Genomic DNA, 144,179 nt, shown 5'->3' with positions numbered 1-144,179 from the left:
GCAGGACAGCTCCTGGGCTGATTAATCAACTGCTAGACAACATCACAGGCAGTCAGGTACTTTCCTTTCTCTCTTTGCCTTTGGCCATCCTCAGTGAGCCAGTTCACTGTCCTCATGGTCACAAGGTGGCTCCATCTACACCCCAATAAGCCCATGAGAGAATGAGGGACCATCTTTCCCTATATCCCTTTTTAGAAGCCAGGAAAGCTTTCACATCTCATTGGCCAGGACAAGGTCACATACCCACCCCTTAACCAATCACTGGCAAAGGAGACAAGGCTCACTGTGATTGGCTTAGACTACTCAGGAGGGAGTTTCTTCCCATACAGAGGAGAGTGGACACTGGAGGCCTTGGATCTTCTCCCACCAGGATGGAGAGGGAGAAGTCTATGGGCTGGGTTTTCACCCACATCTGCCACAGCCTCTTACTGTCCCCTCTGCCTGGGTGCCAGCCTTGATTTCCCTCCTGGTTCTGAGGGGAGGCCATGCTAAGTGTGGGGTACCATTTAGAGCCTCTATATTTGTTTTCCAGGGCCGCTGTAACAAATTACCACAAATCTGGTGGCTTAAAACAACAGAAACTGATTCTCTCATGGTTCAGGAGTCCAGAAGCCTGAAGCCAAGGTGTCTGCCAGGGCCTATTCCCTCTGAAGGCTCTAGGGGGAAGCCTTCCATGCTCTCCTGGCTTCTGGTGGCTCCAGCTGTTCCTTGCCTGTGGCTGCTTCCCTCCTGTCTCTCCACGGCCTCCTCTCCTCCCCACTACTGTTCTCTGTGTGCCTCTTACAAAGATGCTCGTCTGTGTATTTTGGGCCCACCTGGGTCGTCTGGGATGACTTCATCTTGAGACACTTAACTACATCTGCAAAGACCCTTCTTCTCAAATAAGGTCACATTCACATGTCCATGTTCCTGGACACAGACATATCTGTGGGGGCCACTATTCAGGCCACTATAGGCTCACCCCAGCCCAGCCCAACCCCAGCCAGGCTCTTGCACAGGGAGGGCCTGGGGTTATGGACACTCTCCTCCTCGTCTCCAAAAGCCTTGACCTCTCAGCTGCAGTGTCCTCACCTGCCAAACACAGACCTGAATGAGTAACTGAGGCTAAAAGGCCTGGCAAACATCAGGAGATAGAATGTCTTCCTAGTGTTTATTGTCCCTTAGGAGAAAAAGCAGGTGGACATTCCTACCCATTCTCCAGGGAACGAAAGCCTTTTTGGAAACTGAGCTGAGGCAGTGGGGCCTGGTGACACCCCCTGTGAATATCAGAGGACCTTATTCAGCCCCCTGTGCCCGGTCATTCCCTTGAGTCAAAGCAAGAGATCTTTAGAAGGCTCCTCTGATAAGGCTGCACCTGTTCCCAGGGAGGGGCTAACCTGGCCCCAGCCACAGCTTTGGTAAGAGTGACTGCCCCTCAACCCTGCCTAACATCTTACCGTTCCCTAAGGGCCCCCATACATCGGACTCTGGCAACAATCTTCACGGTTCTGGTAAAGTGACTGAAGTATATTCATTCATCCATTCATTCATTCATTCTACAATATATATATATAAACTTTTTTGTCTTTTTGCCTTTTCTAGGGCTGCACCTGTGGCATATGCAGATTCCCAGGCTAGGGGTCTAATTGGAGCTGTAGCTGCTGGCCTACACCAGAGCAACAGCAACGCAGGATCCGAGCTGCATCTGCAACCTACACCACAGCTCACGGCACGCCGAATCCTTAACCCACTGAGCGAGGCCAAGGATCGAACCTGCAACCTCATGGTTCCTAGTCGGATTCGTTAACCACTGAGCCACTATGGGAACTCCTCATTCTACAAATATTGATTGAGCACTATCTTGTCCCTGTCAGGCACTGTTCCAGGCCCTTGGGATTCATCAGTGAACAAGACTACCATCTCTGCCTTCATGGAGCTGACATGTTGCACACAGAAGTTAAATAATTCCTGAGTTTCCATCATGGCTCAGTGGTTAACAACCCCCACTAGTATCCACGAGGACACAGGTTCAATCCCTGGCTTCACTCAGTGGGTTAAGGATCCAGCATTGCTGTGAGCTGTGGTGTAGGTCATAGACACAGCTCAGATCCTGTGTTGCTGTGGCTGTGGTGTAGGCTGGCAGCTGTAGCTCCGATTCGACCCCTAGCCTGGGAACCTCCATAAGCTGCGAGTGGGGCCTTAAATATACAAAAGACCCCCCCAAAAAAAAGTAAAGTAATACCCCTGAGGCCACATGGAGCTAAATGACCAGAGCAGGCCCAGGACTGGGTCCCCAGGACGTTCGCCAGTGGATGGGTGAGTGGTCTACTAGGAAGGCCTCTGGGAGTGACAGGATAAAGGGAGCGATGTTGGGATGCCGTGTAATAAGAAATTTGACTGGCCTTCATCCCCTGGCCCTCGGAGGTAATTTCTAGTCCCTTGCAGTTTCCCCAGGGATAGAGGTGTCTCGGTTATTCACAGTGGGCCTCAGTCCACAACTGCTAGTTAATGAGGTGGTTCACGGAGGGCCTCTCCATCGTTTATGCTCTTGAGATGGCTCAGGGTGGGGGTGCTGGCTGGATCAGAAGGACCAATGCTGTGACTGGAGGGTGGGCTTTGAGTGAGTGATGTCAGCCTCACCTGGGTAGGGTATGTGTGTGTGTGTGTGTGTCTGTGGGTGTGTGCGTGCGTGCACACTGGAGGAGGAGTTCAGTCACGTGGCCAATGATTTGCCCCAACATGCCTATGTAATGAAACCTCCATAAAAACTCTGGACACCAAGCTTGGTGAGCTGCCCTGGTTGGCAACACACTTTGTTACCCTTCCAGGCTGAGGGTAACACATCCCTGAGGATGACAGCAGCTTTGTGTTCGGACCCCTCCCAGACCTCACCCTTTGTGTCTCTCCCTTTGACTGATTGGATTTGTAACATTTTACTATGATACCACTGTAACCATCAAAAAGAAAAATACTGATGAATCCACGTACAAGATACCGAGGGTAATCAGATCCATAGAGACAGAAAGTAGAGAGTGGTGGCCAGGCCTGGGGGAATGGGGAGAGGGTTTCTAATGGGTCCAGAGTTTCAGTTTTGCAACATGAAAAGAGTTCTGGAGATGGGCTGCATAGCAATGTAAATGTGCTTTACTGAACTGTACACTCAAAAATGGTTAAGATCCTCGAGTTGCCATTGCAGTGCGGTGGAAATGAATCCTACCAGAAACCGTGAGGTTGCGGGTTCCATCCCTGGCCTCGCTCAGTGGGTTGAGGATCTGGCGTTGCCATGAGCTGTGGTGTAGGTTGCAGACGTGGCTCAGATCCTGTGTTGCTGTGGATGTGGCTGTGGCTGTGGCTGGCAGCTGTAGCTCCGATAAGACCCCTAGCCTGGGAACCTCCATACGCAGTGAGTGTAGCCTTAAAAAAAAAAAAAAAAAAAAAAAAAAGGGTTAAGATCCTATCTACAAAACAGAAACAGACCATGGACAAGGAGAACAGACTGGAGATTGCCAGGGGGGAGGGGGAGGGAGAGGGATAGCCTGGGAGTACGGGATTAGGAGATGCAAACTATTACATTTAGAGTGGATAAGCAGTGAGGTCCTGCTATATAGCACAGGGAACTATATCCAATCTCCTGGGATAAACCATAATGAAAAGGAATAGAAAAAGAGAATTTATATATGTGCATAACCAGTCACTCTGCTGTGCAACGTAAATTAACATGACATGTAAATCAACTATGCTGTAACAAAATAGAAATGGTTAAGATGGTAAATTTTTCATTTTTTAAAGTTTATTAAAGTATAGTTGATTTACAAAGTTGTGATTATTTCTGCTGGACAACAAAGTGATTCCTTTATACATGTACACACATCCATTTTCTTTCAGATTCTTTTCCCACATAGATTATCACAGAATATTAGGCAGAGTTCTTTGTGCTATACGGCAGGTCCCCGTTTTCCAGTCATTCCGTATACGTCAGTGTGCATATGCCAGTCCTAACTTTTATGGTATGTGTATCTTGTCACAATTTTTTAAAAATTATAATTACACTTTCTGTCATGGCTCAGCAGTTAACGAACCTGACTAGTATCATGAGGTCACAGGTTCAATCCCTGACCTTGCTCAGTGGGTTAAGGATCCGGCATTGCCATGAGCTGTGGTGTAGGTCACAGATGTGGCTCAGATCCCGAATTGCTGTGGCTGTGTTGTAGGCTGGCAGCTATAGCTCCCATTGGACCCCTAGCCTGGGAACCTCTATATGGCACAGGTGCAGCTCCAAAAAGACAAAATAAAATAAAATAAAATTATAATTACAAATATAGTGCTTTCCTGAGTTCTGAGAATCTATCAAATTATGAACCTGAAGGTGGTTGCAGAAACTCCTGAATTTGTAGCCTTCTGGTTGGAGTAAAGGTAGCCCTGGGGACCCTCGAATTTGCAGCTGGTGTCTGGGGTGAGAGCCTTGTCGAAGAATGGCCCTTAACCTGTGAAATGTGGCAGATGAGGCAAGAGAGGCAGAAAGTGGGAGCTGGCTGGTGGATCAAATGGCTTTTGGAGCCTCACCCAGCCCTGAGTTTCTGCGATTCCTCCTTAAAGACCCCCGGCCCCTGGTGCACCTGCCCCCACTGTCTGTTGTAGCCACTCGCCACATGGCTCTCCCTCTGGAGTCCTTTCCAAGGTATATGTGTGCATATGTTCATTCCCCATCAAGACCGTGAGCTCCTCTAGGCAGGCAACAGCACTAGCCCCTAGCAAACATTCTCTTGATTCCTCCAACAAAGGATTTCTTTGTGGGTGAACCAAACAGCCATTCCTTTTCCCAGTTCAAAGCGCTGGCCGCCGGGGGGTGCCTACGTTGGGGGTGGGGCACTCGCTGCTGGGGTTTCATCCTAAGAGTTTGCTTCCTTAAGCTGGTACTGAATGGTCCCCTCCAGTTGCAGAACACAGGAGGGAGAACTGGAGTGATTCAGCTGTAACACACTGCCGCCAATGCACCCCAACCTCACCCCCTACCACCAGTCCCCAGGCCATTGCGAGAGATCAGACCCTCCTTCCTGAGGATGACCTCATCCCCCTGGAGACATGGACTGTTTAATTAGAACACCTTCAGTCGGAAACGCCTGTCCATTTATGGGGAAAACAGACAGAGGCTCTTAAAGGACATGCTATAAGTTTTACAGTTATTGGATTTTCCAACTTGTTTACAAAAGCAATATTGTTAAATGGCCAACGGCCAGGCCCAGTTGTTTTTCCTCCTGTGCCTCCTGACGACAGGAAAGCCATATTATCTCCCCGAGCCAGCTCCCGGGAAGTGTGGGGAACAGCATTCTATTTCGCTATCTGTTTAATTATCCATTCAGCCAGGCTTACACTAAAGCTCTTCCTCGTTTGTTCACAGCCAGATCTGTTCTGGGATGAGGCAGAGAACTCCTTCCCCCTTCCATGCTCCTTACAGCAGCTCCTGCAAGCGGCTTCGCTCAGAGAAAATGCCAAGCCCCCAAGAATCTGCCCTTTTGGAACAGAAAACCCAAAAGGGGACGCAGGTAGTCTGGGTGACCTTGACACTTGCCTTCACATCCCTGTGTCAAGGGCTCCTCCTTGTTCAGAGAAAGATGGCTTTGGAAAAGTGGTTTCCAAACCAGGCTGTTGGACACCAGAAGCCCCTGGGAAGATTTTTAAAATAAAGCTTGCCATGCCATGCCTTGCACTTTTAGATTCTGATTTAGAGGACCTCGGTTCTTTTTTTTTTTTTTTTTTTGGTCTTTTGTCTTTTTAGGGCCGCACCCGCAGCATATGGAGGTTCCCAGGTTAGGGGTCTAATTGGAGCTGCAGCCTCTGCCCAACACCACAGCCACAGCAATGCTGGATCCGAGCTGCATCTGAGACCTACACCACAGCTCACAGCAACGCCAGATCCTTAACCCACTGAGCAAGGCTAGGGATCAAACCCGTAACCTCATGGTTCCTAGTTGGATTCGTTTCCTCTGTGCCATGACAGGAACTCCGGGCCTGGGTTCTTAAATCTGGAACTTTTTTTTTTTTTCGGCCGCCCCAAGGCATGTGGAGTTCCCAAGCCAGGGATCAGGTCTACACTGTGGCAACGCCGGATCCTTATGGATCCTTAACTGCATTCCAGTGCTCCAAAAACACTGCTGATCCCATTGTACCACAGTGGGAAGTCCTTAAATCTGGGTTTTTAAAAGCCCCCCCCCTCCCCCAGGGTGATTCTGATAAAGTAACAACCAGATTTAGAAGCTTCTGGACTGGAAAACATCTGCCGTCCTTTGACCCTGAGGTTCCATGATGTCTTGTCCTGGTGGAGGGGAGGATGGGAGAGGGGGCCTTCGTTCTGGACCAAGTAGCAACTCCACAGCCGCTCAGCTGGCTGTGCTCAAAGAAGCTCACACCTGGTGAAAAGTCAGCTGCAGGAAACACCCAAATGGGCAGGGCTCCAGCATCCTCAAGTAACTATAAATAAACTGGGACGTGCCTATGGGCTGGTGCAAAAGGGTTTTGTGAATGATCTTATCATGGAACACCTGCACCGGCTCAGCAGGTGTCTGAAGGGCCTGGGAAAATGAATCCCTGTTGGGAAATTGACTCTAGATAAAAGCAAACTCCACAGTGGTGGCTGGCTTGGCCTTGGGATGCAAACAGGAGGGTGAGGGGCAGAAAGCCCAAGATGGGAGCCCCTCCCCTATTCCTTCAACCCCACCACTACCACCCACTCCTAGCCATGACATTTGTCCTCAGAGAAGTAGCAGATTCAAACTTCCTCACCCATTCCACACCAGAGCCTCTGGAGTGAGGATAACCAGTTGTACTCAGCCTAAGGCTTACCTGTCTATGGCCCTTCATCTACAACACACTTGCCATCCATCACGTCCCTCTATCCCCACAATACCTCTGTAAGGTATGTAAGCCCAGCTGACAGTCAAGGAGAAAGCAAGTCCAAGACAGGACTGAGCGGCTTGAAAAAGGTCACAGAGCTGCCAAGTGGAGAAGCCAGAATTAGCTCTTGGACCTACATCCAAGCCCAGGGTCCATGGGCCCCCATTAGTACATACACTTCCTTGGCTCTCATCTTTCTCAGAGTGCTACCCTATACACACGACTCTGACTAACTCAGGTCAGTGGGGAAGGTTTTAGATTCTCAGCCAACAACTGAAGAAAGTGAAGATCCAAGAGGTTAAGGGCACCACAGAGCTGTACCCCTTGTAATCCAGGAGCTCTGAGAAGGAGAGCTGCAACGCTGACTATGGGGGCAGGAAGCAGAAAGAATATACGGTTTGGAATGAAACTGGAGCCCTTACAAGCTGAGACCTTGGACAAGGTGCTGACGTTTTGAGTTTTGTCATCTATGTTCAAGGATAATATTTAAAATGTAAAATAACCACTTTAATACAAATGATGAAAATGATGAACAAACATCAAAAAGATTTAACTAACTAATGAGGGGACCAGTAAGGTGGTAAACGCTGATTCAAAGAATTCTTAGACCTTACACACAGAAGGTGATCTGAAATGAATTTATAAACAGTGGCCAAACTGGTCAACATCCTCAGGGCAACAGTCATTTGCATTCCAACAGGCAAAATTTATTTGCATCTCTGGCCAAAAATCATTTGCATTATTATCAGTTTTCTACAACTTCTGGAGCTATAAACTAGCTCAAAGACAATAAAAGGTACAGATCACCCCAGAAAGGAGCACTCTCCAAGACATCAAGCAAGCTGTTTTTGCTCATTTCAAAGACTTTGACATTTTCTCCTAACCCTGTAAAATAGGGTTGATCCAAAGGGCTGTTGGGAGGATGAAGTGAGGCACCATGTTTCCTGGTAACGTAGATACTGAGAGCGCCCCCTTCCCTGCCCACGTCAAGGATCTTCCCTTCCAGGATAGCTTCTTGGTTACCCAAGTCCAGGGGTCTGGTTCTGGCTCTGCCACATCCTCAGGCAAGTCATTTCTCTGCTCCTTCGGCCTCAATTTCCTAGCAGTAAAAATAAGGAGCTGGGCCAGATGACCTCAAAATTATCTTTTGCTCTATAAATCTTGGCTTCACATTGACTGACATAGCACAACTGGGAATATGGATTTTCTGAGACCAATTCACAGTATAGTTGACAAATATGGACTCTGGAGCCACACTGATGGATGTCTGAATCCCAGTTCAGTCCTGCTAGCTGTGTGACCTTGAGTAAGTAGCTTAACATCTCTGAGCCTACACTGCTTCTCTGTCAGATGAGGTTACAATAGAGACTCCAAAGATTCCTCTGAGGAGGAAGGTGGATAATGCTCAGTGTCAGTTTCCATTCTCCACTCCCCTATACCCACTAGGGCCCCATTTCAGGTCACAGGGTCAGGTAGCCCCTGTCTCTGCCCATGGTCACTCAGCTGGTCCATGAACAAACCCTCACGGAACTTGCCTCTGGCATGGGTTGCAAGAGTAGTTAAACTTGACTCTTATACTCAGGCAGTTTCAGTCTTGCCATGGATCCAGGCTGAGGGCATGGCTAAGGACAGGGGAGAGAACTCAGTGGGTCCCAGGAGGCAGAGATCAGTTTGGTGCTAGTGATGCCAGAAAGATGTTACTGGAATCCGGGTTCTTGTTCATGCAGTCAAAGAAAGAACTCCACGAACAGAGAGATCTCAAGCAAGCAGTCTTTATTACGGGAAAGCAAATACCTCCCAGGACAGCAGGAAGGGGGGAGAAGAGCACCCCTCTCTCTATTGTCTTTATAGAGTTTTTACCCTTAAAGATGGGGGGGTACCAACGTGGGGTCCAGAAAGATGTGGATTTCTCCCAATGGCCTTGCCCAGTTACCTAGATCAGTCCTGGTCCAATAGGGGTCTGAGGAGTGGAAATGTCCTGTTAAGTCTCATGGTTTCTTTGCCCTTCTCTTCCTGTAAACTGAGTCATAGTGGATTACGGATTAATGTCCATCTGGGTGTAGGTACAGTTGTTATACTAAACAAGGCCTGTGGGGATGAACAGTCATATCAAAGAATGTATTGAGGCCCATGCTCCTACACTGACTACCTGAGTTAGTATTCTGCCTACCTGAGTTAATATTCTCAAGTGAGGCAGAATACTAACTCAGATAGTCAGTGTAGGAGCATGGGCCTCAAGCCTTCTTTGATATGGCCATTGATTAACATTTGTGGTTTAAGGGCTCCAGAGAGTAATTCCCCACAGGCCTTGTTTTATTATAGGAAGGGGGCCTTCCACACAAGCATTGTTTACCATAGGAAATGTGCCTTCCACCACACGGACCTTAATCTCTAGCCCACTCCTCAACTGATAGAAAAGGAATGAGAGGAATGGTGACTCAGTCTAAGGGAAGAGAAGGACAAAGAAACCATAAAACTTATGGGACATTTCCACCCCTATTGGACAAGGACTCATAGAGGTAACTAGGCAAGGCCAATGGGAGAAAACCGCACCCTTCTGGACCCCACGTTGGTACCCCCCATCTTAAAGGGATAAAAAACCCTATAGGACAATAGAGTGGGGGGATCTTCTCCCCCCTCCCAGCAGCCCTGGGAGCTATTTGCTTTCCTGTAATAAAGACTTTGCTTGCTTGCTGCCTGTGTGTTCACAGAGTTCATTCTTCGACTGTGTGAACAAGAACCCGGATTCTGGTAACATCTTTCTGGCATCACTAGGATGGGCTTCCAGGAGGAGGTGACCTTTGCATGGGCACTGCATGACTCAGAAAGGTGCTTTATGGGCATGGGAGCCACTCAGACAAAGACTTGGAATCTGCAAGGCAAGGCATGTGCTGGGAAACTGCTTATTGTTCAGCTTGGCCAGGGCCCCGTTTGGCAGGAGTATCTGGAGGGGAATCCTGGAGGAAGGGTCTAGAGAGGGAATGTGAGTTTTTGACTGCCAAGGGCTTCGAGTGACAGGCACCCTTCACCCTTCAGATGGTGGGCCACCAGCGGAGGATGCTGTGGGAGTCTTGTCTCCTGGCCAGCAGGGAATAAACAGCACAGGGAGGATGCACCTGCTCCACTTTGTAACCTCCCCAGTGCCTAGCACAGGGAGGGTCACAGAAATGGCCTCCCTAAATAAACATGGATTTCTTGTTTGCCAGAACAACGCTTCTCAAGCTTTATTGTACAATGAGTCCTTGGGGATCTTGTTAGCATGTAGATTCTGATTAAATAGTTCTGGCATTGGGCCTGTGACTCTGCATTTCTAACTAGCTCCTGGGAGATGCCGATGCTACTGGTCCATAGGCCACATTTATGTACTGACAACTGGGTCAAGTGCACCCTCATAGCCTGCAGGTCCCCTCAGGATCATCGAGAGACAAGGCAATCAGGAAGATGGGGTTTCGACTCAGTACCTTACTCTCCTCTTTCCTCCTCGTCTCCAGGCCACAGGTCCCTCACACCAGACTCCCTGGGTCCCAGCTGCTTGAGACACAGACCCTAACGCACTGATCCACCCAATCTGCCCCTTCCAAGCACTGTATATGCTCCAGGTCTTACTTTCCACCACTCTCACCTAACTTATAGGGCTCATTCCCTCTAGGCTACAGCAGGTGAGAAGGGGGACAGCACTTCCGCTAAAGCCTACAGGAAAGTTCATGGAGCAGGTGGCCAGTGAGCTAAGCCTGGAAGGATGCCAGCAAACAGCTGCTAAACCAGCCCAGGGCCAAGATGTTAGTGGCTGACAAGAGCCCACTGCCCAAGGCTCTGAGATCACATTCTTGAATTCCAACTGGGCCTCAAATGAAGGGCGTCCCCCTCAGGGTGAGCATCCCAGAAGGCCTGCGTGCCTCTCACAGGACTCAGTCTGGACAATCCTCCAGGCCCCTCTCCTCAAGTCAGGTGCCCTCTTCTCAGTCCTCAGAGCACCCCACATTCCTCCACCATCACCGCCCCGATGACCTGCCTCGGCTGCTGCACCGTGAACCACATGAGGAGAAGCACCATAAAGACGGCATTTGGGGGGGCGGGGAGGGGTGGACTGGGCGTGTGCACTTAGCAGTTGCAAACTGTTACATGCAGAATGGATCCACAACAAGGCCCTGCTGTAGAGCACACGGAATGGTATTCAGTCTTCTGAGATAAACTATCATGATAAAGAATATAACAGAGAATATGTACGTATAACAAGAATATAAAAGAGAATATGTACGTATAACGGAATGACTTTGCTGGATGGCAGAAATTAACACAACATTGTAAATCAAATATACTTCAATAAACAATATAAGAATGCACTTTGCACTCCCAGTGCCTGCCACGGGGGAGCTGCTTCATAGAGTTTGAGAAATGAAGGAGGAGTCACAGTCAGAGCCCATACCCACGCACAGATCCCAAGGGGGCGGTGCGGCCCCTGGGGACACTGGGCAATGTCTGGAGACATTTTTGCTCATCACCTCTGGGGTGGAGGGGTAGGAAGAGTCTGCTGGCATCTGGAGGCCAGGGATGCTGCTAAATAATCCTCCAGGTGACAGGATGGCCCCCACATAAAGGACCCTCAGCCCCAAATTCAAGAGTGTCAAGGCTGAGAAGACTTGGTGTCAGGGTTCCTAGGCACACAAGGCTCCTGGGGGAGGTTGGGGGGGAGGCAGTGATGGCGTTTACTGGAGAAACTGAAACCGGACAGGGGCGAAGTGACTTTCTCTGGGTCGCACCACAAGTTAGCAACAGCCTGAAAAGAGAAGCCAGTCTTTGAACTCATCGAATAGGGCTCATTCTGTCACCAGAGCCCTCACAGCCTCGTCACCCCTGTTGTCACATCATCTTTGCCCCACCTCCCTGACACAGTTTGGTAAGGACACTTCAGTCACAGGGTCTTGAAAAACACCAAATGGTTCAGGTTTTTGAACACGTCACAGGCATCAGGATTCTCAGCCTTTCTCCCAGGCCTGCGTTTGTGGAAGCATTCCCATCCAAGAATTCACTTCAGAAAAACTGAAATGTTAACAGGTAAGTAAAGGCAAGCCACACTGAGCTAGTAACAAGACACCTTGGGATGTGCATTATGTTGAATTTCCAGATAGTCAGGTTGGGGAATGCAATTCCCTTTGGCCTGTGGATCAACCTCAGGGACTGTCAGAGACTTGGGGGCCACCTTGCTACACATCACAGCTTAAAGGCCTCCCTGAGGCCACTGAGGTCCTGTCTCCAGGTGAGAGCCTGACGCACGGATGGCATAGGGCAGGAGATTGATGACTCCGCTCCTACCGTTCAAGTTGCCTGGCAGGTCTCATCCAGCTCTCTTGGACCCTATCATTTGCACACAGAGCCCCTCAAACAAGCAGTTATATGCACACAGTGAGAGCAATATACTCAACTAAATATCTCCTGTTAGTAATTCATTAATTCCTGTAATCAATTATTTCCTGTGATTCATGCAGACAAGAGAAATCCTCCTATCCTCCCTCCATGGGGAATTTGATTTGAGAATCTATAACAGGAGTTCCTGTTGTGGCGCAGTGAAAGGAATCCAACTAGTATCCATGGGATGCAGGTTGGAGCCCTGGCCTTGCTCAGTGGGCTAAGGATCTGGCATTGCTGTGAGCTATGGTGTAGGTCGCAGACACGGCTCAGATCTGATGTTGCTGTGGCTGTGCTCCATATGCCATCAAAATAAAATAATTAATTAATTTAAAAAGAAGTGAAAGCAGGATTCAAACAGATATCTGTACACCCATGTTCACTGCAGCATTATTCACATCCGCCAAAAGGTCAAAATAACCCAAATATCCATTGATGGATGAATAAAGAAACAAAATGTGTTATATATGTACAATGGAATATTGTTCAGCCTTAAAAAGGAATGAAATTCTGATATATGCTACAACACCAATGAAACCTGAAGAACTAAACGAGATACAACAGACACAAAGGACCAATATTATATAATTCCACTTATATGAGGCACAGAGAATAGTCAAATACATAGAGACAAAAATATATTGTAGGATACTAGGAGCTGGAAGGAGAAGAGAATGGGGGGGGGATGTTTTTTTGTTTGTTTGTTTGTTTTTGCCTTTTCTAGGGCTGTTGCCCCTGGAGGTTCCCAGGCTAGGGGTCAAATTGGAGCTGTAGCCGCTGGCCTACATCACAGCCACAGCAAGCGGGATCCAAGCCGCATCTGCAACTTACGCCACAGCTCACGCGACGCCGGATCCTTAACCCACTGAGCCAGGCCAGGGATCGAACCCGCAACCTCATGGTTCCTAGTCGGATTCGTTAACCACTGAGCCCTGATGGGAACTCCCAAGGGAGTTATTGTTTAATGTGCACAGAACTTTGGTCTGGAAAAAAAAAAAGAGAACTTCAGTCTAGGAAGAATGAACGGAGTTCTGGAGATGTATGGTGGTGATGGGTGCACAACAATGTGACTACATTTATGCCAGTGAACTGTAAACTTTAAAGTGGTTAAAATGATACCTCTTATGTTACGCATATTTTACCACAATTTAACAAACTGAGGAAAAAATAAATAAACCTAAGCTTTGAGTTCCTTGTGGGCAGGGCTCAAGAATTTTTTTACTTCTTTGAGTTCTGCTCAGTGATACCAAAAGGCAAGGGCTGTGTGGAGAGAAGGAGAGGAGGGAAGGAGGGGTATCTCTGGGTCAGTGGCGGGGGCTTAGAGATGGGAGCTCCACCTAGTTCTCTGCCCGCAGAGCATGCATCCCCCACGGGCCCTTCTTCCAGCCTCGCTGGCAGCCCTGGCTCCACCCTCTCCAGGCCTGAGGCAGGCACTGGAGCCACACACCCTCAGCCTCCACGCACCCCACCAGATCTTCCCTGCTCCACTCCTGCGGACCTGGAAGGCCGCATTACTCACCACTCCCGTGTCCCCCTGTGCTCAAATCACACCCAAAAACTTTGTTTCCAGTTGTGTCATACGCTCCCCACCTCCATGTGCCTTTGCAAGGATCATAACTTTTGTCCAGAAAATCCTGCCTTACCTACTACCTGCTAAAGTCCACCTCATCCTTCACATCTCAGTTCACACCCCATCTGCTCTCTGAGGCCTCCCCCAAACTCGTGTGCCCTCTTCTGTGCTCCCACAGCAGCCCTGCTGAGCATCTCAGCACCTAACACTCAGGTCTCTAACTGTCAGCAGGGCATCTGACAAGCAGTCGATGCTGCTTGGACCCATCCCCTTTTTCTTCCTTGCTTGGAGCCCAGCTTTTGCTCAGCGGATCCCTTTCTGCCTAGTCATGGCAGCTACTGCTGCTGCAACCCCAGCCCCAGGTATATGGAGCCTGATTAGTTTAGCCAATCACAGCATCCCATCCCCTTCCCCAGGTGTTGGCTGAGGAGTGGGCATGTGATCCAGTTCTGGCCAATGAAATGCAAGGGGAAATTTGCATATTTCTCCTTGCCTAAAAAAACGTGGGACAGGGACAAAAAGACAGAAGTCCTTTTCTTCCTTGGGGCCTACTCATCAACGTTTGTCAGCTGGAACTGCTGCAGCCAGCCTGTCACCACGAGGAGTGATGTCACCTAAACACTGGAGATGGGAGGGCAAAAAGGCAGGGTCCAGGCAGGAGTCAGGAGCCATACCAGTTATGCTAGGGGGGAATTTATGGTGAATAATTGTCTACTAGGTATAATGTTAACTAGGTAACAGAAAGGGTAAAAAGGGAGGTAGCAAGATACTACTTTTAGGGCTGGGGGAATAAAGGAAAGAGGCTGGAGTCATTAACACTTACTTTGAGGAGTGGTGCATGGAGCAGAAATGGCGACCTCTGGGAAGGGGCTATTGCGTGGCTGGTGCTGGTGTCTCAGCTCAGAGGATGACCCCACTGGGTCTGGGTCCAGGCTCTGAGGAGGGCCCCAACGAGGCTGTATCTGTGAGAGTTGGAAAACCAGAAGATTCCTTCAGTCTTGGTGCTTGGAGGAATGGTCTCTGCCAGGGTGAAGAGGCCTTGCCCAGCAGAGCGATGCTGGCTGGAACCAGAAACCCTTAGGAAGGAAACAGTAAGCCCTTCCTCCAGCCTCGCGGACTCCCTCCAACACCTCCTGTTGACCGACTCTGACAGGGAGCAGCTGACAAAGCAGAAATAGGGCATGTGGTGTTGCAGGCCCCAAGTCACAAAGTGGAGCAGAGGCGGTTGGGTTAGAAGCTTAAGAAGTGAGAGTTGAAGCGCGCCTGAATCCTGGAAGCCAGTGCTAAGACACTGACATAAAAAAAACCAGGGAGCTGCCCTACCTCAGATTTCCTGACACGAGACAAAAAAAGATCCCATGCATAAGCTGCTCCTGGTCCCATGAGCCAGCATCTGTACAGCCCTGTCCCAGTCAGCTGTTTGACCACAGGGCCTAGTGCGGGGTTGAGCCATCTGGAAACATTACTGAAATTGAACTGAAGTCCCCCTGCAGCCAGTGGTGCGGAAGGGCCAGGACTTCAACTCAGACTCCTAGGTTGAATCTTTGCTCTCAGGATGCCATTTCATGGCAGTTTTCACCTCTGCCCGCCTCCCAATTCCTCATCTACACAATGAGGGCATTAGGAGCAGGTGTCTCATTGGAGCCTGGTGCAGCCTAAGCCAGAGCGTCTGTGTGGGTTCTGGTACCTGACCCCTCCCAGTCAGCCCTCTGCTGGCTACTGTTATGGGTCGTCAGCTCACATGTTGCTATTTTGACGAATGGGTTTTGAATTGGAATCTGGTTCCATCTGGTGCCTCACAGGTGCCCAGGCTCCGTGTCTTACCTCCCTGGGCTCTGGTCACTGGCTCAATAACCTGCCTAGTACCTGCCCCCCAGGCTCCAGGCCTCCTCCCTGTATCTCTAAGACTGCTCATCTTGCCACCATCTTGTTGCCACATGTGCTGCACCAGCTGCAGATACCACATCTGCTGTCAGCCTGGACTTCCTTTCCTTGCAGCTGCGTCTGGTCCTGCTCTGCATTCTGCTCCCCTTCCAGCAGCTTGTCCTCACCCTGTCCCCAGACCATCCGTGACCTCTGTGAGATGCGGCAGGGAGTGCTCACTGCCATGGAGTCGCTCTTCAGCAGTGTATTGGTTCCTAAGGCTGTGTCACAAATAAGCACAAACCTGGTGCCTTAAAACAACAGAGCCATTCTCTCACAGTTCTGGAGGCCGGAGGTCTCATATACCCAAGGTGTCAGCAGGGCCACGCTCCCCCAGATGGCTCCAGGGGAGATCCTCCTCATCTGTCCCAGCTCTGGTGGCCAGTCATTCCTGGGCTTGGGTGACATCACTCTAGCCTCTACCTGTCTTCTCCTGGCCTTCTCCGTGTCTCTGTCTTTGTTCTGTCTCTCACTGGATTTGGGGCCAACCTCAATCTCAATCCTCACCTTGATTACAATTCTACAAAGACCTTATTTCCAAACAGGTCACATGCTGAGGTCCCAGGTGGATATGAATTTGGAGAGGATGCTATTCAACCTACTATAGGGGGCAAGATCCAGATCCAGAGAGGAAAGCTGAAGCTGCCTTGCCGAGACATAAGGCCTCTTTCTGGAGCCAACCGGTATGTGGAAGGCAACCCCAAGCTTTCGGCCCCTGTAACCACCCAGGCCCTGGCAGTCAGTGATCACTGCTAGACCCTCTCAGGAGGTTACATGAGGCCATCCTTGCATCTCACCTACAGGTTGTTGGTAAGGTCTGTCAGCACACACTGAAAATAAAGCCTTTTCCATTCTGGGGTCTGGTGGTAGAGCAAAGGGAAAGAGGAAAAGAACTAAACGAATAAAGGCAAAAATCTTCATCATCCACAAAACAATACGCAAAAGCCAGGGCATTCCTCCGGACCATCGATAAATAATCCAGACCACAAAAAATAACACATTAGACAGCTTGTGTAATGGTAGCATGTGAAAGACTATGGAACTTTCTAAAATTAATTTTCTTCATTTTGGTTTATTAAAATTGCACTCATCTATCTCCCCTGTTAAATATTTTATTTTTTCATATTAATGGCTGCAATTTCAGCTTGTGCCTGTTTCTGTCATTAACACTGTACAAACTTAATATCATTAGTAGTTTTTCCCTTAATTATGTGACTAGAGAAGAAAAACATCAAAGTTTCCGTGAAATTGGAATAGTATATCTAAATTGCCTCATGTTTATTTTAACATTAACAGTAAATGAAGCTAATGGGCTTTTATATTATTAAAAGCACTCATTTGTGTCCTGCCTGTTCTAATATATAACAAAGCTTTAAAAGATGTTAAATAATTAGTTATTTAATAGGGATGGGTGGAATAGATCAAGCAAGGAAAAGTTGAGGGTAACCAATGCACACAGTTGAGGGGTCTGTCCCTCATAGGCCTTCCAGATGGGATTCCCTCTCCGCGGGTTCCCTGCCCCGCTGCTAATGTGTGAGAGCTCTAATTTATAACTACCCTGGAGAGTTGAAGCCACGAAATCTATTGCCGCAGCCTCGCGGAGGACACATGTGGGGGGGAGGGGGGCAATAATGTGTGCAATTACTTCTGGGCAACTTCCATTCATAATTCAATACCTGCAAAGGCCCATGTGAGGCTGAGGCTCCGGAGGTCCCTCTACAGGAGGCAGCCAGGCAGCCACCGCTGCTGGCCTGCCTCCTCCCTTGCAGCCTCCTCACTGCCTCCTGGTACGGGGTCTTCTCGGCTGTTGATGGAGGGAGGTGTTGCTCTGTGTCAGGAGCCCGCTGAAACCTCGGGCAGGATTCTGGCTAGTGGGTCTAAAAGAGGTGCCAAGCTGTTTTCACTCTCTTGCTGAAAAACCTGCAAGAACCCCCTGTGACCTGTTCAGCCAAGGCCAAGCTCCTTGTTTGGCACGTGAAGCCCTCTCTGACCCTAGCCCTATACTATCCTCTGTTTCCAACATCCCTACTCTGTTCCATCCAGCTGCTTTCCCCACTGGGCCCAGAACATGCCAAGCTGGTCCATCTCCTCATCTTTGCTCACATTGTTACCCTTACCTTCTTCTATCCAAATGCGAGTCATTGTATGAATGACTGGTCCTCTCCTGAACCCCTAGAGCAGAGGTTCTTAAACCTGACCATGCATCAGAATTACAGAGGGGGACCTGTTACAACCCAGATCTCCGGGCCCCCACCCCTACAATGTTTCATTCCATAGGTATGGGTGGAGTGTGAGAGTTTGCATTTCTAACAAGTTTCCAGGTGATGCTGATGCTGCTGCTGTGGCGACCACACTTTGAAAACTACTAGAGCACATACAGTCACTCCAGACCATCAGGCTCTGTGCTTGTACTGGCTTAAAATGTTCTCTGATACTATCATGTGGCCCAAGACTTGCCGCCTCAAATACATAGCAGGTTCTTTGAAGGCAGGGTCTCTGGGCTACTTCTCTATACCCCTCGAAACATCCCTAGCTCCACAATGGGCATGGTTTGAGCCAATGACTCCCAGTGAACTAGTTGCCTTAAGTTCAGTCAATCCTTAGAAATCTCTATTTTATAGGTGAGGAAGCTGAGGCTTAGAGAGATGAAGTCAGTCACTGAAAGTCACAAAGCTATTAAGTGATAGATAAGATTTGATCCCAGGCTCATTTCCAGAGCCCTGGCCAGTGTTGCTCAGACAAGTGATTTCAGACATGAGGACTTGGAAGAACAAGGCACCTGGGTTAGACGGAAACTGGTTGCTTTTGTCACTGCTGTGCTGAGTCTGGACTTCCAACAGAGTTATATCTAGTAAGGGGGGGAAGTTGAGATGCTGTCCCCTCTGTGGATTTAGTGATCCCTTAGTCTAGGGCAGAATGCACATGGTAAATAAGCTACTACTCTTCTGTTCTCCTCCAGTCAATAGGTGCCTTTTGTCACCCTGAAGTTGGTGCAGTCTCAGTCCTTCCCAGGGCTCCAACTGATTGACATTTCCTTTCTTTCGTTTTTTTTTTTTTGTTGTTGTTGTTGTTGTTTTTGTTTTTGTTTTTTAGGGCTGCATCCATGGCATATGGAAGTTCCCAGGCTAGGAGTCAAATGGGGGCTACAGCTGCTGGCCTACACCACAGTCACACCAGATCCGAGACATGTCTGTGACCTACACCACAGCTCATGACAATGCCGGATCCTTAACCCCCTGAGTGAGGCCAGGGATCGAACACACATTCTCATGGACACTAGTCAGATTCGTTTCTGCTGCACCACAACGGGAACCCCCAACTGCCTGTCATTTCTATGAAATGAAATATATTGGCCATTCACAATATAGTCCAATTTCTTTACCATGCTCGTGAGAAAACTGAGGCCCAGAGAGGAAATGCAAGTTGGCTACACAGAAAATTCATGATGTGTATTAGTTATCTCTTGCTGTGTAGCAAATTCTCCCCAAACTCCAACAGCTTAAAACAACAGACATTTGTTAACTCACAGTATCTGGGTGACATGAATTTGGGAATAGCTTATAGCTGGTTGGTTCTGGCTCAGGGTATCCTGTGTAGTCGCAGTCAGGATGCTGGCAGCAGGTGAAGTCACCTAAGTCTTGACTGGAGTTGGAAGCTCACTCACACAGCTGTTGGCTGAAGGCCTAAGCTCCTCATCCCATGAACCTCTCCATAGGCTGACTGAGTGTCCTCATGACCCAACTTCCCCCAGAGCAAGAGATCTGAGAGAAAACAGTGAGGAATTTATAGGGCCTTTTACGGTCTCTGAGGTCACACATCATCACTTCCATTTTATTCTGTTTGTAAGACACAAGTCACTGAGTCCAGTGGGAGGGGAGAAGAATCTGGTTTCATCTCTTAAAGAGTGGAGTATCAGAGAATTCATAGATAGCACATGATGGAACAGGGTCTAGAACTCAGAGGGCCCAATTCTTTTTTCAATGTTGAATTACATTTCCATTGTGAAATAAATCATGCAAACATACATTACATATATATAATACAGTGAAGCATAATTATAAAATGAACACCTAATAAATCACCACCCAGATTACTAGACCTAAAAGTTAGCACTCCTCAATGCCTCTGGGCCCCTTTTTGATTATAACTGTTCCCCCTGCCCCCCCAAATATAACTACTATGCTGACTTCTATGCTTTTTATTTTATTTTTGCTTTTTAGGGTTGCACCTGAAGCATATGGAAGTTCCCAGGCTAGGGGCTGAATTGGAGCTGCAGCTGCCAGCCTACATCACAGCCACAGCAATGCCAGATCAATAACCCACTGAGAGAGGCCAGGGATCAAACCCAAGTGAGGATGCTAGTCGGGTCTGCTACTGCTGAGCCATGACGGGAATGCCTATGGTTTTTATTTTCTTGCCTTTATCACTTTACTACTCATTGTGAGCCATTAAATAATATAGTTTCTCCTGGTTTTTTTTTTTTTTAACTTCATGGAAATGGAATTACACTGTAGCAATTATTTGATGTTTTGCTTCTTGCACTCATTACATGTCTGAGTTTCATCAATGCTTTTGCATGTAGCTGTATTTTGCTCACTTTTTTTTTTTTTTTTTTTTTGGTCTTTTTGCCATTTCTTGGGCTGCTCCCACGGCATATGGAGGTTCCCAGGCTAGGGGTCCAATCGGAGCTGTAGCCACCGGCCTACGCCAGAGCCACAGCAACTCGGGATCCGAACCACGTCTGCAACCTGCACCACAGCTCACGGCAACGCCGGATCATTAACCCACTGAGCAAGGCCAGGGATCGAACCCGCAACCTCATGGTTCCTAGTCGGATTCATTAACCACTGCGCCACGACGGGAACTCCTCTTCACTTTTTTAAAATTATACAAAAGCCCTCTTTATCTTCAATAATTCTTTTTGCCTTAAAGACTATACTGTTTGATACAATATAGACCTACTAGCTTTAAGTATTTGCATGGTGCAATTTTTTTTAATCCATTTGGATGTATCCTTACATTCAAGATGTTTTTCTAGTATTCTTAAATGTAGTCTGATGATCTTCAGTTTTTTAACCAGAACATTTATTCCACCTACATTTAATGTAATTCCTGATATGTTTGGATCTATTTCTGCTCCATTATTTTGGGCTGTCCACTCCACTTTTTCTGTATTTCTTTTACTCTTATCTTTTTTGGATTAATGGAATATTTTTGATCATTCAGACTTGCTCCTTTAGTTAGTCTGAAAGGTACATTCTGTTTCTATCCTTTTTTTAAGTAGTAACCTAGAAATGAAGACAACATGTATTCAAAATTTACCAATAGCTACCACTAATCCTTACCTTCACCCTCCTCCTGGACTATAGGGGTCTTACAACACTTTAAATCGGAGTTCCTGTTGTGGCTTAGCAGAAACAAATCCAACTAGGAAGCATAAGATTGTGGGTTCAATCCCTGGCCTCGCTCAGTGGGTTAAGGATCTGGTGTTGCCATGAGCTGTGATGTAGATAGCCGACGTGGCTCAGATCTGGCGTGGCTGTGGTGTAGGCTGGCAGCTACAGCTCTGATTCAACCCCTAGCCTGGGAACTTCCATATGCCATGGCCCAAAATGCAAAAAAAAAAAAAAAGAAAGAAAGAAAACACTTTAAATCCATTTCACCCCTGAGTTATGTGTTTTTATATTCTATATTCTAAACCCATATAACACTACTTTATAGGTTAAAGTAGCTGATATTCATTTAGTTTTATTTAGTTACCAGTTTCTGTGTTCTTCATTTGTTTATATAGTTCAGTCCCTCCTTCTGGGATCAATTTCTTTCTCCCCTCAGTACAATCTTTGATCTTACCTTTAGTGAGACACTGCTAACAGCAAGATTTTTTCTTCTTCTTTTACCTGAAAAGCCCTAAGGTTACTTTATTCTTGAAAGCCATTTTCACTGACAACAGAATTCTAGGCCAGCAGTTATTCTTTAAAGAACATATGCTAAACTATTCTGTTTTCTCTGGCTCCCACCGCTGCTGTTGAGAGTCAGCTCCTAATCTAGATACATTTATGGAATAGATTGTAACCTGTTTTTTCCCTTCTCTGGAAGCTTTAGAAATATTGTCTTTGGTGTTTTCCAGTTTAACTCTGATGAATCTTCATGGGAATTTCACTTATTTGACTTTCATGGGATTCATTAAGCTTCTAAAACTATGGATCTATACCTTTCTTCGTATCTGAAAATGCTTAGCCATTATTTCCTGAATTACTGTCTGTGCCCCATTCTCTCAGTCTTCTCCAAATGGAACTCTAATCTCATGCGTATTAGCTCTTTTCCATTTTATCTCCCCTATCTCTCAACTCCTCTTTCCTATTCCCCATCTCCTTTTCTCTCCTTGCTGCATTTACCTAGTTCACTGATTCTCTCTTCAGCTATGTCTACTCTGCTATTATACACATCTATTGAGTGTTTACTTCAATTAATTATGTTTTTTATTTCTAAAGATAATTCCTTCTTTTTAAAATCTAACTTTCTCTTTTTATTGATTGATTGATTGATTGATTGTCTTTTTAGGGCTGCACCCACAGCATGTGGAGGTTTCCAGGCTAGGGGTTCAATTGGAGCTGTAGCTGTCAGCCTTTGCCACAGCAACATGGGGTCCAAGCCATGTCTGCGACCTACACCACAGCTCACGGCAATGCTGGATCCTTAACCCACTGAGTGAGGCCAGGGGTTGAATCAGCATCCTCGTGGATACCAGTTAGATTTGCCTCTGCTGAGTCACGATGGGAACTCCTCTCTTTCTCTTTTTAAACATTTTTATGTTCCCTGCAGATATTATCATCTTTTCTTTTTACAGTAAGCATCATTGTTTTATATTTTGTATCTGACAATGCCAATATCTGAAATCATGTAGATGTGTTTCTGCTGTTTCTTCAGGTTCTCATTTCTGGAGCCTTGCTTCCTCGTGTACTTGGCTATTTTTTTGTCTAAGTTGCACATTTTCCTTGGAAAATTATTTTTGGTAATTTTTGAGGTTCGAGATAAAAATATTCTGTGTTTACTTCTGTTAGGTTCCATAAAGGCATTAGTAGTCCAAGACACTTTGAATTAAGTTCATGGCTATGGTTATTCTTAATCAATCAGGTGATGTAGACTTAGGTTGCAATTACACTTTTCAGAAATGGCTCTTTCTCCTGCTGTCCTGCTCAGAATCAAGGCAACTTTTCTTACAGTCCCTGGGTGTGCAAGGGATGAGACAGTCTGTCTTCCTTCCAGTTCATGCTTACCCTGAGTAATGGGCCCATGTTCTCAAGGAGAATGGCCATGATTCTCCTAATCTCTTGCTATTTTGCCAAGGTCTTTGGAAGCTTTCAAGCAGGTGAATGACACAATCACGTGTCACTCCATGAAAAATGGCTGTGTCTGCTGTGTGAAGAAAGGTTGGAGAGAGTCAGAACAGCTTTGGCTGGAGCAGGCAGGAGGCTTTTCTGGTGGTCAAAGTGAAATATAATGGCAGCTTGGACAAGGGTCCAGCAGAGAGAAAGAAGTAAAAAACCGACAAACCCCAGGAGGCACCATCAACCAGCATCATACTTTTGGCATGGTTGCTTCAGATTCACGGACTTGATAGTGTGAAAATTCTAGGGCTTAAGAGGTACAGCTCTTCTTAAGGTTCAGTTGACATCAATGGAAACTTGATTCCAATGAACCAGTCCTGTAACCACATTGAGAAGTGTGGCCTGGGGAGAAATGATCTTGAGACTACCTGGATGAGGGATTCAAAGCTCCTTCCTTAAATGGCCATGCCAGATCGACAACCACAAAGACAGTGAGGTGCCCAGGCATCCAACCATCCCCAAGTATGGACAGGGCCCTTCTACATCATGAGACCCCTGCATCCGCTCATCTTGGTTCCTGGTGTAAACGGCCAACCCCAAGTGAAGCAGATTACAAAAAGGGAGCAAGAGGAGGGCAAATAAAGAATCAAGTTGGATAATAAAGTAGGAGAAAAGAATCATAAAAGGCCAAAAATAAGAATGAGACTAAGGCAATAAAAGTTTAGAAAACAAAAATTAAAAGGAATTCAAGGAGGAGGTCCCATCATGGCTCAGTGGTTAACAAATTCAACTAGGAACCATGAGGTTGCGGGTTCGATCCCTGGCCTTGCTCAATTGGTTAGGGATTTGGCATTGCCACGAGCTGTGGTGTAGGTTGCAGACGTGGCTCAGATCTCGCATTGCTGTGGCTGTGGTGTAGGCCGGTGGATACAGCTTCAATTGGACCCATAGCTTTGGAACCTCCACATGCCTCGGGTACAGACCTAGAAAAAGATAAAAAGACAAAAAAAAAAAAAAAAAAAAAAAGGAATTCAAGGAGTTTCTGTTGTGGCTCAGTGGAAATGAATCTGACTAGCATCCATTAGGATGCAGGTTCTATCCCTGGCCTCGTGCAGTGGAAGGATCCAAGTTGCCATGAGCTGTGGTATAGGTTGCAGATGCAGCTTGGATCTGGCGTTGCTGTTGCTCTGGCGTAGCCCAGCGACTACAGCTCTGATTCTACCCTTAGCCTGGGGACTTCCATATGCCATGGGTGTGGCCATAAAAAGACCAAAAAAAAAAAAAGGAAATGAAGAGCTGAAAACAGTGAATTTATGAATAATAAAGTCAATTGCATTTTTTTCTTTTTCTTTTTTTCTTTTTTTTTTTAATGGCCACACCTGCAACATATGGAAGTTCCCAGGCTAGGGGTTGAATTGGAACTGCAGCTGCCGACCTAAGCCACAGCCACAGCAACACAAGATCTGAGCCACATCTGTGACCCATGCTACAGCCCATGGCAATGACAGATCCTTAACCCACTACATGAGGCCAGGGATTGAACCCATATCCTCACAGCCACTTTGTTGGGTTCTTAATTCAGTGAGCCACAATCCCTTAGACTGGATTTTAAAAAATAATATATTAGAACCTGAGATACGAAAAAACTAAAAGTGTATAAGTGAGAGGGATTCACTTGGAACCACTGAAAGAATGGCTCCAATTCAAAAAGTAGAAGTGATAATAAATCAATTCTTTAAAGTGCAAAAAAATGGGAGGATTGATCACAGGAACCAAAATAGGAATGTGGGATAAGAAAAAAGAAATCTCCCACTAATGTCAGGCCTAGGAGTTCCTGGGGACAGTGAACGCACCTGGCCAAGAAGACTCGCTCTTCCCCTTCAGGACCTCCCGGTGCAGCAAGCAGAGGGGCACAGGGGTGCTGTGAGCTGGGGAGGTCGAGGGACTGGGCTCCAGCTGGGTCTGACTGCACCCCTGCGGGGCCTGAGTTACCCTTTCTGGACCAGCCCCCCGGTCCCCTCAAGTTTCTATTCTATAAGGAAAATAGAGCCAACTTGACACACACAAGGTCCCTTCTGCTCTGCTGCCTGGGCCTGGGCTGGGTGCCAGCAGCAAACAGGAGCCAGGGAGCTTGCTTTTCTGGCTTCTTTGGGGAAGCACTGAATCTGGAGGCTGGAGACCTGGGTTTGAGTCTCTAAGTATCCAGAACACAGCAGAGGAGTCCCCATCATGGCACAGAGGAAATGAATCCGACTAAGAACCATGAGGTTGTGGGTTTGATCCCTGGCCTTGCTCAATGGGTTAAGGATCCGGCATTGACATGAGCTGTAGTGTAGGTTGCAGATGCAGCTCAGGTCCAGCGTTGCTGTGGCTGTGGTGTAGGCCGGTGGCTACAGCTCTGATTCGACCCCTAGCCCGGGAACCTCCATATGCTGCAGGTGTGGCCCTAAAAAAAAAAAATTACAGAACACAGCAGAAAGCAGAGAATGAGAGCTGTCCAGTGGGAGGGCAGTGGAGTGGAGGGGGCAGGGTGCTGCCACCTCCCAAGTCCCCAGCCACGAATAACTGCCCCACACAGGTCGCCAAACCTGTGAGGAAACCCAGCTACGTGCTGCAGCCACAAGAGCAGTGTCCCAGACAGGGCCTCTTCAGCTTTTCACTGTCTGTCTGTCTCCCTGGACACTCAGTTCCTTGAAGGTGGGTGCTTGCCTGTGCAGGCTTTATCTCAGCACAAACCCTGCTGAGACCCTGCTCAGTGCCTGTGCGACAGATGAAGACAACAAAAGCCAGAGTTCTACCTCTTGTCGGTGTTCAGCAGGTGCCATCACTACATCCACATGGGTCTCCCACCAGACCTAGACAATGCATATATCTTTCGAATTCCACAGCTCACCTTCAATCCTCAGTGGGTGACATTGGGCTAACCAGGTCTTCTAGGTTTTCAGGGCAAACATCTGGCTGAGGCTGCTGCTGCCTCCTGGGAACTGTCCTCCCAGTAAGTGATGGGGACACTTCGGCCTCCATCCTATAAGGATGTAGACCTGATCCCACAGCCCCACAGGCTCCTGGAGACGAATCCAGTTCTTCACTCTTCCATGACCCTTGTGCCTCCTGAGTGGCCACACCTTGCTCTTTGCACTCATGAAGCCCACTCCTTCTGGGCCCCCAGTGGTGGGCTCTGGGGTCTCCCTGTAGTAGCCCCCGAAGAGGGCCATCCCTTCCTCTCTCCCTCCAAGTATTTCTAGTCCTCTCAGCTACAACCTTTGACCTGCAAGGCCAAGCCAGTTCTGCTTTGGGGAGACACAAGAGAGCCCTCCTAAGGAGGGAGGCTGAGCATCAAAGAGAAGCTGAAGAAAACTCCGGAACAGAGCCTGGAGGGCCCTGGAGGGCAAGTACCAGAAATGGTATATCCATCGGTTCAACAGTTCCTGGAGGCTGCTCGGTGCCAGGGGCTGGGTGGATGCTGGGAAGGGAACCGGGCAGACGTAGTTCCTCCTTCAATGAGGCATGTAGTGTAGAGGTGGGGCCAGGGGACAGCCCGTGACCTGCTGAACCATTAATCACAATCACTGCATGGCCAGGGCTGGGGCCAAATCACTCCTTCCTGAACCTCAGTTTCTCATCTGTAAAATGGGCACACTACCACCACCTCCTGGGGTAGGTGGGGCTGTCGAATGTCACATCACATAGAAGGTCTCTCACACAGTGATGGGTATGAGAGGCATCTTCCACACTGAGGGCTGCGTTGTAAGAATGCTGTTAAAAAATGTAGTGGGTCACGAGCAAGTTTTTCTTTTAGAAAGGAAATAAAATAAAAACATTATATGCAGCCTCTGAATTAAGAGTATTATTCTGTGAAACTACTACTTTAGTTGTAAGTGTGTGTGCATACTGGGTCAGGTGGAAAAATGATTTTTTTTTTTCCAAAGAAGGCTGAAGGCCCCTGACCTAGTGGGTCAGAACAGGGCTTTGGGGTCACCCAATTCCACCACTTATGAAACCTCGTGACACGGATGCTGTTGTGAAGACTAGTGAGATAGCGCATATGAACAAGTTGCTCAGAACAGCGCCCACAACATCACAGGGCCTCCAAGCGTTAGCCCCTCTTCTTCATGGTCGCACTGTTTAGATTATATGGCAAGACCTCAAGTAAGGGCTAGTTGTCGCTGGTTTGAAACATGATAAAGAAAAAGGAAGCTACTGTTATTGTCACTGTTTTTTTCTTTATCAATAACTAATATTTTTAGGCATTTGTGTTCCAGCTACTGACCTCATCTAGCCCTCACTGCAGCTCTGTGAGGTGAACTCTACCATTAGACCCATTTTACAGCTGAGGAAACTGAGGCAATGAGAGGTTGAGGCGTATAGAGTGAGTCTCCAGGTAGACTGACCAGACTACCGCACCTGCCTCCGCACCAGCAGCACTGTCTGTCCTGATGTGGGGTCTCCTCTGGCCCCAAGGCCCCCAGTGGTTCCAGTTTTGGGGCTCCTGGGCCAGCCCTAGCTGCCCTGTCTGCAGGTGCCTGGCCTGACCGCTCCACTCAGGCTTCCTCAACACTCATCCTTCCTCTTGCTACCACACTCCAGCTGTTTCTTATTTGAGATCCTGCTCCTCAGGGCTCCCATAGGCTACCTTCAGGACTGGCAGCACCCAGCAGCTGGTCACAGGTGAGCAGGGAAGGGGCGGGAGCTGGTCTTCAAGGCTGGAGCCAGGCCTGGGGGCAGGGACACTACCTGCTGTGGCTCCAGCCCCGAGTGACCAGGAGGACTGGACTCAGCTTCTGCCAAGATCTGAGAAAGCACCTGAAAAGGGAGTCCTGTGCCCTGGCACCCCAGCTCAGGAGATGAGCCCTCAGCCGGAAGTGCAGAGCCTGCGCAGAGCCCCGGGGACAGCCCAAGGTGCCACCGTCGCTGAGGCAGGCAGCACAGGCTGGGTCCCCGCGTGGTGTCAGCTGCCGGCTCTTACCACATCGATCATCCAGTCCTTAAGACATATTAAAATGGATTTAAAAAGACATTTTGCATTTTCTCTCCTTAACACCCACATTACTGCCACACATCGGCTTTTGTTTTAATTAAAATTGGTTTTGAAATCCTCCATGAAACTTCAGTGGGATTGTTAAAGGCAGCAATTTCCTTATCGGCAGCGCGTCCCCACAACATACTGTAATAGTTATTTTGCAACAAAGCACAAGTCTTATTAATTTAGCTCAATCAAATCAGCACCACGTTAATTTATGGGGCTGTAAAAATCTGGCAGTGCTGCTCTAGATCAAGGAACTTAGGGCAGGCAACACACCAAGTGGGATGTTTATTTTGTACAATGGTCCCTAACTGCATTTCTGTGATTTAAAAGCTTTCCGAGGCGTGCGATGATAATATTACATGCATATAGAATTGTGTGTTTGCTATGCCTCATTACTCCCCACAGAGACCCAAAATCATTTGGTATTCAACTCCTACCTAAAATATTTCCTTTTACATACAAATATTTTTTCTGCTTTAAATGGCTTCTCTATGTTAAATTTTTTTTTCCCCAGGGCTGTGAAACAAGATCGTTTCCTACGTAGGATTCTATTTTGGTCCAGTAGTGATCTTTCCTGGTGGTTACTAAGTGGTAGCTGATTTCTCCTCTTTTCCCTCTGGCCAATCCCTCCAAATTCAAAGCAGGTGAAGGTCTCCCTGGGACTGACTTTGCATTTCCTGGCCCCGCCCCATAGCCACCCCAATTCCAGATTCCTGCTTCCTGGTTTGCTTTTACTAATGTCTACTTCCGTGACTAGGAATGCTTCTCTCTTGTTCACATCTTAATAACAATGATTCAAAGTAATAATTATAATGATTTTCCAGGAGGTGCAGCATAGGTAGCAGCCAATGGACTATGTGAAAGAATTGCAGCAGTTGTGGGGTGGAAATGGGGAGATGGAGGCTCAGAGAGAGCAAGTGACTTGCCTGAGGTCCCACAGCAAGATTGGAAGAGCCCTGGACTCTGGGACTCAACCCAGATGCTCTGAACTCCAGTTTTCCCATTAGTAGAATAAAGACCATCGAATTGGAGGGAGGTCACTCCCGTGAAGGGCTTGGCACAGGGCCTGGCACAGAGTGGGTCCTCAGAAATGTCAGATATGGATACAATGGCATTGCCTTTTCTCTGCCAAGGCAGACCCTGTCTTTTGAGCGCCCGGCTCTGAACCGCTGAGGGCAACAGACATCTTTCACGCTTATGCCTGCAGAGCTTCTCCGGTGCACAGTGCTCCCATCTGCTCCAGGAGGGTACACGCCTGCTCTGCAGATACAGGCCAGGCACTGAAACACAATGTGAATATTAACTGATGGCCGAAAGACAATCTATCAAAAGACTGCCAAAAGGCAGGCGTGAAACCCCACTTAATAGAGGCGAAAACTGAGACTGGCAGAGACCCTGAATGACTGCCCTCAGATCAGACATCCAATGGCCAAGGAGAGATTCTAATCCAGGGCTGCAGACTCCAAGGTCAGTGTCCTTCGGAGCACACTGGCTGCCCCGGGCTCAGTGATCAGTGCATAGGAGCCCAGGGGAGATGAAGGCTGAGGCTTGGGCAGGAAGCATATTTCCCATTGGTGGAATAAGCAGCTGCTGCTGCAACAGCATTTGGGAGGCCCCAGACGGCACCCCTGGCTTCCCTTGTGACTGTGGCCAAGTCTGAGAAAGAAGTGTGCTCTGGGTTAAGTCTGGCTGTTTCCCCACATACGTATTTACTTAATTATACAACTCACACTGTCCGCCGACGTTCCCTCTCTGCCCCATTAGTGCGAATGAGTTTCTGGTTAGTCTGGACAGCAGGAGAGCTCCCAGTGCCTGGCAGGGGCCTTGGTGTTGGGGGCGGAGATCCTGACGTGTGACTCCCAGATGACATCGTATCTTTAGCAACAGCGACATGGAACACATTCCAGAGACAGACCACAACGTTGTTGGATAAAGCGCTGGCTTGAAATTCACCTCTCCTGGTAGAACCCAAACCAACATTGTCAAAAAAGCATTATCACCTCATTATGAGAGGCCAGGCATGCTCAATGACCTGCCCACTGCCAAGGGCTTCCAGAGTCACCTGGAGATGGAGCCGTGCCAAGTACCAACCCACATAAGCAACTGAGGCCAAGAGAGCTGTCCCTATGGACCTGGGCAAGCAAGGTCCCACATTCTAGGAGTGGGGAGAGGCAGAGGTGAAGCTACAGGAGAGCGGAAGACAGGGCAGGGGGTTCCATGGCAGACGCCTGTGCTGCTGTGTGTGGCCCCAAGTCCTCCAGAGAGGAATGGAGCCAGGAAAGTCATAGCCGAGGCGGTCCGTTCTCGGTAAATCTAAACCCTTTGGTGAAGTTCCAGAAAAAAGACCATTAACGTGGGAAGGCAAGAAAGTTCTCTTGTGGCTCAGAAGGCTAAAGATCTGGTGTGGCTGCAGCTAAGGCGCAGGTCACCACTGCGGCATGGGTTTGATCCCCGGGCCCGGGAACTTCCACATAACACAAACTTTTTTTTTTTTTTGGTCTTTTGTCCCTTTAGGGCCGCAGCCACGGCCTATGGAGGTTCCCAGGCTAGGGGTCCAATCGGAGTTGTTGCCACCAGCCTACACCACAGCTCACGGCAACGCTCATCTTTAACCCACTGAGCGAGGTCGGGATCAAACCCGCAACCTCGTGGTTCCTAATCGGATGTTTCCGCTCCGTCAGGACAGGAACTCCAAAAAAAAAAAAAAAAATGGGAAGACAAGATGTGAGGTGAGAGAGACTTCTGGATGAAGCTCAGAGGAGGCTTCTTGACGTCAAGACTGAAAACCTCACTGTGGCCTTTACTCAATAAGTACTTTGGAAAATCTGCTGTGTGCCTGGCACTGGGTGGGCTCCGGAAAGAAGAGGGAGCAGAAGTGTTCTCTGGGCAAGCCCCGTCCTCCCAGGGCAGCCACTGGCCACGAGTCTGCAGGCTCCAGGCCCACCCTTGGTCCTGCTGAGAGAATTTGTCCCCATTTTCTGCCACATCTGGTTTCTCTGAGTCTGCTGGCTTTGGGGCTGGGCCCTGGAGGAAATGGAAATGTTCTCAAAAGAGGCTGCTCTCTGGACATCCCCACTCTGCTTCTGCAAACAAATGCTAAACCTGTGCAGGGCCGGGTCCTGTCCTTGAACCAGCCTGGGGGTCATTAGTTTCCTAAGAAAGGAGGCAGAAACTTGGTGGCTTTCAAAATGGCTTCTCTGAGAAGGGGCCACAGGGTGCCTTTGCATGAATCCCAAGAAGGCGCCTCCCTGGGGCAGACACAGCCACACAGGACCTCAGTCTGACACATGGATCATAGGACAGACTTCAGCTGTCCCAGCCCCCTGGGCTGGGTACAGTTGTGCAGTGAACAACCTGAGCAACTGTAGCTGATGGCTTTGCCCTAGACCCCAACTGCATGGCCAAATCCCCAGACCTTTACAGTCATTATTGGTGAGAAGATCCAGGCCATAGGCTTCCACTAGACATGTGGATCACCCCAGATTTAAGTCAAAATGCCCCCCCCAAAAGAGGAAGGACGCTGTGCTCTAACCCGACCCCCACACAACCAACTTGCTCCAAAACTCAGCATCACTACACGACCCCTTCCGTCATCCCTTCATCCCTCTCATGGAGGGACAGAAGGACACAGCCAGGAGGAGGCGAAAGACACCTGAGGCCCCTTTTCGCAGTCAGGGCCAAGCCTTTGCCTCTTCTTGCCACTCTTTAAGAAGCTTTCTAAAGAAGAGGAACCTCCCGCGGTAGCAGATGGCGGATAAGTAGGAATGGTAAATAGTTTTAATTACTGCATAATGTAAGTGAGACAATAAAGGGGAGACAGTGGAAGCAAGCTGCTGCCGCCGAGGCCCTGAAACTGTTGTGGGGCCCAATTTGTCTGGCATGTGCTGTTCTCAGTCTTGGGAGGGCTTTAAAGAGAACGCCGAAAATATTAATTGCCCGCCTCACTGGCCCATCCATCTTCACAACCGAGTAACACGCTTTTTTAATTTCAGGGGAATCGTTTTCAAATGGGAATCATGCAAATGAGTATTTTAGCTATTCATTTGTTTTACTGCGAGCGCTTTGTGAGCAAATGGCCTACAGCTTGCAATGAATTAAAAGACATGGGCACTGGAGACCGATTTTTAATACAAAGTCTTGACTCGGAGACGACCCCGACCAGCAGCACAGAAAATGTTGGCATAGCAACTTTGGGCATTTTCATGCAAATTGGCTTCTATATAGATGATACGAATGCAATGTTTTCCTTCAACTAATCATCATAAAATTAGTTTCACTATATTTAAATGCCTCCACTTAATGCATTATATCCATATGCATGAAATTGCCTCCGCTAATGCAGTACATAAAATGCCAAAGATACAATGAATAGCCAAATTGCAAGCAGTTATGTTATCTCCCATAAAAACGACTCCCCTCCTCCCTTCTCTTTTTGTGAGTGTGGGTCTTATTGAATGTGTGGGCGCCAAAGGCATCTATCACAAATTGCTATTAATGCACGCGTGCGCGTTCGTGCCCGCGCACGCACACACACCCCCCCCCAAAGTCCTCTTCAGTTAAGTAACGTTAAGGTTGTAACACAATCTAACAAAAGCCAGACAAAGTTGGGGCTGGATGGGTGATGCTCACCTAGGCCGGCCAACCTCCCCTCACACAGACCAGGTAGCCAGAGACAACTGCAGAGCCAAAAGCACTTGCTTTATCTTGGAATTAGCTCCAACAGGGTGGGGGGTACACCTCCCCAGCCCAAGTATGTATGGGATTGGGAGAAGAGGGATGTGTCTGAGCTAATCTGGAGAAGACTGGCTGGACCAAAAATTCAACTGGAAATAGTCAGAGGGAGAGCCACTGTTGGTGAGAACAGCCCCCAAGACTGGCTGGCCCTGGTAGGCTGGAGAGATGAAAACTCTGCAGGAACATGATCCAAGTCAATCATTGAGAGGAGACTAGCAAGGAAGTAAGAAACATCCATGGACCCCCTAAGTTGAGAGTGCTGGGCTTAGCACTCGAAACCTGCCATGTCGTGTCACCTTTATGACAACAGTGACGTCAGCGTGATCATCATTGGCCTTAAATACCACGAAACGAGTCTCCATGAAGTTGAGGAACACGTCTGAGGTCATATGACCATCAAGCACGAAAGGAAGGATTCAAACCCAGGTCTCTCTGATTCCAAAGCTGCACTTTCCTCTGTGCCAGGCTTCCCCCTGCAGGTGGCACTGAGTAATGGCAGGAATGGGCTCTTACTAATCTTTGCTCCCAGAGGAGCTGTCCTCACCAGCGAGGGAGGCCTGTGAGGGTAGAAGGGGATATTAGTTGTCTGATACCAATACTGAGGCTTGGAGTTTCTGTCGTGGCAAAGTTGTTAACAGATCTGACTGGCATTCATGAAGACACAGGCTCCATCTCTGGCCTCGCTCAGTGGGTTAAGGATCTGGCATTGCCATGAGCTATGGCATAGGTCTCAGACACAGCTTTGATCCTGCATTGCCGTGGCTGTGGCATAGGCTGGCGGCTACAGCTCTGATTTGACCCCTAGCCTGGGACCCTCCATATGCCATGGGTGTAGCCCTAAAAAACAAAAACAAAAACAAAAACACTGAGGCTTGATTCTCCTCCTATATCTGATAAGCCCTAAGTCTGGATCCCAAATTCCCTGGGGTCAGGAGCATTAGGCTTCACGTAGACGGAGAACCTCACTCTTCAACTCACTATGTGGGTCCCTATCCCTTCCGATCGGTCAAGGAAGATGGAGTTCTTCTCCACTCCAGCCTTAGTGGATTTGAAATCTGGCTTAAACATATGGCTACTAGTCATGTCCAGGCTGGGGGTTACGGGGGAGAAGAGCGAAGGATTTGGAAAAACACAGGCCCTTCATTCCCACCTGGAGATGGAGTTCCTCCTCAGGAATTCTCCAATTCTCATTCCTTGGGGGGCTTGGTGTTCAGCTTAAGTAGGGGTGTCATTTCCTCACAAAAATGCATGAGGTCGTGGGGGAAACAGTATGGTGGTTCCTCAAAAAATTATAAATAGAATGACCACATAATCCAGCAATTTCACTTCTGGGTTTAACCTACAAGAACTGAAAGCAGGGGCTCCAAGAGATATTTGCACACTCACATTCATAGATAGCACTGTTATTTCCAATAGCTAAATGAAAGAAACAACCCAAGGGCCCATCAAGGGAAGAATGGAGAAACAAAAGGTAGTGTATATAAGTATACAATGGAATCTTAGCCTTAAAAAGGGAGGAAAACTTGACACAACTTAGAACATAAATGAACCTTGGAGATATTTTGCTAAATAAGTCAGTCACAAAAAAACCCCAAACAGTGTATGATTCCACTTATTCAAGGTACCTAGCATAGTCAAAATCACAGAGACAGAAAGGAGAAGGGGGTTTTCCAGGGGCTGGGAGGAGGGAGGAACAGGGAGTTAGTATTTAATAGTTACTGAGCTTCCGTTTGGGAAGTTGAGTAGAGCTCTGAAGATGGATGGTGGTGATGGTTGCACAACAGTGTGAATGCACTTGAAATTACTGGGCTGTGCACTTCAAATGGTTAAGGTAGTAAATTGTATGTGTATTTCATCACAATTAAAAATTTGAAAAAAAAAAAAAAAAGAATGCATGATGTAGGAAGATATCTCCCCCGAGATCCCAAGCATGTCACAGAACTCCGGGGCTAAAACTCTCTGGGTGTCTTGAGGAAGAGGTGAGAACAGCTCCTCCTGGCTGCTCAGGACTGCTCACCTCTTGTGAAGCACTTCGTGTTCCATACAGGCTTGCTCAATTAAATTAAGTCGCTTTAAGTGGTAAAGTGAGGGAGACTCTTCAGAGTGACAAGATTAGCTGGGGTCTAAGGCATTGATCAGGAATTCCTCCAATCTCATTAAGCCAATCCATTTTCCTTTCCTTCTAAATTTCTCCCTCTTGTCCTCGATCTTGCCCAGACAACCCCCTCCATTCATCACCCCCCCACACACAAATACTCCTATTACATGTCTTTCCATTGGTCTTTTTTTGTTTCCCCTCCACAAGTGGTTCTTCTCACCACCTGGAACTGTTTATGGCTACTGTGGCTTTAAAAACACTAAAGCAGGTTGGTGAGCTCTCTGGCAAATGGAATGTTTAATCCTATGCCTTGTTATCCTTATCAATGCTGATCGTTAACATTGGTCCTGTGATTCCAATAGCAGCCACCAGGTGACATGTTTTGGAAATGCCAACCTCTTTATCAACTATGGCAAATAACCGCCTCTGGTGGCCGCAGTGAGATTTGCAGGTAAGATGCCTAGGCAATTAACCAGGACTTGACGGAGTACATCTGTGTTTCAAAGCCAGCTCCGAAAACAAAACAAACACAATAAAATCCAGCTCTTTTCAGTGATGGCAGGGAGAATTGCTCCTGAAGATGCCCCACAGTTCTGGCTGCAATCATGTCCCCTCTGGTACCCTGAGCTCCCAGAAGAACCAGTGCTGCACTCTGTCTTCTTGTGTATAACTTGCCTTTGGTGCAGGGCTGCATGCTTCAGTCCCAGCAATCCTGGGTAGGCTAGATCCCGAGATGAGATCAAACGTTCCAGCTCATTCTGTCGCTTCTATCTCTTTCAGATTCGTTTTTTAAATTGTGCTCTTGTGGAAAACCTCTTGTGGTTTTGTTCTGGGCACATTCTCCCTGATGTAGCTTCCTTTGCTACATTCTTCCAAGTCCGTACTTCCTGATGCTGCCCGTGGGGAAAGCTGATTCTCCTGCTACAGTGGAATCATGTCATCCTTTGTCTGCAAAGTCATTCCCTCCCTTTGCAGAACTTCCTTTGGCAACCGATAGTATTCCCCTAGTTTACAAACAGTTAGAAAAAAGGAATTGGTGACCATCAGGAATTGGTGGGGAGGGAGGGTGGAGATTCACTAGGAAAAGCCATGCCAAGCTCACCTGACTTCCCTTCTAATGGGATGCCTTACACATGATGCATTTTTATTTCTGCAAAACATTTTGAAAGTATTTCTTGTTGGCCTCTGAACAAAATGGAGGTGGGGCAAGCAGCTGGTTAATCAACCCCACACAAAGAATTTGGAGCAACTGACTGGAAGGCAGTCTCTGGTGAAATGTTATAGGGCCCATCCTCATCTCTGTGCTATTCTGCACTTTACTGTTTTGAAGGAAGACTCTTGAAAGCAGACTTTCCACATTTCCAGGCATTGCAAAAGCACTTGAGTGACAAAAACGTAGACTGGAAAAACATTTACTAGGCTATGAAAAATAGGCTGAATGCATAAAGGTGAAAATTAACAGACAAAAATGTACAGTTTTCCATTTAAGTTCAAATAGGCAATTGGCTAAGCACAGGAAATACTCGGTTTGACAGCGGGTTCTTGCTGAAATTCTCCATGGTTCTAATAACCCATAAACTGATTCCTTACTAGAGATGGTGTATAGCAGCTGAAAGAACGAGTGCCAGCTTAGGTGGTATTAGTGCAAGTGTGGTAAAGATGCTGGTGGTGCTGGACCCTCCGAGGACTCAGGGATGAGTGGCTGAGGTGGTCAGGATGCTGCAGTCATTTGATATGAGTTACCTTCTGGCTTAAGCTGGAGAAGGAAACAGGGATAGAGTTAGTCCCTGGTGGACCATTCGGAGAAGGACCACATCATTTTACATCCCAAATATCTACCACTGCCTCCTTCAAAGGGTCACTGTGAGGATTTTTTTTTTTTCCTGCTTTTTTGGGCCGCACCCAAGGCATATGGAAGTTCCCAGGCTAGGGGTCAAATTGGAGCTACAGCTGCTTGCCCACACCACAGCCACAGCCACTCGGGATCTGAGCTGCATCTGCGACCACACCACAGCTCACAGCAATGCCAGATCCTTAGCCCACTGAGCTAGGCCAGGGATCGAACCTGCAACTTCCTGGTTCCTGGTTGGATTCCTTTCCGCTGCGCCACAACAGGAACTCCGGGATTTTTTTTTTTTTTTTTTTAGGCACATAATAAAGGCTCCCCCAAAACTGTGCAGAATGGATGAATTTCCTTTGAATACCTCTCACCTCTCAGGCACCCACTGATTTCCACTGATAAATAACCCTCTGCCCATAAATTCTGTTCTTTCTTCACGGGCAGAGGAGCCTTCCCTCCCCCATAAAGACACATCCCTGACCACACCCAGCCATGATTTCTCTTGCCTTTTCTGGTTCCCCAACTCACTGTCTGTGCCACACCCTGTCCCCTGACTCCCCTGGGAAGCTGGGGACATCTGCAAGGACAGCCATCTGGGTCTGCCCTCGCCACCTCCCAGATGGACACCCTGGTGCTGTGAGCTGGACCGGGGAGGGTAGAGTCAGGAACAGGAGCCTAACTGGGCACTCGGCAGATCAGGACTCTAGAGAAGGGGCAACACCAGCCCCCTCTCCAGGCCTCATGGAAGGTTCTCTGGACTGTCCCTTGTGCGTGGCGATTCTCTGTAATGCAGTCCAGCTCCATGGTGCTCTCAGTAACTATAGGTGAAGATGGGTCCTTGGCAGAAGGACCTCTGCAGGCAGTATTTTTACCTTCCAAGGAAGACTCAGGCCCTTGGAGACAATGATGCACTGCCTTCTTGCATCGTATTTGTCCAAGTATTTCCTTAACTAATGACGAGATGCAGTTCTTTAAACTCCTTCACGATACACTGATGACCCATGTCAGAAGGACATCTTCTGAGGCTCCTTGAATCTCCTGTTGGTTTTCTCAGGAGGAGAAGTGCCCTGCCTGGGAGTCTCTAAGCCCTGGGCACCTTGGGAAGCTCCATTCCCTCTCTGGGCTTCATTTTCTCCACCCACAAAATGAAAAGGATTCCATGGAGAAGCTCTGAGGTCCCATTAGCAAGAATGTCAAAATTCTTTGTCAGTGTGGCCATAGCCTTAGTCCGGGAGGCAGAGAAACCAAAACAGGATCTGGGGTTAGTAAACAAAGCTTATTAAATGGAACCCTCAAACAATTATTCTTGCAATCTCAATCAAGAGACCCAAATAATCTGGCTTCTCAATTTGCTCTGGCAATTTCCTTGAATTCCTGCTGTTGATTAGTTCGGGTAGCCAGTTAATGGGGTCTGGCACACCCAACCCATTCATTTTGTTCTCGTCGAGGCAGGCTCCATCTTGGAAATCAGGACCAGGAGGTAATGGCTTTTGATGCATCGTCCACAGGAGAGCCAGGAGTTCCCACACAATGTCCTCACTGTCTGGGATCCCACAAGGACAATGACATTGAGGATGAGGATGAAGGAGGATGGAGAAGCGGGTGCCTGGCCATCATTGTGCCAGGGTACGATGGATGTCCTGTGAGATGGGGGTGGCAGCTGCAAGCTGGTTGGGACCTGGGGTGTCCAGGGGTGTCATGGCAGAACAGCAGAGGGGTCGATAATGGGAATTCACATTGGGTTCTGAGAGGCTGAGCCAGAGAGGAAGCAGAAATCCTAACTCAGGGGCCAAGTTATCACAGAGAGCTGGCAGATGTCCGAGGCAAAGGCTCAGGGCTCAACTGGCTCAGAGGAGGTCCATTCATTCAGCAATAATGATTGAGGACCTATTACATGCCGACCACTGTTCTAGGCCCTGAGGATACAGCCATGCATGACACAAGGCAGAGGAGCCTGGAACTAATTCCAGTGGAGGAGGCGAGAAACAAATAATGATACAGAATAATGTCAGCTAGTGACTGATAAGGGTCCCCAAAAAATAGCGCAGGGCAAAGGAATGGAAAGTGACGGGAGCTGCTATGTTAGATACAGTGCTCAGCGAAGGCCCCTCCGAGGATGCTGACAGGGAGCAAGGACCTAAACGAAGCAGGGAGCGAGTCATATGAATACCAAATGAATTTCACCAAAAGCTGCTCTTGTCACCGTGGGTGATGGAATGGCTAGGACTGCATTCAAGCTGTGAGCATCAGAAAATTCAGCTAATCGTGGCTTGAGCAGAGAACATTAACTCAACTCACTGAAAAAGGGATGCAGTAGGCAGCCCAGGAACGGAGGCCTAAGGGGGCCTGGGGACCCAGACTCCTCGTCTCTTCCTGCTCTGCCACCTTTATTTAGCATGTGGCTCTTGTCCTTCAAGATCCTGGGGCAGCTGCTCATCTCCAGACATAGAGGGTCAGTTCGAGATGTGAAGGGGGAAGGGGAATAAGCAAAAAAGGCCAAGGGGACATCCGCTGGGTCTGTGCCCATTAGCCCGGCCCAGACGTCTGTGTCTTAATGGCCAGAACTGGGTCACATGGCCACCTGGCTTTCACCCCACATCTTAAAGGCTCTTCTCCTCTGATGAATAGAAAGGCCCTGCAGGGAACCAGAAACTGAAGCCCCAGCTCTGCCACAAAGCTGTTGGGTAGCCTCTTCAGGTCTTGCTGGAGTGATCATGGGGCGGTTCCTTGCTTTAATGGTCTAGGGTTCCAAGGGCCACCCATCTCAGCCACCTGTAAAGTCTGCCACTTAGAGGCCCTAAGAACCCAGCCAGGTTCCAGAAGGGCACGCAGAATGGTCACTTTATCGAATAAGACACACAAACTCTGAGGGACAACTCAGCTGGCAGGGCTGGAACTAGGTAAGGAGACTGAGGCCCTCGACTCTGGGAACACACTTTAAGGAGGCATCAAAACCCACAGTCATCAAGAGACATATTTTAATGCAGTATTTCAAGAAATCAAAAATCAATGCCAGAAAGTTCATAATGAACAAAATAGCAAACTTTTAAATAAAGACAAGATCAGTAGGATTGATTTTCCCCTTGGCTCCAGACATGGCTCAGTAGGCCATGATATTGATACAAACCCCATCTTTATTTAAATTTTGTAATTTTGGGTATCATCAATTTTTTGCATTCACTTTGATTTTTTCAAATATAGTGCATTAAAGTATTACCTCACTGCTGAGTATTTTGGCACCCACTTAAATCTTGCACCCAAAACAAATGTCTCACCTGCCCTCCCCTGGTCCCAGGACTGCTCCTGGAAGGCTTTAAGAGGCCTTGCTGGACAGCGGCCAACCTGCCCACCCAGATGTTTAGCGCGTCTGGGGACTTCAGGGTCACACAGTGCACAAGTGTAATTTTTAGCCTTTTGCCAGGAGGTGTTTGGATTAAAAGCCCTGGTATTTCTTTAATAAGAAAAACCGGCTGCAGCCATTAAAAATTTACTCCAAATTAGTAGCTCCTCTCTGAGGTGCTGTATTTATTTAATCATAGCAAATTTGGGCCAAATCCTCTCCTGGGGCTTTTCGCACCTGCCGCCATACCCCTAAGGAGTGTGTCACTAGGACCATACTATTTGCACAAAATCCCTCTGCCTTTGGCTCCCCCTGGCCCGCTGGCTCACAGGGAGATAAAACACCTTAGCCTCATTACTCAGATGGCTAATTGCAAACTGATTTAATTAAAGTATACCGATATTTCCCCAAGTTAGTTACATTTCATATCACTCCATTAGGAGTAATTGGCTGGAATGAGGAGCTGCAGAGACAGAGCCTGGCCAGGTGGGTGGGGAGCCCAGAGCCGCCTCAGTTGGTAGGGTTCTTGCTGCCTGACTCTCAGGGCTGTATATGGGCCATTCTTAACAGCAGAGGGTCACCATGAAAGCCACCTTGACTCAGTGGCCTACTGAGGATGCCCCTGGGTCATTTTAATGACGCACTCAACTGCTCACAGCTGGGGTTGGAAACCCCAACACTTTCAAGCCCTGGGACCTGAAGCAGTCACCTCACATAGCTGAGCCTCAGTTTCTTCCTCTGTAAAATGGGAATAACAGTAATGCCCAACTCAAATGATTGGTAGCAGATTGAAGGGAACAAGCCTGGAAAGCCTTCAGCATGGTACCTGACACACTGTTAGTGCTTGATAAAGAGTAATAACATTATTTGTGAACAGGTGCAACTGCAGAGTGAAGCAGTAGAGACTATGAAAGAAGCATCTGTCTCAGAGTTACAAACTTTGGGGTCTGGTCTCAGGCATGTCCCTAACTTTCCATGCAATCATGGGTAACTTCCTTCCTTCCCTGGGCCTTAGTTTACTTAGATGGCAAATTAGGAGGAGGAGGCAGAGACTGAGGTTTACCCACCCTAGATCCATCTTCCCCTTCTTCCTTGCTTGCTCAGCTCTGACTGGGGCAGCAATGCACTACATCCACTTTTCCCAGCCTCCCTTATAACTAGGGCTGGCCCAATGGGCAATTCCGATCAGTGAGATGAAAGCCAAAGTTGTTCTCTTCTTGGGTGGAGTTTCCAGAAGTCTCCTTTAAAAGGGAGCTGACTCAGCGGGCAGGCACCCCTTCTACCCTTCTCCTTCCTTCTTTCTCCTGCCTAAAATGTGAGCCTGATGGTTGGCGCTCCAGCAACCATCTTGAAACCATGAGGAGACCTTAGGGGGTAGAAGCCACTTGGCTGAGCAGAAAGATGACAGAAGATGCTCATGGTGGAGTTGTTGCCCCAGCCCTGACCACCCCAAATTTCACAGCATATGAGAAACAAATAAGCCTTATTTCTTGTTTCATTTTTGTTTTTGTTAAGCCTTAGCTCTGAGGGGTCTTGGTTACTTGCTGCCAAATGCTATTCCTTACTGATGCAGAGTTTCCTTCTCTATCAGAGTATTACAAACTTGATCTCTGAGCAGGTCAGAACTACAGAGCCCCAATCCTCAAATTTCTAGCCTGTAAGTCTCAAAACCTGGGAAATAACAAGTAGCCCCTTTTTACAGAGACAGCAGGCTCTGGTCTACATGCTTAAGTCCTGTACAGCCAGTCCCTTTAGTGATTGCCTATGGCAGGAGGAGGCTGACTAAGGAGAAGGTTTATTTATGACAGTGCTGGCGTAGTGGAAAATTTGAGGATTTGCTGCTGAAAGAGCTGGTCTGTCCCTTACTGACTATTTGACTCTATAGACTGAATGTTTGTGTCTTCCTAAAATTCACATGTTGAGGAGTTCCCGTCGTGGTGCAGCAGAAACAAATCCGACTAGGAACCATGAGGTTGCAGGTTCGATCCCTGGCCTTGCTCAGTGGGTTAAGGATCCGGCGTTGCTGTGAGCTGTGGTGTAGGTCAGAGGCGAGGTTCGGATCTGACATTGCTGTGGCTGTGGCATAGGCCGGCAGCAACAGCTCTGATTAGACCCCTAGCCTGGAAACCTCCATATGCCGCAAGTGCAGCCCTAAAAAGGACAAAAAAGCCCCCCCCCCCAAAAAAAAAATTCACATGTTGAAACTTAATCTCCAATGATTTGGCATCAGGAGGTGGGGCTTTTGGCAGGGGCGGGGGGGGCAGGGGGATTAGGTCATGAGGGCAGAGCTCTCATAAGTGGGATACTAATGAGGAAAGAGGCCCCAGGGAGCTCCCTGGCCCCTTCCAGTATGTAAGCTTACAGTGAAAAGACCGCCTCTCACTAGATGCCTAACCTCTCAGTGCCTTGATCTTTGACTTTGCAGCCTCCAGAACTGTGAGGAACGAATTTCTGTCGTTTATAAGCCACACAGTCTATGGCACTCTGTTACGGCGGTCCAAAGGGGAAATACAGTGACCTTCGGAAAGTCTCTTAAGTCTCTCTGGACCTTGGTTTTCTCATCTGTAAAGTGACCATCAAAATAACAACAACAATAATAACAATGTATCCATTCTGGAGGGGATGGGGTGAGAGAAAGGGATGGACGTGTAAAGCCCGGCGAGCTGAAAGGTGCGGCACACTTACTACAAGTTGTTCTTATTGCCAGAGACCATTTACTGAGCCAGTCTGCACATCTTTCCTGAGCTCCTTCTCTGAGTCCAGTCCCTGCAGGTACGGTGAGGGGACTATCAAAAAAGGACAAGCCAGTGTCCTCCATCTTGAGGAAATGGAGACTCAGAGAGTATAAGTCACCTGCCTGGGGCCACACAGCTAAAGGATGGAGGTGCTGGGATTCGAGTTCAGCTGTCTGAGTCCAAAGACTGCCATGGCCTCACCACACAGAGGTCGAGAATTGTGGCCAAATCCTGCCACCACCTGATTGTATAAAGTCCTTTTGGACCTCAGACACACTTGTTCGTGTACCCCCGTCTGTGGCTGCTTCTGCATTACAGGGGCAGAGCTGGGTCGTGGCAACAGAGGTTGTATGGCTTCAGATATTTACTATCTGGCCCTTTCCAGAGAAAGTCTTCTGAACCCTGATCTGTGGTGTCCTGCCTCTTTGCCCATCATCCAGCCATCACTGAACAACTCTTGCATGCCTGTCCCTGCTGGGGGCTGGTAATCCAGATTAGTTGTGGCCCTGGCTGCTTCCCAAGACTACCAGTGAGGCTGGCCCCATTTCAAAGATGAGGAGACTGAGGTCTAGAACCACTGAGCTGCCCCAGACCCCTGAGAGACGTGTGGCTAAAATGGACCAAATTCCAGCCCATCACCTGACTCTATCCCACCCCCCAACGTGGGAACTCCGAAGGCTCCGTGGGAAGGACCCACATGCCTGCATCAGGACCCAACAGGGGGAAAGGGACGGAGGGCGTGGAGGGAACCCGTCTCGCCCTCCGTCTCTTTCAATCCCCTCCATCAATTCCAGAGTGTTGGAAAGCCAGGGTAGGTGTCAGTGGTTCATTTGGGAAAGAAAATAATGATACTAATGACCCCTAATTCATGACAGTTACTAAGGGCTACTGTGTGCTAAGCACATTAGTCCTTTCGTCTTTTCATCTCACAGTGACACTGACAGGTGGGTGTTGTAATTCCCCTGCCCCATTTTCTAGCTGAGGACTTGGAGAACAGAGGGATCAAATGACACATCTGAGGTCACAGAGGTCAGAGAACTAGGAAGAGGTGGAGCCAAAATTAGATCCCATTTCTGGCTGCTTCTGATGCCCAAACAGGACACCTCTGCCATCTTTATGTTCAAGGGTCAGGGTTAGGGGGACAGGGAGAATGGCTTTGCTCACTCGGAAAATTCACACGGGGGAGAAGTTTGTTCCTGGGTCTCTCGTCATGCTGTTTCTGGGCTTTGCTCCTCAAGCTTTTGAGCTCTGCCGCCTCCCTCAGTCTCTCTTGGGTCACTTCTGCATCCTGGGGTGGCGAAGAGCAAGAACAAGGCTCCCTCCAGGAGTATGCGCTCTCTCAAGGGGATTCAACTACAAAGGGGGGTTGTTTTAAGGATGGGATTTCAGAGACGGGATTAAGATGGTGGAGAAGGGCTTGGGCTCACCTTCTCTCATAAAAGCAACGAAATTACAGCCAACTGCTGAACACCTTCAACAAAACAGACTGCAAACTATCAAAAAAGATGTCCTGGAGTTCCCGTCATGGCGCAGTGGTTAACGAATCCAACTAGGAACCATGAGGTTGTGGGTTCGATCCCTGGCCTTGCTCAGTGGGTTAAGGATCTGGCGTTGTCATAAGCTGCAGTGTAGGTCGCAGATGCGGCTCAGATCCTGCGTTGCTGTGGCTGTGGTGTAGGCCAGCAGCTACAGCTCCAATTAGATTCCTAGCCTGGGAACCTCCATGTGCCACAGGTGCGGCCCTAAAAAAGACAAAAAGACAAAAAAAAAAAAAAAGATATCCTACTCTAGAAGACTAAGAGGAGGCCACATCAAGATGGTAGGTGGGGCAATTATGTGATATAAGCAACCCCATACCCGCCGGGGTGCAGCCCACAGACTGGAAAGTAACTATATGGCAGAGGCTCACCCACGGGAGTGAGAGTTCTGAGCCCCACATCAGGTTCGCACGCCTCGGGCTCTGGCATTGGGAGGAGGAGCCCCCAGAGTAGTTGGCATTGAGGACCAGTGGGGCTTTTGTGCAGGATCTCCACGGAACTGGGGGAAACAGGGACTCCACTCTTGAAAGGTGCACACAGGCTTTCAAGTGCACTGGGTCCCAGGGCAAAGCAGAGACTCCACAGGAATCTGGGTCAGGCCTGCTTGCGGTTCTTGGAGGAGTTCTTGGGAAAACAGGGGGTGACTGTGGCTCGTTGTGGGGGAAGGACACTGGAGGCAAAGGTCTAGGGAATAATCAGCGTGAACGCCTCTGGCGGTGACCATTTTTGGAAGGATGGGATTTCAGGCCGCTGCTGGCCAGGCACAGGGGGCAAAGCTTTCCAGCGTCCCTGAAGCAACATCCTAGAGGACACAGCTTCTGCGCCTTCTTACAAGGCAGGCCTCGGGCTTAAAGCCATAGGATGGCAGCCTTGGTGTTGGGAGCCAGGCTCCTAGGTTCTCTCTGCTTCCCAGACCTTCCACCTCTCTAAACCTCAGATTCCTCTTCTAAAACAAGAGGATGGTAGGTTAGTGAGCGTTTGCATCCCAGGCTGTGCTGTCTACAAGCCACCTGGGCGGGTGGGGAGAGCCGGGTTTCAAAGCTGCTACAGGTGAAAGTGTTAGGAGAGGAGGACTCCAGGTGGTAACTTGGCCTCTCAGGTCCCATCATCCCACACCTCGTCCTTGTAATCCTCGCCCAAACATCCTCCCTTCCGGCCCTCAGTCAGCACCCCTGGGCTACCCTTCTCACTCCTGCATCAAGACACAGAGGCGGTCCAGGAGAATCCCAGGGAAAATGGCTCGCAGTCCTGGTCCTCTGCCTTTCTCTCCCTCCTCCAGCAACAGAAGTCACCTCCACTCAACAAGCAGGCTCAGCGCGGGCCCTCTGCACCACAGGCAGAGGGCCTTCTGCTCCCACAGCCACCATCCCCGGAGTAGCACATGGTCCACCACCCAAGCCCCCAGAGCCCTTCCCAGGCCCTCTGCCTCCAACCACCTCGCTGGTGGGTTTACTTAAGGCTGAATTCTCTCTCTGGAAGTTCATTAATTTTTTTGTGGGTGCCAAAATGCGGATCATTTGTGCTTATCCTCAACTAAATAAGTCAGGTCATAAGAGGTAATGCCATGGGTAGTGGAATGTAAACAAACACATTCTACCTCAATAAACATGCTAATTTCCAGCTATAATATTCACAAGTAAAAGATCCATCACGCCGACCCTATTTGGCAAAGGCAGCGGGCCTCATCCGTCAACGAGGGAGGCCCCCGCCAGTTCTCTGCGGGAGGGAAATAGTACAACTTAACTTGCTTGATGACGCCCTCGGGGGGAAACATGAGCCTCATAAATGAGTCTGGAAATGTGATAAAAGGATAATCTTGCATAAATGAGCCTATATCATCATTACCTGCACCGACCAAGGCCAGGCGCAGCCTTTGAGTGATGGAGTCACATTTCATATAAATTAAGGCCAGGGAATCTGTGCACCGGGCCAGCGGGAGCTCCTTGTCCTTGCCATGTCTCACTGGCCACCCTCGCCCAAGGCTGCCACCCAGAGGCGGGTGGGGCCCATCGGAGGCCTCAGCCCTGGCTGGGGCTGGAGGTGTTGGCGCGGGGAAGGGCAAGGACAGCCCAGGTCCCACCTGAACACGAGGGCACCCTTGGCAAATGCTGCCATCAGAGGGAGTCTTGCCCTTTTCCCCACCTCACAGGAAAATTAGGGAAGCGGTGAGCGTATTTACTCCACACAATTTGGTGGCCAGCTGGTCAAGGCCAAGGCACTGAGATGGGTACTTGGAAAATCAAAAGAAGATGCAGCCATTGCTTTTAAGAATTTACGGTGGGCTTCGGGAAGCAGAGCAAGTCCTCACCACCTGCTTGGTCTGTATCAAGTGTGGCGGGAATGCAGAGGGTGGAAAGGCTCGGGCATCCTGGATGTGGGGAGAAGTTCAGGTCCACTGGTGCATAAAGGACAGCGGGGCACTTGCGAGGTGAGTGGTGACCAGGACCCGCCCTCTCCTGGCTGCCCCTCTGAGGCCCCTCCCCATCCCCAAGGCTCTCCCAGGGCAGGTGTGACCTCTGTCCTTGCCCGGGAGTCATTTTAGCAAAAGATAAAGATGGAGGAAAAGTGCACAGAACGTGCACAGCCTCCTGGAAATGATTTGGCAGGGATTTCGATACTCCTTCCTGATCCTTCCCTCCTTCCCCTGCCCAGGGGCACGTGGTGGGGCGCCCTGCCCAGCCCCCACTGCTCAGAGCATTGGCAGCTACAGCTGGAAGCCACCCTCTTCCACAGAGGACTGCCTTTGGCCAAGGAGGAGCCACCCCACCTGGGAGGTCACATGACCCCCGCCTGCCTCTCTGACATCAGACTAAGTGACTTGGGGGTACAGAGGCTGGAGCCCTTGACTGAGGGGGTTGGCGTCATGCTCCAGATCTCCCCATGGACCAGGCTGAGGCCAGACTCCAGCCGCACCCACATCCTTGCTGCCCCAACCTGCTTCCCTCACTCCCTTCTCCCAGGAACACACCCCCCTCAATAAGTTGTGTGCATCCAAGTCTCTCAGGCTCTGCTTTTAGGGAGCCCCACCTAGGCACCCCACTTTTCCTTTCAGTACCCAGCTCTTATGTCCCAGATGTCTCAAGGGCAAACTTGGTAACAGTCTGTCACAATGCAGAGTGCAGGGGACTTTGTAGTTAGGCCTAAAGTGCTGGGGGCTCCAAGAGGGCGCAGCTACATATGCCCCCGAGGGGTGCAGGAGGGCATCTCAGAGAAGGGACGCCCACCTTCTCTAGGCTGAGCCTGCATTCTCCAGGTGGGTGAAGTGGAAAGGCAGAGAGAACAGCACATCCTTGAATTCTCAAAGCACTTTCATGTATCATCACATCACAGAAACTAGCACGGGGGTGTCAAGCGGAAAGGGCTTGCTTTAGAAGCCTCCAGAACCACCACCAGGGGCGAGGGGTGGCCAGGCCCTCCTCCTGCAGTAATTTGTGTTGTAGCAACGAACGACTATGGCAAAGGAGTGAGCAAAGTCATTGTGACTATTTCTCCTGGGGACAACATTTTACCCACCTGCCATTTTCCCTGTGGTGCCCGCTCCCTCACTAGACCAGAAAATCCTTTACAACAGGCACTGGGGCCTGGGCATCAGGGGTGTCACCACGAAACCTAGCTCTGCTCTTTGCACAGAACTGATGCTCTGGAAATACTTGCTCCATGGCTTTGAACTGGTGCCTTGAGAGGAAATGGGGCTTGAAAAGGGCAGAGAGTTTGGGTATATCAAGACCTGCATTCATTCATTCACCAAACAACTTTGTGATGAGATAGTAAAATCAGTGACCAAGAAATAAAAAAAAGGGAAAGCCTTTCCTCTCTGTGTGCCCCTACTGTGTGCAGGAATTGTACCAGGTGCTTTCCTATGCTGCCACTTAAACCTGATGATAACCTGGAGGTGGGTATTACTATTGCCATCTTAGGGGTGATGAAACCCAGTGGGGGCAGATGTGTAATTAGCATGTAGGTCCAGAGTCTGTGGTCTTTCCATCCTCTCTCCCTTCCTTCATCCCCATGGGAGGATATTTTAAAATCAAAATTGCAGAGGCCTGGAATGGGTTACACAGATCTCTCTGGAGGCAAAAGACCTGGAAATCCTCTGGGGATTCCTTCCAGCAGAGAATCCTTTGATTCAGGCTGCCTGGGCCTGAGGAGCCCCGATGGGCGGGAGATCCCCTCTTAGGCCAAGGCCAGCTCTCCTGGGACCCATCCAAAACCAGGTCTCTAAAAGAGAGAGCGTCCTGCTTCCAGAGACTGTGTGATTCAGAACCTACTTTAAGGTTCATGTTCTGAAGGGGGAAAAAAGGTATAAAGGCTGTTGAAAAACTGAGCTGACAAGCTCCTGGGAAACCTGAGCCACAGCAGAGTCTTAGTCAAAAGCGCTGGCTGAGAAATCGCCGGGCCCTGCCAAGCCCAGTGGATGGAAGCCTGCGCATTCCCAGGCTGCGTGTTTCGAATACTTTCCATGGTTTCGCCAGTGGAGGGCCAGGAGAGAAGGATCTGTCATTACCAACTTGGGTCTGCAAAACAGCTTGGCTGGCAGGGAGCTGAGGAATCGCAGGAGGCGGGAAACCTGACTCAGAGCTTTGGGGACTCAGGAATGTGCAGGGGGCGGTGGGCGGGGGGGGACACCGACCTCTCACACCCGTGGGGAGGGATGGGGGAGGGGATAGGCATGATCCTTTGACTCATGATGCGCTCTGGCTCAGTAACCACCAAGACCACCCCTTCCCTCTGGGGTGACAGGTTGTGCAATTTCCTGAAGGTTCTTCAGTGGTCCAAACTGCTGTTGAGCACCTACTAGGTACCACGCATCATGCTGAAAATCAGATACAACAACCTTAGAGTGTCAGCATGATGGCATCACATGTCTATTTTTCAAACAAGGTAACTGAGCGCCGTAAGGACATAGGAATTGCCACCATGCCACACAAATGGCCCAAACATCATTCTTTGTGTTATTAAGAGCCTACCACATGCAAAGATGGGGGTGCAAAGACGAAGATAAGGCCTTTTTCAAAGAATAGCTCAAAAGAGTCAGAGATTTGAACCAACTCGTGTTTTTCTTTCTTTTTTTTTTTTCCGTGCTGCACCAGCAGCATATCAGAGTTCCCAGGCTAGGGGTCAAGTCAAGCTCCAGCTACCAGCCTACACCACAGCCACAGTAACACCAGATCTGAGCCACATCTATGACCTACACCACAGCTCTTGGCAATGCTGGATCTTTAACACACTGAGAGGGCCTGGGATTGAACCTGCATCCTCATGGATTCTAGTCGGGTTCATTACAGCAGAGCCACAATGGGAACTCCAACTGATGTTATTCAGGAGATCTTTGTATCTGCTACCAAAGTTGTCTTATTAGGGAGTTCCCATCATGGCGCAGCGGAAACAAATCCAACTAGGAACCATGAGATTGAAGGTTTGATCCCTGGCCTCTCTCAGTGGGTTAAGGATCCGGCGTTGCCATCAGCTGTGGTGTAGGTCTTTGACATAGTTTGGATCCCGAATTGCTGTGACTATGGTGTAGGCCAGCAGCCGCAGCTCCAATTTGACCCCTAGCCTGGGAACCTCCATATACCTCAGGTGCAGCCCTAAAAAGCAAAAACAAAAACAAAAACGAAGTTGTCTTATTACACAACATGACGGAGGAGGGCAAGGTTGACTGAGAGACCTGACAACAAGGAGGTGGGGGACAGGAGGGGAGTGACGTGGTGGCAGAAAGAGCGCTGGGTGATGAGTCCCGATCCAGTCTGTTGCTAACTCACAGTGGGACCCAGGGAAAGTCACTTCAGTCCCTTTGGGTCTTGGTTTCTGAAGAATATACTATCAGTGCCTAGTCAACCTCCTTTTGGAAGCACCATTTGCTACACCCATTGCCAGGCCCATGGCTTTTCCCTGCAGCCTCTGTCACTCTCTGCCTAAAGGCCTTCCGGCTGCAGGAGGATGCTGTGCCTAGGGGTGGGGCGGGCAAGAAATGCCAGGAGTTCAGGCTCCTAGGAGCAGCCCTCGACAAAAGACAGGAGCTGGGATGACTTCCTGCCACTTGAAACAAGACAAACAGCGTGTTTACGCAGCTTCCCAGAGCTCCAGGGCTCGGAGCCCCAGACTTCACTCTGTTCATCAAGCATCTTGTGTCCTCTCCTCTCACATCCCCACTGGGGCTTCCTGAGATCACCTCCCAAATAAACCACCTGCACTCAAACCCTGCTTCAGGGTCCACTTCTTGGGGAAACTGAATTACTTTCCTTGTCTGTAAAGGAGGAATCCAGGCTAGAAGGGGCTTCAGCCATCATCTGCAACAACCCCACTGCTGTATAGAAGGGGCGACCTGGGCTCCAAAGGAGGAGCTGCTGCCTCACCAGCTATAACGTTCCTCCACCTCGTTGTCCCCATGTCCAAGGAAAGCAGCCACTGAGCCTCACTGGCCCTGCCTCCAGCTAGAGTAAGGCCTTGGAGGCCAGGGGACCGGACAGCATAGGGGTCGGGCTCTGTCCAATGTGGGGGTATCACTAGGCCATGAATCCCCTGTTAGCCCCTACCCACAGCCTAAGTGGCCCTTCAGGGGTAGCCTGAGGATGGGGCCCTGTGGAAGAAACTACAGAGGAAAGAGAAGAACAGCAGGCCTGAGAGTCTCGGCCCCTTCACTCACTCCTTGACTTGATGGCCGCCCACCTCTGCAGGCCCCACTCCTCCACTTTGCATTTTTTTTTTTCCATTGTATGGCCACACCCACAGCATATGGAAGTTCCCAGGCCAGGGGTCAAATCGGTGTTGCAGCTGCAGCCTATACCACAGCCATGGCAACACAGGATCCAAGCCACATCTTCTACCTACAACTTCGATCTACATCATAGCTCACGGCAATGCCAGATCCTTAACCCACTGAGTGAGGCCAGCGATCGAACCTGTATCTTCATGGATACTAGCTGGGTTCATCACCACTGAGCCATGACAGGAAATCTGCTCACTTTGCATCCTATGCTTAGGCAAAGCTACACGAATGCCCTTTCTCGCCTTGAGCCCTCACATATGTCACTTCCTCTAGCTAGAAAGCGCCTCCCTCCCGCTCCCCTGGGCCAACTCCCTCCACCTTCAAAATAGCTCAGGCTTCTCCATCATCAGGAGAAGGCTTCCCTCATCAGGAGTCACCCACTGCTGGCCCCGCATGGGGTCTGGAACACCCCCCAACACCACACCCAGCCTGTCTTCTCCAGGGAACCACTATGATGAGTCTGGGCCATGTCTACCCAGAAGCCCTCCGAGGGCCAGACTCGGGCTCATGCTCCTTTTTATCCTCAGATGCTGGCTCTTTCAGCTCTAGAAAAACATCTGCCAAGTGAAGAAGTGTAGGAAGATCATACAAAACTTGTGGGCACCCCGGAATCATTGCCCTTTCTCTGTTGTCTCTTTTCTCTTGGTTGGTCTTAGATACAATGGAGACAACCAGAAGCTCTTACAGAGCAGTAAGGAGGCGGCTGGCAGAGCAGGGGAACAGCAGGCCAGCCAGGCTTGGTGGGAGAAGGAAGCAGAGGCTGGACAGGCAGTGGGTTCTATACTTACCCTACAGGGAGCCTGATGGGGAGACCAAGGCCAGGGATCTGGGACCCCAGACCAGCGTCTCGGAGGGCCAATTCTGCCACACTGCTGGCCTCCACGGGTCTCCATGCATGTCAGAGATGTGCAAGGAAGTGGCCCTGTGACAGGTCCCTCCCTGGGACGATTTCCTAAAAGTGCAATGATTTTTAAAAGCTTTTCTAGCTCTGGAATCCAAACAAAATCCCACCTAGATGTCCAACATGGAAATAACTGCCCTGGTCAAAGTGGGAGATATGCAGGGTGGAGTTGCCAGTCCTTTCACCAACCCCTTATCCTGGGGGGAAACCACTCAGAGATTGCCCTGGGATCCCATAGAGCTGTTTAGAAACCGTTTTCCAAGTGGCAAGAGCTGGACTGTGTCTGAGGACCCAGGTTCCTCTGCTACTTCAAGCTGTGTGACCTCCACCAAGCCACCCACTCTACCTCTCTGGGCATGGATTTCCACATCCCCACAATGGAGAAGATAACGTGTGCCTCACAGGGTGACTAAGAGGCTCCACAGGGTGATAACCAGGGAAGCTTTGCCTCTTACTGTGGGCACAAACACAATGTGTTATCAGGAGGCCCAGAAGGGCATGAGAAATTTTGCGTCATCTTCAAAGAGGAAGTCTTGCAGGCCCTAGGCCCTGGGCTGCAGAACAGACACATGGCTATGAGACTCGTGGTTGCCTTTCTTCCTGGAATTTCAGGCCCCAAGTGCTCTTGACACGCCCCTTGGCCCCAGACCTCATTACCCAGCCAGCTGGGGCCCTGGCACAGTCCTTGTTTCGCTTCCTTGGGTGTGGGGGTGGGACACATGAGCACAGAAAATTCCTCCCCTCACTACTCCACCAGCCAAACCCCAGCAAACCTCGTCCCCGCTCGGGACCGGGACCCCTGAAGGGAAATGGAGGCAGAGTATTCTGGCTCCAGGAATCAGCTAATGGAACCTTGTTAATTACTATGTAAATGACTTTAATAGCCTGGATCCCCTTCAGACAATTGTTTAGGGGCTTACCGCCCTAGACTGGGAAGATGGGGTCTCCGGTGAGGGGAACAAACAGCCTCTCCTTGGCCCAAGACCCCCATGTACAATTTCCCACAGGGCAGGAACAGATGCACAGATGGGCAACTGGAGGAAAAGATGAATTCAAATCTGCCCCTGCTCCATGGGATACTGAGTGTGACACTGAGATTCAGGAATCGAGATAACCTTGAAGGTCAGAACTGAAAAGGACCTCGGATGATCTCTAATATATCCTTACCCCTTTGCTGCATCCAGGAGAAACAGAAGCCCAGAACAGGAAAGTGACTTGTCCAAAGTCACACAGCAAGGTGACTGGACAGGCAGAGGTTAGAACACCAATCTCCCATCTCCAGCTCAGGGGCTCTCAAACTGGCACTGTGGGGTGGGTTTGACCTGGGTGTCCTCCTTTCAAACAACATATGCTGAGACTTCCCCAGTCTGCTGAGAAAAAAAAAAAAAGTCCATTTAAAGAGAAGCATTTTTTTGATTTTAAGTTCAACATATACTGTTTTTTTAAAGCAGTCAAAAAAACAATAGTGCGGGCTTGGGGCAGGGTCTTGGTTTGTCTGGCACTGACAGACATGATATATACTTTATTTTCTTCCATAAATGTGCTTTTGTATTACAGAATTAAGTATGTCAAAATGTCACAGTGTTCTATAATGGACACCATGAACACTCTTTTTTTTTTTTTTTTGCTTTTTAGTGCCTCACCCGAGGCATATGGACATTCCCAGGCTAGGGGTCAAATCGGAGCTACAGCTGCCAGCCTGTGCCACAGCCACAGCAACGCCAGATCAAAGCTGTGTCTGTGACCTACACCACAGCTCACAGCAACATCGGATACTTAACCCACTGAGCGAGGCCAGAGATTGAACCCGCATCCTCATGGATACTAGTCAGGTTCTTAACCTGGTGAGTCACAATGGGAACTCCATGCACGTGATTTTAACAATCCTCTGTCCTGAAAGAAATCCTCAGTCCTGGAACACTTATTTTTATCTCGATTTTCCAGTGGTGGGAAGGGAGAGAGATATACTAACAGACTTGCTTCAGGGCTACTGACTGATCTATGCTCTTTCTACCACACCACTTCCTATAAATATGTGTCAACTAAGAGTAAGTTCTATAGGAGAGCAGAGCTGGGAAGGGCGGTGGGAAAGAGTGAGGACAGTGACACTATAGGCTGCTGCCAGGATGCCAAGCTCATCATGGGTTAGGCGTGTGAGTATCTAGCAGGCTTCCAGACATCTCTCCGGGCTGCTCAGGGCACTAGCTCTTCTCTGCAGCACAGGCTGGACTTCAGACAGCAGGTCATGAAACCAAGCAGGACCCTGTGTCCTTTCTATGTCCTTCATTTCTTGCTTTTAGGGAATAAGCTTCAGGAAGGTTCCAAAGGGCAAGTTCACACATTTGCTAATCAGTAAAGGGAGGGGATGCAAAGCCAAAGAGGAGCAGTCAAAAAAACAATAGTGCAGCCCTGGGGCAGGGTCCTGGGCCCTTGAGGCATATAGAAAACAGTACCTTGGAGTTCCCATTGTGGCTCAGTGGAAGCGAACCCCACTAGCAACCATGAGGTTGCGGGTTCGATCCCTGGCCTCGCTCAATGGGTTAAGGATCCAGTGTTGCCATGAGCTGTGGTGTAGGTCGCAGATGTGGCTCGGATCCCGAGTTGCTGTGGCTGTGGTGTAGGCCAGCAGCAACAGCTCTGATTAGACCCCTAGCCTGGGAACCTCCATATGCTGTGAGCGCGGCCCTAGAAAAGACAAAAAAAGAAAAAAAAAAAAAAAGAAAGAAAACAGTATCTTTTAGTTCTTCTGCAGAACTAAATCTCCCAACAAACGGAAGACGTTAATGAAGCATTCTTTATCCCAGATAGACCACCAGACCCCGAAACACCCGCTTTGAAAACAATGCAAGTTTGCTTCCACCCCATTCTTATCTGCGGCCCTGTTTTTCACTCCCAAAACTAAAACCACCTCCCAGTTTCTCCTAAGGAGGGCACAGTCCTCGAGGCAGTAATCTGCTGTGATCCTCCTTCGTCTGGCAAAGCAATAAAGCTTTTTCTTCTCCTCCACTCAAAACTCTGTCTCCATATTTTTATTCCGTACCAGTGAGCAGAGGCTGAGTTCCAGCAATAGTCATTTGGCAAAAGGAGGACTGGGCTGGAGTGGTTTTACTATAACTTTTTTTTTTTTTTTTTGGCTTTTTGCCTTTTCTAGAGAGCCGTACCCACGCGACATATGGAGGTTCCCAGGCTAGGGGTCTAATCAGAGCTGTAGTCACTAGCCTCTACCACAGCCACAGCTACACAGGATCCGAGCCGCATCTGCAACCTACACCATAGCTCATGGCAATGCCGGATCCTTAACACACTGAGCGAGGCCAGGGATCAAATCTGCAACCTCATGGTTCCTAGTCGGATTCGTTAACCACTCAGCCACAAGTTTTACCATAACTTTGAAACCAAGTTCCCCTACTGTGTTTACAATCGATCTTTCTACCCCAACCTTTATTCCCTTTCTTATCCTGCCCTGTTCCCCCTCATGATTGAGGAGAAGCAAAAAAAGGGGGGGACTTAACCCAAGCAGGACCCTGCAGAGCCCTCCCAGGTTCAAAAGCCCTTCTGTGTCCCCCATTTCTGGTTTGTAGAAAAAGGCTTTAGTCTCTGACACCTTCCCTGAGTTTCAAAGAGCAGGTAATAATTAGGACAATAAGAGACAGGCCTCCTTGCTCCTCTTGAAGGGACAAAGGTAACAATCTGACGCACCTGTGAGTTGTTCTACAGAAACTAAGCCCCCACCTGGTGGAGGATGGTGACAACCCCAGACCGGCTGGAACCAGAAGGTTGCAATTCTCGAGACATCACCTGCCACCTCACCACCAACCCATCAGAAGACAGGCCACGAGCTGATCCCACATCCTCTAGCCCTTTCCCCTCACAGTCTTTATTTTTATTTTCATTGTTTTTAGGGCTACACCTGCAGCATATGGAGGTTCTCAGGTTAGGGGTCAAAGTGGAGCTATAGCTGCCGGCCTACACCACAGCCATAGCAACTCGAGATCCGAGCCATGTCTGCAACCATACCGCAGCCCATGGCAACACCAGATCCTTAACCCCACTGAACGAGGCCAGGAATCAAACTCGCATCCTCACAGATACTAGATGGGTTTTTAATTCAAAAAGCCACAACGGGAACTCCCTTTTTGTTTTAAACAAATATTTTTTAAATGAAGGCCAGGGACAGACTTGGGGTGTGTCACTGGGTATACGCAATAGGCCATCAAACCCCTCCTGCGCCCTCTGTGCTGTTCTTGCACCCCCAGTGCAATGCATCTGACCACAGAGGCCCTTAGTGCCCAGAAAGGCTCCCCCAGTGCCTCCCTCGGGGCCTGCAATCCCAGCTCCGTCCTCGGCTCTGCATGGGCTGCCTGCTCCCTCTGCCAGCGCCCTCCCCTGCCCCACTTGGGAAGCCTCCCATTGCCTCCAGAACCAGGTCTCCTTGTCCTGTCCTCATTGCCTCAGACAAGGACGCAGGAGCCTCCTCCTCCTCCCCTTTCTGCACAGCCTCAGACAGCTGCTTCAGCACCACCTCAGCCTGGGATTCTAGGTTCCGAAGACTTCCAGGAATCCACTGGACAAAAAGGTAAGGCTGTCTAAACATTGGCCTCTGCCCCTGGGAATGGGGGAATAATTGTGTTTTGACCATAACCGCAGGCGGGGATGGCATGGGGCTGGTGAAGCAGCAGGGACTGTGAACATTCATGATCCGCATAAAGACACAGATATGGATGTTCTGTGTAAACCGCACCGTGCTCTCTATCGGGTGTCTGATGAGCTGTGTCCCCTGCAATGGCTGTCATCTCCTCCCTTCCTCACCTCAGAGATCATTTCTGTGGAGAAGTCCCTTTCCTCCCACCCAAGCGTGGATCTGTGTCCCTCCCCCATCTCAGCACTTCCTGGAGGGCTGTCCTGGCCTGATGCCCTCCTGTCCCTGCATTGGGCTGGGTTCTGGGAGGAAAGGAGGCACATCTCATTCACCTGGCACTGGCCTGGTTTTGGCTGCATGAAACAGAATCTATAACTTAATCAGAAAGAGAGAGTTTGCTGGAAGGCCATAATGTGGTTTAGGAGGGGCCCAAGGAGATGCAGCTGGCCTTTGGAAGGGCTGAAAGGAGAAGCGGGTCCCCCTCCAGTCTCCCACTGCACCTCTCAGGCCTGCCTCTTGCTCCCCTCTCTGCAGGCTTTTATGACAGGAAGTTTGTGCTCAGCCTCTAACATGATACACCATTTCCAAAGTAAGAAACCAACAATCCACTGTGCACAGTATAAAAGAAAGGGGTCAAAAGCTGCTTAGATAATCGTAAGGGCCTCCTCTTGAGCCCTTCCCCATGCAGAGGTTATAAAAGGGTGGGAGTCAGAGATTAAAGAGTCCAAGAAGGAGGATATCAATGGCGCTGGTCTATATGATGTATGCCTTCGCCATCAGGAACAAGGAATGATTAACAGCTACTGCCAATGACTCAGCCCCCACGCTTAAGCAGAGTTCATGAGTGATCTCATTTGCCTCCTGCAACAGACATCTGAGAGAGGTTCTACTACTATCCCCATTTCGCAGGTGAGAAAACTAATGCTTGGGAATGTTAAGAACTCCCTAGTAACTTGGAGAGCTGACTTCAAAGCTATGGTATGATTTTTCTTTTGTCTTTTTTTGGCTGCCCTGCTGGCACATAAGAGTTCCCAGATCAAGGATCAGCAATGCTGAATCCTTAACCCAGTGGGCCAGGCCAGGGATAGAACCTGAAACCTCATGGATAATAGCCTTCATTGCCACTGAGCCACAACGGTATGTAGGTTCCCAGGCTAGGGGTGTAATCCTAGCTCCAGCTGCTGGCCTACACCAGAGCCACAGCAACATCAGATCCAAGCCACATCTTCGACCTACACCACAGCTCACAGCAATGATGGATCCTGAGCCCACTGAGCGAGGCCAGGGATCAAACCCACAACCCCATGGTTTCTAGTGGGATTTGTTTCTGCTGTGCCACGATGGAAACTCCAGTGACCGTTTTCCTAATGAAAAATTCAGCGAACAGGAATGACTGTCAAACACTGGGGAAGACTGCACGCTGGGAAACTTTGGTAGAGGAAGCCTCAGGGAGAAGGGCAGCACCCACAGCGCTCAATATTCCTGCCCTTGTCAGGGGGTTGGGGGGGGGGTAGCGGGGGCGGACTACAGCCACTGCCCAAGGAGAAACGTGCCAGGCTTCAAAAGACCCAGACCTCAGAAGCGCTTCTCTCTGCCTTTCCCACCCACCAGGCAGACTCCTCCCAGCCTTGTTTACAGCCCCCTCCTCTATACTATCGCCAGAGCTGCCTTCTGAACACTCGCTCCATCCTAATTACAGGCCTGCTCCACAAACATCCATAGCTTCCTACCACCCTAAAGATAAAATCCACCTGTGCCCAGCTTCCCTCCATCACCTGGCCTCAACCAGCCTTTCCAGAAAACTCCTCCAGGCAGGTGCCAGAGCTGGCACCAGGTTGAGGGGAGAGATGCCCAGAATTTAAGGAGGCCCTCACTCTCGGGTCCAGCTCACTCCACTACCCCTGGGTAGCTTCCGCCACCCTGGCACAGGCTCAAGCTGCTCAGGCTGAACTAACGGTGCTGCAGAAAATTCAAGTCAGGTTCAACAAAGGCTTAGAGTGCAGCTCGGTACTGGGCTAGCCCGAACACCCCATCACTCGGCCTCAGAGCACCTCGTTTTGAGAGCAGGTAGCGCCCCGCCTTGAGTCTGACGCGCTAAAACCACAGAAGCAGCAAGCAGCAAAGCAAAGCAACAGCTGTAAGATTCTCTGGGTTGAGGACACATCATGGGGAAGCTACTGAAGAGCTCTGTTACCTTGTCAATACTTGCGATAATCCAGGGTCGTTGGTGCTGCCCTCCGTCCTCACTGATCCAGGATTTGCCAATGCGCCTGCTCAATAAAATGTATTTTAACTCCCAATCAGCGTTCACCGTGCTTTCCCAGTCGCTAATGGACTTGTGCAGAGTGGCCCCACGTGCAAGTTCCTAGCTCACGTCCCGCATGGCGGCGCTCCGCCTTCCTCTCAGCTCGCACAGTTAGCAAGCGTCCTTTCTGCGGTCCATTTAGTGCTGGGCTTTTTACAAGTTTGTGCTTTTTGTTAGTGACTTCACTATTTTAAATGGCCCAGAGGACAGAGCTGAAGTGCTTTCTAGTGTTCCTAACTGTAAGAGGGCCGTGTTGTCCCACACAGAGAAAACAGGTGTGTTAGAACAGGTACATTCATTTTGAATCAGCAATGCATATTAAATAAGGGATCTGAACAGAAATACACTAAAACAAGGTTAGGTACTGATCAGTTGAAAAAAAAAAATGTGACCAGGGGCTCATGGAAATCTAATCCTAAAATCCTGTATTCTCCCTAGAAATAATGGCTCGGTATTTGCTAATTTAGTGTTCCATCTACTTTACAGAACATGACTACCACGAGTAACAAGAATCAGCTGTTTTCCTTTGCTGGTGAAGAAACTATGGCTCAGAGAGATTAAGTCACCCACCTGGGCTTGCACAGCTAGTGAGCTGCAGGTCGTTCCAAGAGGAGTCAGAAACTAGTCCTCTGCTCTTTCATGAGGTGGAGGTAAATATTGGTGGCCAGGGACATAAGTGAGGGAGGCCGATGCCGACTTGGCAATAAATGTCATTATCGTCAGTTGTTTTTATCTTTCAATCCTTATGATTGTGTCCAAGTGAAAGACTGGGCTTGGTGTCTGTCAATCCTTAACAGCTTTCAAATCTTCCTGCTAATCGCCCTTTTTTATTTTATTATTTATTTATTTGTCTTTTGTGTTTTTACGGCCACACCCATGGCATATGGAGGTTCCCAGACTAGGGGTCGAATCGGAGATATAGCTGCTGACCTACACCACAGCCTCAGCAATGCAGGAACCGAGCCACATCTGTGACCTACACCACAGCTCATGGAGATGCCGGATTGCCGACCCACTGAGCGAGGCCAGGGTTCGAACCCACATCTTCATGGATACTAGTCGGATTCATTTCCACTGCACTACAACGGGAACTCCCTGGTTTGTAACTTTCAACAAAGTGAAGTAAAGGAGTTCCTGTCATGGCTCAGTGGAAGCAAATCTGACTAGGATCCATGAGGATGCAGATTCAATCCCTGGCCTTGCTCAGTGGGTTAAGGATCCTGTGTTGCTGTGGCGTAGGCCAGCAGCTATGGCTCTGATTTGACCCCTACCCTGGGAACCCCCATATACGGGGGATGCAGCCCTGAAAAGACAAAAAAAAAAAAAAAAAAAAGGCAAAGACAAAAAAAGCACAAATGCTCCTATGAAAACTTCACAATGAGGGCTCTGTCAGAGGGACACAGGAATCAACCAAAACACTGGCCAGAGCTGGAATAACTTAAGCAACCAAATAAATAAAGTATTGGATTATAACTCAAAGTATAAAACATATATCCATGAGTCCACAGTGCTATAAATTAATAACTGAATAAGTAAATAAATGAGGGAGACACAACAAATCTCTGGTGCAAAAGAATTCCAAATAGTTTCTATAGATACTCCCCCCTCAAGGAAGAACATAAGCTCCCAGACCTTAAGTGTGGGCCATGAATAGTGACATTCTTCCAAAGAGTGCAGGATGGGAAGGGGAGAAAAGAGGAACTTTAGAGGGGAGACACCTGACAGACACTACATCAGGCCAAGGCCAACATCAACAGTGGGAAGTTATATTGCTAGTAAGTACCTTTAATCCAGCAGTTGTCACTGCTGGGGCTTGGGTCATGCTGTGGCTTGAGTTTGATCCCTGGCCCCAGAACTTTTGTATGTTGCAGGTGCAGCCAAAAAAATTTTTTAAATAAAAATGAAAAGCAAGGATTGTATGCACCTTTAATCTGGTGTGACAAAAACGGCACTTTACCTCTATGATCTTCTCTGAACTCATAACACGGGACTGATCCTGAAAAAAGCAACAAGATCCAGTAGAGAAGTATGCCGGACCTGTACTCTGCAAAACTGTCAAAGTCATCAAAAACAAGAAAAGTGTGAGAAATTCTTACAGCCAGGAAGAGTCTAAGGAAATAGGACAGCTAAACCTAGTATGCTATTCTGATTGGGATGCTGGAATGAAAAAAAGACAGTAAGTAAAAACTAAGGAAACCTGTGTAAAGTACAGGTTTTAGCTAATAAGAACGGATCAATATTGATTGATTAATTATAGCAAATGCAGCATACTGATAAGGGAAGCTGGGTATGGAGCATATGGAATCTCTCTCTTTATTTTCTGTAAATAAAAAGCTATTCTAAAATCAAAAGTTGGTGTTCCCGTTGTAGCTCAGTGGTAACAAACTCAGCTAGTATCCATGAGGATGCGGGTTTGATCCCTAGCCTCACTCAGTAGGTTAAAGATCTGGCTTTGCTAGGAGCTGTGGTATAGGTCTCAGACATCACTCGGATCCCTCATTGCTGTGGCTGTGGCATGGCCTGCGGCTGTAGCACAAACTTGACCCGTAGTCTGGGAACTTCCACGTGCCGCAGGTGTGGCCCTAAAAAGACAAAAAAAAAAAAAAATCGAAAGTTTATTTTTAAAATCATGTATTAAATTGTTAGTTAATATGTACATTACAATTTTTTTAACTTTTAAAATTTATTACCTGAGCATTAAAAGTATTGTAAAAAGAATATTTTGAGTTTTATTGAAGTATTGTTAATTTACAAGATTGTAATAATTTCTGCTGTACAACAAAGTGACCCAGTCATACACATATATATCCATTCTCTCTCAGATTCTTTTCCCACATAGATTATCACAGAATATTAGGCAGAGTTCTCTGTGCTATACAGCAGGTCCCTGTTGGCCAGTTATTCCATATACCTCAGTGTGCATATGCAAAAAGAATTTTGGTATACATTCATGTACTTTAATCAATTGCCTAGCAATATCTGTCACTGGCATTTTTCTAAAGAATGGGTATTTTTAAGAACTATGGACTCTTTCTTTTCCCCTCAAAGAATTGCATGTAATCATCTTCAAAGTTACATTTTATGATAAATAAAATGGCAATTGTTGATACCCTGCATGAACTCTTCTCTATAGATGACAATATTCTTAGTAAGAATATTTTAGGGAGTTTCCTTTATGGGTCAGCTGTTAGCGAACCCAACTAGGATCCATGAGGATTCGGGTTCGATCTCTGGCCTAGCTCAGTGAGTTAAGGATTCCGTGTTGCCGTGAGCTGTGCTGTAGGTCTCAGACGTGGCTTGGATCCTGCCTTGCTGTGGCTCTGATTTGACCCCTAGCCTGGGAACCTCCATGTGCTTTGGGTACAGCCCTAAAAAGCGAAAAAAAAAAAGATAGGATTTCTGTCAAAATATTTTTGCCACAAGTCAAGGCATTCTAAAGGAAAATTAGAACATCTCTAAGTTAAATTTTGGCCACCATTTGTGTTCTCACTACTTGTTTAGCAACACCCTTACTTTGAAGGATAAATGAAAATGTTTTCTAGTGTGAAATAACTGAGATTTGCTGAAAGCTTTGTATATAGTACCTTGAAGTTGAAAAAAGTTAATTTATTTTGGAACACCGTTGAATACTCTGATTAAAGGTTTTCAATTGCTTTCAAACAAAATTTAGAGGATTCATTTACAAAATGTTCAATGCTATTGTAAACACTTAAAATGATTTACAAAGTAATTCGTTAAAGGCTCACACACTTAAAAAATGTGACTGATGACAGAGAGCAACAAGCGAAAACATACTGCTGTGCAGTGCTGTGCCAAGTCATGCTGGAGCCTGAGGCAGAAAGAAAATTGGTAATACTGATCCTGTCTTTACTCAAAATGTTGTTGTTATTTGGTGTATCATGGTTTTTGTATTAATTTTGATTTTTAAAATACATATAGTATTAGAATACTATTTGTCTTTTTTTTTTTTTTTTTTTGGTTTTTAGGGTCACAGCCACAGCATATGGAGGTTCCCAGGCTGGGGTCCAATCGGAGCTGCAGCTGCCAGCCTACACCACAGCCACAGCAGTGCCAGATCCAAGCCTTGCCTGTGACCTACATCACAGCTCATGGCAATGCCAGATCCTTAACCCGCTGAGTGAGGCCAGGGATTGAATCTGCAACCTCATGGTTACTAGTTGAATTCATTTCCACTGAGCCACAACAGAACTCCCATTTGTCTTTGATTATTGAGGATTTTTGCTGCCCCTTAAATTTTACACATGAGCCAGTGCCTTATTTCCCTCTACCTAGTCTTAACCCTGCTGCCACATTGAAATATGCCTTATATTAAATTAAACATCTTTGCAACAAAAATATTGTAGTGTAATTACTCTTTATGTATGTGTGGGTGTACATACAAATAACTACAGTTTTTGTTTCAATTGCTATACCATCACAGCTTGTTTTATCCCAATTTTCAATTATATTTGCACCACACCAATTCCAAGTTCATTTCTGCTCCATGAATTTCCTAATTGGATATGAATATTGTTTTTACTATGCTGCTGTGTTCTACTAAAATTTATATTCGTACTTGCAAGCACAAAGAACGCTATCTTCAATGCTGAACTTTTTAAATGAATTTGCAAGAATATTTACAACAATGTCAGCTGTTCCACCTGCCCCAGAATGAACTCCCAAAAGACTGACTTTGATTCCTTTATTGAAATCAACTGAACTTTTTCTTTCGTTTTCAGTGGCACCCACAGCATATGGAAGTTCCCAGGCCAGGGATGAAATCAAAGCCAGAACTGCGATGTTCACCACAGCTGCTAGGCTGTGGGATTAGACTGGATCTTCCTCAGAGACAAGCCAGAGCATTAACCCATTATGCCACAGTGGAAACTCCCAAAATCAACTGAATTTCTATAGGAAGCACCTGATGGCCTTGAGTTAAAACTACTGAGGCCTGGTAAGATTGCTTGCAAGCAGCAGAAGCGCTCCGGCTCAGATGGGGAGAGTTGGTGGTAGGGGTGACCCACCAGGAGTTAGGAGGGAAGCTCATGGAGATCTGAGCTGGGGCCCCAAGGGCCAGGCTGAGAGGCCATGAGGAATTCAGAAGACCAGGACTTCAGTGGCAGAAGATTACCCCAGTGTCTATTTCCTTTTGTTCTGTTTCTACCTGCAAGTTCTTTCCGTATAATCAGATTAACTTCCCAATCCAGGCAATCTAAATGGCTAGATAATATACACATATTATATATATGTATTTGGCTGTGCCAGCAGCATGCGAACATTCCAGGGCCAGGGATGCAACCTGTGCCACAGCAGTCACCCAGGCCACTTCAGTAACAATGTTGAGGCCTTAATCCACTAAACCACCAGGGAACACCTGGCTAGATAATTTTTTTTTAGTAAGGGCATGGGTGGCCTGCTCATAAGTTAGGTGCCAGGCTTTCCTCCTATCAGCTGAGACCAAGAGGCAAAAGGTGGCACAGGGTCACTTGGAACAGAACGAGGCCACCTGGAACACATGGGCCCTAGGAGGGGCTGTGGCTGTGGTCTCAGTAAGCACTGACTAGTGGCCCCAGCCAAGTCAGCACATACTACTGCCAGGCCTCAGTGACTCCTCCAGGCAGCTCTTCTCTTTCCTGATTGCCCATCTGACATTGATGCCCTCAGCTATGTTACTGGAAGCTGCTCTCCATGTCCACTCAGCCAGACATCTTAGATGGGAAAAAACGTACTCCATAGTGATCACCCTTATCTACTCTGAAACGGACATAGTCCCACAATTATCCAGAGAAAGCCACCAGCCTCTGCCCGTGTGGTCTTGGAACCTGCTCAGGACCATAATGGAAAATTTATGAAGCCCCTGCAAAGCCTTTTCTTTGCACCTTCTTATGTGCCCATGTGACACAAGGAATGAGATGTGGTGACAGATTGTCATGTGAGACTTCCAGGAAAGCCCCTTAAAGAGGGGCAGTCTCGGCCATCATGTACACTTTCCCCTCTTCAAAATTGTGGGTGCTCAGCCAACTGAGACCACGAGTGACAGGAGGAGTCCCCGGAGCATTTGGCATTGAGGACCAGCAGGGCTCATGTGCAGGAGCTCCACAGGACTGGGGGAAACAGAGATTCCACTCTTGAAGGGTACACACAGCTTTTCATGTGCACTGGCTTCCACATGAAAGCAGACTCCATAAGAATCTGGGTCATGGAGTTCCCATTGTGGCTCAGTGGTAACAAACCTGACTAGTATCCATGAGGACATGAGTTCGATCCCTGGCCCCACTCAGTGGATTAAGGATCTGGCTTTGCAGTGAGCTGCAGTGTAGGTCACAGATACAGTTCAGATCTGGTGTTGCTGGGGCTATAGTCTGGCAGCTGTAGCTCTGATTCAACTCTAAGCCCAGGAACTTCCATGTGCCACAGATGCATCCCTAAAAAGGCAAAAAAAAAAAAAAATCTGGATCTAGACCTACCTACGGGTCTTGGAGGATCTCATGGAGAAACAAAGGGCAGCTGTGGCTCACTATGGGGGAAAGACATTGGAGGCAGAGGTCCCAGGAATAATCACAGGTGTGAACTTCCCTGGAGATGGCCATGTGGGAAAAATCTGGCCCCACCCATCAGGGCTGAGAAGTCCCAAGCCAAACAACAAACAGGTGGGAACACAGCCCCACCTATCAGCAAAAAGGCTGCCTAAAGTCCTGCTAGGCACACAGCTGCCTCTAATCATACCCAGCGATGAAGTCCCACCCACCAGAAGGACAAGAATCAGCTCCACCTACCAGTGGGCAGGCACCAGCCCCTCCCCATCAGGAAGGCTGAAACTAGCCTGTGTACCAACTTTACCCATAAGGGGGCAGACACCAGAAACGAGAGGCTAAAACCACATAGCCTGCAAAAGGAGATGACACAAAAATCTATATAAAATGAAAAGGCAGAGAACTATGACCCAGATAAAGGAATAAGAAAAAAAAAAAACATAGAAAAACACTAAGTGAACTGGAGATTGGCAACCACCATGAAAAAGACTTTAGAATAATGATAGTAAAGATGATCTAAGATCTTGGGGAAAAAAAAACTAGAGGCAAAGGTTGATAAAATACAAAAAACAATGAGCAAAGAAATAGAAGATTTAAAGGTTAAACAAACAGAGATGCAAAACACAATAACTGAAATTAAAAATTCACTAGAAAGAACCCGCAGCAGAATATAGGAAGCAGAAGAATGAAAAGCTAGGTGAAAGATGGACTGTTAGAAATCACTGACAAAGGAGTTCCCGTCGTGGCGCAGTGGTTAACGAATCCGACTAGGAACCATGAGGTTGCGGGTTCGATCCCTGCCCTTGCTCAGTGGGTTAACGATCCGGCGTTGCCGTGAGCTGTGGTGTAGGTTGCAGACGTGGCTCGGATCCCATGTTGCTGTGGCTCTGGCGTAGGCTGGCAGCTACAGCTCCGATTAGACCCCTAGCCTGGGAAACTCCATATGCCGTGCGAGCGGCCCAAGAAACGGCAAAGAGACCAAAAAAAAAAAAAAAAAAAAAAAAAAGAAATCACTGACATGGAACAGAATAAAGAAAAAAGAATGAAAAGAAATGAAGACAGTCTAAGAGAACTCTGGGACAACTTTAAATGCACTAACATCCATATTATAGGAGTGCCAGAGAAGAAAAGAGAGAAAAGGCTGAAGAAAATTTTCGAAGCAATAACAGCTGAAAATTTCCCTAACATATGAAAGTAATCACTCACTCAAATCCAGGAAGCTCCATGAATATCATATAAAATGAACCCAAGGAGTAATACCTGGAGACACATATTAATCAAACTGACCAGAACTAAAGACAAAGAGAAAATACGGAAAGCAGCTAGGGAAAATCAACATATACAAGGGAGGAGTTCCCATCGTGGTGCACTGGATAATGAATCCAACTAGGAACCATGAGGCTGTGGGTTCGGTCCCTGCCCTTGCTCAGTGGGTTAAGGATCTGGCATTGCCGTGAGCTGTGGTGTAGGTCGCAGATGCGATTCAGATCCCGAGTTGCTGTGGCTCTGGCATAGGCCGGCGGCTACAGCTCCAATTCGATCCCAGCCTGGGAACCTCCATATGCCTCAGGAGTGGCCCTAGAAAAGGCAAAAAGACAAAAAAAAAAAAAAAAAGTATACACACACACACACACACACACACACACACACACACAAAGGAACCCCGATAAGATTATCGGCTGATTTTTCAGCAGAAACACTGCAGGCCAGAAGGGAGTGGTTTGATATATCTAAAATGATGAAAGGAAAAAAACAAAGTCCAACTAAGAATATTCTACCCAGAAAGGCTACCATTCAGATTTGAAGGAAAAATCAAAAGCTTTACAGACAAGCAAAAGCTAAAAGAATTCAGCACCGCTAAACCAGCTTTACCTCAAATACTAAAGGAACTTCTCTAGGTGGAAAAGAAAAGGCCACAACTAGAAACAGAAAAATTGATACTGAGAAGGCTCACCAGTAAAGGCAAACATATAGTAAAAGTAGGAAATCATCCACACACAAATATGCTACCAAAACCAGAAATCCTGAGAAGAGAAGGGTACGATTGCAAGATACTAGAGGTGCATTTGCAATTAAGAGCCCAGAAACTTAAAAAACAAATCCAAAACAATCAAGAAAATGGCAATAAGATCATACACAAGAATAATTACTTTAAATGTAAAAGGACTAAATGCTCCAACCAAAAGATAGACAGACTGAATGAATGCAAAAACAAGATATATATATATATATATAGATCTTCAAGAGACCCATTTCAGTTCTAGGGACACATACAAACTGAAAGCTGGGGAGTTCCCATTGTGGCTCAGTGGAAATGAATCCAACTAGAAACCATGAAGGTGCATGTTCAATCCCAGGCCTTGCTCAGTGGGTTAAGGATCTGGTGTTGCTGTGAGTTGTGGTGTAGGTCGAAAACACAGCTCAGATCTGATGTGGCTGTGGCCGTGGCTATGGCCAGCAGCTGTAGCTCCAGTTTTATCTCTAGCCTGGGAATCTCTATATGCCTCAGGTGTGGTCCTAAAAAAAAAAAGGAAAAAGGAAAAAAAAAGAAAACTGAAAGTGAGAGGATGGAAGAAGATATTCCATGCAAATGGAAATCAAAAGATAGCTGGAGTAGCAATACTCATATCAGACAAAAGACATTAAAATCAAGAATGTTACAAGAGACAAAGAAGGACATTACATAATCATCAAAGGATCAATCCAAGAAGATATAACAATTGTAAATATATATGCGCCCAACATAAGAGCACCTCAGTATATAAGACAGCTGCTAAAAGGCTTAAAAGGAGAAATCAATAATAACACAATAATAGTGGGGGACTTTAAAACCCCACTTACAGCAATGGACAGATCATCCAGACAGAAAATCAACAAGGAAACACAGGCCTTAATGAAGCATTAGGCCAGATGGACTTAATAGATATTTAAGCAGATATCTTAAAAGCAGCAGAATACATATTACTCTCAAGTGCACACAGAATATTCTATAGTATTGATCACATTTTGGGCCACAAATCAAGCCTTGATAAATTTAGAAAATTGAAATCATTCTGCTGTATAGCACTGGAAACTATATCTATTCACTTATGATGGAGCATATAATGTGAGAAAAAGAATGTATACATGTATTATAACTGGGTCACCTTGCTGTACAGTAGAAAATTGACAGAACACTGTAAACCAGCTATAATGGAAAAAATAAAAATCATTATAAAAAAATTTGAAATCATATGGAGCATCTTTTCTGAACACAATGCTTAAGACTATAAATCAACAAGAAAAAAACTGCAAAAAATACAAACAGATGGAGACTAAACATGTTACCAAACAATCAATGGATCACTGAAGGAATCAAAAATGAAATTAAAAAAAAAACCTAGAAGCAAGGAGTTTCTGTCATGGCTCAGCAGAAACCAGTGCTCAGTGGAAACAAATCTGACTAGTATCCATGAGTATGAGGGTTCGAACCCTGGCCTCACTTAATGGGTTGGGGATCCGGCATTGCTGGGAGTTGTGGTGTAAGTCGCAGATGTGGCTGGGATCCCACATTGCTGTGGCTGTGGTGTAGGCCAGCAGTGGCAGCTCTGATTCGATCTCTAGCCTGGGAACTTCCATATGCCCCAGGTGCAGCCCTAAAAAGCAAAACAAACAAACAAACAAAAACCTAGAAGCAAAAGACAACAAAGATACAACAATCCAAAATTTATAGGATGCAGCAAAAGCAGTTCTAAGAGGGAAGTTATAGCAATATACCTCAGGAAATAAGAAAAATCTCAAATAAACAACCTAACTTTTACTAAAGCAACAAGAGAGAGAAGAATAAACAAAACCCCAAGTTAGCAGAAGGAAAGAACTCATAAAGATCAGAGCAGAAATAAATGAAATAGAAGCAAAGAAAACAATAGAAAAGATCAATTAAACTAAAGGCTGGTCTCTTTGAAAAGATCAACAAAACTGATAAACCCTTAGCCAGACTCATCAAGAAAAAAGAGAGAGAACTCAAATCAATAAAATTAGAAATGAAAAAGGAGAAGTTACTACTCAATACTGTGTAATAACATATGTGGGAATAGATTCTGAAAATGAATGGATATATGTATAACTAATTCGCTCTGCTGTATACCTAAAACTAATACAACATTGTAAGTCAACTATACTCCAATAATTTTTTAATAGTTTTTGTTTTTTTTGGTTTTTTTTTTTTTTTTTTTCTTTTTTAGGGCCACACTGGTGGCATATGGAGGTTCCCAGGCTAGGAGTTGAATCGGTACTGCTGTTGGCCTACACCACAACCACAGCAACACAGGATCCAAACCGCATCTGTGAGCTACACCACAGCCCACGGCAACGCCAGATCCTTAACCCACTGAGCGAGGCCTGGGATCAAACCTCATGGCTCCTAGTTGGATTCGTTTCCGCTGTGCCACAACAGAGACTCCCAATAAATTCTTTTAATGACAGTGATTGTCACATTGCAAAGTCCTACCTCAGTAAACACACTCAGTCTTCTCAAAGTCTGCTCAAAGATGTTCAAAGAACCACAGCATCGACATTAACCCAGAATGTGTTAAAAATGCAAATTGGGACCCAGGACAGACCACAAAATCAGAAACTCTGGGCATGGAGCCAGAGTTCTGTGTTATAAGAAGGCCTCCAGATGATTGTGATGCGTACCAAGGCTTGAGAGGAACTATCTCAAAGCAGAGGCTTCTCAAACTTGAGTGCATCTTGGAAGTCCCTGGAAAGTCGATCAGAAGCACCGATTCAAGAATAGGAGAGAAGAAGGGTGTTCTTAAGAGAAAAAAATCATATTAGAGAGAAAGCCAGGCATAAATGAAATGGTAGTCAGATCTTATAGCATGAAAAAAATTTTATTAGAGTCAGTGACCCAGACTTAAAGCATTCTAACCAAGGATGAAGAGCAAGATCTTGGGCTTGAACTATAATCACGACCAGAGGTGAGGACCATGTTTCAAAGTACTGAGAAACGCTGTGTTAAACCAACCCTTGCAGACCAGCACACAGATTGCTGCTGTATCATGTGACTGAGAAGAAGGGAGGAGACTGGGAGAATCTGCCATAGTTTGCTTATCTGGAAAGTGGAGTCCTGGATGGGAACTTCCTTGTAGGACACTATGAGCACTGCACAGTTTCTTGCAAGGGAAGTACTTGTAACGTTGTCCGCAATGCTGGAAGGGTTTTCATCACTGATGATAATCCATGTTTTGATTCTCAACAAATGCTTTTCCCATCCATTTCTTTCCTTGGGGCACAAGGTGTGCTCGAAAAAAAAAAAAAATCATACCAATGGCTTTTAATGGAAAGGGTTTTGAAGACACTTCTCACAGAAAATACCATCTGGCCCAAAAGTCCAGGCACAAGTTCTCACTGAGCAAGCATTTAAAACGAGAGGAGATCCTGAGCGGAGACCTTCAGCAGAAGCAGACTGCGTGGAGAAACCTCCTTCCGGTTTTCTGCTCTGCTGCCAGGAGCCACTCAGTCAGACTACCCACCACGTGGTCCACCTACTGAGGCATTGGCAGAGCTCACAGATAATCAAAGCTCCAAGGGAGATGGCCTCCAGTGTGTCCTCTGCGTCCAAGTTAATCACATGCAAAGGCTGGAAGGTCTCCTGTTTTCTACAGTACAGATCTTTCAATACCCTGTTACAGACTTTCTCTGCACAGGTAAAGATGACACTGAAGGGACACCTGCAGTCCTGAAGTCTTTCTGGGCATGGCTTGATTCTCTTATTTCTTTCCAGGATGTTTAAGATGCCATTGCTACTGTAGCGTTCTCAGTCTTTTTGGAGAGGGTGCCTGCGCATCTCTCATATGGGGTGGAGAAATTGTAGAACGCAGGATGGTTGGGCATGGGCCCTGGGAGCTTCACAAGGGATCTTCCTCTGAAAGACTTGACATGGAAGCCTTCCTGGCTGAGGATGCTCCTGGGTCTCCATGCTCCTGTTCATATTATTCATACAGACCACAGCCAATATGAGCAGTTTAGAGGGCTTGATGGCAGCCACATGGGACTCCAGGCACATGAGTGGGTGGCAGTGGCTGAGGGCTCTCTAAAGCCAGGAAGCTGACTGTCGGGGTCTAGCACTTCCAATTAGCATGGGCCAAAGAACAGAGACTGCCTTTACATGGAGTCACCTCCCCAGGGTAGGTGGAGAACTTGTGATTGATTGATTGATTGATTGATTGACTCTTGGTTGACTGGGTTTTGATAATGGGTTCTGACCAGGGAACCCAATGCAGTCATTAGAAAATCCACTCATTAAATCACCCCAACCTCTGCTTCTCCATAACAGTGGGGCAAGGCCCTAGGTGTGTTTTGAAATCCAGTTAGCCCTGTGAGTTCAACTGTGTTTGGTGCTGCTATTGATATGAACACCTAGACTATTGTGGGCTTGTCATTGGCCTCTCCTGAGGGGCATGTGGAAATGTGTTTTGCATTTCCAAGCTTAACACTTAATTCAATGATAAATAAAAACCTTTTTAAAAGTGTATGATAGTTTTAAATTTTACTTTTTTTTTTTTCTTTTTCAGGGACTCTATAAATGTTGGATCTTCTTTGCCTGCATCCTCTAGTCTTTGGTTTTACTCTTACCTTTTAAAGTCTCTTTCTTTTATTTCATCTTGGTACTCTTAGCTGTTTTCATTCCTCTCTTACTGTTATTCCTCGGGCATCTTATATTTTTTTTCTTCATTTCTGAGGTAATTTTGTCCTTTTCTGCTAACTCTTTCCTGAATTTGGGAAACTCTCATTTTGCATTTTTTTGTTGTTTTGGTTGTCTATTTTTCTCCTGAGCTTTCAAATCTTCCTATCTGCAAATGCTTGTTTAAGGACATTTAATTCAAGATAGGGCATTCTGGGAGTTCCTGTCATGCCTCAGTGGTTAACAAATCCAACTAGGAACCATGAGGACATGGGTTTGATCCCTGGCCTTGCTCAGTGGGTTGAGGATCCAGCATTGCCATGAGCTGTGGTGTAGGTCGCAGACACAGCTCGGATCCCGAGTTGCTGTGGCTCTGGCATAGGCTGGCGGCTACAGCTCCGATTAGACCCCTAGCCTGGGAACCTCCACATGCTGCAGCTGCAGCCCTAGAAAAGGCAAAAAGACAAAAAAAAAAAATGGGGTGTTCTGCAATAATTTTGCTCTGCTTTGTCATTGGTTTTGGAGAAAGAATTTTATCAGCTGAAATATTTTCATTCTTATTTTCTGTGTTATGGTATGTTGCCTGCCATTTTCTGTTTAGATTTAACATCTTATATTTTTCTAGACCAGCAATTAGAGGTAATTCTGTGTAGACAAGGGTAAAGGATTTAAGAGGCTAAGTTTCTTAGTTCAAGAGTGTCCTCTTCTATTGATATAGTGAAGTGCTTTTCTTTTTTAATTTTAATAGCATATTTTGTTGAACTAAATAACCAAAATATTGGGGGTTTTTCTTAAGTGGTTTTAAAAGAAAGTTTCTTTGGTCTCTATAGGACCCATAATTTCTGTTGTGATCTGTGCACACAGGTCAGAAAAAGAATTTTCCAGTATAGCAAAGTGACGAAAAAGAAAAGTTTATTGAGATAAGCAACGTTGCCAGCACAGTGGGACGACTTTCTGATGATCAGGGAGAGCTGACCCCAAGTGCTCTGTTAAATGCTTGTAAAAATGGCCACATCTGTTTTTATAGCCCAGGGAATGAGGAGAGGTCTGGTGATACACCTGTGGATTGGCTGGCGAAAGAGAGGTCTTATGATACAATTGCTGGTTGGTTGGGGGCATATATGGCCACCGTAGGGGCAAAGTGAGGAATGGGGCACAGACCTTTCCTAGTAGGGGTAGATAGGAGTAGGGCAGGTTGCTCAAGGTGGGGAGAGAGGGTATTACAATGAGATGGGTGGGGAGATGATAAGGGTCTGGTAATTCTTGGCCAAAGGCTTTGAGTTTTAGCTCCTTGAAGAGGCCTTGAAATCCAACAATTTGTTTTCCTTCACCATCCCTCATCCAAGAGATTCCTCTCCCTTGGAATCATAGCTCCTTCCCATAAAAATGGTTCCTCATAGGATGCCACCTTTGGTCCCACATTCTTGAGGCCCTTTCTTCAATTCCCTAATAGAAAGTGCTCTGATCCATCAATAGTTTCTCACTCAGAGTGAGACTCTCACATTCCAGAAGTGGTTTTCTCTAAAGCTTCACCATCAGACTACACAGCAATCTCTTCTCCTTGTAGTCTCTGCCCTAAGCAAAGGCCCTGGAACTGGCTCTTTTGGTTTCAAATGTTAATTTTCCTACTCACATGTACATATACTCTTATTTCCCTATTTTCACATATACTGAGGTTTATTATGCTGTAAAATTATTTAGTTTGTTCTTCTTGTGGATCTATATGTTCTTTGGAGGCTATATTGAGATATTTGGGTTTTGTGGTTGCCATTATCCTCCAGGAACCTAAAACAAAGTTTGTCACTTTCATTGGTAATTAAAACAAACAACTACTTTTGGCTTCATTGGTCCTCTTTATTGGATTATTTTCCATTTCATTAATCTTCACTTTGATCTTTCCTTCTTTCTATTTCCTTTCTGTCTATTCTGCTACTTTTTTTCTAACTTTTAAAATAGTGTTTAGGAGTTCCCTCCATGGCACAGCAGAAACGAACCTGACTAGGAACCATGAGGTTGTGGGTTCGATTCCTGGCCTTGCTCAGTGGGTTAAGGATCTGGAGTTGCCATGAGCTGTGGTGTATGTCACAGACCTGGCATGGATCTGGCATTGCTGCAGCTGTGGTGTAGGCCAGCAGCTGTAGCTCCAAGTTGACCCCTAGCCTGGGAACCTCTATATGCCACGAGTGTGGCCCTAAAAAGCAAAAAAAATAAAATAAAATTTTTTTAAAATAAAATAATGTTCAGCTTTTCCTCTCTTCTAATACAAGCACTTAAGGCTACAAATTTCCCTATAACTTTAGTTGTATCTCACACATTTTGATGTGTGGTATTTTCATTAACCTACAGTTCTCAGTATTTTCTAATTTCTTTTTTTTTTTCTTTTTGTCTTTTCTAGGGCCGCACCTGTGGCATACGGAGATTCTCAGGCTAGGGGTCCAATCAGAGCTGTAGCCACTGGCCTACGCCACAGCCACATCAATGCAGGATCTGAGCCGCATCTGCGACCTACACCACAGCTCACTGAGTGAGGCCCTTAACCCACTGAGTGAGGCCAGGGATTGAACCCACAACCTCATGGTTCCCATTCAGATTCATTAACCACTGAGCCATGACAGAAACGCCAGTATTTTCTAATTTCTATTATTTTTTTATTGATCCATGAGTTGTTTATAAGTAAACTTATCAATTTCCAAATGTTTAAAGCTTTTTGTTATTGATTTCTAATTTAATTACATTATGCTCAGAAAATGTTCTCTGTATAATACAAATTATTCGAAATGTGTTCAGACTTGATTTATGTCCTTAATGTAGTCAATTTTAGTTTTACATTGAGTCTTAAATTTGCATAATTGAATCCTCCAACTTTATTCTTTTTCAAAATTGTTTTGGTTAGGTTAGTACTATATAAATATTAAAATCAGCTTGTATCTATCTACAAAAAAACCTCTGCCAATATTTCTATTGGAATTGTATTAAGTTTATTGATTTACTTGGGCATAAGTGATATCTTAACTATACTGAGTTTTCCAGTCCAGGAACACAGTACGTCTCTCTGTTTATTCAGGTCTTCTTTGGTTTCTTTCATCATGGTTTTATAGTTTTTAGAACAGATCCTGCAAATATTTTGTAAGATTTATATTTATTTAATTTTTCAGTGTTATTGAAAATATTATTTTTAAACTTCAGCTTCCAGGAGTTCCCGTCATGGCGCAGTGGTTAACGACTACGACTAGGAACCACGAGGTTGTGGGTTTGGTCCCTGCCCTTGCTCAGTGGGTTAATGATCCGGCATTGCCATGAGCTGTGGTGTAGGTTGCAGATGCAGCTCGGGTCCCGTGTTGCTGTGGCTCCTGCGTAGGCTGGTGGCTACAGCTCCGATTCGACCCCTAGCCTGGGAACCTCCATATGCCGCGGGAGAGGCCCTAGAAATGGCAAAAAGACAAAAAACAAAAACAAAAACTTCAGCTTCCAATTATTCATCACTAGATTGTAGAAATATGATTGATTTTTTTGTGCTGATTGATCTTTTGTGTGCTGACCCTACAGCATTGCTAAACTCTCTTCTAAGCTCTAGATTTCTTTTCTTTTCTTTCATTTTTTTTTTTTTTTTTTTTTGTAGATTCCTTGGGATTGTCTACATAGAATCATGGCATTTGCAGACATGAGACGTTTCAGTTCTTCCTTTCCAACCTGTTTTCCTTCTGTTTCTGTCTTGCCTTAATGTACTAACCAGGACTTCCAGGACAAAGTTGAAAGGGAATGAAAAATCCTTGTCTTGTTCCTGATCTTAGTGGGTAAGCATTCACTCTTGACCACTGGGTATGATAGAGGGTTTTTGTACATGACATTTATCAGTCTAAGGAAGTCCCCTGTTCTGTTTATGAGAGTTCTTGTGGATATTATGAAAGTGTTTTATGGACGTCCATAAAAGGATATTGAACTTAGTTAAATGCTTTTTCTGCATTGACTGATATGCTCATGTGGTTTTTCATCTTTGGTCTGTTAATACAGTGGATTAAATAAATGTTCTGCTGGAGATAATGTGCTTTGTTCTCCAACCATTTTTGATTTTCTTTCTTTGTCTTTAAGGTTTTATTATCATGTATCTGGGAGGGGTTTTCTTTGAGTTTATCCTGTTTGAGATTTGCTGAGTTTCTTGAACCTATAAATTTTTGGGAAGTTTTCAACCATTATTTTTCAATTATTACTTCCAGAACTGCACCCTTGCTCCGCTCCTTATAGGATTCCTTATGAATGTTTGACGTTTTGGTATTGTTCCACAGGTCCCCAAGACCCTGTTCAATTTTTTCAATTTTTTTCTCTCCATTGTTCAAATTAGACAATTTCTTTTGATATAACTTCAAGAGTACTGACACTTCTGTCATTTCTTTTTCTTTCTTTCTTTCTTTTTTTTTTTTCTTTGTAGGGCCACATTTGCGGCATACAGAAGTTCCCAGACTAGGGGTCAAATTTGAGCTGGTAGTTGCTGGCCTTTGCCACAGCCACAGCAATGCCAGATCTGAGCCTAATCTGTGACCTACACCATGGCTCACAGCAACACTGGATCCTTAACCCACTGAGCAAGGCCAGGAACCAAAACCTCATCCTCATGGATTCTAATTGGGTTTGTTACTGCTGAGCCACAACGGAAACTCCTCTTCTATCATTTCTAATCTGCTATTGAGCCCCTTTAAAATTTTTGGTCATTGAATTTTTTTTTTTTTTTTTTTTTTTTGTCTTTTTGTTGTTGTTGCTATTTCTTGGGCCGCTCCCGCGGCATATGGAGGTTCCCAGGCTAGGGGTTGAATCGGAGCTGTAGCCACCGGCCTACGCCAGAGCCACAGCAACGCGGGATCCGAGCCGCGTCTGCAACCTACACCACAGCTCACAGCAACGCCAGATCATCAACCCACTGAGCAAGGGCAGGGACCGAACCCGCAACCTCATGGTTCCTAGTCGGATTCGTTAACCACTGCGCCACGACGGGAACTCCATGGTCATTGAATTTTTTAATCCTACAATTTCCACTTGGCTCTTCTTTACATCTTCTATTTCTTTTCCTTCTTTTTCTTTATTCTTTTATTTATTTTTTTTCTTTCTATTTTTTTTTTGGGGGGGGGCTACATCCATAGTATGCCATGCCACAGCTGCAACCAGAGCCACAGCAGTGATGACACCAGATCCTTAACCTGGTGAGCCACCAGGGAATTCCATATCTTCATATCTTCTATTTCTTTTTTCTTTTCCTTTTTATGGCTGCATCTGCAGCATTTGGAAGTTCCTGGGATAGGAGTTGAATCAAAGCTGCAACTGATGCCTACACCACAGCCTTGGCAACAATGGATCCAAGTGACTTCTACAAACTTACACTGCAGATTTCAGCAATGCTGGATCCTTAACCCACTGAGCAAGGGCAGGGATCAAACCCACATTCTCACAGAGACTACGTCAGGTCCTTAATCTGCTGAGCTACAATGGGATCTTCCATATCCTTTATTTCTTTGTTAAAACTTTTCATTCATCCTTACTTCTTACAGTAGATGCTTTGAGGTCTTTGTCTGATAATTTTAGCATTTGTGTTTTCTCATCATTGATATCAAGTGATTGTCTTTTTACTGAGAGTTGAAATTTTCTAGTTCTTTATACCTCAGGTCATTTTAGATTGTATCCTGGACATTTTGTATATCAAGTTATGTGACTCTGGGTTTTGTTTACTAAGGAGAATGTTTACACACACACACACACACATACACACACACAGACACGCACACACATGCACACACGCGCGTGCGCACACACACAGACAATTGACTTAGGCTAGGTTCAGGCCATACATTTCAACACACTTTCTGCAGGCTCTGGTTCTAAAGTTTTCAAAGCCTTCTGCAGTGCTGTTCAAATGTGTCCTACATATGCACTGTCAGTGGCCAGTCTGGGACCTGGGCAGCAGCAGCCTGCCCTACAGTTCAGTTCTCAGAACCTTTCATATTCTATTTAGGATCAGATCCATGATCCACAATTTGAAGGTGACCCCAGAAATTCATACACAAAGTTATGGGATCACCCTCTCGTGCTGTCTCATCTCCACAATAACCCCAATACTTTCTAGATCCCTGGAGCCTCCCTTCCCAATCCCCCACCCAGAAACCTGGGACTTCACTATCTCAGATCTCCTATGCAATTCTTTTGACTGCATCTGTGTCTGAGGCTAAGCAGTGGGAGGATAAGAGGGGAGGCAGGGAAGGAGCAAAAAGAATTTGCCCAAGCTCTTGCATTCAAAGATCTTCTGGTAGAAAGAAGGTTTCCTTTCCCTTGGAATTTTAGGTGCCCACTTGGCTGATGCTGTCATCACCATTGCCAGTATCTGAGGGCTAGGATGGGAGATCTTGGAAAAAAAGAAAAAATAAACAGGAAAACTCTTGCTCTCATTCTTAGTAGGATCCCTTTTCTTATTCTTTAGACCAGGAAGAGAGCTCTATCTTGAAGCTCTTTCTGCCTGGACCTGGTATACCCTCCCAGGTTTTAGGCTGCCTTTGAGTCCAAGCAAGGCAATATGGGGGGGGGGGGGGACTGAAATACTCACCCCAATTCACTTGTACTTCAAATTCTTGTTTCCGTCTGCAATCTACTAGATACTATTTACTTTTCAAGTCCTCATATTGCTGGTCCATACATTGTATCAAGGGTTTGTAACTGCATTCAGGAGGAGACTGAGTATATATACTCTACCTAGAGTATGCTTACTCCATCTTTCCCAGAACCAACCCTTCATCCATTCGGCTTTAATTTCAATTATACTTACCATTTCCAGAGATTCTGTTCGATTCTTTTTCAAATTCATCTGATCAATTTTGACACTCTAATTCTTCTGTCATACATTCAATTACCTCCTTAGTTTCTTTAAGCAAACTACACATAATTATTTCATATTTTATAACAGATAATTCCAATATCTCCAGTTGCTGTTGGTCTGATTCAGCAATGTTGTTTCTGCTGACTCTCATTTCATGTAGTTTCTGCTTAATTATTATTATTTTTTTTAGTATGACCTCCTGTTCCTTGGAAGTTTATCTGTGAAAGTCTTTGAAACCTAGAGTTAAAGTGTGTTTCTCCAGGGAGCATATGCGATTGCTTCATCAGGCATCTGGGGAACACTTTTGACTGCATTTTTAGTTAGTTTTTCTGGAGGCGGGGGGAGCTGAGGGAGCAATATAGGCAGTGTGATTCTGGCACCACACTCACTTGCAACTGAGCTTGTCCTGGAGTCTCAGGAAGACCCTTTTTATCTCTGCTCCAACCCCAGTGATGATAGAGGCAGACAAATCTCTGTAGACACTTTTCCTCCCTAGTTTACTAGCCCTTTGGGGTCCTAGCTTTATGCAGGATCCCCATTTCTAAGCTTTATTGGACCCCAAGAATTATCTTCTGTTCCATGAAGTCTGTTGAAGCCAGAATTTGGTTGACCAGAGATAGGTAGATACCCTTTGGGTAAATGCTGGCCCCAGAATGCATTTACCTCTGTGGACTCAAGATTTCTTGATGCTTCTGAACCCTGACATTTCCCTTATTTTTTGTCAGCTAAGCTATGTTTTTAAAAAATATTTTAGGAATCAACTATGGCACAATGGAATTGGCAGCATGTCTGCAGCATCAGGACACAGGTTTGATCCCTGGCCAGATACAGTGGAGTGGAGGATCTGGTGTTGCCGCAGCTGTGGTGAAGGTCAGTCACAACTAGGACTCGGGTCTGATTCCTGGCTTGGGAATTCCACATGCCACGGGGTGGCCAAAAAAGAAAAAATATACATATTTTTTAATTTATCCAGCACTTTAGGCGTTCTGTCCCAGGAGATTTTTCTCTACATATCTACTGGAAATAACATCTTTGAATTCTAACAGGGATTTCATCCAGATCACAGTTACTGTGTTAGCTAATGAACTGAGGTTTTTTACCCACCTAATTTCATATTTAGTACTGATCATAGTTTTCTCCCTCTTTCTCTGTTGCCTTTTCTCACTTGGTCAAGTTACTCTTCATTCCTTAATTTTTCAAATCCCATCACTGCCACCATCACAACTTGCTCGTTAGACACTACACTCTGCTTTTCAATTTTGCTGCTGGTTTTGTCTGTCCTATCCTTTTAGAGGATCTTTCGAACACTTTTATTCTCTATTCCCCAAAACTTTCTTTCCTCTCCATGGATTTGCTGATAATTTAGACCAGTGATGCCCAAAAGAATTTTCTGCAATAACGGGAATGTTCCATACCCAACATCCAACACAGTTGCCACAACCCAGGTGTGGCTGCTAAATATGTGAAAAGTGGCTAGTGCAACTGAAGAACTAAATATTCAATTTTACTTAATTCTAATTAATTTAAATATGAAGAGCCACCTGTGACTAGTGGCAGCCCCACTGGACACTACAGACTTTGATTACTTCATTTCTGATTCTTACTAAGTTTCTCCTTATAGCATGGCTTTCTTTGTTTCAAGAATACCTACTTTAGGAGTTCCTGTTATGGCTCAGTGGGTTAAGAACCCAACATAGTGGATGCTGGTTTGATCCCTGGCCTCCTCAGAGGGTTAAGGATCTGGCATTGCTGCAAGCTGAAGCATAGGTCTCAGATGTGACTTGGATCTCATGCTGCTGTGGCTGTGGTATAGGCCAGCAGCTGCAGCTCTGATGTGACCCCTACCCAGGAACTTCCATATGCTGCAGGTGCAGCCCTAAAAAGAAAAAGAGAAAAAAAGAATACCTCCTTTTAAAATGACAAATTATTAGTTGCATCATTATTCATTTCAATTTAACTATGTGTAGCCATTCCTTTCATTTATTTGCTGTACACTTTTTCTTCCCATATCTTGGAATCTCTCTTCTAACCCATATTCATTTGGTTTGAGTATTTTGTTCAGTCTTCAGTGCCCCAAAAATGCCCGACAAAATTAATGGTATCTTGATTGGGAAAAACACTTGGCTCACAAATCTTTTCCCTAAGAGTTTGTGGAAGTTTTGTCCAGTGTTATAGACATAAAGATTAACACTAGTTTGATTATCTTTGAGAGCCACCTTTTCTCATCTGTATGAACCCTTTATCCTTGGGTAGCGTGTATAAATTTCAGGCTACAAATCTAGGTACATGAGAAATAGAACTTTCCTTATCTATTTGAACTGTATTTCTATTTTGAGCCCTTCTTTCACTTGCATGGAGGACACTTCATCTTAGTCAAGGCACCATCTCATTTCTTGGGTTGGATGGTGATTATGAGGTGCTGAGGCAGGGCAGAGGGAACACAGGGAGATCCAGTTCTTGGGCATCTGCCCTGCTGTCCTTCCCCAAGATGTCTGGACATCAGACATTGGTACCCACTGACCATGCACAGCCTTCCTCTGGGCTCCCCCTCAGCCTCTCCAGGTCCTCCTGACCTCTATGCCTTGTCTGGGCCACACTCTTGGGCACATCAGACACACGCTGCTGAGTTCACAACTCTCTGGGCTGTGGGAAACCCTCTTGGGCACAGAGAAGACTTCTGCTGCTCCTGGGAGCTCTGTGAGGCCACATCAGGCCCATCTGCCCGGGTGTGCTCACAGGATGACTTTTGCTTCTACTCTAGTACCTGTCATGGCACAGGAGGTCCAGGCTCCTCCCACCTCCTTGGCTGCCCCAGGGGCCCTTGCCATGCTTAGATCCCCAGACCTAACTGGGAGATACATCCTGTTCTCTCACTTCCCATGTGCATCTCCTCCCTCCTCAGCTCATGGATCGGACCCTTCATCTAACCCTTTATTTAGCTTGGGGGGCCACACGGAGTGAGTAGCAAAGACTGGATTGAAATCCAGATGTCCAGACATCCAAGACAGGCTCTTCTCAAGCCTGCAGTGAGCATTCACAAAGAAGGACACACCCTGCCTTGCAGAAATGCCTGGGAACCCCTCAGGGCCAGGACCTACCTGTTAGGCAGGAAGTACTCCATAAAGGCTTAGTGGATGAGGCTGAGGCCACTCTTCTTGAATGGCTGAGTCCCCCTGCAGGTCAGACATTGATCACTGCTTGACTCATTAGCCAGGGAGCTATGAGGGCTGGGGCTGGGGAAGAAGAGAGGATAAGAGATGAGTGAGTGTACCTCCAGCTGGTGCAAAGCACATTATCTTTTGAGAAACAAAAGAGAGATTCATCTTCACTCCCATTTTATAAATGGGCAAAGTGAGGCTTCAAGAAATTGAGTAACTTGCCCAAGGTCACACAGCAAGTAACTGGAGAAGCTGGATTCAAATCAGCTTAAATACTGAGATCCAAAGCTCCATACCACACAGCCTCTTCCCCACCAGCTCAGTGTGATGATACCTACTTGGCAGATGCGGGAACTGAGAACAGAGGAGAGAAGGAATTTGCTCAGGTTAGTAGAAGAGCCAAATCCAAACGCAAGAGGAGAGCCTGGGTTGCTTAACCTCAGCGGTCTCTGCCTAGCAGAGGCTTCCAGGCTAATGGGAAGACAGATCCTGATGTTCCTGCCTGGGGTGGCAACCATCAGGTAGACATAGTGCCTGTCCCCGCCAGCAGAGGTCAGCCGTTCAGGGTAGGCAAGAGGAGGGCAGGCCGGCCCCCAATTGTGGGGGCAGTGCACACCGCCGCAACATTGAGATAAACAAACATCCAGCTCCCAGCCTCATGGAGTGACCGTGTGCGTCACGCTGAGAGGACCCATTCAGCAAGACAATGCCACGAACACCTTGCACTCCCTCACCTCCCTTGCCAGTGCCCTTGCCTCACGAGGAGCACCTGCACTTCAGAGCGCAGGCTCCAAGGAGCGGCTGCACGGGCGGTGAGGCTCCACCCCCTGGTCATAGCTGATTGGATCAGAGCGGGACACCTGACTCAGGCTGGGCCAATCAGCTTCTCTCTTGGGTTTCCCGGAACCCCAAATCCCTTTCGCTCCATCTGTGGGCACTTGTGGCAAACCCTCCAGGCCAGGCTGGTTACAAAAGGACCCGCAAGGCCAGAGTGGTGGCCATGAGAAGACCTCTCTCCACCTGGGGGAACAAAACTGCCCAATGGTTCCAGCAGCTGCACTCTGTGCCTTCAGGACCATTTTACATGTGGGAAAACTGAGGCCAGGGAAGAGGATGATGTAGTCAAGGAGAGGTGGGCCATCTCCATAGTTAGACATGAGCAGATGGCTCTTAAACTTCGGTATGAAAGTCAATAGAATGAAGACTGAGGCCATTCACACCAGCAACACTCCCGAAAGGATTTTCCCACCATCACTCATGATGCCTGCCTCACTGCAAGTCGTGTCCCTGCTGAAGCCGTGCTTCCCACACGCCTACCACTGAACATGGCAGGAATACAAAGGAGACCCATTCCTGGGAGAGGCAGAACCCCTCCTCTCATAGGCACCTTGGCTCGAAGACTACCCATGGGCCTTGCCGAACTTTCTTAGAACTGCTCTACAGTCAACAACGCTTCCATTCAGCCTGCCAGCCTCCCTAACCCCCTATCCTTCACAGGGGTCAGATCTGGTCATGGTCAGATGCCCTCCCAGCCTCCCCTGGCTCCCTCTCCTCTTCTCCCCCCTCACAGATATGTCTCCTAATAAACCTCTTTGCACATGTCATCCTGTCTTGGAATCTGCTCTTCAGAAAATTTGGATTAATCCCAGGTCCTTACCCAGCCCTGGCCATGGGACCACCCTGTGGCTTCTCAAGTTATGCAACATTCATGGGCCACTCACCATGAGGACAGTGGGTCAGCAGGTGCCATTCCTCACCATGCCCAGGACCCTAAAATCCAGACTCAGGGAATTCACCCCTCCTGGACCCAGGCTCCACCACCCAACCCTTCAGCCCCTGGAGCTGTGCCCTCTTGGCCAATCCCAGTTCTGGGGCTCTTCCCACCCACAGAGGTGAACATGTCAGCTGGAGGCAGATTAGAAGATCACCAGAAAGGGATACATCCATTATGTCTTTGTTTTATTATCCAGGGATTTATCAAGCACCTACTATGCGTAAAAAATAGTGACAGCAGAGTATTCCAGGATGTGCACAGGATTTGGAGATGTTTGGAAAGCAGAGACTGAGTATGAGCACTCACACTCAGAGCTGTGTGACCTTGAGCAAGTGACTTAGCCTCTCTGGTTCTCCGTTTCCTCATTACAAAAGGGTTGTATGAGACTCTAATGTTAGAGAGTACAACAAACTGATGATAGCAGACTTCTACAAATAACCAGGAGTATTATTGCCAAGGCTACAGTTATGATGTCTGTCCTTGAAGGAAAGAGCTGGGCAGTGACCTGGATCTGACCCTTCATTCCGGGCGCCCAGAAACCAGCAGCTGGAGCCTGTGTGCTGGGCAGACATTTGTCTTCTGACGGGCAGAGTCCAGTAGGAGTCTGGTCCAAGGCTCATGTCTTTTTCCTCTACCACCAGACATCCTCCCATGAGAGCAGCCCCTTCTGGCTAAAGCCAAGGGCTCAGAGGAGGTGGAGGAGAGGATAGGAGTGAGGGCTCTGCAGAGGGCAACCTGGGTATCAATGGGGAGGGCTCAGGGTTTGGAAGGACTCAGATATAGAGCAGACATGGAGTCAGTCCTCAAGGAAGGGCTACTGAACTGAACAGCTTCAACCCGAGTTCCCTGGTAAACCCTAATTCACTATAGACCAGGAGACAGATGCCGTTACTGGGAAGTTCAGAGAAGGGAGGGCTCAGACCCAAGTGGAAAAATCCACGAGGTCTTCCCAGAGGAGTCTGCATTTAGCCAAGTCTTGAAAGATGCTGTGGGAACTAAAGGAGAGGATAGGACACTCTAGGAAAAAGAACAGAATGAACAGAGACTAGGAGATAGGAATGGATCTGGTAGTTTTCTGAAGTGGGACAGGGAAGAAGGACAAGAGTGAAAAGTGGGGCCAAAGGGGCCACTGGTAACAAGCAGGGATGAAACTTCTAAAGGATCCTAAATGCCCTGGCTAGGAGTTTTATATTTACCCTGTTCAGCAGAGGGACAGCAAGGATGAGATTTTGAGCAAGGGAGTAGTGTTCTCAATGTGTATTAATGAGACGAGTGGCCCAGGGAATTTTACAAACTTGGGTGTCCCTGGCAGTCCCCAGAAAGGTTTTGCCAGCTTTTGCCCCACCTCTCTGCTTTCATCAGAGTTAGGAAAGCTCTAAATTCTATGCATCATGAGCTTGTTGCACATCCCTTGTGTACCATTTCAATATACAAGCAAGTGAGCGTGCGTGCGTGCACACACACACACACACAGTTAAAGGCACTCAAATCCCTTCCTAGAGCGTGCAGCTTGCCAGGCCCATTCCTGGGTTGCATGGCCAATGTTGGCCACCAGAGGGCGGCTCCAGCATCCCAGCAAAGGGAAAGCCTAGACTGGGTTTAATAATCCACCCCAGGCAGAAGGGAAGGTAGAAACCAACAAGTCCACCAGGCTCCTTTTACATGTGGGGAAAGCGAAGCTCAGAAAGCAGGGTGATGTGATCAAGAGGAAGGAGGAGGGAGTAGAGGGTAGCCACTTCAACAGCTGGACTTGAGCAGAGAGCTCAAATATCAATTTGAAAGTCAATAGGATTAAGACTGAGAAAGACTGTACCCCCTGGGCCAGCACACACAGCAATCACACCACGGCTACTCCAGAAAGGAATAAAATAGGGAGAAGAATTGCCGCCAAACCAAGCACATCAGAACTCCCATGCTCTTTCAAGCTTCTTAGCCTTTACCAATGCTGTTCCCCTTCGTGGATTACCTCCCCGCCAGGTTTCCAGGGGCAAATGCCTGCTGTCCGAACTTCCAGCCAAGGAGTGTCCCTAGCAAGCCTTGCTCACACTCTATCACCAGGGTGCTTAGTTTGGGGGTAGGCATGGAGCACCCCCTCAGACATTCCCAAGAGCAGAGAGGTTCATTACAGTGTTAGTTGCAAAAGAATAAAATTAGACTTTACGTGTCCACCATTAGGAAATAATAGTAATAATAATAATGGTAATGTCTAACACGCCCTGGGTGCTTACCATGAATATAATCACAATTTAGTGTCACAAGAAACTTACAAGGAAGTACCTAGTATCTCCATTTTACAAATGAGGAAACTGAGGCACAGAGAGGTTAAGTAGTGGGACATGATACATTCATTTCATGGCATTTTATACAATCATTTAAAATCAGAATGATGTGCTGAAGGTTAATGCCACAAGGAAATACACTGTTAAGGGGTGTTGTGTGTATATGTATATGTAAATATAAAATATGTAAAAACATAATATGTAAAATACACAAATAGAATATGTAAAAATAAAAAATGTAAAAAGAAGAAAAATTTGGGAGTTCCCGTCATGGTTCAGTGGAAACAAACCCAACTAGTATCCATGAGGATGCAGGCTTGATCCCTGGCCTCGCTCAGTGGGTTTGTTATGGCAGCTGCCCAGCAGCCCCATGGCCACAATGTACCAGGTCTAGCAACAGCCCTGTGGCTGTAGTGTATCAGCTCTTTTACCAGGTGAGAAACCAAGCGAGCACTCGGAGAGTTGGAGACCTCAGGTTTATTATACCGGCAGGCTCAGGGAGATCACTCTCCGGAGTCTGAGCCCCAAAGAAAGGTTTCACAAGGCTTTTATGGGCTAGCTCCTCCGGGTCCATGCTTGGTGGATGGGAGTGAGGTCAGGCAAGGTCGTAGAAGCAGAAGCAAGTTTACAGAAGCAGATGCATCGGGGAGGGGTGGTTAGGGGCAGTTGGCTGGACTTTGCTTAGTCATCATGGCTGGGGTCTCTCCTTTCTATCTTTTCATCTTTTTATTGGGACATTTTCTCCTACAGGTTAAGGACCTGGCATTGCCACGTAGGTAATAGACCTGCTGCGGATCCAGTGTTGCTGTGGCTGTGGTGTAGACCAGTGGTTGTGGTGTAGGCCGGTGGCTGCAACTGTGATTCAGCCCCTGGCCTGGGAACTTCCATGTGCCATGGGTGCCCCTGAGAGTAGGAACTCTGACCTGAGTTAGTTCTGAAGAGAATTCGTGGGATTAAGAAACTTTGACCCTGAAGGTGCTTTTCCAAGCTCCCTTCTGACTTGACTTCCTGGGCTGAGAGGCTGCTTCATCCTCACAAGAGTGGTTCATTCATTCAGTGACTTGCTCTTTCTTCATTCCCTCACTTGCCAGGGGCCGGGCATGTTGAGCAGATAGAGATTCAGTTCCATTTCTGCCACCCACAGCCCTCCCCCCTCCCCAGCACAGAGGGGACCTGAGCAGGGCAGGACTCAGAAGGGTGGTCACTGGGAGGCAGGAGAGGAGTCAGGGGGCAGAAAGGACAGCACAGGGAGGGGTTGGGGCAGGGACTGTCCAGGATCAGTCCAAGGTTCTAGCTGGGGCATCACATGGGGGTGGAGCCCCTCAGGGCCACCCCTGCATCCCCACCATCCAGTGGCATGAGATTGGGAATAAATGATAAATGAACGAATAGGACAAATGACCAAGTAGGGAAAATACCTGAACCTTTATCATAGACAAGGGGTTAATGTCTCTAATTTATAAAGAGCTTCTAGAAGTAGAGAAAGGAAAAACCAACAACCTCCTAGAAAAAATGGGCTAAAAATATTACCAGACGATTCACAGAAAAAGAAATGCAAATGGCCCTTAGCCATTTGAAAAGATGATCAACCTGGAACAAATAAAAGAAATGCAAATTGAAACTACTCCAAGGCACCGTTTCCCACCTATCAGATTGGCAAAAATCCACAAGTTTGGCAAACTCCAGGGTTCTGCTGGGGAGGCTGGGGGGAAACGAGCCCGTGCAGCTGATGGGAATGCAAAATGGGGCGACCCCTTCGCAGAGGAATTAGGCCAAAGCAGGCAAAACCGCCGGTGTGCTCAAGCTATGACTCGGGAACCCCACTGCTGGAATCTCCTCCAGCAGGTACACCCAAAGATGGGCGCACGCGAGGCTTTTTAACCGCGACTCTACAGTCACAGCAAAGGATTGGAAACGAGGGAAATGTTCACCAGCCGGGGAACGTGATTATCAGCACAGAGGAGGACTCTTGGGAAAGACTAGGGAAGATCTCAACAGATCCCTGTGGGCGAGATCGAAGGACAAGACGAACCGTAAATGAGACAACGTGGAGGAAAGGGTGGCAGTCACATCTAATAGGCAGGTATGCAAACATACGTGTATTTATCTATGGATATACACACACACACGTATTTATATATGTTATATATACATACAAACCAATGTAAGGGGCACATATATACATATATAAATCAATGTAGGGAACACATATATGCGTGTTTAAATATATATATCAAAGTAAGGATAAAGCATAAATTTTTGTGGAGTGAACGAATAAATATATGAAATTTATCAATAAAGAAAGCTGAAATATAAAATAAGGCAAATAATGTGGCCTATATATTTAATATTATTGCTAATTTCAAAACAAGAAATTACTGTCTTTAAACTGTTTTAGTTGGTGTCTAGGGGGTTTAGGAGAAGTTATGAACAAAAATTCATATTATTTAACGTACATGTTATAATTTCTTTTTTTTTTTTTCTTATTGTCTTTTTGGGGCCGCACTGGCGGCACATGGAAGTTACCAGGCTAGGAGTCGAATTGGAGCTGCAGCCACCAGCCTACGCCACAGCCACGGCAACACTGGATCCTTAAGCCTCTGAGCAAGGCCAGGGATTGAACCTGCGTCCTCATGGGTATTAGCCAGATTTGTTTCCGCTAAGCCACAGTGGGAACGCCTCATGTTATAATTTCTATATGCCTCCAAAGTCAAGACAGGCTTCTTGGTTTAGCACCTATTTAGATATTCACAAGGCAGAAATTGATGAATATTTTCAAAATGAATAAAAATGTATAGCCACACTTATCCCTTGTTTCAAAATTAATATAAAATAAGACTTTTTATTGTAGGTCTAATGTGCTCCTCCAACAAACATACAGCAAAGCATAGTTTTTAAAAATTAGGAGTTCCCGTCGTGGCGCAGTGGTTAACGAATCCAACTAGGAACCATGAGGTTGCGGGTTCGGTCCCTGCCCTTGCTCAGTGGGTTAAGGGTCCGGCGTTGCCATGAGCTGTGGTGTAGGTCGCAGACGTGGCTCGGATCCCTCGTTGCTGTGGGTCTGGTGTAGGCCGGTGGCTACAGCTCCAATTCAACCCCTAGCCTGGGAACCTCCATATGCCGCGGAAGCGGCCCAAGAAATAGCAAAAAGACAAAAAAAATAAATAAATAAAAAAAAAATAAAAATAAAAATAAAAAATAAAAAATATTAAAAAAAAAAAAATTAATGGTTATGGGAGGGCTTGGAAGAGGCAGGCACAGATTAAAGTTAGACCTTTCTAAATATAATTTATTTTGTATGATTGACTTTGGAACCATAAATAAAATTTAAAATTTTTAAATAAATTCATAAAAACTGAAAGCAAAATAAAGCAAATAAGCCTATGTATCAAGTTAGTGACGTAATGATACAGAGAAGAACTATTCCAAATGACTTCTGGGAGTTCCTGTCGTGGCCCAGTGGAAAGGAATCTGACTAGTATCCATGAGGATGCAGGTCTAATCCCTGGCCTCCCTCAGTGGGTTAAGGATCCGGCGTTGCCAAGAGCTGTGTTGTAGGTCGCAGAGGCAGTTTGGATCCCGCGATGCTGTGGCTCTGGTGTAGGCCGGCAGCTGCAGCCCGATTCAATCCCTAGACTGGGAACCTCTGCATGCCTCAGATGTGGCCAAAAAAAGGAAAAGGAAAAAAAAAAGCCAAATGACTTTTAAGCACAGTAACTTGAAGACACGTGAGCCAATCAAAACGTGCTATCCTCGTTTGCATCCTGATTTCAACAACCAAACTGTAAAACAGCAATTATGACATTCCTGAGACAATCAGGAAAGTGTGAGCCCTGACTAGATATTTGATGATTATAAATTGTTGTAATCGTATACATCTTAGGTGTAAAATGGGTATTGTGGAATCCTTACCTTTTAGAGATAATATTGAATATTTAGGAATCAGATGATATGACATCTGGGATTTGCTTCAAAAATAATTTGGTCCTTGTGGGGGTCGGGTGATGAAACAAGATCTAAGGTTGATGAGGAGGGAGATGCTAAAGCCTGCTGATGAGTATATAGAGGTTCATTAAAGCACTGTGCTATTTTTGGAGATGCTAGACATTTTCATAATACAACAATTTTAAAAATAGCCCAAACTTGGCACCAAGTAAGGACGTGGAACTGAAGCATATACATCACTGGTAGTAAAGCAGAATGGTGCAGCCACCTTGGAACGGAGTCTGGCACTTCCTCATAAGACACTTAACATACGACCCAGCAATCCCACTCCTGGATATTTATCTAGAGAAATGAACCCTTAACATTTGCCCAAAAAGGGTTGCTTCCAGCTAGGAATAGGATTCTCCGGATGTTTGTCAAGATACTCAGGTTAGAGTCTAGACTTTAAAAGGTTATTATGACTTAGAAAATAGTACAGCTAGTGGTGTGGATTGCAGATGCGGCTCAGATCTGGTGTTGCTGAGGCTGTGGCAGAGGCCAGCAGCTGTAGCTCCAATTCGATCCCTACGTTGGGAACCTCCATATGCCTTGGGTGCGGCCCTACAAAGCAAAAAAAAAAAAAGAAAAGGAAAGAAAATAGTACAGCCAACTACTCTGAGTAACAGTTTGGCAGATTCCCATAAAGTTAAACATATGCTTAGATATGACTTAGCAATCCGCCTTCTAGGTATCTACCCCAGAAAAATGAAAATTCACGTTTGCACAAAAACCTACACATGAATGTTTACAGTGGTATTACTAATCATTGCCAAACACCGGGAACAACCCACAAGTTCATCAGCTGGTGAATAAATACATTGTGTCTCTCTGTACAATGGAAATACAACTCACTCAGCAACTTAAAAAAAAAAAAAAAAAAAAAAAAAAGGAACCAATTAGGAATCCATAGAATAACACAAAGGACCCTTGACAGCATTTATGTTGAATAAAATAAAAGAAGCCAGATTCAAACAGTTACCTGTTGTAGGATTGCTTTTACATGGCATTCTGGGAAAGGTAAGGCTATGGAGACAGTAAAGGATCAGAGGTTGTCAGGCACTAGGAGAGGGAGGAGGTGTTGATTACAAAGGAGCAGGAAGGAAATACTGACAGAAATATTCAAAATCTTAATTATGCTGGTGTTTACCACTAAACATTTGTCAAACCTCACACTCCAAAAAGGGGTGAATTTGGGAGTTCCCGTCGTGGCGCAACAGTTAACGAACCCGACACGTATTCATGAGGACACGGGTTCGATCCCTGGCCTTGCTCAGCGGATTAAGGATCTGCCGTTGCCGTGAGCTGTGGTGTAGGCCAGCAGGTGCAGCTCCAATTTTACCCCTAGCCTGGGAACCTCCATGTGCCACGGGTGTGGTCCCAAAAAGACCAAAAAAAGGGGGGGGGGTGAATCTACAGTATGTAAATTACACCTCAATAAACTCTCCCCCAAACAAACAGAAACCTGGCCCTTGGCAGATGATCAATTAAATGTTGAAGGAAGAGAACCAAGCAAGAGGAGAAGGTGAGAGGGTGGCAATGCTCCTGCTTGAGATGGAGGTTGGGAGGGGAGACGTGGGCGCCCAGAGTGGGGGTGACCAGGGGCAGCAGGACATTCAGGCTGGAGTCCCAGGGCCCACGGGGCCTTTAACATTAGCTGGCCTTTTTCCTCCTCCCCTCTCCTGCCCCTGCCCCTCCCCCTCGGTAAATGCCCCATCCCCCACTTCCACCCACATGTGCTCACTCTGGAAGGGTTCAGTCTCACTGTGGCCCAAGTTCATGTTCCTCTGGCTTCTGAGACCCGCCTGTGTGTGCAGAGAGAGCCTGAGGCTGGCCGCCCACCAGCTCTTTCCTGCCCTTCCCAGGTCCTGCCTGGGCCTCAGGACACACAGGCTCCCACCCTGCTGCTTCGGGCAGGGAAAGCCACCCCTGTGGGCAGAGTCCAGAGTCACCTCTCCCCCTCACTGCCGGAATCATTGCTCTGTGGCCTCAACCCAATGTGTGGGGACCCTGGGGGAGACTCCGTCCTTTCCCTGGAAGACCATTAGTCTAATCAGATCTTGATACCAGAAAGATGATACCGGAATCCGGGTTCTTGTTCACGGGGTTGAAGAATGAACTCCGCGGACACACAGGCAGCAAGCAAGCAAGCAAAGTTTTAATTAAAGAAAAGGAGATGGCTCCCAGGGTTACTGGGAGGGGGGAGAAGAGTCCCCCTTTCTCTATTGTCCTATAGGGGGTTTTAATTCCTTAAAGTTGGGGGGGGGTACCAAGGTGGAGTCCAGAGAGATGCGGTCTTCTCCCATTAGCCTTATTCAGTTACCCATATCAGTCTTTGTCCAATAGGGTCCTAGGGGTGGAAATGTCTAAAAGTGTCATAGTTTCTTTGTCCTTTTCATCCGGTAAACGGAGTCACAGGGGATCAGGGATTAATGTCCATCTGGGTGTAGGTACACTCCCTATAGTAAACACGGCCGGTGGGGATGTTACTCCCTGGAGCCCTTACGCCACGCATGTTCATCAATGGCCATATCAAAGAGGGCATCGAGGCCCATGCTCCTACACTGACTACCTGAGTTAATATTCTGCCTCAATCTCACCCCAAAGAGTTCTCTAGTGAGTCTAGGTGGAAACCCAGACTCACTTTGGTGGTTCTCAAGCTTGACAGCCTCCCCAGGGTGTGGAGCCCAGGCAACATCCTAGTTTCTCGCAGGCAGAGTTACAGAGGCAAACATGTTTTAACTACTGCTGAATATGGGCAGCAAGGAGGGACAAGGTGAGTCCAAACTTGTGAAGCAAAGCCCCAGATGCAGTAACCCGTGGGAGGTAGCGACTTAAAAGGAGAAGGAAAACTTGCCAGAAAAAGACTTTCTAAATGACCCAGCGGGGTGAGTCCATGTCATTGAAAGGCTGTAGGGGGCGCTGGATGCACATAAGCATCTGTGGGCAGCTCAGAGGAGCTATTCCAGTCTTGGGGAGGTTTCAGGATGTTTCAAAATCCAGTCTCCCCTGAGGCATGTGTGGCACTTCACCTATAAAAGCCAGTCATGGTAACTGCCTCCCACAATTATTAGAAAGATCAAGGGTGATTACGTAGGCGAAACTAAGAAGAGTTATTTGGGAAAAAAGGGTGCCTGGAGCCAGGACAACCAGATGGCAAGGGGTCATTAGACACATTACTGTCCTGAACCAGCCCTTGCCATGCAGGGGAAGGAGCATCTGGGGTCAGAGAACTGTGGTCTCAATCCTGTCTCTATCACTGTGGGGCTGTGTGACTTTAGGCGGACCACTGCTCCTCTCTGGGCATCAGTTTCCACATCTGTAAAATGGGCATAACACCTTCCTCAGTTGCTGTGAGAATTCAATGAGAAACGTGTTGGTGCATCCATGCTCCTGGAGTCCACCCGCGGGAGGGCTCAGTGAATGAAAATGAACGGAATAGGAAGGTGTATCAGCCTCCCAGTGTCAGCGTGAGGAGGCTGGGAGGAGCACCAGGCTTGGAGGTTCTGAGGTGACAGAGTGGCTGGAATCTGAACTTCACTGGTGGAACTGGGCCTTCTGAGGAGGACCCTGCCCAGGGTGGGGCCTCAAAAACCATGGGAGCACCTGTGCCCCTGTGCTGAGTATTTGGCCTTGGATCCACATCCTGGTCATGCTGCCTACAGATTAGGGGATACTAGTCAAGTGTCTTTACTTTTCTGTACCTCAGTCATCTCTTCTGTAAAGTGGGGCCATTATGCCTGCATCACAGGGTGCAATGTGCGTGGCTGGGTCCAAAGTTAGCATGTTCCCAGCAGCCTCTCTCCAAGTCCAGCTTTGCCCTCAACTCCTCCATCCCAGGGACTATAGGGGAGCAGATGTGAAAGGCCAAAGAGAAAATAGAGGCCCTGCCTGACCAGGCCCAGAGAGGGGAAGGAGCCCATGCAAAGTCTCCCAGGAAATTAGAGATAGAGCCAGGCTGCTTCCTGGAGGGGGTGGCCTTCTGAAGGCTAAGAGCTTCCCTGAACTTATTAGGGTTGTGATGTCTGAATCCATGTCCCAGGCCCTCACTCTGTGACTTCCCAGGGCTTCCCTCACATTCACCAGGGAACCTGCATTTCCTGAGCACGGGGAGTGAGTATCTGTGTGGGCCTAGGGAACCTCAGCTGCAGACACTGTACAGTCCTGTTATCAAGAGACCAGAAAGAGAGGAGTTCCCATTGTGGCTCAGTGGGTAATGAACCTGACTAGCATCCACAAGGACACAAGTTCGATCCCTGGCCTTGCTCAGCGGGTTGGGGATCCGGCGTTGCCGTGAGCTGTGGTGTAGGTCACAGACGTGGCTCGGATCCAGCATTGCTGTGATGGTGGCGTAAGCCAGCAGCTACACCTCCAATTAGACTCCTAGGCTGGAAACCTCCATATGCCACAGGATCAGCCCTAGAAAACAAATTTAAAAAAAGAGAGAGAGAGAAAGAGAGAGACCAGAAAGAGCGACTTTGGGCAGGAGCTTCCAGTGGGGAGTCCACACCTATGTCCCAAGACCAAGTTCTGAGGAGCATCACGCTAGGAGTGCCTGCAGACAGGAGGGTGGAGACAGGAGACCTGAGGAGGAAAACACTAGAAAGCTGTAGGAGAGGTGGTCCTAAGACCTGGGAACTAACTGCCCAGCCATGGATTTCACAAGGTCAGGGGCCTCCTCTCTCTCAACAGCTGCTTAAACTCTGGAGGCAAATTCCTAGTGGCTTCTGCTTCAAAATACATCCAGGCCTTACCATTCAGTGATACATACTGACACATTTATGATTGAAATAATATGATATCTGGGATGTGTTTCAAAATAATCCAGTTGTCAAGAAGGGGGACAGGTTTCCACTACGGAAACAGAATTGGCTGTGAGCTGAAGGTTAAAATGGGTGATGGGGACATAGGAGTTCTTTGTATTATTCTTGCTACTGCTGTGCATGTTTGGCATGTTCCCTAACAAAAAGTTCCTACGGCCAGAATCAGCCATTTCTCTCCAGCGCCAAGCTCACTGCCCTGGCCCTCTGGCCTGGACGGCCCCTGCAGTCACCTCACAGGTCTGCCTACCCTGGCAGGCCCCTCCAGTCTATTCTCAACACCACCACCAGAGGGAGCCAGTTACAACTTGAGTCCCCTACTCAAACCCTCCCGTGGCCCCATTTCATTCAGAGATCCTCAGCCTTCAAGAGAGCACTCCATCTTGCCCCTGTCACCTCTTAGGCTCCTCTCCAGCCACACTGGCTTCTCTTCAGCCTCCCAGAGTCTCCTCCATGACCCCTTAGGGCGTTATGTGCCGAGGGGGATTTGTGGGAAGGTCTGATCTTCATTCACCCATGACACAGACATTACAATATTGCATTGGGACACAAATACACTTAAAAAAAAAAAAAGTGTAGTTGTTTATCTGAATTTCACATCCAACTGGGCATCCTGTATTATATCAAGCCACCCTATCCATAACAAACTATAAACCAGTCCTACCAAAAGAACCATGCTGTCACTTTAATGTCCCCAATGCTCAGCATGCAAAGGTGCCTCCTCCTAGCAAGACCTATGCAAAAAAAGCACCCTCTAGGCTGATATAGCTCCCTGCCCCGTTGCAAGGATTTCCAGTCCACTTGCTTCAGTGTCGAGGTTCTTTTGCAGAGCACAACCTGCCCAACTCTTCATAGCAGCCCTGCAGGAGGCCAGAGAAGCAGGTGCTTCCAGAATGGGAGAGGTTGAACCTGCCTTCCCAGCTCTTTCTCTCCCCAATAGTGGGTAGGGACTGAGAGGGAGTGGCAATGCCAGGGCCTAGACTGGTAGCCCCCTCTGAGCGCTTTTGGATTCGAGCCCATCTAGGGTGAGTCTGAACTCTGTGGTGGTGGGTAGAGGGGCCCCATGCCAGACACCACCAGCTGCCCCCGTGGCTGGAAGGTGCCCACTTGAACCATTCCAAGTAAACATTTGACCAGCTCGGCCCTGGCCATCATTCCACGCCAACACTTGGCCCTTGTTCCTGGACAGGCCCTTCTGTGTCCCGTTCTTTGTGGCTGACATTTCAGCCGGGCTCTTCAGGGGCCGGGGTGACCCGATGCCCCATTCCCATTCTGCAGACAGGCTCCAGGGAGGTGGTCCCTGCGGCAGCGGGCACTTGGCGGGGGAGTCCCAGCAGACGGGCCGTCGCCAGGCCGGGCCAGCCACCCCCCTGAACACCCCACGTGGGCCTCGGGGCTGCAAAGCCCACAGTCTAACAGTGGAGCCATGGGGCTGCCAGCTGACTCGGCTGCTTTGTTCCAGGCCTGGAGTGGTCTGAGGGTGGCTGAGGACTGTGGCTCCTTCTTTGCTGAGAAGCCACAGATAACGCCGGCGACAGGGCCTGATAAAGCGTCTGTCAGAGGCTCCCTCCCAGACAGGCCTTGCTGTTCCCGCCGGCCCCAAGGGCCCCTGCAGCCCAAGCCTGTCTCCAGAGGTCAGCCCCTCCCTGGGGTCTCAGCTCTTCTCTTCCAGAAGCTGAAGAACAGGCTGGTGGACCCCTCCCCACCCATATCTCCAGTCTGGCTCTCAGAAGTTCCTGAGGCCTCTGGGCCCAGGAGCAGAATAAACTAATCTTCTGATTTACTCCTATGAAGAAAATGTCAAGGCACACGCCTCTCTTGGTGGAATTCCAGACTGTGGCTTCTGGGGAGCTAGGGGGAAGGGAATCACGGGCCTGGAATGTCTTTCTAGAAGCCCTCAAATGATATTCTATGTCGCCTCTTTCATGTCACAAGAGCCCCCTCTATGCCAGGCTCTGGTGTGGATTCGGGGGCACAGGAACAAGTAAGATGTCATCCACGACCAGGGGAACTCCCAGGAAGAGGGCGCTGGAAGACCTAGCCTCCCACACCCCGCTCCCGACCTGACCCAGGCCTGCACCCCAGGCCTCCAGAGGGCTCTGGCCTGGAGTAGGAGGTGTGTGAGGGGACCTAGACAGCCTCGGGTGTCGTGGGATGAGACTCAGCGCAAAAGGGCTGGAGAGTGGAGACCAAAGAGTCCTGGAGCTGATGGAGGAGGCACAGCCTTCCCTCCCTTCCCACTTCTCCAGCCAGGAGTCAGAAGACACCTTTACAGCCCAGAAAACAGGCATTTCTGAAGTCAGCCCTCAGTGTCCTGAGCATGGCGCACGTGAGCAGAGGGTGGCTGCGGGCACAACCAGAGAAGATGCCCTCCGCAAGGCAGCGGCACTGATCCCCGAGATTGCCTGGGGACACTGGGCTTCCAGTTTAATTGCAGACAGAGTGTGGGATCCACGGTTGGGGCTGCCTGCTTCGTGCTGACCAACCTAACTAAGGCCCTCAAGCCTCACATGGTGGACGACGGGAGCTGGAGACCTTGTGCCTGAAGCGAGTCCCAGCTCTGTGGCTCTGTGACCCAGGCAGGCCTCTGGCCCTCACTGGGGGTTAGGCTAGAGGCCTCTTGCCAGGGAGAGAAGCTCCAGGGGAGAGGCCCTGTCTAAGGGCCAGTGTGTCCAGAGGGAGAAGGCCTGGGCTGCCTCTCCTCCCGCAAGGGAAGGACCGTCTCTCCAGAGCCACTTGGAGTGCTGTGGAGGGTGGGAACCCAGGTTGCCTGCATCTGGGAATCCAGGCGCTGCCTTTCCAGATGCAGGGACCCCTGACCCCCACCCCACACAGCTTCCCAGGGGGCCTCTGGCTCATAAAGGAAGGACCTGAGTTTCAGGGTATCTTTCAGGAGAGGCCTCCTGCTCTCCCCCACCTAGAGCAGCTCCCTCTGAAACCTCTGCAACCACACCCACACACCAGAACAAACCCTTCCTTCCCCGCTGTAGTATCTACATCCCTGCCAGAGCAGTTCTGCCTCACGCATTTATTTATTCTTCCCTCAAACACCTACTGTTACATGTATGTGCCAGGCAGCAGGGCCCTGTGGGGAACAGACGGTCACAGCTCCTGCCCTGGAGGCGCTTACAGGCCTGTAAGGCAGGACAGACTGCTGAAGACAGAAGTACAGGTGAGTGATGATGGGGGCCCTGAAGAAAGAGCAGAGGCTGTGGGAGAGGATGGGGAGGAGGACATAAGGGCAGGTTGTGGGGCGGGGGGGGCCCTTCTGATGAGGTGACATTGAAACTGACACCTGGAGGCAGTGAGAAGGGAGGTTCCTGCCCTGGTCCTGGCCTGGGTGACATTGACCTCTGGAATCTCCCTCCGGCTGCCCCCACCTCACACCTAACGAGGTGCCAGCGGAGTCAAAGGAAATTCACACAGGTTGAAAACAGGGCCAGTCTGTGACATTTCTGCCAGAAGCGAGGCATGGAGGGGGACCAGTGGGATTGAATTGTGACCCCAAGACAGGAAGGGCTGAGGAGCTGGCACTCACCCTCTACAATACCTGGCAGAGAAGTCCCCGCCCCCCATGCCAAGTACTCCCCCAATAATACAAGATGCACTCTCTCTGCAGAGCGGGAGGAACACCCCCCACCCCAGCCTTTGCTCAGGAGGGACCCTGCACCCCTGGGCAGGAGAGAAAAGCCTGGCTGGCAGCCCGAGCCTTCAGTCTCTCGCTCCTCACTCTGCCTGTGGCCTTGCCTAGCTCTGCGGCAGACATCCTGTGTGGCCTTGGGGATGTTACTCCCCTTTCTGGGCTTGGGACAGCAACTTTGGGACAGGGTGGAAGAGTGGAAGTGGTACAGTGGTCCCCAGCCAGTTGATCCTGGGGGCACTTTGGACATGGGCCAGTGAGAGGTGGGGTGGGGCCCTGCCACTCCATTGCTGGGTGAACCTGGGATCCTCAAAGCGCCCTCTGGGGCATCTTGCCCATCCGCAACTAGAGGGGCTGCTCTCACTGCCAGGAAAGCTGAGAGCTCCCCACTCCAGGGTCTCCACTGCACACCAGCTTTTGGAACCTGAACGCCAGCAAGTTACCACATTTAATGATAAAGACTATAATCTCATCACAAATCAAAGCACCAGGAAAAAAAAAAAAAAAAAGGACTCGGTCCCCTTCCATCCCTCAATTCCAACAGCACAGCATTATCTGATCCTAGCTAATGCTGGGTCCATGACAGGACCAGGGTGCTGGAAGGTACTCCTTGTCCCTCAGAGTGGCACATGGAAGCAGGGAATGTCCCCAGGTGCCAATTTTGAGACAGGATCAATGACATTCTCCACCTCACTTGCTCTTCACCAGCTCTCCAGGTAATGCATTTTTTCCTCTTACCTTTTTTTTATTTTTATTTTTTGGCTGCGCCTGCGGCACATGGAAGTTCCCAGGCCAGGGATCGAATCCAAGCCACAGATACAACTTACACCCCACAGCTGCTGCTTACATCACAGCTGTGGCAGTGCTGGATCCTTAACCCACTGCACCACAGTGGCAATTCCTCTTTTTACCATGTTTATTGAAATATACATAGCATGATGCACATGAATCTCAAATCGTGCATGAAGCTCAAGTTCAATGAACTCTGACATGGATATAAAGCTGTGTGACAACAGATCAGGACAAAAGAACAGTTCCAACATGCCAGAGGATGCCATCGAGCCCCCTCCCAGTCAGCACCACCCAGAGATAACCACTATCTGAGCTTTTCTTGATCTTGAACTTTTTTTGTTTTGTTTGTTTTTTAGGGCCGCACCTGAGGCATATGGAGGTTCCCAGCCTAGGGGTCGAATCGGACCTGTAGCCGCCAGCCTACACCACAGCCACAGCAAGGCGAGATCCTAGCCGCGTCTGCGAACTAGACCACAACTCATGGCAACACCGGATTCTTAACCCACTGGGTGAGGCCAGGGATCGAACCTGCAACCTCATTGTTCCCAGTCGGATTCATCTCCACTGTGCCACAATGGGAACTCCGTAACTTCTTATGAATGGAATAAAATGTAGCTATTCTTCGCACCTGGCTTCTTTCACTCACCAAGCCAGTTCCATTCACGCTGTTGCATTGATCTATCAGCAGTTTCTTTGTTTACGTTGTTGTGTATTATCCCACTGCATGGCAATACCATACCCCATTTAGCCATTATTCTGCTGATGAACATGAGTTGATTCCATTTGGGGCTATGCTGACCAACCCCCAGGACCATCATGCCCATGCTTTTTGGACATGCACTGTCATCTCCCTCGGTTAGGTACCTAGGAGTGCACCCACTAGGTCACAGGGTGGGTGGTTGCTTAGCTTTCATAGCTATTTAGGCAGTAGGTATGTTTAGCCCCACTTTACAGACATAAAGGCCAAGGTTCACAGAGTTTAAATCACTCACCAAGCTCACACAATTACTAAGTCATGGCATCTAGAGATTTCTGACTCCAATCCTTTTAAATCTGGCTCTTTAGAACAGGTGAAGGGGGTACAAGGATGGAGAGAGCCACAAGAGAGAGGAAGCATTGGGGTCTCAGCCTGCTCTGTGATCAGCTCCTGGGATGTCCAGGTCACCTTGGGAGGCCACAGTTCCACTGCCAGGCAGACATGGAATAAGTACGGCAGCTCAGAGCCGCAAAGAACACGAACAGTGGGGCCCCTCCACTCTCCTAATTCCCTCCCTCTCCCTCCTGAAAATGCCAGCCAGGTTCCTGCCCCAAACGCCCATGTGCTGCCCGCCCCCCCACCCCACCCGTTGTGACCTCTGCTTCATTTCTCAATTGAAAAAAACACCCCCACCATGCCCTGTCTCATCACCTTTTACCTTCATCTGACCTAATAATGTGTGCTTGTTTATCGCCTGTCCCCTACCCTAGAATGTGACCTCCAGAGGACCAGGCCTCACAATCTTGTTTGCTCCACCTTCAACATGTGGAGCAGTGCCTGGCGCCTGAGAGTCCCTACAGAAACATTTGTTGAATGAGTGAATGGATGAATGAATGGGTGGATGGATGAATGAAAAGCAACCCCTTGGAGCAGCTGGTGGCGACTCTCAAGCCAGAAGCTTTTGGTGCCAGACCTGGTTGCTATGCTGAAGATCTGAGATAAAGCTCCTGCAGGCCAGGGCACTGGTCTAGAGCCACTGGGTGGGACGAGGTGGTACCCAGCCTGACTGTGGTGACCTCCAGGCATTGTGGCAACTCAGCCATCACAGCTGGCTCTCAGTGGAGCCAGATGGACGAGGGCACCAATGTGCACCTGGGTACCTCCTGGGCTTGCCCTTCAGGATAGGGCGAATTTAGGATTCCTGGGTAAGAAGAGGGAGCCAATGGCCACGGCTTTCCCCAAATGACCTCTCCCTTAGGGGGTCTTAGATCATCTTCTTGTTTAGATGGGCCTGGAATTCCAACCATGGCTCAACTGTAACGAACCCTACTAGGATCCATGAGGATGTGGGTTCGATTCCTGGCCTCGCTCAGTGGGTTAAGGATCCAGCCTTGCCATGAGCTGTGGTGTAGTTTGCAGACACAGCTTGGATCCCAAGTTGTCGTGGCTGTGGTATAGGCCAGCAGCTGTAGTTCCGATTCAACCCCCAGCCTGGAAACTTCCATATTGTGCAGGTATAGCCCTAAAAAGAAAAAAAAAAAAAAAAGAAGATGGGTCTGGGAATAATTTGAGGAACAGGAAGGTGCCCCTCACCCTCCACACATGCCTGGAATACATTCTTCATTCCTCATTGCCATTTGCTGGCTTGGGAAGGCTTTGCTGCTTTACCTTACAACCCTGGGCCTCAGTTTCTTCCTCCTGTAAAATGGGTAGAATCTGGCCATGAAGTACAGTGAAGATATAACTCTAGATGAAAGGTCTGCAGGCCCAAATTCTCATACCCCAGGACTATTGCATGTTTTCTGGGAACATCCTGCCCTCTCTCGGCTTCCAGTTCCCATGTGTCAAATGAGGGAGTGTGGCAAAACTATCTCCAAAGACTGAAATCCTCCCTCAGGTAGGACTAACTCCTGTTCTTTCTCAAGGAAGGACAAATTCATGCAGGGATACAGGGAGAGGGAGCCAAGGGAAGAGGGTAATGACATTCAATGTAAACTTTGCCAGTGTCATAGTTTTACTCTGACCTGGGTTTACTGGAGGTTTTCCTCTCTGAACCCCACTGAATGGCTGGCGGGGCCTTAGATAGTCTGGCCAGGTAGGTGGGGGAATTGTGTCCTACTGCTTCTCTTGCTGTAAACAGGGCTCTGAGGCCCCGAGGTGACCAACATCAGACCACAGCTAGGAACTGTCTTGGAGAGTTTGCCCAAGCTGCTCATAATTCTACCACATGTCTGCCCATCACCATCAAGACTGGGAAAAAAATTAGCCCCCCCCCCCGCCTTTTTGCCTTTTTTCTCTTTAGGGCCACACCTGCAGCATATGGAAGTGCCCAGGCTAGGGATCAAATCAGAGATGTAGCTGCTGGCCTACACCATAGCCACAGCAATGCCAGAAATTTAACCCCACCGAGCCAGGGCAGGGATCAAACCTGTGTCCTCATGGATACTAGTCAGATTCGCTTCCCCTGAGCAACAACGGGAACTCCAAAGTTAGCCCACTTTTTACTCCAAATCAGAGAGAGACCCAATTTTCAGATGAAGAAAACTGAGGTCTTCCTAAGAACCCCACAGACTATTCGCTGGAGCACATATATACCCCCCCAAGTCTGGGCTTGCCACATGTCAGTTTTACCTCACTGACATCTCACGCCAGCCTGTAAGGAACACGCCCTTATTCTCTCCATTTGACAGATGGAAGAACTACCACTCAGAGAGGTTAGGTGACTTGTGTAAGGTCACACAGCTAATGAGTAGCAGAGCCAGGATTTACAACCAGGTCTGACTCAGATCGGCCCTTCAGGCTTCTTTCCTATGGACTAAGGGAATAAAGGGAGTGGTTTTGCACTTTGGGAGCCCAGGAACCTAAAAGACGAATTCGGCCAGCAAGGGATTGGGAGGAAGGGAGGGCCAGGGCCTTTGCACCCGCTGTTTGCTTTACCAAAAAGCCTTCCCCAAGATAACTGCCTTGCTCACTCCCACACTTCACTCAGAACTCAGCTCAAAGGGCACTTGACCATGAAGACCTTCCTTCTTAAGACCACTGAGTCTAATAAATAGAACAACCCCTCCCACTCTCCTCAGCCCATTTTAATTAACACCTCTCACCACCTGAGCCACTATAATATCTGATGAGAATAGTCATTTATGGTTTGCTGGTTGGTTGTCTCCTCTGAGAATGTAAGATTTTTATCTGTCTTATTCCTCACTATAACCCCAAATCCTAACAGAGCACCTGGCACATAGTAGGTATTCTATTCGTTGTAGGAAGGCATGACAGACTGAGTACCTCTTCCCTTAATAAATACAAGAAAATGGAGCATCTGCTAGGTACAGAGGAGAGGGTGGGCCGACGCTCATCTCATTCATCCTTAACTGTTAACCCATTTTATGGACGCGGGGACTGAGGCTCCCTTCTCCAGCATTAAGGGCCCACCTGGGCAGACAGCGCGTGGCAGATGAAGCAGTCCATCAGGCTGGGGATGTGCGACCCCCACGGGTCTGGCTCCTAGCCCAGGGCTCCTTGCAAGAGTGGAGGCAGGGCCCAGAAAGGGGAAGGGGTACTGCAGACCCCCACCCCCCACCAGTGCTCGCAATGTGCTGTGGACTGTGCGGCCGCAGGGCCCTGGCCTCGCGCCGGGGCCGCACCCTGGGCAGAGCCGCCCGAATTCTTCCCCGCCCGCCCCCGCGCCGGCGCCTCCTGCGGCCCCTGCCGCCCAAGCCGGCCCCCGCGAGCCCCCAGCTCCTTCCCCTTCCCCAGCTCGGCCAGGCGGTGGGTGGCGAGGACAGGCCAACCCCGGCGCAAGCGCTGGTGCCCCGCGGGCTCCCCCGGCCCTCCCGCCCCGGGCCCCCAGACTCGGGGCGCCCGCAGGCCCCGCGGGTCAGCGGGAACCGGCAATTTCCCGGCCGCCCGCCCCGCCGCCCGCTCTGTACTTAGGCTGATGACGGGTTCCCGCGGCCCTGGTGGCGGGGCGGGCGGCGGATTCAGGGCGGGCGAAGCCGGCCCAGCCGGTCCCGTGCTCCGCTCTCAGGCGGCCGCCGGGCCTGTGTCATCCACCAGGAATTTCTGTTTTCCCCTCTGCGGGGCTGGAAGAAAAAACAATAATTAGGTCACTGGGCAGGCGGCAGAGAGGGTGTGGGACAGGCCAGTGGCGCCCTGTTGGGCAGGGAAAGGGTCTGGGAGGACGGCGGGAAGGAGAGGCCCCCGCAGTGCTCCCTGCCCCCTTCCTGCCCTCCCCAGAATGCTGGCTGATGGAGCCAAAGGCCTGTCTGACTAATGCCACTGTCCCCTCACGGGCCCATTCATTCCAAGAGCATCAGTTGGGCACCCTTTTGTGGGCCAAATTCTGTGCTAGGCGCTGGGGACAGAGCATTGAACTTGAAGGAGAAGGAAGGATTTGATTGAAAAGACCCACAAGCAGCCTTGCAAAAATATAGTCATTCCTCCCCTGTGGGGGTTGGAGGGACTGGTTCCAAGACCCCCGCTGATATGGAAATCCAGGGGTGCTCAAGTCCCTTATATCAAATGAGGTAGTAGTTACATATAGCATACACACATCCTCCATATACTTTAAATTATCTTTAGATTCCTTATAATACCTAATACAATGCCATGTAAATGCTATGTAAATAGTTGTAAATACAATGTAAATGCCATGTAAATAGTTGCCAGCCAGCAGCAAATTCAAGTTTTGCTTTTTAGAACTTTACGGATTTTTTTTCCCAACTATTTTCCATCCTAGGTCGGTTGAATTGCAGATCCAGATGCCATGGGGAGGGGGAGGGCTGATTGAATAGTGGGATGACCACTGCATAGAACTGAGGAGTTTCGGGGAGCTGTGTCTGCCTAGACAAAGGGGGTGGTCTTTAGTCCTTAGGAAAGGCTCCTCTGAGGAAGTGCCACCTGCACAGAGGCCTGAAAGAGGACCTAGGATTGGCCAGCCAAGTGGAGACGAGGCAGGAAGAGGGGGTGGGGAGGGATGGAAGGAAGAGCATGTGGAGAAACTTGGAGCTAAGAGGTAATGCATGATTCAAGGACTGAAAGCACACTAGAGAAGTATCAGTAAACTTTTTTTTTTTTTTGGTCCCACCCACGGCATGTGGAAATCCTGGGACAGGGATGGAACCCACGTCAGCCACCCGAGCTGCTGCAGTGACAACACTGGATCCTTAACCAGCTCTGCCACAAGGGAACTCCTCGATGAACTTTGAATTCTGAATGTGATACTGATAAAAGACACATCGTTTTGGTCCCATGAGGCCCCTGAACACAAACCAGCTACTTTATCTGGTGCTCAACTGAAGATACAGCCACTTGTTTCTACACTGGAGGACAACTGTTTTGGATTTAACTCACTGAGGGGTACTAGGTCTTGATACTGTACCTGTGGGCAGTTTCAAAGGCTATTTGGACTTAGCACATTTCTCACCTTTTACTCTGACCTTAGGCCAAGTCCCCTAAGAAAGACTAGATGCCAGAGCAACTCTATTGGGCTGTATAGATGAGAGTATGAGCCATAAGACTAGGGAGGCAGTCAGGATTAGAGCATAAAGGGTCTTAGGGTCCATGGTAGGGAGGTTAAGTGTTATCTTAAGGTAATTCTTGGAGCAAGGGTTTCAAGCAGGGTGGGAGGGAAAAGGATCATATTTCTGAAAACTTACAGCGGATAATATCTACCATTTATTTTGCTCCTGTTATCTGGACAGAGCTAAGTGTTTTACACATATCATCTCACTAAGCTTGATGAGAGTCTTAGGAGAATGTTTTTTAAGCCCCATTTTATAGAAGAGGTCAGGGCGGTCATGTGCCTCAGGTCACCTACTACTAAGGGGCAGAAACAGAACTAAAATGTGCTAAACTCTAGAGTTCCCTTTGTGGCTCGGCAGTTAATGAACCTGACTAGGATCCATAAGGATGCGGGTTCAATCCGTGGCCCCATTCAGTGGGTTAAGGATCTGGCGTTGCCGTGAGCTGTGGTGTAGGTTGCAGATGCGGCTCGGATCCCGCCTTGCTGTGGCTGTGGTGGAGGCCGGTGGCTGTAGCTCTGATTTGACTCTCAGCCTGGGAACTTCCATATGCCACAGGTGTGGCCCTAAAAAAAAAAAAAAAAAAGGGCAAAAAATAATAATAAAATAAAATATGCTAGGCCCTATTCCCCATAAGCTGTCCAGGCACCCAGCTCCCTTCTCCCTATTGCTCTGCTATCTTGATATGTCCAGGTTGGTTCCCCTCCATATTCACATTTAGGGTAGAAGGAAGGAGGAGGAGGGAGGATGTCCTTTCCCCTAGGGAACATCACTGCTGCATCCCCATCTATATCTGTATAGATACACAGATGTGCAGCTGCATCTGTATTCACATCTAAAATCACATATAATCTATATCAATAGCTCCACCAGTTACCTGGTATCCAAAGCATCAGTTTTAAAGATAGACCCTTCAACTTTCCAACGAGGGACGGGAAAAATGGCTCCCACAAAGAAGGGTGGCAAGAAGAAGAAGGGCCAGTCCACCATCAATGAGGTGGTGACCAGGGAGTACACGATCAACACTGACACGCGCATCCACGGCGTGGGTTTTAAGAAGCGTGCCCCTTGGGCACTCAAAGAAATCCGGAAATTTGCCATAAAGGAGATGGGGACTCCGATGTGTGCATCGACATCAGGCTCAACAAAGCCATCTGGGCCAAAAGAATAAGGAATGTCCCATACCGGGTCCGTGTGCGGTTATCCAGAAAATGTAATGAAGATGAAGACTCGCCAAACAAGCTCGATACATTGGTCACCTATGTACCTGTCGCCACTTTCAAGAATCTACAGACAGTTAACGTGGATGAGAACTAACTGCTGACTGTCAAATAAAAGTTGGTTATAGAGGCAAAAATAGATAAATAAACAAAAATAAAGACAGACGCCGCAGTGCCAACAAAATAAAATCCAGTGATGGATAAAGCCAGGCCCTAGTGGCAAAGCCTGGAAACAGGAAATACTACAGCAGAGTTACTTCACCTCCTATTGACATCCTACTGGTCATTTCCTTAAGAGAAATATTCCTGCATATAATACTTGATTCACCTGAACAAAATAAAATACTTTTGTTACGGCTTTTGATTAAAAAGAAATCAAATGTTTTTCAAAAAGACTACCTTATAAAAATGTGGAATGTCATGTGTATCTGTGGGTTTTATGGGTCAGCAAATAGTTGCAAAGATGAACAAGACAGGGCACTGCCCTCTGTGGTTCTCTCAACCACACCCCACTTCCTCAGAGGAGACTGGTCAAATTGCCCTTGGTCTGTGCTTTGGGGGCCCATTGGGAGAGTGATTCGGGAGACAGAGAGTCTAGAGCAGTGGCTCACAGTATGGTGCCTCCACTAGCCAGATCAGCACCACCTGGAACTCATCTGAAATGCAAGTTCTCAGGCCCTGCCCAGGCCTACAGAGTCAGAAACCTTGGGGGTGGGGTCCAGCTCTCTGTGTTTTCATAAGCCCTCGAGATGATTCTGGTGTAAACTGAAGTTTGAGAACCACTGGTCTAGGGCCCTGCACACTGGCCTGAGAGATTAAAGACCTCGGTTCTAGTCCTGATTCTGGCAGTCCCAGGCTCTGTGACCTTGGGCAAGTCAGTTTCTGAGGGTCAGGAATCTGGGCAGAGCCTAGCTGGCCCTCTGCCTCCTGGTCTCACGCAGGCTGCAGTCAAGCTGTCAGCCAGGCCTGCAGTCATCTGAGCTCAAGTGGTGATGGCTCTGCGTCCAAGCTCACTCACGTGACTGTTGGCAGGATCTGGGGTCTCGTGGGTTGCTGGACTGCAGACCTCTGTTCCTTGCTGGCCTCACTGGTCCCACTGGCTGTTGGCTGGAGCCCCGTTGCATGAGCCTCTCTGTTGGGCAGCTCACAACATGGCAGCTGGCTTCACTCAAAGAGAGCAAAAGCATGCCCCAGATGAAAGGCGTGGTCTTTTTGTAACCTAATATCAGAAGTGACATTCCATCCTTTTGCAGTATTCCGTCTGTCAGAAGTGGTCCCTGGGTCTAGCCCACACTGAAGGAGACGGGACTACACAAGGCCTTGATGCCAGGAGGCAGGGGTCATCCTTGAATCCCCACCTCACCTGCAAGCGCTTGTTCCAAGTGAACCCTAAGATGGAGGGAACTCCAAATGGAGGAGCTCCTGGGAGAGGCCAGAAAAATGTGCCTTTGGGGGCGGGGGGGTCCCAAGACAGGGTCCCCAGTGTCTGCCTACCCTGATTTTTATCTTCACTGCAGGCCTGTCTGATGGTGGGGGGTATTTGCAGCCAGCAGGAGCTGCATTCCAGGGCTGGGTACTTAACATTCCAGAGGAGCTCTCAGCTAATTATTGCCTTGCCCATCCCAGGCCTGGACCACCCAGCTCCCCTGAGCTCCCATGGCTTGGCCAGAGGACTCTGGTGGCTTTGTTCTTGGGTCATATTAAGAGGCCCAGAGATGGGCCAGACTTAACTGGGGTCACACAGCCATGAATCGGTAAGAACAGCGGGGCTGGAGCCCCAGGCCCTTTTACCCACCGTTTGCAGGTCAGGGGCACATGCAGCAGGAGTCTTGCAGCTGAGCCTCCTGGGGGTGAGGTGGACTAAAGCAGACCTCAGACAAATGACTGCTCTGCACCGCCATTTCCCCACCTGTGAAGATGTGAATTTCCGGAGTTCCCGTCGTGGCGCAGTGGTTAACGAATCCGACTAGGAACCATGAGGTTGCGGGTTCGATCCCTGCCCTTGCTCAGTGGGTTAAAGATCCGGCGTTGCCGTGAGCTGTGGTGTAGGTCGCAGACACGGCTCGGATCCCGCGTTGCTGTGGCTCTGGCGTAGGCCGGTGGCTACAGCTCCGATTCAACCCCTAGCCTGGGAACCTCCATATGCCGCGGGAGCGGCCCAAGAAATAGCAACAACAACAACAACAACAAAGACAAAAAGATTAAAAAAAAAAAAAAAAGAAAAAAAAAAAAGAAAAAAAGAAAATGTGAATTTCCCCAAGAACCCGTAACATGTGACAAAGACTCTCCTTGACCAAACTTCAGGACAGGCTCCTCTGAGCCCTCTTTTCAACTAGGCCTCATCCATGGGCCTTGTCTTTGGCCTGCCTAGCCCAGTTTTAGCAGGAATCCTGCTACATCGGTTTAGTGAGTGCCTCCCTGCCACCAGACACCTTGATAGCTGATCACGCTGGCCTGCCCTCAGCAAGAATCCTGTTCTCTTGGTTTATAAGAATGGTCCCTAAGCTGGATGTCTCCTCTCAGCAGTTGTCTATAAACCCCCGCTGGCTTTGCTGCATCCAGGGTTGGGCTTGATCTCGTTCCGATCTTGTTCATCTTGACACCTTCTGCAATAATCCCGAATAAAGCCTTCCTTCCTTCCTGATTTAACCATTTTAACAAATGTCAGAGTAACTTTCCTATACCTATGCATCCTATTATATGCACATTCCAGGCCCATCCCTGTGTAAAGGGGTCCCAGAAGGCATGACATTCCCACAGCTCCTTGGGTAGTAAAAGGGGAAGGCAGGCTTGGGGCGGACAGCCCTTTGTCCCCACACAGGAACCAGCTAAGGGTGTGGGCAGCAGGAGGCCTTGGGCCTGAGCAAAGCCAGCAGGGCTGGAATTCTCTAGATGCCCTTCCCTCCTTCTCCTGCTTTCATAGTTGGGTCTGCTCAGCTCTGAGGCCTTTGGAGCTGCCACTGAGGGCTTCAGGGAGCAAGACGTCAAGACAAAGGGAGAAGCCTGGGGCAGAGGCGGGAACAGAGTGGATCCCTCAAGGTTGAGCAGGACTCAGCACACGAAAATAGAGGCAGGGTATATCCAGTGAAGTGGGTGCCATGAGATGCTGCAGGGCCCAGAGGATGGGACATCACTTAGGTGAGAGGTGCCTGTGGCGCTGAGGATTCTGGAAGGCCTCTGCACCCTGTGCTGCCACAGGCTCAAGGTCAGGGTCCTCCAGTAAGAGCCACAGACAGGCAGCCCAGGCTGCTCCTCCACTCAGAGGCAATGGTCACCTGCTTCTCCCCCTCTTTCCTCAGCGCCCAACTCCTGGGTTTCCCTCAACCACCAAGAGTGGGCGCTCTACTATAAATCTAAGTGTCATGATTTGTTAAAAAGGTTCACATCTTCAAGGCACAAACTCAAACACTCTCCTCCATGTCGCCCCAGCCCCCTGCTCCCCTCTCCTGAAGCAAACTGCTAGTCCAAGTATACATTCCTTTTCTCTGACACAAATACTAAGTAGCTCACTGCTTTCACTTACTGTTCAATCTTGGATTATTCCAATCCAAGTCACTCTGCAGAGTCCTCTGTCATATGAACATACCAGCATGTATTTAACGAGTCTCCAAAATGGCAGCAGATTTGTACTGGCACCTAAACTTTGGCCAATAAACACGTGTGGATGGTTCAGACACTCGATACATCGAGTGACATGGGGGTGGCTGCAACCTGATCTGTGCTGGACATTCTACTTCATTCAACTTTGCTACCTTTGCTGTATCTCTGAACCATAGTTGCAGACAGCATGGTATTCTGCCCTAAGTGTTTTAGCAAAACTCGCTCCGGAACGAGGCTGCTTCCTCCACCCTTCCTATACTGTGATGATGCTCAGGAAATTTAACACTGTCATACTGTTATCTAACGCACTCACCATACAAAAATCTGCCCACTTGTCTCAATAATGCGCTTCATAGCTTCCTCATCCTACTCAGGATTCAATCAAGGATCACCTTTTGCATCTCCTTTCATCTGGAATAGTTCTCCAGACTTTCTTTCATGCCATTGGCATTTCGTGAACAGTCCAGGCCAGTTGCCTTGCAGCACGTCGTGCTATTTGATTTGTCTGACATTTCCTCAAGACTCGATCCAGGGTCAGTGTTTTCAGCAGGAACCTTGGGGCTGTGTGCTTCTCAAGTGGGTTTGCCATTACAAGTAGTGCTAAATTTGATCACTGGCTGGGCTCCACCAAGATCTTCCATTGCAATAACTTAGGCTCTTAATGTTCAGTTCCACTTCATTTTGCAGATGAATAGCCTGAAGCTCAAGATGCCTGCCTCCTATTCTCTCTCCCTCCCTCCTTCTCCTTCTCTCTCTCTCTCTCTCTCTCACACACACACACACACACACACACACACGCCACATAGCTGGAATGAGGGACGGCTAGGATGCGAACCCCATTCTGACTCTTAAACACTGAGCAGAGCCTCTTTGCCTGCCTGCTTGCATCTCTCACAAGCATCCTAATAAATGTATTTCTTGCCTAAATAAATAAATAAACACTGCACTGCTCTCTACCAGTAACACATAATGATGATAGAAAAAAACAGAAAATACAGAAAAGCAAAAAGAAAAGAAATCCTCTAGGATTCTATTACCTGAAAGTCACTTTTGTTAACTTTTTGGTGGATACCTTCCTAGATGTCCCCTCATGTGAATGTACACATATAAATACATATTTATTTTTACAAAAATGGGATCCTCTTGCTGTCCAAGCTGGTATTTTTGTTTAATACAATAGAGCCTGAGTGGAGAAGGCAGAAGGCCATGTGCATTCTGCTCTCCCTGTCAAGGATGCCCCAGAAGCATCAGAAACTCAACATGGAGAGTTCCCATCATGACTCAGTGGTAACCAACCATACTGGTATCCCTAAGGACACAGGTTTTATCCCTAGACTCGCTCAGTGGATTAAGGATCCAGTGTGGCTGTGGTGAAGGCCGGCAGCTGTAGCTCCAATTTGACCCCTAGCCTGGGAACCTCCATATGCCTTGGGTGTGGCCCTAAAAAGACAAACAAACAAAGAAATTCAACATGGCTTGAGGGACCTAGGGAGCGAGAGGACTCAGGGAACTAGCCTTGTCCAGCGGGTGGCTCTCAGGTCACTTGTCCCTAAGGGGCCAGCAGGTGGAGAGTCAGGAACATGGGTGCCAAACCCATAGGCCCATGCACTGGGTGGCCTGGGTATCTTCCCTCAGTTGGGTCTCCCTCCACTTACCCAAGGGCACAGCTCAACCTTCGTCATGCTTCCAGCACCTCTTGGATGTCATGAGGGCAAAACTGGGGCCAAGCTGGCGAGGTACGCAGGACCCCACAGAGGGCGAGTAGAGACATGGATTCTGGTCTCAGCTCTGCCACTGACGGCAGAGTGACCTTGGACAAGTCGCATCCTCTGCTTTCCTCTTTCATTCACTTGACAACCTGTTCTGCACTCCTGGCCAGGACAGGGCTGGCAACTGAGGATTCGAGGTGGCGTGGTAACTAAAATCCAGGGAGAAAGAGTTGAGTTGGAATCAGGAGAGGGTCCGGGTGTGGAAGCCAGAACTTTCTATAGCTCAAAGGCTGTTTTAAGAAAAAGATACCATGGAGTTCCCATCGTGGCGCAGTGGTTAACGAATCCGACTAGGAACCATGAGGTTGTGGGTTCGGTCCCTGCCCTTGCTCAGTGGGTTAACGATCCGGCGTTGCCGTGAGCTGTGGTGTAGGTTGCAGACGTGGCTCGGATCCCGCGTTGCTGTGGCTCTGGCGTAGGCTGGTGGCTACAGCTCTGATTAGACCCCTAGCCTGGGAACCTCCATATGCCGCGGGAGTGGCCCTAGAAATGGCAAAAAAGACAAAAAAAAAAAAAAAAGATACCAAATTATGAATATAGAATTGGTTCCCGAGTCTTGGAAGGGCTACCACAAGTGAGCAGCCCTCAGTTTAAATGGCATTAGCTTTGGAGTAAATTCACCTCTGGCAGAAGGGACTCCAGAGAGAGGACAGACTCACCTGGAGGCTACCTGCACCTTCGCCACTACCCTAGGATCCCACTCCCCTCCACTCTACCTGGGCCTCTAGTTGGGACAAAGTGGAATAGTAATCCTGGGCTTCACCTTGAGCCTTGTTGCTCTGGACTTAATCAAGGATGTCTTTAAAACATCTGCCCCTCTCTTTGCTATTGGGGTTTGGCAAATACTTCTGGCATGTTTAGGATTCTTCCTCACTGCTTTTATCAGGAAGGGCTGCTGATCGGCGTGCAAACTTTTCTAGGATCTACTGAGAGGACGACGTGGTTTCCCTCCACTGTCCATCAGTGTAATGAATGCTGCTGGTGGAGTTTCCAATAGCAACCATCCTTGCATCCCTGAAAATAAACTCCTATTGGGTCACAAGGTAATTTACTATAGTGCTAGATTTCTTCTGCTAATATTTTACTTAGAATTCTTTTTTTTTTTTTTTTTTTTTTTTTGTCTTTTTGTCTTTTGTTGTTGTTGCTATTTCTTGGGCCGCTCCCGCGGCATATGGAGGTTCCCAGGCTAGGGGTCAAATCGGAGCTGTAGCCACCAGCCTACGCCAGAGCCACAGCAACACGGGATCCGAGCCGTGTCTGCGACCTACACCACAGCTCACGGCAATGCCGGATCGTTAACCCACTGAGCAAGGGCAGGGACCGAACCCACAACCTCATGGTTCCTAGTCGGATTCGTTAACCACTGCGCCACGACGGGAACTCCTTACTTAGAATTCTAATATTCACATTCACAATGAAACCAGTCCTAAGTGTTCATTCTATAGGCCATTAGGCAACTATTAACAAGAATGACATTGATCTCTGTCCATTTGGAAGGATGTCCATTGTCTATTTACAGATAAATATAGATAGATATAAAACATTTAGTATGATACTATTTATCTTGAAAACTATACATTTGTAGAATTTAAATGAGCAAATTTTAAAGTTGGTTTTAAAGTTGGTTTGTTTGTCTGTTTTGTCTTTTTAGGGCCATACCCAAGGTATATGGAAGTTCCCAGGCTAGGGGTCGAATTGGAGCTGTAGCTGCTGGCCTACACCACAGCTCACAGCAATGCCGGATCCTTAACCCAAGAGTGAGGCCAGGGATCCAACCTACGTCCTCATGGATACTAGTCAGATTCGTTTCCACTGAGCCACGACAGAAACTCCTTTAAAGATTTTTAAAGAGGAGGAGGCAGTTGGCCTCCATCTCTGGAGGACCTAACTGTCTGCGCAGAGCCAGGACTGTCCCTGAGTCCTCCCTGAGCTGCCAGGTCCCCTGCTATTTCCTCTGAGACCTCAGGGCTTTCCACAGTCCAGCCAGTGCTGGGTCTTCTCTCTCTGTCTCCAAGGACAGTCCTTGGACAAACCCCAGGGTGGGTGTGTGGAGCCAAGCTTGTCCCAAATGTCAGCTTTATCCTGCATGACCCTTCACCAGGAGAACAAGCTAAGGGCTCCAGAGTCCTGAGATGGGAGAGACCATGGCAAAGTGAGTGTCAGGATAAACAGAGGAAAGAAGGTCGCAGTCACCCAGATCCTGAAAGACCTCCTGGAGGGGGGTGGTTCAGATTTGGGGTCTGGACCATCTGCCCCAGGCTGGCTGGCCCGTGACTCAGATGCAGGCCTCAAAGCTGTGGCAGGACGTGATGTCAGCATCCTCAGCTGGCCTGGTCTGGGGGCTCAGCCAGGCTCTGGCTGGGCTCCCCAAGGAGGTCACCTCCAGCCTAGTACTGAAAACTTAAAGCCCAACCAGCTTGGCTCTTTCTCAGGATGTACAAACCAATTTAATAGGACAGAGTCAGATAAGCCCAGAGAATAGCGGGCTTCGCAAGAGGCCCAACGGAACCCCCAGGCCAGTGACTTTCAAATGCAACTGCCTCCCACAGGGAGGGTAAGTGCACCAGAAGACTCCTACTTGGCCTCTAGAAGGAGCCAGCCCAGACTTATTGCTGTTAGCTGTGTGACTCTGAGCACATTGCTTAGCTTCTCTGGGCCTCAGAGTTCTCATCTGCCAAAAGGAAATAATAACCAGGCCCACCTCACAGAGTCATCGTAAGGACTTAACGAAATAATGCAGGTGAAGCAGCTGGCTCAGTGAGTGGCAGTCATTGCAAAATAGATCTCACCATGCTTTTCTTGTCTTTTTTGTAGGGCTGCACCTGTGGCATATGGAGGTTCCCAGGCTAGGGGTCTAATCTCGGATGTAGCCGCTGGCCTACACCACAGCCACTGCAATGCCAGATCCGAGCCGCATCTGCGATCTACACCACAGCTCACAGCAACGCCTGTTCCTTAACCCACTGAGCGAGACCAGGAATTTAACAACTACCTCACGGTTCCTAGTCGGATTCGTTTCCACTGCGCCACGATGGGAACTCCTGCTTTTCTTACTATCAGGTGGGATTGTTTTAGTGGGAAACACAAACTCTCTTAAACTAGCTATGGCAAGAAAAAGAAGATATTGCCTGGGGAGGGGTATGGAAGTTACTGAAAGGAGCCCAAGGTACCACCTAGAATCCCAGTCCAGGACCCAGTCAGCCTCTGGAAAGGGTGCAGTCAGGGCTGAGCGCCCAGTGGGTGCCCAGTGGGGCTCCCCGCCTTTTCTTACCTGCTGCTCTGTTGTCTCTTCATCTTCTTCACAGCCCCTGGCTCCGTCCACCCCTCCAGCCAGTAGTAGAAAGCACGGCAGTCAATAGCCCCAAAACCTCTACATGTGAAGACAGCCAGCCTTCGCTGAAGTCTTCTGGGTTCTGATTCTAAATTCTCTGCTGAAGTCACAGATTGGCTCAGCATGGGTCATGTGCTCACCACCTGGAGAAAATCAGTACAGCAAATCCCACCTGAAACCTGTGGCCAGTGAGGATGGGGAGGAGCTCCCGCCAAGGGGTAGCACTAGGCAAGGAAAACCATAGATGTCTCTTGTTTGCTCTGGGTTATACCCCCCCCCCCCGGCCCAGTCAGACCCAGGACCCCCACCCCGACCTCCAGCACAGAAGCGAGGCAGGTGGGCACTGCCCTCCTCCAGACTGGCTGATTTTATTGGTTTGTAAAACACACACACACACACGCACAAATGCCCTCCCTACCCCCTGACACACAGAGCAGAGCCTTGTGATTGAGAATCCAGATCACAAAGCCTCTGATCTGCAGTTCTGCCTTTCAGTGCAGGCGCTTTGAATACAGTGTATAAAAACACTGTGTTTGAGGAGTTCCCGTTGTGGTGCAGCGGAAACGAACCCGACTAGTATCCACGAGGACTCGGGTTTGATCCCTGACCTCGTGCTCGGTAGGGTTAAGGAGCTGGCATTGCCGTGAGCTGTGGTGTAAGTCTCAGATGCGGCTCGGATCCCATGCTGCTGTGGCTGCGGTGTAGGCCGGCAACTCCATTTCGACCCCTAGCCTGGGAACCTCCACATGCCGGGGTGGGGTGGGGTGCTAAAAAGCAAAAGAAAACAAAAAAGCAAAAACAAAACACCACTGCGTTTGAACTGGGTGGGCACACACACCCACAGTCTAAAACAGGCTGCCTGCTGCCCTCTGAGCCACCTTCCACATGGGGTGCCTGCTTGGTCCCTGTGGGCATGTGGGTGGGGAGCCTTCACCGGGTTCATCTTCACTCCAGCAGTGGGGCTTTCTAGCCACCATGTCACCTCTGCCTATCTCCAGGCTCCAGGAATACAGCCTGGTCGCAGGTGTGAGCTGCTGGCTGAGTCAGAGCCTATGAAAGGCAAGGAGGGGAGGGCAAGGGGGGCTCCCTGAGAAGCCAAGGCCCCTGCTGAGCCCTGGAGGCCAGGCAATCCTGCCTTGTTGAAAGCCCAGGGACGCGTGGGAGGCCCTGCTTTCAGACATCTCCACAGCACCTGAGCTCTTACGCAGGCCTTTCCCACCCTCATCATGCTCTTGAGAAGCATGGCCACATTAGAGACGGGAAAACTTGAGGCTTCAAGTCACCCAGCATGTCCAAGGCAGAACTGGAGTTCCACAGCAAGGCCTGTGCTGGGTGGATCTCCCACTCTGCCTCCAGACCCAGAGGGGGCTCAGAGTGGGGCCTTGCCTCCCTTTGCCCACTCCCAGGTCCCATCCTCTGTGGCTCCCATTCTTCTCCAACAGCACTGACTCCATGGCCCCCATGTGCTATGGCCATCCACCTGTGCCATGTGATCTGGGCACAGGGGTTCTCAGCCCTAGCATCTGGCCTGTCAGGCCTCAGACCCCCGGGACTAGCAGGACAGCTCTTCTCAAGGGCCCCCTAAGTGCCTTAAGAGCCACCTCCTGGCCTTGGTTTACAGCATTCCCCTGGTCTGGGGGCCCTCACAGCCTCCTGCTCTGCTGTCCAGGCCAAGGTCAGAAGTCCAAGAAGAGCCCCAGCACCCCCCCTGCGGCCTCTTCACTCACAGCTCCACCTCCTCAGGAACCACAAGCTCTTCGGTGGCATCTCGATTTCTCCCATGGACACATGGGGTAGGAGGGAACTCCAGAACCACAGAGAGCTGGAAGGGGGATGTGTCTGCTTGGCAAGAAGCTAGTCTAAAGGCGAGTCCATGGAAGCAGCCAGTCGAAGCAGTGAATGTGTCAGGGAAGGAAGAGAAAGATCCTCAAAGGCCCTGTGGGGACAGAACCAGCCATGTGCTTCTTGTACACAGGCCTTTGCATATGCTATTCCTTTCAGTGGGAACACATTTCCTACCGTCTGTCCTCTGTGTGGCAAACTTGGCCAGTTATGACTTCCAGTGCCTATTCCCCAAGTCCTCCTTAGTAATGAAGCCCCAAGTCTTAACTAGTGGGGCACATGGCCACCCACAATAAAGAATATGTTTCTTAGTCTCCCTTAAAGTTAGATTGGCCATAAGATGGAGCCTTGCAGTGGTTAATGAACTCCACTAGTATCCATGAGGACACAGGTTCAATCCCGGGCCTTGCTCAGTGGGTTAAGGATCTGGCGTTGCCGTGAGCTGTGGTGTAGGTCGCAGATGTGGCTCAAATCCAGTGTTGCTGTGCCTGTGGTGTAGGCCAGCAGCTATAGCTCCAATTCAACCCCTAGCCTGGGAACCTCCAAATGCTTCTGGTGCGGCCCTAAAAATACAACAACAACAACAACAAAGGAGGAGCCTTGACAATGACTTCTAAGTGCAATGTATAACTTCCAGGAGTGTCCTTAAAGAAACACAGTTGCCGGAGCTCCAACAGCCAGCTGGCACCAGGAGGACCGTGTGGGCCAGAGGCCAAGCACATGGAACAAGATAGAGGGAACCTGGGTGTCAGTCACCACAGAGCACCCTGTGAGCCCTGGACTTCCCACCACCTGATTTCTAGTCGAGTCAGAATAAGCTTCTGTCTTATTTAAGTCACTGTTGTTCTATGTTTTCATTAGGACCTAACTGATAAAGTCAGCAAACTCCTTATCCATCTTTCGAACCCAGCTCACTTGTCGCCTCCCCCAGGAAGACTTCCTAATTCCCAGGTAGAATAAAATCCCCCCAGACTTGACCATGCTCCTATTTTCATTTTTATGCCTTTACGTTACAACTTACCTGTTTAAGTGTGAGCTGTACTTCTCAAAAACACTGAAATATCTAGCTTGGAATCCCTGGACACTAGTAATCATAAAAGTAGTGAAACAATAATGTTTCCTGAGGACTTATACTGAGTCAGGCACTATTTTAAGAGTTTGTTTGTATTATTTAATTTACTCCTCATAGGAACTTAAAGAGCTGGGCTCAGTTTACAGATGAGAAGGCACAGAGAAGCTAAGTAAGTTGCCTAAGGTCACACAGCTAGAAATTGACAGAGCTGGGATTGAAATCCCAGGAGTCTGACAACAGAGTCCAAGTTCTTAGCTTATCATTCTTGTCATAGGAGCTCCATTAACTTGTCATCAGAAGAACTTCAAATGGGATATGGGGGAAACCACATAAATCCCCTCACTTTCCTTCAAAAGAGTAAAACAGGAGGAGAGCCCTCACCATCTGCCCGGGAACCATGGAAACCAGGACTCAGGGCTCTGAAAGGGGTTATAAGTCCTAGGAATCCATAGAAACCCATGCATATCTGTATCTGCCATGGATTGCCACAATAATGCTGTGTAACAAACAACCCGGAATTTCATTGGCAAACCTTCACTATGCTCATGAGTTGGTTCATTCATTTGGCTCCCCTAGCTGGGGTCAACCGCTGACTTACAATGGCCTTGACTGGGATTATGAGGTGACTTGTCCCAGCCATATGTGTAGCTGGCATGTTCTTGTGACCATGGCAGAAGAGAAAGAGAAAAAGAGGAAACTTGCAAGTATTTTGCCAACCCTCTGCCTGTACCAAGTGGCTAGCATCCTATCAGCCAAAGCAAGTCACAGAGCTGAGCCCATCACCATGGACTGGGTCAAACATTCGATCCTGGGTTGGAGGGCTTTGCAGAGTTACTGGATGAAAGATGTGGATACAGGGAGGGGCGAAGAATTGAATACAATTGATCTACAATGTCCATGTTCCTTACTAGACCATGGATTCATTCTTCGAGGGATAATTTCTCTTCACTGGGCTGAAAATTCTGTCCTAGGATGGTTAGAGTTTGGTAGGAGGAGAAGGACCAGAGAACTCAGCCATTCCTATCTATCTGTAACTTTGAGAAAAACATTTGACCTCTGCTCAGAGTCTCAGTCTCCTCATTTGTGGAAAAAGGAAGAGGGATGCCTGCCCTCCCAGGGAACAGAATTCAGGGGGACAATTGAGACCTGGGCTCTGCCCAGTTTTTTCTTCTGCAAAATGGAGGTAATGATGGCTCCCATCTGGTAAGGACGCGGCGAGGATCAGCGAGAATCCAGTGAGTCAACATCAAGGGCTTAGGGATCTGTCAGGCTTGTAGCAAGTACTGGCCTTCAGGAAGAGTTGGCCCTTATTATGCACTTGAAATATCCCTTCCTTCCTGGCTCCTGTTAAGTGTTGTAACTTTGTGCTGATGTGTGCGGCTATTTGTTGAAGGTCTTTGTCCCCCGTGTGGAGTGGGAGATCCCTGAGGGCGGGCACCATTCTCAGCGCTGTATCCGCCGTGCAGGGCACAGAGAGAGGCTCCAAGAAGTGTTTATGGAATGAGCAGCTGCATGAAGGGAGGGATGGATGAGGACAAGGATCGGGGAGGGCGCGGTCTGGCAGGGGTAGAAAAGCCTTCATTATCCAGTCAGGGTAGCCTAGTTCAAGGTCCATTACCAAATCCAATCTCTTTCCTTCCACAAATCTTAGATTTACTGAGAATCTGCCCCACATACTCCCAGATCCCATGCCAGCGGTGTACCCTCCTAGGAGAAGTTGGTCCCTGAGGGCAGCCACCTGCTCTGTATTCCCATTCCTTAGTGCCCTGAAACATGAGGTCTCTCCTGCATGGTGGGAAGGATCACAGAACAAAACCCGCTGACCATGCTCCCTACCGGACCCAACATCTCGCTGAGGAGCTGATGTGGCTGCTGGGCTCACTTCACAGAGGAAACTGAGGTTGCTAATTGACCTAGCAAGTCAGTTCTGCACTGCACAGAAAGAGCCAAGTGACCAGCCCAGAGCACCCCAGGGGAGTAGACACTGGGCAGAGCCAAAACCTGGGGATCCAGTGTCCTGCATGGGCCTCAAACCCTGGAGAAGAAGAACCTGAGGCTGCAAGGGCCGGCAGAGGCAGTCTCAGCCCTGGTTCACGCCAGCCAAGCATCAGCAGCATTCAAAGTGCCGCCCCAGAGGGTCACTCCAGCCGGGAGGTGATATACTCACAACTGCTGGCCAACTGGCCACCCCTACTAGGACCACTGTCACCCCTAGGGGGTCTCACAGTTATTTTTTGCTGACCACAGTGCTGATGGGCAGTTCCGATGGTCCCGGATTATTTGAAATGAAAAATGAAGACTTAATCAACGCCATGTGGGAGCAACGCTAACCTGCCTCTATGAGCCTCTGCTAGGACCCTTCATGTACATCTTACAGGACCCTTGAGGCGAGGCTCAATATTTCCAACGGGCAAATGGGAAGCTGAGGCTGGAGATATTAAATTATTGGCCCAAAGTTACCCAACTAGGCAGTGGGAGAAGCTGGGTTATCCTAGCGGGCAGTGACTTTGGAATCATCTCCCACTCATTCATACAAACTTTGTTGCTTGGTCTGCCCTAGGGGGAGGGGGAGGGAGGTCATTCCCTTTCATCAGTGGAATTTTTCTTCAACTATTTGTCTGGCAAACATAAAGCTTTCAAAATATTCGATCACACCAGGAAGGAAGAGGTAGCAGGGTTCCTTGGTGGACATACAGCTCGTGTGCAGGGCTCAAGTCCCCAACAGGACCATGGCCCTTGCTCCATCCTCTGGTAACAGGAAGCCCAGTGCCTCCAGGGGAACATGTCCATCCTGGCCGAACACTTTCGACTTGCCCTTCCTGGGGCTTGCAGACACCGTCCTAGGCATTCTCCAGAGCCAGCCGCCTCCAATGCGTCTCCTTTTCTGGGGCCAGTCGCCTCTCTTCTCCCAGGGAGATCATATGTGCTCACGTAATGGGGCTGTGGTTTCCACCCGGGCTCTGAAGCCAAACTTCATGGAGTTTCAAATATCCCCAAGGCCCGGGAGGAGGAAGGCCGCCGAGCAGGGAAAGGGCTGCATCTGGTCTGCGTTACCCAGTAGCTGCCACCGTCTCAAACCCTGTTGGGGAGCAGGGCAGGATGGGGTGCAGGAGCCCAAGGGGGAGGGCTGAGCTCCCTGCCAGCCTCCCTCCAGCCATCCCAGCCCTTCCCTTAGGACCTCAGGGCTGAGAAGGCCCTTCCCAACATCAAGGCCAGATGTCCCATTTCATAGGGGTGGGAGCTGAGGTCTGAGGTGGTACAGGCAGCTACACGGCAGGACCGTGAGGCATTCAGGGCTTCTGATCCAAATCAAGAGTTCTTTCCACTGGCCCACACCAGATACTTAAAACCTGGCAAGTCCAGGGCAAAGCCTTCTTGTGGGGGGGGACACTGCCTCCTCCTCCGACACTCACATGCCCTCAGGATGGCACAGACGTGGCTACTGGTGGCCAGCCCAGGGGGAGCAGAAAGTGGCGCTACAGACTCACGTGACTTCACCATGAGGTGAGGAAAACGCCAGTGCCACGAGAGTGATTCACAGAGGCTTGTGAGAGTGCCAAGCAGAGAATAGAATGGGGGTGGGGTGGGGGGAGGTTCTCAAAACACATGCTTTTTGACCAGCAAAAACTAGCCCCCACCCAGGCTCATCTTCACAGACTGGGTTCAGCTCTTGCTGCTTGAGCTCCTGGCCCAGCCTGGTCCTCCCTCCCACTGGGCCCATGGGTCACCCACTGGGTTCTCACAACAGCCCCCGTTCATAGAGGAGGGAACTGCGCCCTCTCCTCTCTGAGCTTGGACCCTCTGCTGGGTTGCGGGGAGCCTAGCTCCTCACTCCAACCACTTCTCTCCACTTCAGAGCCTGAGTCAGGGCAGGTGGGGCCTCCCCCCACCGCAGGGGATGGCTTTGCTTCCTGGTGCCCCCCAGACCTTTGCCCTGGGCTCCACCCAGGGTCCAGCTGAGCAAGGGGCAGAGAGCAGAATGGTTATGACCTGATTTTGTTTCTGCTCTTGTTCTTTGGCCACAAGACGCCTACAGGATAAAGTTGCATATAAATAAGAAAAAAAGGAGATGTGTTTTCCTATCTCTGCATCCCCATCCCAACAACTTAATGATTAAACTTTTCTAAGCACAAAAAATTTGAGTCGTGCTAGAAAAATGTAAACAATGCTTATTCTTTATCCTTGCTTCCTGGCCAGAAAGAGAGAGAGAGAAAGGAAGGAAGGAAGAAAATTAAAGAAAGAAAGAGAAAGGGGGAAGGAAAAAGAGAGGAAAGGAGGGAGGGAGGAAGGAAAAAACGAATGAAAACTTCCCCCAATTCATGAGAACGCAGATTAGAGAATGAGGGATCAGGAGAGCTCAACATTACACGGTTCAGATCGCATCTCGGGAGTACAGCCTGATGTGGGTTGCCTGCTCCTCCACAGAATTTTTAAGAAAGTGAAGTCCTCAGGGCACATAGCCCAGCCTAACATTAATTCTCTAAACTTTTGGCTATTCCTTAAAATTTTTTCCCCATTATGCCTCTGAAACAAAGTTAGAAATATTGAGAACATTGGAAAGGTTGATTGCCAATATGCCTACCAGCATAGGTCAATTAAACACAAACATACACATGCTCCCATACACAATTACATATGTACAATTCAATATGTATCTTTTTTTCATCTTGCTAAAGACCTTGCATTTACCTCTCAGCTCTGGGCATGTCTGCGCCTCAGTTTCCTCATCTACAAAAAGAGAAGACTGGTGATACCACCGAGAGCACAGGTGGTAATGTGTGGGGAACATCCTGTTACTGTTGCTGATGTCCCAGGCTCATCCACATCTTCAAGGACCCTGTTCATTCCTGCCTCTGCTCTGCCATCTTCAGTGTATCAGACTTGTTCTCTCATGGACCCAAAGTGGCTGCCATAGTTCCAGCATCACATGTAGACACCATAATGTCCACAAGTGGAAGAGGAGCCGTCATATGTTCTGTGGGTCTCTCTTTCTCACATCCTTCTCTCTTACAATGAGGGAACTCCTTCCAGAATTCCCCTAACTTCCCTCCACTTCTAACAGACCAGGAGGCATTACATGCCCACCCCTGAACCAGCCTCTGGAAGGAGTGGACCATCACTGCTGGCTGAGACCAGTGAAGAGCCTCCCCTGAAGCCAGCGGCGGGACAGAGGAGTAGCGTGGCTGCTCAGCCAGCAAGGGAGAAATGCCAGAGTGGATGCGGATCAGGTGGGAAGTGGTGACTGCTAAAATTCCGAAAGCACTGAAGAGTCATTGATAACCTCTCTGTGTCTCAGCTTCCTCAACTATAAAAGGAAAATAATAGTTGCTACCTCTTAGGGTTACTTCAGTACCCTTATAGTAGTGCCTGATACATACTCCTCAGTCAATATATATCAGTGTGTTATCATCACTAAATCACTCCTTTCTAATCAAAACGCTCATTCTTGGAGTTCCCACTGTGGCAGGATCTGACTGCAGCGGCTTGAGTCCCTGAGGAGGCACAGGTTCATCCCTGGCCTGGTGCAGTGAGTTAAAAGATCCGAGAGCTGCGGCTCGGATTCAATCCCTGGCTCAGGCTCTTCCATACACTGTGGGTGAGACCATTAAAAACAAACAAGGAGTTCCTGTCGTGGCGCAGTGGTTAACGAATCCGACTAGGAACCATGAGGTTGCAGGTTTGATCCCTGCCCTTGCTTAGCGGGTTAAGGATCCGGTGTTGCCGTGAGCTGTGGTGTAGGTCACAGACGCGGCTCGGATCCCGTGTTGCTGTGGCTGTGGTGTAGGCCGGTGGCTACAGCTCTGACTGGACCCCTAGCATGGGAACCTCCATATGCCTCGGGAGCGGCCCTAGAAAAATCAAAAAGACAAAAACAAACAAACAAACTCTCGTTCTCTAATTAGTTCAATGAGGTCCCAGGAGGAAAGCAAATCTAGCAGTGGGACAATTGGGTGGTCTCTTCTTCTCACTCTGGGTCTCAGTTTCCTCATCTCTCTCCCATGACCAGCATTGGGGGGTACACAGCAGGGGTTCAGATTGTGTTCCTTTTCTCTTACTAACACCATGAGTGAGCAGGAAATGTTTATTGAGGTTTTTCTTACCGTAAGCCAGGGAGGTTTTAAATCACTTTCCATGGGATGTCTTATTTCATCCTTGTAACATCTTCCCATGAAGAAGTTACCAGTAGTGCCCCCACTCTACAGATGAACAGATTAAATATCTGGCCCAAGGGTCAACAGCTGGTAGGTGATGGGCCCAGGATTATACCCCATATCTGTCAGGCTTCAGAGGCCCTGTTCCCTAAAAAATAACTTGAGATCTTGGGAAATAGAACCAAATGGCCATCCCCCAGATATTGTTCTTTCCAATTTGTTAAGGTGGGTTATATGGCCCCCAATATGCGGTTGGTCTTGGTGAATGTTCCATGGGAACGTGAGGAGATGGTATATTCTGCTGTTGTTAGATGATGTATTCTCTAAGGTAGTTCTAGTTTGTTGTTGGTACTCTTTAATTCAATTGCATCCTTACTGATTTTCTGCCTACTGGATCTGTCCATTACTGATAGAGAGGTGTTGAAGATTCCAAAAATAATAATGATTTTGTCTGTGTCTCTGCAGTTCTGTCAGTATTTGGTCTGAGGTACTCTGATATTCTCTTGTTTGATGCATACACACCGAGGATTATTATACCTTCTTGGAAAATTCATAGCTTTATCATTATGAAATGCCCCACTTTATCCCTGATCACTTTCCTTGTTTTGAAATCTGCTTTGTCTGAAATTAGTGTAGCTACTCCAGCCTTTTCTGATTAGTGTTAGCATGGTATAGCTTTCTCTATCCTTTTACTTTTACTGTGTCTTTATTTTTAAAGAGGGCTTCCTGTAGACAACAGATAGTTGAGTCCTGTTTTGCTATGCCTCTGATAGTCTCTGTTTTTTAACTGGTATCAATTTACATCATTCATATATAAGGTAATTACTAATATATTTGGATTAATATTTACCATGTTTGTAATTGTCTTTTATTTGTTGCTCTTGTTTCTTTTTTTAATCTCCCCTTCCTCTCTTGCCTTATCTGAAGTTACATGATTTCACTTTCTTGGTTTTGGGACAAGATGGCAGAGCAGAAGTACTTAAACTCACCCTCTCGCGAAAACACCAAAATTACAACTAACCACTGAACAACCATCGATAAAATAGATTGAAAACTACCAAAAAAGATATCCTACCCAAAGACAAAGAAGAAGCCACATGGAGACGGTAGGAGGGGCAGTTATGTGATATAAGCAATCCTATACCCACTGGGTGGGTGGGCCACAGACTGGAAAGTAACTATATCACAGAAGCTCTCCCACAGGAGAGTTCCAAACCCCACATCAGGTTCCCCAGTCTGAGGCTCTGGCACTGGGAGGTGGAGCCCCCAGAACATCTGGCATTGAGGGCCAGCAGGGCATGTGCACAAGAGCTCCACAGGACTGGGGGAAACAGAGACTCCACTCTTGGAGAGTGCACACAGGGTTTTGTGTGCACTGGGTCCCAGGGAAAAGCGGGGATTCCATAAGACTCTGGATTAGACCTACCTGCAGGTCTTGGAGGACAGTCTGAGGAAGCAAGGAGCAGCTGTGGTTCCTTGTGGGGCAGGACACTGGAGGCAGAGGCCCCAGGAATGCTCATGAGTGTATGTTCCCCTTGAGGTGGCCATTTTGGAAAAATCTGGCCCCACCCATCAGGGCTGAGAAGCCCCAGGCCTAACAACAGACTGGGTGGGAACACAGCCCCACCCACCAGCATGCAGACTGCTGACGGGTCTTCCTAGGCACACCGCTGCCCCTAATCACACCCAGAGACAAAGCCCCACCCACCAGAGGGAGGAGAATCAGCTCCACCTACCAGGGGGCAGGCACCAGCCCCTCCCATCTGGAAGCCTGCAAAGAGCCCCTCTCTCAACTTCACCCGCAAGGGACAAACACCAGAAGAAAGAGAGGCTACAACTGTGTATCCTGCAAAAAGAGACCAGATGAAAAGCTATACAGAATGATCACTTTCTCCCCCCTTATTAGCACAACAATTAAATTTCTTCAAAAAAATTTTTGTAATTGTTGCCCTATTGTATAGTTTACAATATAGGACATTTACAACTAATTTAATCCACATTCAATAACTCTGTATTGCTTCATGGTAACTTACAGCAGAGTAGTCTCAATTTTTCTTCCCATCCTTTATAACATTGCTGGTATTCATTTCCCTTCCCATATGCTATAATCACCCAGTACTTATGTTACTTATTTTTGCTGTTTTCACTTTGAATAGTTGTCCATTAAATCAACTAAGAATAAGAAAAATAAAAGACGGAGTTCCCGTAGTGGCTCAGCCGTTAACAAACCCCAACTAGCATCCATGAGGACTTGGGTTCAATCCCTGGCCTTGCTCAATGGGTTAAGGATCTGGCGTTGCCAAGAGCTGAGGTGTAGGTCACAGAAGCAGCTTGGATCCCGCGTTGCTGTGGCTGTGGTGTAGGTTGGTGGCTATAGCTCCGATTTGACTCCTAGCCTGGGAACCTACACATGCCTCCTTTCAACCTTAAAAATACAAAAAAAAGGAAAGAACGAAAAAGATTTTATTTCCGTTACTACTTCTCTAATAGTCATCCTTTTCCTTTTTATTTTATTTCCATTACTCCTTCTCTGTTATTCTTGCTTTCCTTATGTAGAGCTGAGTTTTTGACCTTCATAAGTTTCTTTTTGTTTGTCTTTTTAGGGCCGCACCTGTGGCATGTGGAAGTTCCCAGGCTAGGGGTAGAATCGGAGCTGTAGCTGCCGGCCTATGCCACAGCCACAGCAACGCAGGATCTGAGCCACATCTGTGACCTACACCACAGCTCACGGAAATGCGGATCCTTAACCCACTAAGCGAGGTCAGGGATCAAACCTGAGTCCTCATGGATACTAGTTGAGTTCATTACCACTGAGCCACAACAGGAACTCCTGACCTACATAAGTTTCTTTCTCTCTGAAGAACTTCTAACATACTTTAGAGGGCAATTCCACTGGTGACAAATTCCCTCAGTTTTTGTTTGATAAAAGTTTTTACTTCTCTTTCACTTTTGAAGTATAATTTTGTTGAATACAGAATTCTAGGTTGTTTTTTTTCTTTCAATACTTTAAAATTTTCACTCCATTCTCTTCTTGTCTCCATGGTTTCTGGTAAGAAGCCTGATAGAATTCTTATCCTTATCCCTGTGTGGTAATGTGTATTTTTCCTCTGGCTTCTTTTGGGATTTTTTCTGTCATTGGTTTTCTGCAGTTTGAAAAGGATATACTTAGGTGTAGATATTTTTATATTTTGCTTACTTGGTATTCCCTAAGTTTCCTAGATCTATGGTTTGGTGTCTGCATTAATTTTGGAAAATTCCCAACCATTATTACTTCAAATATTTCTTCTGCTTCTCCCTCTCTTTCTTTTCCTTATGGTATTATGCATATATTACACCTTTTGTAATTGTCTGGCAGTTCTTTGTTGTTGTTATTGTTGTTGCTCTTTTTCCTCTTTTCATTTCAGTTTGGGAAGGTTTTTTTTGTTAGTTTTTTTGTTTTGTTTTGTTTTTGTCTTTTGTATTTTTAGGGCCATACCTGTGGCATATGGAGGTTTCCAGGCTAGGGGCCAAAGTGGAGCTGCAGCCACCAGCCTGCACCAGAGCCACAGCAATGCGGGATCTGAACCACATCTGAGGCCCATACCACAGCTCACGGCAAAGCCGGATCTTTAACCCATGGAGCGAGGCCAGGGGTCGAACCCACTTCCTCACGGATGCTAGTCAGATTCATTAACCACTGACCCACAACGGGAACTCCCAGTTCTAATGACACATCTTCATGCTCAGTGATTGTTACCTTGGCCATCCAGTCTACTGATGAGCTCATTGAAGACAGTCTTCATTTTGGTACAATGTTTTTGATTTCTCACATTTCCTTTTGATTTTTTTCTTAGAGTTTCCCTCTCTCTATTTACATCACCCATGTGTTCTTGCTTGCTATTTACTTTTTTCATTGGAATATTAACCATAGTTACTTAAAATCCCCTAATTCAGAGTTCCCACTGTGGCTCAGCAGGTTAAGAACCCAACCAGTATCCATGAGGATGTGGGTTTGATCCCTGGCCTCGCTCTGTGGGTTAAAGAATCAAGTGTTGCTGTGAGCTGAGGTGTAGGACGCAGGCATGGCTCAGATTCTGCCTTGCTATGGTGGTATAGGCTGTCAGCTTCAGCTCTGATTTCCCTAGCCTGGTAACTTCCATATATTGCAGGTGCAGCCCTAAAAAGACAAAAATAAGTAAATAAATACAATAAATTCTCCTAATCCCATAAATCTTTATGATATCTGAGTCTAGCTCTAAAGCTTACTTTGTCTCCTCAGGCTGCTTTTTCTTGTCTTTTAGCATGCCATTTAAGTTTTGGTTGAAAGCCAGACATGCTCTATGAGGTTATAGGAACTGAGGTAATTAGGCTTTTAGTGTGAGGTTTCATGGCAATCGGATTGGGAGCTGGCCCGTGGTTAAGGTTTGCTGTAGCTGTAGGTGCCAGAGGCTTCAGTTTCCTAGACTTTCCTTGTTTGTTTTTCCCTCCTGTTATCTTTGGGTTTCCCTAAGAACTCCTTCTTAAAAATAGTTTGTGTCTTGCAGCTGTTTCTATTGTAATCTACTGTTATTATACTGAAAACCTACTGTATTAGTAGTAAAATACTGGGGGCAGGAAGCATTCCATATTCTTATCATTAAATCTCAGATTTTTAGTTGGCATGAGTCCCTGGGCTGCAGCCTTTAGAAGCCTATCTTAGCCCTTATTTTTTCCTCCCCTTAAATGAGACAGACAGGAAGGCTCAAGAGGACTGGAGTTATTTAATTGCCCTTCTTGAGGTCAGACAAAGCTCTGTTAAAGCAGTTTCTCATGAGGCCTTTGTTATGGAAAACACTCTGAGCACATTTCAAAGTGTCATTTCTCCTGCTCCAAACAGAGGGAGTTATTCCCTGATCTTCACCATGTGAACCCATGAATATATGGTCAGCCTAAGGCTGTGCTCACATTAGTTTTTAACTATCAAGCTAGTCCACACTGAGCTTTCCGCAGTTCATCAAAATTACCACTTAAAAATAACAGCAATAATTAACAAAGAGGGAAGGAGGAAACTTTTGGAGGTGATGGATATGTTTATAGCATAGATTGTGGTGACGTTTTCATGGTTTTATACATATGTGCCAACTCATTGAGTTGTATACATTAAATATATACAGCTTTTTGTTTGTCAACCACACCCCAAAAAAGCAGTTTTAAAAATTAGCATTTAAGTGTTCCTACCAGTTACTGGCTTTGGTGGCTTCTCCTTTAAATAAGGCGATCTTGGCTGTGAGTCTCAATATTCACCTCTCTTCACAGATGTGAGAGTGGCAGTTTGCCCTGGGACTTTAATTCTCTGATGCAGGAGTTCCTGTCATGGCTCAGCGGTTAATGAACCTGACTAGCATCCATGAGGACAGGGGGTCAATCCCCAACCTCCCTCAGTGGGTTAAGGATCCAGCGTTGCTGTGAGCTGTGGCGTAGGTCACAGACGCGGCTTGGATCCCATGCTGCTGTGGCTGTGGTGTAGGCCAGCAGCTACAGCTCCAATTTGACTCCAGCCTGGGAACCTCCATATGCCAAGGGGGCAGCCCTAAAAAGACAGAAAAAAAAAAAAAAAAAAAAAAAAATTCTCCGATGGAGCTGAAAGTTGTTCATTTTCAGTTTGTTCGGCTTTTCCTGGTTGTAGGGATGGGAGTGACAATTTCCAAGTTCTTTATACATCAGTGCTATAACTGGAAGTCTCCTCGACGGGCTTCTAACATATCTACCCAATGGCCTGCCTTCCAGTCATGAGACAGAGGGACGAGCAAACTGTGTTGGGGGAGCAAAACCAAGAGCAGCTAATCTCACTGTAGTTCCACTCAGAAGAACTTCCCTGCTCCTTGCAAGAGTAAGGCACCACCTCACCTTTTTTGCTTTTTTAGGGCCACACCCACAGCATATGGAGGTTCCCAGGCTAGGGGCCGAAGCGGAGCTACAGTGGCCAGTCTATGCCACAGCCACAGTAACGCCAGGTCCAAGCAGCGTCTGTGACCTACACCACAGCTCGCAGCAACGTGGGGTCCTTAACCCACTAAGCAAGGCCAGGGAGCAAACTGCAACCTCACGGTTCCTAGTCAGATTTGTTTCCACTGCGCCACGATGGGAACTCCAGCACCACCTCACTCTAAAGTGAGGTTCTAAGGAAAGAGCCATGACCACATCCCTAGGACCCATCGGCATCCCCATTCCTCTGCCAGCTCTGACCCTTTGGATCCCCCTTTCTCCTCAAGGGACCAGCTTGAGCTCTGGTAGAGGTGGAAGCATGGAGTCCTGTCGAGTGGGTAGGACTGAGGTCAGGCTGGCCAGACAGATCCACCAAGTGCTAGCTCTGCCTTCATTAACCATTACGTTGGGTTGGTCACTGCACTTCTCGAGTCTCAATCCTTTCTATAAGCTCAGAAAATAACAGTACTTTCCTGGTACAACTGTAGAGATGAAGGAAATGCCTGGCACTGAGACTGGCATATCACAGGTCTCCCACAAACATATTTCCTTCTTCCCCCCACAGGAGCCCCCGTCACCTCCGGAATCCAGTCCTGTAGCCCCTGCCTTGGCATTGATGCCACACAGGTCAGCACTGCCTCTCCTCCACCTGACCCGATCCCAAGGGCCAGTCAGAGGAGGGAAAGAAGGTAGGCTGAAAGCAAGCAGCTAATGTACATGTAGTTATGTGCCAGGCACCACTCTAATACTTTATGGGTATTCACAGATTTAATCTGTACACACACAAAATATATGGTCTAGGAAATACATACCCTATTTTACAGAAAAGGAAAATCAAGGCACTGAGATGTTTATAACAATAATCATAGTAAGTGGCAGGGCCTGGGTTTGAACCCAAAGTGCAAACCTCTTTTTTTTTTTTTTTTTCCAGGGCCATACCTGCAGCTCATGAACATTCCCAGGCTAGGGGTGGAATCAGAGCTGCAGCTGCCAGCTTACCCCACAGCCACAGCAGCGCAGGATCCAAGTCGCATCTGCAACATACAGCATAGATCTCGGCAATGCCAGATCCCCACTGGGTGAGGCCTGGATTCGAACTTGCATCCTCATGGGTACTAGTCAGGTTTGTTACCACTGAGTCACAATGGGAACTCTGCAAACCTCTTCAAAGAAGAGAGGGTAAGGGAGTGAATATTTTCGAGCTTGGGAAGAGAGGGCTTGGCAGAAGGAGAGTCTCTCCTGCTATGTTAGTTTAGCAGCGGGTTTTAAGGACTGGAGGCCCTGAGGGGATGCTTGTGCTAACACAGGAGCTGAAGCCCCTAGGGAGCTGGGCTGAAGCTGATGCAGGTCCCAGTTCCTGTTATCCTGTCCCCTTGGTGGCAGGAAGAGGCTGGGGGATGTGCCCATGTGCCCCAGCCTGTGCTTCTCCAAACTGGAAATGCACACAGCAAACCCTGAGGGATTTTATTAAAATGCAGATTTGGATTAGCAGGCCTGGAGCAGGGGGCTAAATTCTGAATCTCTAACAGTTTCCTGGGTAACGCTAATGCTGCAGGTCAGGTCCAAGGGCCGCGTTTGGAGAAACAAGATTCTACAGGACCCTGCATCTCAGGCCCAGCTTCTTTCATCACTTCTTGTTTCTCTTATTCCACCTGCCTGATCCCCCCTGTGTTCCCCAGTGCTGGAGTGAGGGATTTCCCCACCGCCACCTCTTAGGAGGCAGCGCAGCCTCTGGAGGGCATTTAAGAAAAGCCACCCAGGGAAAGGTCAGCCTCATAAACCATTTAACCAAGCTGGGCCAAATCTGAGTTGGGCCCAGCAGCTTCCATCACTTCCGAGGTCCCAGAACGCTTCTGGCCAAAAGGCAGTGCTCATGTCACCTGTAAAATGGAGAAATGATCACAGAACCTGACCTCACAGGGTTGATGTGGGGATTAGATGGGTTAGCACATGTAAAGCGATTAGCCTGGGATGTGGCACACAGGAAGCGCTCCTTAGGCGTTACCTCTTAATTTTGTGGCCACATGAACAATGGGCAGATGCGGGTTTGAAGCTGACTTGCAGACAAGGAAGAGCAGTGGTCCTCACATTTACGTGTGCAACAGAATCACCTGGAAGGCTTGTTAAACCCCGGATCGCTGGCCTCTACCCCTTGGTGTTTCTGATTCATGAAGGGAGCCTGAGAATCTGCATTTCTGACCAGTTCCCAAGTGATACTAATGCTGCTGATCCAGAGACCAATTTTGAGACCCATTGACCTAGGGGAACTCCTTCTGCCCCTGTCCCATGAGGAGGAGCCCCGAGGCCAGGCTGGAGCTGGCAGCGTTAGGGCAGGTCACACTGGGAAGTTAGGAGCCTTCCCAGCAGCCCAGGCTCTAAGGACGCCAGAGAGGGGCTCGTCTGAGGCCTGAGGCCCCTCTGCGGGCCTCTCCTCCGGGCCGGTTCCCTCCTGCCTGGCCCAGTGCCCTGGCCCTCAGAAGGCCCCTCCACCCAGCTTTGTTTGCATTCCTGGAGCCTGCGTCAGCCTGGGCAGCGGGCATGTCTATGCGGGCAGGCCTGGCGCAGTCCTGACGGCTGGCCCTGTGCTCCAGGCCTCCTGGGCAGGGGCTGCAGTGGCCACGCAGGGCTCACTTAGCAGGCTGGTGACTCACACTTCCTCCTGGATTCCGGGAAATGCTTTCCTCCTGTTGCTGCTGCTGCTGCTGCTGCTTTTTTCTTGTTTAATGAGAAGTTCTCTGCAGACTTCCATGGCAACCTCAGGATGAGGAGGCAGGGGGAGAAGGTGGACAAATCTATTCCCAAGAGGGGCCCTAAGAATTCCCACCACACACACACACACACACACACACACACACACACACACTCACACACTCATAATCTTGCCAGCTCCGGCCTGAGCCCCCAACCCACCATGGAGCTTTGGTTCAGGAGGGCCAGCCCCAGAAATGCTTGCTTTTATTAAAAAGGAATGGCCTCACAAAGGCACGACTGTAGGAAAGGTTGTAATTTGCCCAAATAAAACTTAATTTGATCCATGAAATAGCTGTGGTTTATTGTGTAATAGATGTGCTATGTATTTCAATTTAATAGAAGCCAATATAATAGGGGGCCAGCTGGGGCCTCCAGAGGCCAGCCTCTTTCCCACCATGCACAGTAGGGCCATGCAGCCCGCCCTGATGGCGGGACCCTCCACCAGGAGAGGATGGAGAAGGGCTGGCCACAGACTCCTGGCCCAGACCACGGAGGCCCGTGGGAGAGACAGCCCAGGGACAGGCGAGTAAGAGTGCTTGAAGGAAAAAAAAGGAAAAGGAAAAAAAAGGAAAGAAATGAAAACCACCCTTTTTCCAAAGCAATGCTGTGAGTGTGTGAGTCTGAGGAGGGGGTGTGGGGGCTGAGTCACTTTCCTGTCCCCTGCTGGAGTGGGAGGGCCTCCGCCAGGGGCTGTGGGAGAGAAAGAAGGATGGGTCTGTCACCTGGCATGTGCAGGGAAGGAACTTCTGGAGATGCCCTCAGGGACAGTCCCCGGGCCAGCGGTCAGCCGGCTCAGCTCCCAGAGCCTTTGCACAGGCTCAGCGCAAAGGTGGTACAGGCTGGGGGGGGGGGGGAGCTGGGGGTAAGGGGCTCGCTCAGGTACGGGGGGATCCCCCACCAGTGATGGTCCAGTCAGCACCCCCTGACCCCAGTCCACCCACCCTGGCAGCCCAGACTGAGGCCCAGAGAGGATAAATGAGCTGCACAAGGTCAAACAGCCAGGGAGCCGCTCAGCTGGCTCTCATTCCACAGACACCAACCACATCGGTGCTGGGTCAGGGTCAGCGGTAGGTAGGGTGCCATGCCAGGCTGCTCTCCCAGATGCCAGGAATGTGGACCAACTGACAGAGACCAGGAAAGAAGGGAAAGCGGGTAGGAGCAGAGGGATCTCCCATTTGTCAGGTGTTCCCTGTGACCTTGGCATTGCTCTAAGTATGTCACATGCATTACCTCATTCAATCCTCTTGACTACCTATACAGTAGGTAAGGGTGGTCCCATTTGTCAGATGAGGAAATTGAGGCTGGGATGGCTTATCCAAAATCATCATTACCTCTGTAGCCTCTGCTGTCTCCTGTGGGTGGAGACAACATCCAATGAGCAGCCCCGCCTACTCCCTGGTCCTTTCTGGCTTCTGGGCTCTGATCCTGGGTCCAGGTTGCTCCTGATTCATTCTGCCCAGGAGAGCGTCCCAAAAAGGCCTTTATTTGGCTCAATGTGACCTTGGACAAACATCTGAGCCTCAGTTTTCTCATTTGTAAAATGAAAATAATTACACATACCTGACAAATGTTGTTCTGGAGATTAAATGAGATGCTGTATAAAAGCACCTAAGTCAGGGCTTGGCATTCAGGAGGTATTCCTTAAGTCCATCATTCAAACAATTGCCATTGAGAACACCATATGCCAGCTAAGTTCTGGACATTGGTTGAGGAGGCAGAACCACCTAGATCTGAATTCCCACTCTGACATTTACTTGCCGAGTATCTGGACAGGTTATTTTACCTTCCCGAGTCTCAGTTTCACCATCTGTAAACTGGACATAACATTACCTACTTCACAGGGACAATTAAATTGGGCAATAGATGGTGCATACTAGGTGTTCAGTGAACGATAGTTGGTATTTCACCATCAACCATATTATTATTATCTTTCTAAACTTTCTACTGTGGCGTGGCCTCCAGTGGGTAGGACCAACATGTCTAGTGCAAATCTGCCCCAGAGTCTTGCTTGTGCGGTGTCCCGCTCCCCCGAAGATTTCTCTGTAAACTGGGGTTTCTGCACTGAGGCTCAGAACCTCTGTATCTGGAGCAGCCCAGAAACAAAGCGCGCATGAATCCAAAGACTGAAAGAACACAAAGCAGTTACCTGGAAGCATCTGCAGGATATGGTCTTCTTTTCTTCCAAGGAAATGTCCCCTGGTTGCCACGTCCACTGTCGGGCTGAGAAGGTCAGGTCTGGGTGGCCTCTGGAGGGGGCAGGAACCTCATTCGTCAGGGTGGGTCCTCCAGGGACAGCAGCAAGGAGGTCTCCTCTGAAAGCCAAACAAGTGGGGAGGCGAACCCCGTCACCTCTTGAAATGAGAGCCGCTGTCTTCTTTTCTGGGGCTATGGGTATGCCCTTCTCCTCCCCCGCTGCCTTGCCAGCCCCCACCTGTGCCTGCCAGCCCAAGGTGAGGCCCGGAAGCCCAGTCAGAAAGCCATGCTGTGCCTGGTCATCTAAAGCCACAACATAGGACTTCTGTGGGATTGGTGCCCTGGAGACTGTGACTCACCCAAGGTCACAGCAGATGTGTGTGTGCACTTTCCCATTATGTCTTGTCGAGTTCCCTTAATCTCCGGAACTTGCAGGGGTGCTACCCGGGTCAAGGGAGGAAGTTAAGCGTGGAAATCCACTGTACGAACACGAGGTTCATTTATTGCTATTTAATACAGTCAAACTTCCACTAAGCAGAACCCTGGCAAATAGAAATGTTTAAGACTTAACACCAAATCCCTTTTGGTTCAATATTTATTGTGGAGAATCTGTTTTTATAATTACAATTTATAATAAAGTTGAAAATAATAAAGACAATACAGGCTCATTGTACAAATTTTGAAAAATGTGGGAACGTATACAAAAAAGAATACAAAAATCACCTCTAACTCCACAACCTGGAAATAGTCACTGGTTAGCTTTTGCGTACATGCATATGCATTAATATCATAATATTGATAGGTATGAATTATAGTTAGCACTTTATATGTGCCAGGGAGTGAATTCAGCACTTAGGACATCATCTATGTATATATGTAAATGAAGAAACATACATGTTCACTTATGTAGGTTTATCGCCTGCTTTTTTTTCATTTGGCATCACGTCATAATTTTTCCAAATAATTGACAATATTCTAAAACATAATATTTTTCTTTATAAAAAGAACACATCCCCATGGTAGGGTAAACAGTCCAGAAAAATAGAAAGTGGAAATAAAAAACTCCCCAGGCGTAATTTGATCTCCCTTCCCACTCTCCCAGGTACGACTGCTATCAGCAATTAAACATGATTTTAGAAGGGTGCATAATATTTTGTTACATAGACATGCCATCATTTCTGTAATTCCTTATTTTTGGACATTTAGACTGTTTTAGAACTTTTGCTGCCATGAAAAATGAATATTTCTCAGGAAAGATCCCCAGAGGCAGAATTGCTGGAACAGAGGGCATAAACAGTTTTAAGCCCCTTGATACATATTGAGAAACTGATTTTCTGAAAGCTGCCACATTGCAGGCGCATCAGCCTAGAGGACATTCATCTTATTCATCCTACTTCATCTCAGCCCCACTGAGCACTACTTTTTTTTCCCCTTTTTTGGCCACCCCTTGGCATATGGAGATAAGGAGTTCCTGGGCCAGGGATCAGCTCTGAGTCACAGTTGCCACCTATGCTGCAGCTGCAGTAATGCCAAATCCTTAACCCACTGTGCAGGGCCAGGGACCAAACTTATGTCCCAGTGCTCTAGAGACACTGCCAATACCATTGCACCACAGAGGGAACTCCAGCACTACCTTTTTTTTGTTGTTAATAGTCTGGCTGAAGTGATGAATGAAAAATAACACCTCTCAATTTTAACTGAGCTTTGTTTTCTTATGAGGTTAAATATATTCTTTGTCACTTACTTTTAAACATAACCTTAGTCACATGTTTTTCCTTTTGCTAATTTTCATTTTGTATCCACTGCCCATTTTTTTCCATTAAGGTTCTCAATTTTTTTCTTGTTGATTTCCAAGTGCTCTTTACATAGATGTTGTTATTTGAATTCTACTTATGGGATGTTTTGATGTACAGAAGGTTCCAATTTTAAGCACACAAACATACAAATCTTTTTCTTTATAATTTCTCCCATGACTGCTGTGCTTAGAGAGACCCTTCCTATCCAGAGATCAAAATCATGAGCATTTTATTCTAGTTACTGTATGGTTTTCATATTTTGCAGTTTCATCCATCTGGACTTTATTCTGCTCTATACAATAGTGTGAGGTGAAGAAGGACCTATTTGATATCTTCCTCTCCCTACTCCTCCAAATCCTCAGTTTCCCCAGCATCACTCATGAAGCAAACCTTCCTTTCTGGGGGACTTTGTGGCATGTAGTAGCCCCAAGTACTGTGCCATCACCACCTAAAGATGCCCCCAGTCCTCCAGCAATACCTTTAACTTATATACCCCAGACTAAGACCCTCTGCCCTCTCCCTGGGGACACAAAAACCACCCTAGCACTGTTACCTCTCAAGCAGCTCCCAAGCCAGAGAGAACACAGGCCAGTCAACCAGCAAGGAGGGATACCTGGGTGCCGTGTGCATCTCAGTGGGCAGGGTTTACCTGGGCCAGGCGAAAGGATAGAAAATGATGGGTCCCAGAGGAGCCAATAGGTGAGCTGGAGTGTTGAAAAGCAAACATATTAAAGGATATAAAGACACCCAAGAAGCAGGGGACCTTAAGGGTGGGAGAAGACAATTCTCACCCTGCCTTTTTTACCATGGGCATGTGTCTCTTAAGCCATTAAATACTCATAAGGTCACTACTTTTTTTTAGGGCCATACCTGCGGTATATAGAAGTTCTCAGGCTAGGGGTCATATCGGAGCTGCAGTTGCTGGCCTACACCACAGCCAAAGCCACAGCAACACCAGATCTGAGCCACATCTGTGACCTGCACCACAGCTCACAGCGATGCTGCATCCTTAACCCACTGAGTGAGGCCAGGGACCGAACCCGTGTCCTCATGGATCATTTCCACTGAGCCACAATGGGAACGCCAAGGGTTGCTACTTTAAATGAAAGGAAAGGAGTTTGACAATTAAACACTGGAGTGGGTGAAAGGCATCCAGGAAGAGGGAATAGCATAAACACAGGCTGGGTGTCACAAATCAGTTGGGCCACAAATCAGTTGTTGGATCAGCCTGAGGAGCTGCAAGCCAAGGAGGGCCTGTCTGTCCCATAAGGGGCTTGGACATTGATGGGCAGCCCGCAGATGGCTAGATGCAGGGGAATGACCTGGCAGGGCTGCATTTTAGGAAGACCCATCTGGCTGCAGCACAGAGGAGGGAGAGAAGGAGTTCCTGAAAGCCTGTGGAGGGACCCATTCTGAGGCAGCCATGACGATGTCACAGAAAGATTATGACTTGCTCAGACCTCGGTGGCCTGGGGCTGCTCCTTCCAACCCATCCTTGAAGAAGTTCTGCCTGTGCACACCTGGCCTTCGGTCACTTTGGGATCCCACCCACGAGGGAGGATTCTGGGCCCCCTCTGCCCAGGCCCCAGCCTCAGAGTGTGCTTGGCTTCCCTGGGGGTAAGAGTCAAGGGTATAAAACCAAGGAGCTGGAAGGCAACCTGATTGTGAAGCAAGAGCCATCTCAGTCGAACCCTAGGCTTGTCTATCCCTTACCTCCCGTGAGACCTTAGCAGGTTCCTGAGCTCCTCCCAGGCTCACGCTCCCATATCTGTCAAATGGGACAGCCATGAAAAGACCTTGAGTGTGAGAGTCCAGTGTTAGTGTTCCGTTGGATTATGTATGTAAGGTCCCTGCCCTTGGGAGGGGCTCAGGAAATGTCAGCACAATACCCCGACCTTCAAGATGAGAGTTGAGGAGTTCCCGTCATGGCGCAGTGGTTAATGAATCCGAACCATGAGGTTGCAGGTTTGATCCCTGGCCTTGCTCAGTGGGTTAACGATCCAGTGTTGCCGTGAGCTGTGGTGTCGGTTGCACATGTGGCTCGGATCCCATGTTGCTGTGGCTCTGGCGTAGGTCTATGGCTGCAGCTCTGATTAGACCCCTAGCCTGGGAATCTCCATATGCCATGGGAGCAGCCCAAAAAAATGGCAAAAAGACAAAAAAAAAAAAAAAAAAAAAAAAAAAAAGATGAGAGTTGAGAGTTTTAAAAGGAGGGTCTTGAAAAGGCCCAACTTAACCCAGGAATGTCCAGGATTTCAGGCACAGGAAGGTAGGTGGCATCGCCACTGACAAACAACAGCTTATAAAAGAAGGCTGGGGAGTTCCCGTCGTGGCGCAGTGGTTAACGAATCCCACTAGGAACCATGAGGTTTCGGGTTCGGTCCCTGCCCTTGCTCAGTGGGTTAACGATCTGGCATTGCCGTGAGCTGTGGTGTAGGTTGCAGACGCGGCTCAGATCCCATGTTGCTATGGCTCTGGTGTAGGCTGGTGGCTACAGCTCCGATTAGACCCCTAGCCTGAGAACCTCCATATGCTGCGGGAGCGGCCCAAAGAAATACCAAAAAGACCAAAAAAAAAAAAAAAAAAAAAAAAAAAAAAAGAAGGCTGGAGTTCCTGTCATGGTTCAGAGGTTAATGAACCTGACAAGTAACCATGACATTGAGGGTTCAATTCCTGGCATCACTCAGGGGGTTAAGGATCTGGCATTGCCATGAGCTGTGGTGTAGGTTGCAGATGAGACTTGGAACCCAAGTTGCTGTGGCTGTGGCATAGGCTGGCGGCTACAGCTCCAACTCGACCCCTAACCTGGGATCCTCCATATGCTTTGGGTGTGACCCTAAAAAAAAAAAGAAGGCTGGCACCAGCTCTGTGTCAGACTGGCCCTTTCCACTCTGCTTTCTTTGCATCCCAGGACCTCTCTCAAGCCCTTATTCTCTCCTGGGCCGTGTCCAGGCCACATCAAGGCTCCCATCAGTACCTCCAGTTTTCCAAAGCACTTTCTTGCTCCTGAGTTCATTTGCGCCTTGCAACCACTCTGTCGAAGCGGGTCTTAGACCCATTTCACAGATGAAGAAGCTGAGGCTGTGCCCCTATGGGGAGGAAATGGTAGGGGGCCCCTTGGCCACTCCATTCTCCCCCAGGCCTCTCAGCCTCCCAACCATGATGTCCAAAGCCAGAGCACAGGCTAGAGGCATGAATTTCTATGAGTCAGGGTCTCTGAGGCATCTGAACGAATCCCAGCCCTTTGGATGAGGGAAAGCTAGTGAGCACTGGAACAAGAGTCGGATAGACTCTTACAACCCAGCACCACCACTTGGCTGTGTGACTTTCTGGTAAACGCTTAGACCTCTCAGAGCTTTGGCTTCCCATTCACAAAGCAGGCATCATCTCGCAGAGGCTAAAACATTGCTGTGAGCAGGGAATGAGAAAATTGGAGGATTTACTGCTGTGTCGCAAATTGCCTAGTTTTGTTGGTGTTCTTTTTAGGGCCACACCCACGGCATATGGAAGTTCCCAGGCTAGGGGTTGAATCGGAGCTGTAGCTGCCGCCCTACACCACAGCCACAGCCACACCAGATCTGAGCTGTGTCTGCGACCTACACTGCAGCTTGTGGCAACACCGGATCCTTCACCCACTGAGTGAGGCCAGGGATCGAACCTGCATCCTCACGGACACTATGTTGGGTTCTTAACCCGCTGAGGCACAACAGGAATGCCCAAATTGCCTTTTTTTTTTTTTTAGAGAGACGACTACCCCAAACTCATCAACCCACCTGGCCGTTTGTCAACACCCCCAGCTAGATGGCATTTATCAGCCTCACCAGAAGCCTGAGTGCTGGGAGTGGGGTGGGGCAGACAGACATTCATAGGTGCCCACAGGTATTCTGCATGGGAGGCGCGGGAGTGGGGCTCTCTCATGCTGTTTCTCCTAACGCCTCCATTTGGGACGATCAGGGAAATGGGGATAAACCCTGATCAGAGCTGTCTGGCAGGGGATGGCTCACCAAACAATCAGGAGATTTGAGGCATGTTGCCCAGGGTGGGAGGGCTGGGCAGGGCACTCTCTATTGTGCAGAAAGTCCTGAGGTCCGAGGTGTTCCATTTCCAGGTGCTGGGTTGTTGCCCTTCCACCACTGCCACAAAAGCTGTGTGTTCTCTCTCAGTGCCTATAACTTCAACTTTTCCTCATTCATCCCCTATTCATGCCCAGGCTTTCTGCCGGAAGAGCCAGGAACACAAATGACAGAGCTTTATAATAAAATTGGGCCAGAATTCCATTTGAATCCCCTGTTGGTCAGACTACCAAGCAGAGGTTGCATTAGCGAGGCTGGCCCTTCAGGACAGTAAGAAGCAGCTGGCCCAGGAATGTCCAGGGCAGAATCTCTACATAACCCCCCCACCCCTTTCATCCTGGTTATTACCTCGGAGGTGGCCCACAGTGGACGGTCTCTTTCTGGGGATAGTCACAATCAGTGACCAGACTGCCCTCCTCAGGTGTGTGGACCAAGAGGAGGCGAGGGAAATAGAGCTGAGAATATTTGTTGACTCAATAAGACCATCCTTGTGGATGGCCAGGAGCGGGGATGGGTATGAACACCTTGACGCAATCTGCGATAAAGGCGCGCCATAGTCAAATTGTAAATGGTCCCGAAAGCTGAAAACATGACCCTGATGAGTTTCAGGGGCCGTGACGCTGCAGCTGGGATCAGCCGATCAGACTGAAAGAGCAGCACCGTAACAGGAATGTACGTCAACAGCAGGAAGGTGCTCACCCACGGCCCCAAGATGGGTCAAAGGTCCAAGGTCGTCCATCTCCAAGCAGGCAGTGCTCGTGACCACTGCGAGAGAGCCAGTCAAGTGTGGGCAGTAGTTACAAGCCTGGTGTGCTCTGGTCTCTCAGGGTAGTCGCTCTGCTACGGGGGTAGGTCCAGGCAGCAGTGGCGACAGGCAGGGCAGGGCAGGCACACCACTGGGTCTCATCAGAGAGCAGACCCTTCCCATCTGTTCAAGGAGACCCACACAGGGTCAGGAGTAACCCACGCAGTTTGATCAATAGCCTAAGCTTGTCCCCACAGTTTGTGACACTTCGGTGAGGTGTCTTTAATCTGCCTGAAGTTTACCAGGTGAAACAGCCAGGTCACTGGCTAGATCCAAGAGACAGTAAAAATGTAACAAATTCCATCAAGAATAGTGTTGGGAGGAACATTGGCATTGAGTTCTGCTCACTGAGCCGAGGGGCCGTGCCCATTCTCGGTCTGCAGAGCTGGCGTGGAGGCAGGGAAGCTGTAGCCGCCCACTGGACACCATTGGGACAAACTTTACCTGCAGCGGTAAGAGCCCTAATACCAGTCCATTCTCCACCAACTGTCTCCTCTGGGAGTGCGCCTATCTCGGGGAAATTCCCCAACATGGTCAAAATTCCCTGACAGCAGCCAGGACCCACTTATGGACCTCCAACTGTCGTCTCTGCATGGGTGGGAATTTGGTATGATAGACGGCATGAGAGGCTTAGCTACCATCCTCCCCAGAGGGTGTGACGTGATTTTGATGGGGAGGAATTGAGACTGGGATCAAACCCCATGCCTCTGCAGCAACCCAAGCCACTGCAGTTGGATTCTTTTTTTTTTTTTTGGTCTTTTTAGGGCCACACCCACAGCATATGGAGGTTCCTAGCTAGGGGTCCAATTGCAGCTGTAGCCGCTGCCCTATGCCAGAGCCACAGCAACTCAGGATCTGAGCCACATCTGCGACCTACACTGTAGCTCACGGCAATCCTGGATCCTTAACCCACTGAGCGAGGCCAGGGATCAAGCCCGTGTCCTCATGGACACTAGTCAGGCTCATTAACTGCTGATCCATGACGGGAACTCCCTGAGCATGAGATTGATGAGAAACTCCTACCACCTGGAGGAGAGTTAGCCTTACCGGGGCACTGTTTTGGCAGCTGTCTTTGAATCTGCATCCTAGTGCTCAGCCTGTAACCACCTCCCCAATTCCTCCTCATTAAAAGGCAATAAAGTAGAGGCCATCTGTTGCCTACTTGGCCAGACAACTTGGTCAACATCTTTGCTACTGATTTCCATGTAATTCCCTCAAAAATCCCATTAATTGGCTTGTAGAGGGCCTCCTTTTTTCCAGAAAGCCATGTCTCTCTGAGCATCCCATCCTCATCACTATCAAGAACTATGAGGGATCTGAGATTTTTACCCTGTTTGTAAGACAACAAGTTAGCTTGCCTGGTTTCCTGGATGCTGGCACAAGACACGAGACTCCTGGGTCAGAGACACGAGACTTCTGTTATTCCTGGTGCAGCTGGCAGCATCATGTCTGCAGTGGTTTGCTTGCAGTGCAAAGATAGACAAGTGACACTTGCACACCAGTGGGATGATTTATAGGAGAGGAATCCTGCACTTAGGGAACCCAAATCTTTTATAATGGGTAGTAAACATGCCTACGCTTTGCACCAGAGGGAGATATGATCTCTCTTTTTTTTTTTTCTTGTTTCTTGCTATTTTAGGGCTGCGCCCATGGCATATGGAGATTCCCAGGCTAGGGGTTGAATTGGAGCTGTAGCCACCGGCCTACGCCACAGCCACAGCAACGTCGGATCCAAGCCACGTCTGTGACCTACACCACAGCTCACGGCAACACCGGATCCTTAACCCACTGAACGAGGCCTGGGATCGAACCCGCATCCTTATGGATCCTAGTCAGGTTTGTTAACTGCTGAGCCACAAAGAGGACTCTGGATCTCTATCTTCTAAGGCTGTTG

The 144,179-nt window shown here is 48.3% G+C and overlaps 2 long non-coding RNA genes and 1 pseudogene across 3 annotated transcripts; 1 reads left to right on the top strand and 2 right to left on the bottom strand.

Moving 5' to 3' along the window:
- LOC106509074 lies at positions 36,352-59,512 on the bottom strand. 2 transcript variants are annotated; one of them, XR_001306312.2, is made up of 4 exons: positions 58,912-59,512; positions 53,246-53,448; positions 51,966-52,129; positions 36,352-36,711 (listed from the first exon to the last, which is right to left on the bottom strand). It is a non-coding gene; the product is annotated as an uncharacterized LOC106509074 (long non-coding RNA). The 2 variants fall into 2 exon arrangements; XR_001306313.2 differs by having other exon boundaries at positions 53,246-53,445.
- On the bottom strand, positions 77,335-135,788 carry LOC102161686. The gene is made up of 4 exons (XR_301149.3): positions 135,565-135,788; positions 115,599-115,801; positions 112,214-112,476; positions 77,335-82,308 (listed from the first exon to the last, which is right to left on the bottom strand). It is a non-coding gene; the product is annotated as an uncharacterized LOC102161686 (long non-coding RNA).
- LOC100516844 lies at positions 106,343-107,096 on the top strand (annotated as a pseudogene).

Source organism: Sus scrofa, chromosome 1, assembly GCF_000003025.6.
Source record: "Sus scrofa isolate TJ Tabasco breed Duroc chromosome 1, Sscrofa11.1, whole genome shotgun sequence".
Classification (NCBI taxonomy): domain Eukaryota; kingdom Metazoa; phylum Chordata; class Mammalia; order Artiodactyla; family Suidae; genus Sus; species Sus scrofa.
The sequence above is the reverse complement of the archived record's forward strand: the minus strand, read 5'-3'. Positions and strand labels throughout refer to the sequence as shown.